This window comes from Gopherus evgoodei, chromosome 2 (genome assembly GCF_007399415.2).
Source record: "Gopherus evgoodei ecotype Sinaloan lineage chromosome 2, rGopEvg1_v1.p, whole genome shotgun sequence".
Taxonomy (NCBI): domain Eukaryota; kingdom Metazoa; phylum Chordata; order Testudines; family Testudinidae; genus Gopherus; species Gopherus evgoodei.
The window spans coordinates 146,536,570-146,673,170 of record NC_044323.1 but is presented as its reverse complement, the minus strand read 5'-3'; the positions used below and the strand labels follow the sequence as shown (position 1 = coordinate 146,673,170).

At 54.0% G+C, this 136,601-nt stretch overlaps 2 protein-coding genes across 4 annotated transcripts; both read left to right on the top strand.

Annotated features, from left to right (window-relative positions):
* Positions 1-30,135: 30,135 nt before the first annotated feature.
* On the top strand, positions 30,136-78,096 carry ZMIZ2 (zinc finger MIZ-type containing 2). Of its 3 annotated transcripts, none has more exons than XM_030551752.1 (19): positions 30,136-30,417; positions 56,556-56,680; positions 57,821-57,938; positions 58,455-58,657; positions 59,021-59,213; positions 62,391-62,654; positions 63,206-63,385; positions 63,887-63,952; positions 64,684-64,855; positions 65,448-65,589; positions 66,285-66,495; positions 69,318-69,423; positions 70,265-70,422; positions 70,737-70,804; positions 71,238-71,306; positions 72,420-72,667; positions 73,128-73,300; positions 73,954-74,208; positions 76,421-78,096. In XM_030551752.1, exons 2-19 carry the CDS (start codon positions 56,631-56,633, stop codon positions 76,526-76,528), a joined length of 2,784 nt encoding a protein of 927 aa, XP_030407612.1. In that variant the 5' UTR covers positions 30,136-30,417; positions 56,556-56,630; the 3' UTR covers positions 76,529-78,096. The 3 variants fall into 3 exon arrangements, with proteins under 3 accessions (XP_030407612.1, XP_030407613.1, XP_030407615.1); XM_030551753.1 differs by having other exon boundaries at positions 56,520-56,680; XM_030551755.1 differs by lacking the exon at positions 63,887-63,952.
* A 46,676-nt stretch (positions 78,097-124,772) lies between these two features.
* On the top strand, positions 124,773-128,799 carry PPIA (peptidylprolyl isomerase A). Its single transcript, XM_030551751.1, has 5 exons — positions 124,773-124,930; positions 127,205-127,235; positions 127,381-127,469; positions 127,783-127,955; positions 128,472-128,799. Exons 1-5 carry the CDS (start codon positions 124,859-124,861, stop codon positions 128,605-128,607), a joined length of 501 nt encoding a protein of 166 aa, XP_030407611.1. The 5' UTR covers positions 124,773-124,858; the 3' UTR covers positions 128,608-128,799.
* The last annotated feature ends 7,802 nt before the right edge of the window (positions 128,800-136,601 follow it).

The following is a 136,601-nucleotide window of genomic DNA, read 5'->3' as shown; positions in this document are numbered from 1 at the left end:
TATTCAGGACATTTGTAGGGCCGACACGTGGTCTTAGGTTCACACCGTTTACCTCGCACTATGCGATAGTCTCCCAAACCAGGGATGAAGCTGGGTTCAGCAGGGCGCGGTACTCCATCCTGAGGAAGTGTGAACTCCTACCCACCTCCAGCAGATACAGCTTGGAATCATCTACTGTGGAATACACGTGAGCAATCTCTCGAAGAAGAAAAGGCAGTTACCTTTCCCGTAACTGGTGTTCTTCGCGATGTATTGCTCATGTCTATTCCACATCCTGCCCTCCTTCCCCACAGCTAGAGCTGTCTGGCAAGAAGGAACTGAGGGTGGAGGGGACACGAAGCTCCCCTTATACTGTGCCAGACAGGAGCCACTCCAGGGTTCGCGGGGGGCGCTCCCCCCACCACAGGTACCGCTAGGGGAAAAACTTCCAGCACCGGTGCACGTGGCGAGCATGCACACCTGCTGTGGAATAGACATGAGCCACACATCTCGAAAAACACCAGTTACGGAAAAGGTAACTGCCTTTATTTTCTGTTTGCTTACTTTGGGAAAGGGAAATAGAAACAGAAAGGCATGAAAAGGACATGGAGAGAGGGTGATGCAGTTGGAAGTTAGGTGCTGTAGAAACTGCAAGCAGCAGAAAAGGAGAAAGAGCACCAATGAATCTCGGAGCTCAAAGAGGCAGAAAAGGCCAAGGAGGAAGCTGCACATGAAAGGGCCATGGAACTGAAAGAACTAGAAATAAGAGCCCAAAAACAAGCCAAGGTGTTAGCACGTTGGAGGGCCTTGGAACTGAAGCAGGTAGAGGGAGTAGCACATCAATAGTTCCTAGATCTGCAAGCCAAAGAAGCTGAGGAGAAGGAAGGGGAGCAGAGACACCAGTTGGACTTGCTAGAAAAGTAGAACCAGGACCCTCCCACCTCACTGATTCCCATCGCTCCAAAATTCCCCAAATGGGACCAGTTGAGTCCTGCATACAAAGAGACAGGTGATATCATGGAATATTTGGAGAGGCTGAGTGCAGCTCATGAAATTTCTGATAACAAGAAGATCCCCACTTTGGTTGCAAAGTTAACTGGTAAAGCTCTGAATATATTCAATGAAATGCCAGTTCAAGATGCTTTTGGCTAGTGTAAATTCAAAGAAATTGTCTTGAAAAAATTTTCGATTACCCCTGAAACATATAGGGTGAAATAGAGAAATCTTAATAGAAACGCTGGTCTGAGTAATGGAGAATAGGTAAACAGGATGAAAGATCTAAAGGGAAAGTGAGTGAGAGGAAAAGGTGCTGAAAGTTTTGAACAAATATTTGACCATGTTGCTCAGGAGCATTTCCTAAGTATATGTAAAGCTAATGTGAAACAGTGTCTGTGGAGTGAAAACTGTGGATGAGCTGGTGTCTCTAGTCAATGCCTTTGACTAGAGACGCCAGGCATCTATTGAAAGTAAACTACAAGACAGAAGGGTTTAAACCTAGTGGGAAGGGAGGATCCTATTTTCCCCTTGGGAAAAAGGAGGATGGATGGGAGACTGGGCACTCACCTCCCCAAAACCATTCTTCTAATCCCCATCCCAACCCCTCTGTAAAAACAGAAGAGCCCAGAAGGTGCTATCAGTGTAATTCCACTGATCACCTGAGGAATATATGCCCTGTGCTGGCAGGAAGCAGACAGCCCGTAGCCCGTGTTAATACTGCTGTCCTTAGCACAGAAGCCTCCGAGACATCTGACACGGATCATACTGGTTGTGTGGGACTGGAGCACATAAAGGTTGTCAAAATGAATGGCAGGGAATACTTAGGATGGGAAGATACAGGTGCGGAGTTTTCTGTGGTTAAGCAGAGTGTAATTCGAGAAGGTGACACATTGCCAGGGCAGATGGCAGAGCTTTTATTAGTAAGAGGTGTCAGGATTCTTGTGCCTCTGGCCAAAATGCACATAGAAACTGAGGGTTTAGAAAGTGTATTACAGATGGGAATGGTGGACGATATCCCCATTGATAGGCTTATGGGAAATGATTTTTTCCGTGTAGCTCATGCTGGGAAGCAGTAAGAAGAATCATCTTGCTGGGATCCCTGAGGAAAAGGGTAAAGCGCCAGAACAGCTGAAGGAAAGAGAGAAAGTCTCTTTGATTCCTTGCAGCAGAAGGAAGCAGCATGCTTTCAGGTGTGTGTGTTGGGGTCGGGGGGATCTGAGACCCACTCCTTCACTGCCGCTGAAGGCAGCTCTTCTCAGGGAGGAAGGGGGGTGGAGTGCCTATCACTGAGAGAACTGTTCCAGCGGTGAGCCTTTGCAACTGAACCAGGGACAGAGCCCACTCTACACAGCACAGAGACATGTGTCCTGGAGGGATCCCACAGACGGAAAATGGGGTAAGAATAGAGGGAGAACATGAATGTCTCCTCACTGGTGCTCACTTGGGAGAGAATTGCCCAGGACAGAGGGACTGATTCAGCATCTGTGCACCCAGGCTGGCAACCTGCGACTCAGGTTTTGGGAGGAAACTGTGCAGCTGACCTTCCGGAGGGGAGCAGTCACACAGCGGACCTCTTGGGAACAGAGAAAGACGTGATGGAGGGTACCGCATTCCAGGTCCATTTTCCAGGCCACTGGTTCCTGATATGCTTGTGGAAAGTAACTGTGTCTCTTTAGTCCAAAATGCAGCTCCCACACCTGTAACAGCCAAGAAGTGGAGTCCAGAAAGTTGCCAAGCAGAGGTTGTCTGTGAACATGCAAAGGACCCAGCTGACAGAAGGGAGGGGGTAAGACACAGGCTGGTAAGACACAGAAAGCAGCTGAGTAAGCTGCTGGGAAAAGGTGCATCTGACCAAAGAGCAGATACTCTTAGCCCAGAGAGCACAGATCACAACCCTCTAGGAAAAGGGGGCAGGGAAGGTCCCAGTGCTGAGATTGGGGCTCACAGGGTAACCCCAAGAGAGAAGATGGATTTTTTGCATATATCCAGTCCTGGGGTTGGGACACAGCTCCACAAGAGGCTAGCCATTATGCAGAATCCCCTTAAATCTTCACCTAACCAGGCCTTGGAGGACCAAAGCCCCAAAGAAATGGTTGGACAGAGAACCCGTACTGAAGGGAACTGATTACAGGCAAAGGTTCAGGAAGGAGTTAAAAGACACAATGGGTATTGAACAAACCAGACTTTTCTAAACAGGGGGTGTGGTATGGCAAAGACACTTGTGAACGCCCAAATATGATAAAGGGTTTGGTTCTACTGTCAAACCTCAGGATCAAACATTTGATGCTAATGTTAAACCTGATAAGAGAAAATTTGTTACTGATGCTACCTAGGGAAAAGGTGCAATCTGCATGATTTCTGGGTAAAGACCTTAGCCATGCTGAGGGTGGTAAATAAGAACACACCCTGTGTTATGAAGCCCTGTGGTAATGCTGCCTCTCAGTTAATACCTGTAAACAGACTTGAAGCTTACCACAGCAGAGAAACCATAATAAACCTGGTCTGCTGAATGGAAGGGGAAACTGAGGCATACTTCAATGCTTTGATGGCTAAATGCCAAGATACCTACACTCTGGAAAACATTAATATCTGCACTGAATTAACGCCAGCTAGAAAAGCAGAAGGGTTAACAATGCTGCCCTGATACAAAGAGATGCTATCCAGCAACCCAAAGAACCCACGGGCTAACTTTTGAGGTCATCAGACTGGTCCACAAAGTGTGAGAAGGTACCCAGAGCTTTGCAAGAGCATATGTGAGTAACACAACAATGTTCAACAACACTTGGGAGTTTTATGGTCAAAACCTAAAGAGGACCTTTGGCACACTGCCTCCGCATTAGTCGGTGACCAACACTTCTGCAGTAAACTAAGGAGGTGGATGGGGGAGTGGCACTATGTATGTCAAAATACCACCCTGCAACTCCCACATTCACCACTGTGATGTGATGGTGACATGTTTTGTACAGTGAAGGCCTTATGAGGTCACATTTAAAAAGCCTTGCTCTGTTGAACGTTAATATCCTGTTGAATTGTGTGTACTCTCATTGTATGGGAAGTTATGAAGTACTGCTATATGTGTAAGCCCCTTTGTTTTCAATTGAAACCAATTTTTACCAAAATATTCCCGGGTTTTACAAAAAATATTATTCTTTTTTTTTGGATTTTCACCCTACTTTTGTTTCATTCAAATATATAAAACATAACTTGTTTTATTAGGAAAATGCAATACATTGCTTGAGATCTATGTATGATGATAATCCATTAGTCTGTGTGTAGATGCAAAGCTACCTGTTGAAGTAAGGCTATGTATTAATCTGGAAGATATACCCAATAAACAAACAACTCTGAAGTGCGTGCACATCTGAACGTACTGATAAATCTCACGCCCACCACATATACATTTCAAGCTGCTAGCAAATAACAGTTTAAAGATTTGACACGCTAACACTGGAAGAAAACAAAAATCTGTATCAGAATATGTTTCAGAACACGAAAGTAATCAAACGTTTTAAAAAAAACAAAACCAGGAGAAAAGGGTGAAGTTGAGTGTATGCGCTGCAAATGATGTGGCCCAATTATTAAATGTAAATATTTATAGGCTAATGGTTCTAAGTCTACAACAGTCAACTGTTTATTCAAATGAAAAGTTTTATTTGGGGATTAGAGATATATTGTTTTCTTAAACTGAGAGGTGGTGGCACTTTGTTTTGAGTTCTGTTTTTATTCTGCAGCAAACCACACTGATGAACGGAATTCAAAGCATACTGAATACGGTTTTTCCTGACTTTCCGTCCACCAAAATAATGTAAACCCTGATATTTACCCAGAAAAATTATTAATAGCTTTTTGCACTGATTTTCACCTGTTTTGTTGTTGTGGTAATAAACACTGACAAATTCCCAGGAAAAATTAGAATAAAATAAAAAGAAGGGTCCCATATCTGTGTTACTGAAATATGGTAGGAGGTTGGGAGACGCCCACAGCTGGCCTTTCAGTGACAAAAAGGAGCAGCCATCAGTAGCCAGATAGGTGTTGATAGCCCTTCACTAAGAATCCCCTCTCCAGAGGCTCCTTGGAGAGGGCAGGTACACAGTAGGGGCCGCCTGACCCCAGTCACAGCCAGGATATTTCTAGCAGCTGAAAGAAAATATGAAAGAGGGGCAGTGACATCACCACTTCTCCCCTTCCCCATCGCAATGCCTGGACTATCATCTAGAGAACAAAGACTTTGAACCAGGGAGATTGGTCCCAGACTGAAAGGGAATCCAGCCTGTGTATTGAGAACTATGAGCTGCCTGTAACATGTACTAGGGTGCAAGACTGTTTGATTCAAATCCAGCTTAATTTGTAGAATTTAGACTGCAAATTTATTTTTATTTTTTAGGTAAACAACTCTGATCTCTCTGCCTGCTACTTATAATCATTTACAATTGATCTGTCTGTAGTTAATAAGCTTCTTTTATATTTTACCTAAAACAGTATGGTTTGGTTGAAGTGCTTGGGGAATCTCAGCTGAGGCTAACGGGCTGGTGCATGTCCACCCTTTGATTAAGCGGTAAACGAATTAATGAACTTGCACTGTCCAAGGGAGTCTTGAGCAGTGCAAGACGGTATAGTTCTGGAGTGCAAGGCTGGGGCCTGGGTGACTGGCTGGTGCCTCTCTCTGTATGATTCATGAGTGGCTTGGAGAACCTTCATGCATTTCGCTGGGCTCCACCTGCTGCTGGCTGAGAGATCACAACACCTGGAGGGGTTCATGGCTTGTCACTGGCATAGCTTTGTGAAAGATATCCCAGGCTGGAGAATTAAGTTGTCACAGCAGTCCCACGGCTCCAGGTTGTACCCCAGGGATCCCATCACACCCACTTAGTACATGGAGATCGCTTGCATGCACTGGATCATTGTGCCATCCCCATCCACCATGTGCCCTGCCACCTCATACAGCTCACACAGGCATGTGCCCCAACCCCCGTATTATGGGAAGGCGCCCTCTTGCTGTGCCCAGTGCATTCACAAACTGGCACGCACACACACTGACCACCTGGGAAATGCTCACAGAGCATGGAGGGGGCAGGTATTTGGCCGATTCCCCACTCCAATGGAGCAAGTTGCAACAAAGATTCCCATAAGAATTGAGCGCAATGATGATTCATGCACGGCAGCCAGCTGGAGGGAGGTGATTGTAACAGAGATGCCCATCTCCCTGTGTTGGGGTCAGGAAGGGCCAGAGCAGTTCCAGTCCCTGGCACCCCATTGGGCGTAGCCACTACCTGATGTGCCGCACAACAAACCTCTCCTGGGGAACAAGCACTCTGCAGGCAACGACAGGGCAGCTCACTGCCTGGCATTGGTGGCAGGGGCGCCCATGCATGTAAGCAGAGCACATGTCTGCAATTCCCCCTCCACCTCCTGGTGCCCCTCTGTGGTGCCCAGAGGACATGGAGTGACACAGCTGTGCTGGACCTGTCTGATCTATAACCCCCTGCCCCTGGAGCACTGAGGCCACAGACAGCATGTGGCCATGGCTTCATCCTATTAATGTGGCCCTGTCTCCTCTTTCTTTGTGTCACCTTGGCACCTAAGCTTGCCCCTGCCCAGCCTGGCCAGCCCACAGAGCTAAGCTCCCTGGCCCAGTGCCTACAGGATTGGGGCCAGCCAGTCGGCAGCGGAGCGGTGCTGTGCCCTTAAGCCATTGCACACTTTGGACTCAGCTCTTCAGGGTGTGCTGAGCCCTTGGCTGGGTGGCTGGGTGCCTGCACAGCAGAGACTCCTGCAGGCTGCACTGTGCAAGGAGAGGTGTTGGTGCCTAGGTACCCTGCTCCCCTCAGTGCCCTGATCTGTTAGACCCCCTGGGATGAAGCCAATAAAAGCCCCCCTGCCCCAACCCAGAGTGTTTCCCCTTTTCACTCTGCACAGATTGGGACTGTGCCGCCTAGCAAACACCTCCTCCAAGGAGTGGACGAAATGCCCATTCTTCACTGTCAGGCCGAGGGCTGGCAGGGAAAGGAGGGAGGGACTTAAGGTGACAATGAGAGAAAAAATTAATCTGGGATTGCAGCCGCATGCAGCAAATAACCCCAGTGGCTGGCAGAGGCCAGGATGCCAGGACCCTGGAGCCTTCTACACTGCCATAGCCAGCTGTGTCGGAGCTGAGTGCATGATGGGCAGGTGCCCTTCAGCCATGGCTGCTGCTCTGGGCAGGCCCTGTGTACAGCTGAGTTGCTCTGCTTAGGGGAACAGGCCCTAGATTTATTAGCCTGACCCTACTCTGCTGGCCCAGGAAGCCTCCCAGCCCAATGAGTAGTACTGGAGCTCCCAGGTCTGCCTCTATCCCCTCCCCATACATCCCTAGGCACCCCCGCAATGGAGCCATCTGGGGAGGTGTTAAGAGTCATGGCACGAGTACATGGCGTTCATGAACCCACAGCTGGCCCGATAATAACTATTGTCCTGTGCAAATGGTGTCTTCCTTGCAGCTCCGCACAGACTTCGTAGCCTTATCTAGCTCCATATGCACCCCTCCGTGGGCCCGTAGACCTCTCTGTCCCTCCATCCCTAGGCACACTCAACTGCTAAGTAGCCAGCCCCATACACCTCTTCTATCTAATCTACACCCTTCTCACTCTCTAATCTATCTCCCTGCACACACACCCTATCTAATCTAGTCCTCTACCTCTGTCCACACCCTCCTCGCTATTCACATACACACCTGGCTATCCAATCCCTCCATCGCCTCACATGACCTTTGTGTATCTGTCTATCTCTGCACACATCTATCTGTCCATCAGTTCGCTACTGCAGTCCCAGCATTACGAGGAGCAGCAGACAAATGTCCCTTTTCCAGACCATCTTATGCAGCCCTTCCTCACTGATTGCCTGAGCCAGAGCAGCAGGATGGGCACATGGACCCGCAGCTGTCTGTGGGGTCTGGGGCCCCACTGGACCTAGGGTGACCAGACAGCAAATGTGAAAAATCAGGCTAGGGGGTGGGGGGTAATACGAGCCTATATAAGAAAAAGACCCAAAAATCGGGACTGTCCCTATAAAATCAGGACATCTGGTCACCCTACCAGGACCTGGGCTGTCCATGTGGCTTGCCATCTTCTTCTGGCACCTGAGCCACTCAGGGCCCCTGGTTTGGTCTGCACAGCAAGGTTTCAGGCTTTTCTGCATGGCCCCCTCCTTGCTATGAATCTGAAACATTTTGGGGCTGCAGCGGCCCTCACCTCAAAGGGAATCTAAAGGAAATCCTTTACAGCTAGAGCTTGGGGGCCTCTCTAACTCCCAGCCAGTCCTGCTCACTGTCACTGCATGGGACCTCCCACAGGCCTGGCCTGAGCAGTCACAAAAGGGATCTCTGACTGCAGCACAGGAGTCACTGAGTGTCGGCAAAGCCAATCCTCACACGGGCTTGGCAGGGAGTGGCAGAGTTTGTCAACTGGTTACATTTCTGTCTCAGTACTTCTACGCCAGCATCACCCTGGTGTCCGAGCATCTCGCAGCCCCAAGGGACCCTAATCCTTTTTGTTGTACAGATGGGAAACTGAGGCACGGAAAGACCAAGTGACTGCTTTCTAGGTGTGCAAGAATTGAACCCATGGCTCTGCAAGCCCATGCCAGTGGCCTGGCCCCAGGCCCAGCTTCCTCGCCCCTAGCCCTGCAAATCTTGGTCTGACACATCAAGCTGCTTGTGAGTTTCAGCCCATTACTGCATGGGCCGTTCCTTTTCTCCTGGCCACAGAAACGTGACACCACCCCCGTGTGACTTGCAGAGTCTCCCCTTTCCTACTGCAAAGGAGGGGGAAACCGCTCAGCCACAGTGTGAGATATTTACAGCACAGGGAAGCTGGAGGGGGCGAGGGCCGGGAGTCAGACTGTCTGGATTCTAGTCCCACCTCTGAGAGAAATGTGGTCTAGTGGCTAGAGCTGGGGAGACTGGGAGTTGGGACTTCTGGCATTCTTCCAGTGACCCCTGTGTGACCTTACACAAGTCCTGCCCCCTCCCCCGCCCCTCTTTGCGTCTGTGAAATGGAGACCCTGATTCTCACCCACTTGCTAGGGGCATTCATGAATGCTTGTTAAATGCTTTGAGATCCTCAAGTGTTTGTCCAGACTCGGCCACACCAGGGGTATCACCCTGTCCAGCTCCAGGTCTTCAATTCGCATCCCAGATGCTCCAGCAGAGGTTGCCTGCTGGCCCGGAACAGTTAGGGGTTGGACCACGTTGCCTGTACATGTGTGCGTGTGTGTCAGGGCATAGGGATCCTGCACATGAACACTGCGGGTAGCACTGAACAGGCTCATGGAAAACATTGCCCGTTATCTTCTCAGGATCAGGAAAAGGAAGAGGAACTTCTGGCTGCCCCGGGAGCTGCCGATGTAAGGGATACTTCCTGCCTGCTGGAGCTGGGAGGAGCGGGCCTTGGTGTGACCTCCTGCAGTGCTAGAGGGGCTGGCGATGTTTGCAGCAAACTCTTCTGGGATTGCCACATTTGTGGGAGGCTGCAATTGGGAAAACTAGCATCTCTCTAGGCAGCACTGTCCAGTGGATAGAGCACAGGACTCGCTCCTGGTGGCTAGCATTCAGGACACCTGCATTGTCTTCCCGGTTCTGTGGCTGGCCTGCTGGGTAACCATCCCCTCTCTGTGCCTCTGTTTCTCCATCTATAAAATGGGGATAATGACACTGCTCTCCTTTGTAGAGCATTTTGAGAATTAGGTGTTTACTTGTTATTGTCTGGCTACCCCTTTTCTCACCTCCAGGCCTCCTGTCTTTTTTCAGCCAGTCAGTTGTTTTGAGGGATCCATGCCCTCTGCGGGCTCCAAGACAGAGTGAGGTTTATAGGGATCCAACCCTGACCTCCACAGCTGGAGGTGCTGGGTGGGGCTCTGGGGAAGTCCCTGCTCTGGGATCAGAAAGATTTGATGGATGGCATCTGACTGCTGGCTGAGCCAGGTTCTCAGCTGATCATCTTGACCAGCCTGCACCTTAGGCTGTGATTCTGATGGGTGTTGCAGGACAGGTGAGCTGGGCCCGAGAGACCTCCAGGGAAAACAGAGTGCTGCCAGGGGTGCAGGTGGCATTTTCCTCTCAGAGTCGTTGTTGAGCCCAATGCCTCAGAGGTTGGGGGGGGGCACTGTACTGTAGGGAGCAGAATGTGGGGCTTAGTGGGGGGGGCTCCCCTTCAAAGGTGGTGCTGACCCCAATGCCCCAGCCCATTGCTAGGGGGTGCTATGCCTTTGGAGGTGTGATCTTTCAGAATAAAAGCTGGTTTGAGGCCCTCAATGTGAGGTCACCAAAGACCCCGTGGGAAGCAGCCCTTGCACCTGTAATGAAAAGTGAGGTCGACCCAGTGACATTGCTCAGGGGCGTGAAAAATACACACCCCCCCCCGCCCCAAGTGCTGTACTCAAGCTGACCTAAGCCCTGGTGAAGATAACGCTAGGTTGAGGGAAGAATTCTTCCATTGATTTAGCTACCGCCTACAGCGTGGGAGAACCCCTCCCCCCTTGGTGTACCTGCTGTCTACACTGAAGCACCACACCTATGCCGCTAAAGCATTTCAAGTGTTGCCAAGCCCTTCATGGGCTCTCCGGGGGCAAGCAGGCAGGGGGAAGCCCCAGCTCTTCATTAGCTGTATCAGCCCTCAGCTTGGTCTGCGTTCACCCAGCATCTGTAAACAGTCTACTCTACTCACACTGGGAACACTCAGTTGTTTAACCCAGATGTGAGCAAAGTCTTGCTCATACTAGTAACTACACACCCAGACTGGACACAATATCTGCTAGATAAGGGGCTTTGTGTAGTGTTCCACACAGCACACAATTAACCTGTGGAATTCCTTGCCAGGGGATGTTGTGAAGGCCAAAGAAGAGCTAGGTAAGTTCACAGATGACAGATCCATCAATGGCTATTAGCCAACATGGTCAGGGATGCAACCCCATGCTCTGGGTGTCACTAAATCTATGACTCCCAAAAGCTGGGAGGAGAAGACAGGGGTGGCTCTCTCCACTTTCCCTGTTTCGGACAGTCCCTCTGGGGCATCTGGCATTGGCCACTGTCGGAGACAGGATACTGGGCTAGGTGGACCATTGGTCTGACCCAGTCTGGCAGTTCTTGTCTTTCAGTTTATCCCAGCAACAAAAGGATTAATTCTTCCTATGTGAGAGGCTGGAGTCACCTGAGTGGCTTATGTGCTTGGCTAGAAGTGAACGATAGTGCGTTGTTGCCACTCACGGTCTAATCTGGCATAGATTGGCCACGCTCTGGTGCGTACAGAGCCATGGGAAGGTGCCTTGCAGAGCTGTCTGGATCCAGCTCAGGGGGCCATTTGGGTGTCTCCCTGACTCCCCCATCATTCTTGGGAGACCTTCTTTTCAGGAGGGGCTGCAGGACACAACAGGGTTCTCTGGCACTCCCACACCTGACCAGCTGCTGAGCTCAAGTGCCCCAGGATGGGAGAGGCTCTGAGTCCTGCCCAGGAGACAGATGCCAGCTCTACAGAGGTAGATTTTAAGTGATTACAAGTCAGAGCAGAACAAGTCAGATTTGGTCAAATGAAATAAAAGCAAAACACATTCTAAGCTGATCTTAACATTTTCAGTGTCCTCACAAACGTAGCTGCTTCTCACCACAGGCTGGCTGGTTACCCTTCAGCCAGGCTCTCCCCTTTGATCAGCGCTTCAGTCGCTTAGTGTGGTGTCTGTAGATGTAGGTGGAAGGGGAAGAGGGTGACTCACTGGAGAGTCCAACAGATCCTTTTGTTGCTGCCTAAGCCAGTGTCCTTTGTTCCTGCCAGGCTGGGCTGGGTTTGTCCCATACATGCCCTGATGAGGTGTGAACTGCCTCTCTGCTCTTGGAGAGTTTTTGCCTCTGCTTATTGTAAGCTATGAAGACACATTTTCAGCCTCATAACTATATACATGAAATTATAACCTATAACATTACTATAACATTGCTGTAACAACAATTACTATAATATCACTATAACAATACTGTTCAATGCATCTTGAACTTTCCAAAGACACCCGGCATAACAAACTTTGCATTGATACCACACAATCATTTTATAAAGATGAACATGGGGGTGTAGGGTGTTCCCCTGGGGCACAGAGCATCACAGAGAGCCATGGTATGCTGCAAGGAAGAATTTTACAGGAAAGAATGTGAGTAGAGTGCGGGGAGGGGAGGAGCCAGGAGTCCTGGGTTCTGTCCTGGGCTATGGGAGAGGAGTGGGATCTAGTCTAGTGGTTATAGCAGGGACTGGGAGTCAGGACTTCTGGGTTCCATTCTTAGCTCTGACACTCACTATCTCTGTATGGCCTTGGGCAAGCCCCTTGCCCGCTGTATGCCTCAGTTTCCCCCATGCACCAGGGGACCAATTACCCTCACCCGCTGCCTGCGGTGATTGTTAAGTCAGGGCTGATACGCCTATTGAGATCCTTGTGTGCTACACACAGTACAGAACCCCCAGGGAGCCGAGGGAAGGGAAGGCACACACCAGGAATTCCTCCCTGCGTGAGGTGCAGATGGGTGCTGCCAGGGAGGGACACCCAGCAAGGCTGCCTGTGTGCTTGGACTGAAGCCGCACCACGCAGTGCTGCAGGGTAATGTTCTCTGTCTGATGAACACCGGGAAAGGTCGATCCAGGTGAGCACCAACCTGCCTGGCTCCAAGGGACCTGCCAGATGTGCTCAGCTGCTGGGTGAAGCTGCATCCAAGCCACTCTGGATTCAAGGAAGGCATCTCTAGGCGAGTATTGATATAATCTGGGACCATATACAACATGGTTGCAACCAAAGTCCTGTAGTGGCACCAAATCTTTAAAGGGGGTCATATAAGGTGTCTAAGACCAGGTTATAGGTTTTTGGTTATGATTGTGCTGAATGTATCATTTTTTAGTTGAAGTTAAGAATATTGGCTTTAACTGTCTGTACTTCAAACTTATGCTGTGCTTCTGGGTGACATCCCAGACAAGTTGGTGTTAGCTCTGCCTAGCCTGCTTGATGGCCCATTAAGGACCATCAGCTATACAATTGACCCATTGAGAGAAGGCAGATAACTCCTTGTAACTCAGTAAAGTATGCAGGGACTGGCCATGTGACTCCAAACTCCATTTTGCTGTAATTTTCCACAGTAAGAACAAAGAAGTGTTCTTACACCTGGAAAAGTCTATAAAAGGCTGATGCCTCATCTCCATCTTGTCTTCAATCCTGCTTCTTACCTCTGGAGGGACTTTGCTACAAACGGAAGCTCTGAACAAAGGACTAAATGACCCATCCCAGCGGGGGATGTACTCCAGAGACTTGATTTGAACCTGCAGTTTATTCCATCACTGCTACAAGCCTGAACCAAGAACTTGGCCATTACTGTATGTCATTGATTCCATTTAACCAATTCTAACTCTCATCTCTATCTTTTTCCATTTATGAATAAACCTTTAGTTTTTAGATTCTAAAGGATTGGCAACAGCCTGCTTTGTGGGTAAGTTCTGATTTGTATATTGACCTGGGTCTGGGGCTTGATTCTTTGGGATCGAAAGAACCGTTTTCTTTTATTGGGGTGTTGGTTTTCATAACCATTTGTCCCCATAACAAGTGGCACTGGTGGTGATACTGGGAAACTGGAGTGTTTAAGGGAATTGCTTGCGTGACTTGTGGTTAGCCGGTGGGGTGAAACCAAAGTCATCTTAGTCTGTCTGGTTTGGTTTGCCTTAGAGGTGGAAAAACCCCAGCCTTGGGCTGTAACTGCCCTGTTTAAGCAATTTGTCCTGAATTGGCACTCTCAGTTGGGTCTCACCAGAACTGTCATCACAGCGGGCAAGGGGCATGGGCCAGAGGGCGCCCTAGCAGCAAGCCAGGAGCCTGCCTGTGGCAGAGGCAGGGCACTGGGGCTGGCTTATTCCCCATCTGGGGTCTGGGACACTGGGTTTAGTGAAGCGATGGGAAGGAGTCAGAGCAGCTGGAGCACAGTGAGGCCAGTGCTGAATTCCCCTCTGCTCTGCTGCTTCCCGGGGTCTTTGGAGCAGGGCCCCAGGGCTCAGCCCCTGCTGGGGCCAGCAGTCACTTCCAGGTGACCCCCTCTTCCTTGCCCCAGTCTGTGCTTGGCTAATCAGGGGGTGCACAGAAGAGGCAGACGGGACATGCACTGACAATGCCATTGGGTCAGAGCCCCAGGATGATGCCATAGCAAAGGCGAAAGGGCTATGGGGGGCGAGAGTAGTGTAGGCGGCCAGAGCAAAGCGCCCCTGGGATGTCCTTGGCCAAGTGTTAACGCTGTCTGTCTGGCACGCAGCTGCCCCACATCACCACAGAGCCTGAGCCCCTCCCCATCTGTCATGTCTTGATCCCCTGGGGGAGGGACGGCAGTACATGGTACAGGTGGGAAATTGAGGCATGGAGTGACTCAATGATTCGCCCAAGGGTGGCTTAGGTAGAGCAGGGAACTGAACCCAGGTGTCCTGAGTCCCCTGCCTCTCTTACACACAGCCTGGTAGCCCCAGGGAGCTGAGACAATGAACCAGGGGCCTTGTTCGGGGTTCCCTTCAAACAGACCCAGGTTTAATCAGACTCAGTTAGGTAGCTCTGGGGCTGTTGCATGGGCGGAGCCAAGCCACAGCCTCTCAACAAGGACATTAGCTGCATTGTAAGATCCTGCATCTCAGTTCCTGTGCCGAGCAGGGCACAGGGCGGGGGTGCAGGTGACTTTAAGGTCCTTGGGCTGCTCCCCAGCGGTGGTGAATAGCCAGAGCGCAGTGGGCCCCAGCCACACTTCCTGCCCCAGCTGTGCCCTTGGGCCCTGGCACAACACTGGGGCCAGAGCAGGGCCCGGGGCCCGAGAAGGTGGCAAGTGTAAATGGCAGCAGGATGTAAGTTGCGACGCTTCCCCCGGGCATAGGTGCTGATTTCCAGATTTCTGGGGGGTGCTCGACCCCCTGCTCTGTCTCAGGCCCTGCCCCCACTCCACCACTTCCCCCAATGTCCGACCCCCACCCCACATCTTCCCTTCCCTGCTCCATCCCCTCCCCCAAGGATGCCCCCTATTCAACTCGTGCCTCCCCATAGTGGGCGGGGGGCACAAGCAAAAGGGCAGGTCACGTGTGTGTCCCCACACTCAGCCCCAGGGCCACCACACTCTCCCCGCCCTGTGTTACCTGCGGGGGGAGGGCACTTTGTCCTCCAGCTGCGTCTGCCCTCCTGGCACATTCTGCTGCTCTCCCTGCCCTCCAGGAACCCAGACAGGGAGCAGGAGGGAGCCACTTTTAACACCACCCCCTCGCAGTCGCTGCTCTGCAGCCCTGCCCTGCAGCCAAATTTGAAAGTAAGATGGTACGCCCAGGTACGGCATCCTGGCAAGAGCCGGTGCACTGTACCGGGCAGTTTGGCTTCCCCTGGCAGCGCTTTAAAGGGCCCGGGGCTTCCCACAGCAGCTGGAGCTCCGGGCCCTTTAAATTCCCACCCGAACCCGGCTGCCGGAGAACCAGTGGTGATTTAAATGGCCCAGGGCTCTCTGCAACAGCTGGAGCTCTGGGCCCTTTAAATTGCCGCCAGAGCCCTGCAGCTGGAGCCCTGGGGTAGTGGCAGCGGGGGCTCGGGCGGTGATTTAAAAGGCTCAGGGCACCTGCCGCAGCTACCACCCTAGGCCCTTTAAATCATCCACGGAGTCCTGGGGTAGCGGTGGCGGGGCTCTGGCAACTATTTAAAGGGTGCAGGGCTGCAGCAGCCACTACCGCCCTGGCCCTTAAAATAGCTGCTGGAGCTCTGCCGCCGCCTCCCCAGGGCTCCGGCAGCACAGCTACCATCCCGGGCCCTTCAAATCATCCCCGGAGCCTGATGGAGCCCTGGGGTAGCTCCGACGGCAATTTAAAGGGCCAGGGGCTCAGCCGCCACTATTGCTCTCACTCCAGGTCCTTTAACTTGCCACCGGAGCCCTGCTGTCACTACCCCAGGGCTCCATCAGCAGGGCTCCAGGGACAATTTAAAGGGTCCGGGGCGGTAGCAGGAGCCCGAGTCATGGGCCCTTTAAATCCTGATTTAAAGATCCCAGGGATTTAAAGGCCCCGCCTCTTCCAGTAGAGGCCCTGCCCCCTCCTAAGGATCCAGAGTACCACTAAGACCTTTAAGTTACTTTCACTACACGTGCAGCTGCCTGAGAGAGCCTGTCCCCGCACCCAGGGCCAGTTCCAGGCACCAGCGTGTTCAAGCAGGTGCCTGAGGCGGCCAATGAAGGGGGGGGCAGCACATCTGGCCGTTCAGTGGCATTTTGGCGGCGGGGCCGTCACTCCCTCTGGCAGCAAAGGACTTGCTGCCGAATTGCCACCCTAGAATGAAGTGACGGTAGAGCTGCCACCGATCACGGGTTTATTTCTTTATTTCTTTATTGGTGCTTGGGGTGGCAAAAACGCTAGAGCCGGCCTTGCCAGCATCAGAGCCTGCACAGGCAGCGGGAGTCACCTCCCTCGCTCTGCTCTCTCAGGCAACCACTGCACAGGGCTGCAGAGCAGCGTCTCAGTGGCTGGAAGGGGCTGGTCACACCCCTTCAGCTCCCTGCATCTGGGCCATGTGTTGCCCAGGCCCACCCCCTGTTCCTCTCCCAGCACGCTGCCAAACAGCTGATGGCGGCTGGTGGGAGGCACGGGGGGGGGAAAGGGACGAGCTTATCGGCGAGGCCCATTGCTGGGAGGGGGAAGGAGGGACCTGTCGTTGGGTGCTCAGCACCTAATTTTTTTTTCCGTGGGTGCTCCCGCCCCGGAACACCCACAGAATCGGTGCCTGTGCCCTTGGGGGCACCCACGGTTCATTAAGGCCTGGCTGTGCCTGCCAGGGTCTCGTCCTAACAAGAATATCCCAGCCAGGCCTCGGACATTGACTGATCATTTGGGCCACAGGGACAGCGATCTCTATGTTCTTGGTGGGCTTAGGGCACCCAGGATTCTCCTACTCATAACTGGGTGGGCAGGGCAGGAAGGGGCAACTGGCAGATATGGGGCAGCCCCCCACAGAAGGTCTGGGCCAGAGTGGAACAGGAGTGATTGGGAGGTACCTGGCTGGCACAGTCTGACTGGCCTGGCAGAGGGGGTTCCCCCTGGCTGAGTCATGGATACTAAGGCTTCTGGGAGAGAGAGAAGGAGCTGGAGGCATCTTGAAGCATGGGGGAACCTGTCTGTCCCCTGGAGACCGGCAGGAGACCAGCTGGCTGAGGGCTTCCTGCTCTGTATGGGGTGCACACACTGGTGCAGCAGCTATCAGAGGGGTAGCCATTTTAGTCTGCAACCACAAAAACAACGAGGAGTCCGATGGCACCTTAAAGACTAACAGATTTATTTGGGCATCAGCTTTCGTAGGTAAAAAACTCACTTCTTCAGATGCATGGAGTGAAAATTACAGAAACAGGCATAAATATATTGGCACATGGAGAGAAGGGAGTTACCTTACAAGTGGAGAGCCAGGGTTGACAAGGCCAACCACAATGCACTGGTGATCTTCCTGAAAACACCATCCTGGCCACCATGGATGTAGAAGCTCTTTACACCAATATTCCACATGAGGATGGATTACAAGCTGTCAGGAACAGTATCCCTGATGAGGCCATGGAGGTTGGACTAGATACCTCCTAAGATCCCTTCCAACTCTGATATTCTATGATTCACTGATTTTATGAGGAGGCTAGTTCCACGCAGGCTAGTGAACAGGAGCGGCTAACAGGGGAGTTTTGTGAGGGAGTTTAAAGGGGAAGTATGAGCAGGGCTAGAACTCAACATTCTTTAAACTTAAAAAACAAAAACACCCCCCCTTGATATAAACAAAACAACAACAAAGGAACCAGCTGCAGGAGTAAAAAGAGAATGGAGGCAGAAGCCCAGCAACAGAGTGGGGGCTACTCAGTTTATTGCAGCATGTATGATTACCTGCCCTATGGATGGGTGGCGTATGTGTGCATTTGGTGCAAGGAGCACCTGGCCCTCAGAGACTGCGTACGGACTTTGGAGACCAGAGTGGCTGAACTGGAGGAGCTAAGGGAGACAGAGATACACATAGAGGAGACTTTCCTTGATTCAGTAGAACAGTCCCACCCCCAGTCTGATAGCCTCTGTGCTGTTGAGGAGGATAAAAGTCCCAGGGAAGGAGAGCATCTAACTGGAACAGAGGGAAACGATCCCATAGCTGGGAACCTCCTTCCAGATGATGTTGTGGTGTCCTCTCGCACTGAGGTTACCTCTCTGGGGGAGGGAACGCCAGCTATTAGGAAGAGACAGTGTAGTGAGTTGGTTACCCGCTCCTGCCCTGAGGGGTTTAAAAGCAGCCCTACAGAGGGCTGAAGCTCTGAAAGCTGGGCTAATTGGGGAAGCAGCTGCAGCTGGGCCAAGCCCCAATCAGGCCACAGCTGGCCTGTATAAAGAGGCTGGGAGCCAGGAGCTCAAACAGTCTCCCTCTGCTTGTAGAGGGAGAAGGGTCTGGCTGCAGGGAGCTAGACACAGGGTACCTAAGTGGAGCAGGCCTGGGGAAAGGCAGAGGAGCTGGGGAGCTCTGGCCCGGAAAGCCCCAGGCTGTGGCCTAGCACAAGGCCAACAGGTACTGGAGGTTTTAGGGGGCAGCCCAGGGGTAAGCCAAGGCAGCAGGTCAAAATCCCTTTGCCTATGATGAGTGGCTGATACTGCAGTCTGACCCAGTGAACGGGGGCTAGATGGAGACTGGGCAGTAGCCAAAACTGAGGCAAAGTGGGGATAGTGGGTTGGGGGTTCCCCTGGGAGGGGAGACCCAGATTGGTGGGGTACTGTCAGGGGGCAGCACCCCAGTTAAAAGGGCACTGGGGTCCAGGGAGGGACATGGGGGCCAAGAGGACAGGCAGATCACTGGCCTGCAGAGGGTGCTCCGGAGCTGGAATGAGCTAATTCCCGGAAGTCACCAGCAGGAGGCGCCACAGACAGACAGGTATTAGTAATAGGTGATTTGATCATTAGAAACATAGATAGCTGGGTTTGCTATGATTAGGAGAATCACATGATGACTTGCCTGTCTGGTGCGAAGGCTGCAGATCTCTCAAGACATCTAGATCGTCTTATGTGTAGTGCTGGGGAGGAGCCAGTGGTTGTGCTCCATATAGGTACCAATCAGGGCCAATGAGAAGGGGGGGAACCCGATACAAATTACTGGGGCCCGGCGGTCCGGAAGGGGGCCCAGGGCCAGGCTTCCCCCCCCACCTCATCAGCCCTATTTAGCTGGTCCGGGGCCCGGTGGTCTGGAAGGGGGCCCAAGGCCTGGCTTCCCCCCCCACCTCATCAGCCCTGTTTAGCCGGTCCACGGCCTGGTGGTCTGGAAGGGGGCCCAGAGCCTGGCTTTCCCCCCAACCTCGTTGGCCCTGTTTAGCTGGTCCGGGGCCTGGCAGTCTGGAGGGGGGCCCGAAAAGTTCTTTTAACCAGGACCCAAACCCACTCTCGGTGGCCTTAGTACCAATGACAGAGGGAAGGATAGGAGAGAGGTCCTGGAGGCCAAATTTAGGCTGCTAGGTAAGAGATTGAAGTCCAGGACCTCTATGGTAGCATTCTCTGAGATGCTCCCAGTTCCACGCACAGAGCCAGTTAGACAGGCAGAACTGCATAGTCTCAATGCATGGATGAGACGATGGGGTAGGGAGGAATGGAACCAGATTGCTGGCACTTAACATTAAACAAGTTGTAGAACACTTTAAACTAAGGGCTGGGGGAAAGCTGACAGGTGCAGAGGAGCACGTAGTTCGGACATCCTTTGGGGAGGATCTATTAATAGAGATTCTCTGTGCTCTAGTGAGTATGAGAAGATGGAAAATGATAAAACACAGGCAGGGTCTGATCAGAAACAGTCAAATAAAGAGTCCCATTCAATTACATTGTGTAATGGCAGACAGCTAAAAGGAGTCAAGTTTTTAAAGTGCTCATATACCAATGCTAGAAGTCTAAATAATAAAATGGGTGAACTAGACCCTAGTATTAAATGAGGATATTGAGATAATAAGTGTGACATTGCACCCCATAATGCTTCATAGAAATATGCTTATGAATGTAAATATGACATAACTGGACTATGTTTTATGCTAGATATGCCATGTAACATATCTGTGCAAAGGTTATGTTCATTGCATGTATTGATCCTATCTGTATGAATGTATCATTCTTGTATGTGAAACTAGAAATATGAAATATAACTCTGAGGCCTTATTGTAATTATGCAAAGTGTGGACCTTTAATGGTGGTTTGGAATCTTGATGGCTCCCATTAATCAGGACAATTGACTGTAGATGGGTGGTTTTTACCTGTAAGTCTTCCCACTTGCCAGCACACACTATACGTGTGTGCTGGCAAGTGGGTAATGAAGTCTTACAGTGACATGTGATCATGTCACCTGAACTGGAATCCATCTTTAACCTGCTGCTTTTCCATTTAGAAGGAGGGGTGGGAACCCAGAGAGGGACAAAGGGTTCCGACTTTGTGCAAAAGATATATAAGGGGGTGGAACAGAACAAAAGGGGCTGCAATCATGAGAAATCCCCTAGCTACCACCTGAGCTGGAACAAGGACTGTACCAGGGGAAAGGCTTGGACCCAGACTAGGAAGGAGGCTAGTCTGTCAAAGAAGCTTATTGGAACATCTCTGAGGGTGAGATTTACCTGCATTTAGTTTCCTACTGTATTAGGCTCAGACTTGCATGTTTTATTTTGTTTGGCCATTTACTTTGTTCTGTCTGTTACTTGAAACCACTTAAATCCTACTTTTTGTATTTAATAAAATCACTTTTTACTTATTAATTAACCCAGAGTATGTGTTAATACCTGTGGGGGCGAACAGCTGTGCATATCTCTCTGTCAGTGTTATAGAGGGTGAACAATTTATGAGTTTACCCTGTATAAGCTTTATACAGGATAAAATGGATTTATTTGGGGTTTGGACCCCATTGGGAGCTGGGTATCTGGGTGCTGGAGACAGGAGCACTTCTTAAGCTGTTTTCAGTTAAGCCTGCAGCTTGTGGGGGACGTGATTCAGACTTGGATCTGTGTTTGCAGCAGGCAAGCGTGTCTAGCTCAAACAAGGCAGGTTACTGAAGTCCCAAGCTGTCAGGGAAAACAGGCTCCCAGCACATCAGGTGGCAGTCCCAAAGGGGTTTCTGTGACCCAACCTGTCACAATATGCACCACAGAAACTTGGTGGAATGAGGATAATCAATGGGACACAGTAATACCAAGGTACAAAATATATTGGAAGGACAGAACAGGTCCTGCTGGTGGGAGAGTGGCATTATATGTGAAAGAAAGCGTAGAATCAAATGAAGTAAAAATCGTAAATGAATCAAACCGTACCATATAATTTCTATGGATAGAAATTCCATGCTCTAATAATAATAATAATAAGGGATATATTACCGACCACCTGACCAGGATGGTGATAGTTACTGTGAAATGCTCAGGAAGATTAGAGAGGCTATTAAAATAAAAAATGCAGTAATAATAATGGAGGATTTCAATTATCCCCATATTGACTGGGTACATGTCACCTCAGGATGGGATGCAGAGATAAAGTTTCTTGACACCTTAAATGACTGCTTCTTGGAGCAGCTGGTCCTGGAACCCAGCAGAGGAGAAGCAATTCTTGATTTAGTCTAAGTAGAGCACAGGATCTGGTCCAAGAGGTGAATATAGCTGGACCACTGGGTAATAGTGACCATAATATAATTAAATTTAATATCCCTGTGGCAGGAAAAACACCACAGTGGCCCAGCAATGTAGCATTTAATTTCAGAAAGGGGAACTACACAAAAATTAGGAAGTTAGTTAAACAGAAAGTAAAAGGTACAGTGCAAAATGCGAAATCTGTGCAAGCTGCATGGAAACTTTTGAAAGACACCATAATAGAGGCTTAACTTAAATGTATACCCCAAATTAAAAAATATAGTAAGAGAACCAAAAAAGAGCCACTGTGGCTAAACAACAAAGTAAAAGAAGCAGTGAGAGGCAAAAAGGCACCCTTTAAAAAGTGGAAGTTAAATCCTAGTGAGGAAAATTAAAAAGGAGCATAAACACTGGCAAATGAAGTATAAAAATATAATTAGGAAGGATAAAAAACTTGAGGAACAGTTAGCCAAAGACTCAAAGTAACAGCAAACTTTTTTTAAGTACCTCAGAACAGGAAGCCCTCTAAACAACCAGTCGGGCCACTGGACGATCGAGGTGCTAAAGGAGCACTCAAGGACAATAAGGCCATTGCGGAGAAACTAAATTTAATTCTTTGCATCCTTCTTCACGGCTGAGGATGTGAGGGAGATTCCCATACCTGAGCCATTCTATTTCGGTGACAGATCTGAGGAACTGTCCCAGATTGAGGTATCATTAGAGGAGGTTTTGGAACAAACTGATAAATTAAACAGCAATAAGTCAGCAGGACCAGATGGTATTCACTCAAGAGTTCTGAAGGAACTCTTATGTGAAATTGCAGAACTACTAACTGTAGTCTGTAACCTATCATTTAAATCAGCTTCTGTACCAGATGACTTGAGGACAGCTAATGTGATGCTAATTTTTTTAAAAAAGGGCTCCAGAGGTGATCCTGTCAATTACAGGCCTGTAAGCCTAACTTCAGTACCGGGCAAAGTGGTTGAAACTATAATGAACAATATTGTCAGGCATATAGATGAACATAATTTGTTGAGGAAGAGTCAACTTGGCTTGAGTAAAGGGAAATCATGCTTCACCAATCTACTAGAATTCTTTGAGGGGGTCAACAAGCATGTGGACAAGGGGGATCCAGTGGATATAGTGTACTTAGATTTTCAGAAAGCCTTTGACAAGGTCCCTCACCAAAGGCTCTTAAGCAAAGTAAGCTGCCACGGGGTAAGAGGGAAGGTGCTCTCATGGATTGGTAACTGATTAAAAGTTAGGAAACAAAGAGTAGGTATAAACTGTCAGTTTTCAGAATGGAGAGAGGTAAATTGTGGTGTCCCCCAGGGGTCTGTTCTGGAACCAGTCCTATTCAACATATTCATAAATGATCTGGAAAAAGGGGTAAACAGAGTAGGTGGCCAAATGTGCAGATGATACAAAATTACTAAAGATAGTTAAGACCCAGGCAGACTGTGAAAAGCTACAAAAGGATCTCTCAAAACTGGGTGACTAGGCAACAAAATGGCAGATGAAATTTTATTTTGATAAATGCAAAGTAAAGCATATTGGAAAGCATAATCCCAATTATACATATAAAATGATGGGGTCTAAATTAGCTGTTACCACTCAAGAAAGAGATCTTGGAGTCATTGTGGAGAGTTCTCTGAAAACATCCACTCAATATGCAGCGGCAGTCAAAAAAGTTAATAGAATGCTGGGAAGAATTAAGAAATGGATAGATGATAGGACAGAAAATATCATCTTGCCACTATATAAATCCATGGTACGCCCACATCTTGAATACTGTGTACAGATGTGGTTGCCCATCTCAAAAAAGATATACTGGAATTGGAAAAGGTTCAGAAAAGGGCAACAAAAATGATTAGGGGTAAGGAACTGCTTCCACATGAGGAGGGATTAATAAGACTGGGACTTTTCAGCTTGGAAAAGAGACGGCTAAGGGGAGATATGATTGAGGTTTATAAAATCATGACTTGTGTAGAGAAAGTAGATAAGGAAGTGTTGTTTACTACTTCTCAAAACACAAGAACTAGGGGGTCACCAAATGAAATTAATAGGCAGCAAGTTTAAAACAAATAAAAGGAAGCATTTCTTCACCCAATGCACAGTCAACCTGTGGAACTCCTTGCCAGAGGATGTTGTGAAGCCCAAGACCATAACTGGGTTCAAAAAAGAACTAGAGAAGTTTGTGGATGACAGGTCCATCAATGGCTATTAGGCAGGATGGGCAGGGATGGTGTCCCTGGCCTCTGTTTGCCAGAAGCTGGGAATAGGTGACAGGGGATGGATCACTTGATAATTACCTTTTCTATTCATTCCCTCTGGGGCACCTGGCACTGGCTACTGTCAGAAGACAGGATACTGGGCTAGATGGACCCTTGGTCTGACCCAGTAGGGCCATTCTTATTTTCTTATGACCAGACCCTGGTGTCCTGCACCTGGTTAGAGGGGGTTGGGGGTGCTTTCCCTTAGCCCAGCTTGAGCGTGTGAGGGGAGCAGAGTGCCCCTGGCTTGTGTGGATTGGGGTGTGCATGCCCTACACCCAGCTTCAGTGGTGGTGGGGAGGCTGGGTGCCTCTAGCCTGGGGGCAGGGATTGGGGATGCTTGCCCTGTGCCCGTCTCTGGGTATATTTGGGAGGCAGGGAGGCAGTGTCATCCCCTTGTGCACAGTTTGGGTGCTGCAGTCAGAGGGGCATCCGTGGCCCAGATTCTCCCTAGCTCTCACATCCCTTGGCGGGGGCAGGGTAGCCACCTAGAGGCTTGTGATGTTCCCATCAGTCCTTCTGGTCGATGTCCTCCTCAGGCCTTCCTGGGGGTGGGGAGTGCTGGGGGCACTGCAGCTGGGTAACCATCGAAGAGGAGGGAAGCAAACGCCTGGCTGCTGGGAGGCGGAACAGTGTGTTCCTCAGCTCAGTGGCTGTCTATAGGTCCAGCAGGTGTCCAAGGCTTCCTGCCTGACATCCTATTGATCTGCCAGTGAGGCTGCTGTAAAGGAGCCACAGGGCAGGGGTGAGGGCCCCTCTGTGCCCCTATCTCGGGAACCCCCTGTGTTCAGCTGACTGCAGAAGTCCTGGGCATGGGATGGGCCAGAGAAGGAAGGGGGTGTGGCTGTGGTGGACCTGTCCCCAGAGATTCTTGCACCCCTGCAAAGAATAGGGTCCAGAGAAATAGGGTCACAACTTAGCGTAGCCCTCAGGCCAAAGCAGCTGCCAGATGAGGGAGGCAAAAACCAGTGCAGAGGTGATGGGCTCAGAGTGCAGGGCCTGGCTTAGGAAAACCAGCAAGCCCAGGCTGTTCCAGAAGCACTGGCTCTCAGCTGTGAACATGTCTCCTCTCACCACGGAGAAGGCAGGCGCTGCAAGAATGTGAGGGGTCCCAGACAAGAGCTCTTCTCCCTCTGCAGCAGCTGTCCTGACTCTGATCTGCCCCTTGCCCCTCTCTCTGTGCCCCCGCCACCCATCCCTAGGAGCTCCTTCTCTGCCTTGCACTGGCCTGCCTGCTCAGCGCTACCCTTGGCCTGGAGGGATGGTGATGGTGCACTGTGCTCTCTAGGTTGCCCCGGGGCTCCCATTGGTCATTGTAAGAGCTAGCTGGACTCTAGCATCATGTCTGAGCTCCAGGCCGACCAGCCCAGTAGCTGGGGGAGACAGGCTGGCTGGATGTGGGCTGAAACATTGGCCTACACATTCAAACAGAAGGTTCCACTTCAGCAAAAAGCACAGATGCTACGAAGTCTGGGGATGAACCTCAGGGACTCTTGCCCCTTGCGCTCGAGCGGTGAGTGGAGATCCAGGGCCTCACTGGCTTGTTTCCATGAGGAGGGGAAATTGACGATATGAGGTAGATATTTCTCTGGTGCCATCCTGTTCACTTACAGGGAATGGACACCATGTCCTCTTTCCCTGCACACTGTAGAAACAAAAAGCAGCAAGAAGTTACTTTGCTCAGAAATCCCTCAGTCCACCTCTTCAGAGGGCTCTCCGCTTCCTCTCAGGGCCAGGCTCATAACTGCTTCTCTCGATGTCGGCTTTTTCTGCTCCGGCACACAAACTGCTTGCCAAATAATCCCTTGGCACCCACATTTGCAACCAATTCCAAGGAAACCCCTCAGACCATACAGCCTAGTGCTTTGGGTGGTGACTTCTATTGCATCCAGCTATTGCTACCTAAAGGGCAATTTAATTACTCCTTCCACTTAGCCTGAAAGAAAGGTGCTTAGCACACTATGTGTGTGATTGTCCATATATCAAAGACCCACTTCTTAGCAATCATTAACCCTTTGCAGCATGATGCGACAATTCTAAAGAGATGAACCAATTCATCACATCAGTAACTGGGAAATCAGCTAACTAGACCATATCTTTGACCTGTTAACAGGCTCTGTGCTTTCTCAGAGAAGCACAGCATTCTCCAAGTGCCTCCCTCTAAGGTAGGTGACACATAGAAGTTAACAAAGATTTTTTTCCTGGTCATTTTCCCCATGTACAATTGGCTTTATTCTCTGTTTGAAAATTGCTGCGCTGGCCCAGTTGTGCCTTGGCTTCATGCTCCAGGCAGGGATTGAGAGAGTCAAATAATGTAACATTTGCTGACAGATTTGGAAACATTGTTTCTCTGAGGGATTTCCAGGGAGGTAACAGCAACAGCAAACCCCAGGTCTGCTCAACAGTCTCCTGGAGGGAGAGTGAGCTTGGAGGGGGATGTTCCAGAAAGGTGACCTGCGAAGGAAATAACAAGTCTGCAACTTCTTGGCTGCTGTCTGATAGCGAACAAAGGCCTGAGATGAACTTGCAGGAGGTCTCCTTAGAGCTCTCTCAGCCTTTCTCTGGAGGGAGCAGAGAGCTTTTTCCCCAAGGGTTGGGCAGGCATTTGAGAGAATGGCGAGTGGTCTGAAGCAGTCAGAGCTTAGTTGGCATTGTAACCCTGCCAGATCTCCAGACATCTACAGGGCCTTCTGGGACTAGACCTGAATTTACAGTGTGAGAAACAACTGGGGCCCTCTCCAACATGCATTATCCAACATTTGGAAATGCCCCTCCTTCCCCCGTTGTTGTTGACTCAGGAGTGAGGTCCAAGGATCTGAGCTACCCTGGGCGAGTCTGCACTGCATACATGTTCCCTGGAAGTCCTGCCGCAGCATGCAGCGGCTTCAGTGGTTGCTCTGGAGTCCGGTGTCATTTGTTCCAGGGCAGATCAGGGAGGGAACATCCTCACATCACTAGGTCTTGGCTTCATACCACAGCAGTGCCACATCAGGGGTTGGGCAGTGAGCACAGCCTTGACATGGTGCCTCTTGTCTCAGCTTTTAACAGTGGGTAAAAATTAACGTGTTCTCCTGTATCCAGGGCCAGTAGGAATAACTGCCTCAGAGCCCCTGCCCTCCTCTGAATGAAGGTCTCCTGTGGAGGGGCAGGAGTGAAGTATCCAGTACATCCTGCCAGATTTCAGCTTTCATTCAAGCAAAGCCCTTTTTAGTGGGAAGGAGAAAAGCGTCTGTGTGAGACCAGGCTGCATTCCTGAGTCTGCAGCCAGCCCATGTGAAGCAGTGTGCTGCATCCATTTAATAGGGCTGTTGATTCTGGAACCTAATGGTGGCAGTGCAAATGGCTACAAGGTGTCATTACTGCTCTGCTACTAGAGTTTTATCCCACTTAGTAAAATCTATACGAAAGGTCTACCTTTTAAAGGTGAAATTGAGTGAACATTTTATCAAATACTTGGTTTTATTTCTCAGTGTAGGAATCTTGGAGAGAGCAGAAGATATGGACTTGTGGGAGAAAGGGAGTTAAGAATAATACTGTAGTGTGGTCAGATGTCCTTCCATGACTAGGGACTCTGGGCCAGAACTTGGATAGACCTTCAGTCTGTTGGAAATTTGGATAGGGTTCAGCTTGTCAAAAAAAGCTCAAAAGGTGATGTGATTGCAGTGTGAGTATTATTATTATTCAATCTTTGTATTCTCATAGCACCTCAGAGCCCTTGTCCTGGATGTTTTGTGCCCAGTGCTGTACAAACACACAACACCCTTCCCAGGGAGAAAACACCAGGTGCTAATAGAGAGAAAGGCAGAGCAAGAACCTATGGCTGGAGGCTGACACCAAACAAATTAAAATGAGAAATAAGGCACAAATTTGTACTAGTGCTAGTGAATAACCACCGCAACAAACTCCTCAGGGAAGTGGTGGCTTCTACCTCTGTTGATGTCTTCAGATCAAGACTGGCTGCCTTTCTGGAGGATGGTTTAGCCAAACACAAGGTATTGGGCTGCATGAAGAGGTGACTGATAAAATTCTCTGGCCCATGTTACACTCCCAAACCAACGGGCAGCAGCACCCTCCGCTGGGAATAGGCATGGCTGCTGTCTCCAGAGGTGCTAATACCAAGGAGTCAAGGAAGTGAAAAAGAGGGGAGGAAAAGGCAGGTGGAGGGTGACCAAACAGCAAGTGTGAAAAATTGGGTTGGGGGTGAGGGATAATAGGAGCCTATATAAGAAAAAGACCCAAAAATCAGGACTGTCCCTATAAAATCGGGACATCTGGTCACCCTAGGTGGAGGAAGTATAAAGGTGGGACTGGAGAGGCCTATAACATCATCATCCCACCAAGCCCTATGCCTGCATTTATTCTGCAACATCCATGGGCGACTAACTCAATCCATGGTGCTGAAACAGAGTGGTGTCCCTTGATTGTTCATTCTGAACCCTAATGAGAAATCACACAGAAGTGCTGTGCACTATTCCACTGCGGATCAGCCAGGGCCTACTCTGAGAGCCCCGGTGGCTTGTGGCTGGCACTCTGGCACCCTCGCACCCATTTGTTTCATGTTACAGCTTACAACAGAGACACCTCTGTACGGGGAAAGGCTCGTGCATCTGCACATGGAGAGCACCAAAATCCTACACCAAACTGTATTCCAAGCCAGTGCACCATATCTCTGTGTGTGTGTGGGCACATTCCCTGACTCTTTGTCTGCACTGCTGGAAAATAAAATAGTGATGAAATATGCCGTTGAAACAAACTCAAGCAAACAACAAATCCGATCCCAGGAGACACCCAGATCGTGTTCTGGGGAAAACCAGATTAATTAAGTGACAGGAAGGAACAGGAACCGTTTGAAAAAAAGAGGTAAAATGTTCCACTTTCGCCTGTCAGAGTGGGTGACAGCTGTTCCTCTGAGGCTCTGCAATAGGATCCCCTGCGCATGAGCTCTGAGGCACCCCAGCAGGGGGGAACTGAAGCTGCTGTGTAGGCCCAAAGAGGAATGTGGCCAGGTTTCATAAAAACAGGCCAGAGTTTCCAGGCTCCTTGGAAAGCTCCTGTCCCTAATGGCCTCTAGGGAGCAGTGATGCCCAGGAGAGGGGGATGGGTTCTTCCCTGCGGTGCTGCCTCCCCTGTTCAGGGGCTGATTTGGGCCCTGTGCATCTTCCACCATCATAGCACCAGGGGTGCTGCAGCGGCAGGAAAACATCAGGTCAAAGGACTGCCCTGGTCAAACCTCCTCTTGCCCCCATCATCTGACATGCCCCTGCCCCAGGCTATTACTCAGAGGGGGCTTTATGCCTGTGAGTATTCTATGTCATTGCTGGTCCATGGGGCTACCAGGGGCTAAGGGCTTTGGGGGAGTTTACATTCAGAGCTGATTCCACAGTATACTGCACCTGAATCTCTACTGTACAGAACATGGCAGCTCAGCTTGGCTCAGGCAATGCGGGGTGTATCATGGGTGTGGGGGAGGAATGGGGGTGTTGTGTTCATAACAATAATATATAGCTGTGCTTTTCATCTGGGAATTGTGTGGGGGCGACAGCACATGGTGGGCATGGGAGACTGTTAGGGTGAAGTGCCTGGATGCGGGGCCTCTAGGGTGTTTTGCCTGAATTGCGTAAGGTGCTGTGTTGGGGAGCGGAGTCAGGTGCACACACATCAGGGGTGGGTGGCAGCATTGTCTTGGCTGCCATGAGGAACAAAGTTCAGGCCCTCCAGAGATGAAAGCATCAGCAAAAGGGCCAAGGCCTGGATCCCCAAGGCTATTTAGGCTCCAAACTCCCATGGGGAACTGTAGCCGAGGCCTCCTAACTGGGACACATCGCCCCGCTCTCCGGCCGGTCACAATGCCAGGGGTGGGTGGCTGGGAGGTAGGCACGCAACCAGGTCGCATGGGATGATCCCAAGCTCATGGTGAGGCCGGTGGAGCCCCCAGAACACCGTCCTCAAAAAAGGGGGCCACCTGCACAGGTGGCAACCTCTGTGGGGGGGCGCAGTCGCCCTTTCCCTGCGCGGGCTGAAATCCCAGTGCCCCTGTGCACCAACCCGGCCTCCAGCAGAGAGCAAAGCCCTTTGTTTGTCTTTCCCACCCCGAGTGGGGGTGGGGGGCTGCAGCCAACTCCCTCTTCCCCCCCCCATCCCCTGCCTGCAGATAGGAGCTCCATTGCTTTCGCCTGGGTGGGGGAGGGAGGGCTCAGCCTCCCAGCAGGCTATGAATATTGATGAGGCTGCCGGGCTGCTATTGTGCAATTGGAGCTGGGAGGGAGGCAGGATGGAGGTGGGGAGCTGCGCGCAGCGGCTCACTCACCCCGCGGTGGCTCAGGCAGCGGCAGGAGCGGAGGCTGGGCACGGAGGGGCCGCAGAGCCGGGGCTTTGTTAGTTGCACCCGCCGAGCTCCCCCCTTCCCCCACCGCCCCCCAGCCATGGAGCCGGGCCAGCAGCAGGATCAGTGAGCCCCCCCCCCCCCCCGCAACGCCGCGCAGGGAGGAAGAGGGCGAGGAAGGCAAAGGGCCATTTTTGTCTCCTTGGAAGGTAAGTGGCTGGGCCGGAGAGGGGGCTGGGCACGGCCCGGGGGCGAGGCGAGGCGGGGGGGGGCGGCGCCCCTGTGCTGGGGTAAGGGGATGCCTGCCGGGGGCTGGGGAAGGCGCCCCCCGAGGCCGGGGCGGCGGGAAGGGGAGGATATTTTGCGCCGTCTCCTTTGTTGCATGGAAGGAAAACCCTTTGGAAGCGGCCCGGTGCCCGCGGGGAAGGAGGCATCGGGGGGCTGGCTAAGCCGGGGGCGCTGGAGCTGGCTGCTCCAGGGCGGGGAGAGGGTTCCCCCCGGCTTCCTCCTCCCCCACCTGGGAAGCTGCCATTTTTGTTGGTCTTTTTTTTGTTTGATTTTTTTTTTTAAATGCTTCTGGTTGCGGTTGAATTCGGGTTCGGGCTGATGGATGCCCAGGAAAAGTGGGTTTCCATAGCAACAGAGCTGATGCCATGGGCGAGGTGGGTCGGATGCCAGCTGGGGGGTGGGAGCGGGGTCCCCATCCGGGGCCCCCGCTGGCCGCCCAGCTGCTGCTGCCTGCGCAGTGAGGGGCAGGTTCTAAGGAGTGCTGGGGGGGGCAAGGGGGACGCTGCTCCGGGCATGGCTGGGCAAGGCGAGGTGGGCACTGGGCAGGAGCCCTTCGGGGGATGCCGGAGGGAGCCGGAAGAACGGGCCCGCAGTGGGTCGGGGGCTGTGGGCCAGCCCTGGGGCCTGGCTGCCAGCAGAGTGAGGGCAGATCTGCAGCTGATCCAGGCGCTGGCCGAGGCCGGGATCTTTGGAAGGGGGGCCACCGGGGGGGCGAGAGCTGCCAGAGAGCCCAGAGTTGCTGGGAATTCACACGCGAGGCTTCCTGGTCTGCGTGGGAGTGGGCTTGGGGGTTTCCAGTCAGTGCCTGCGGTCTGGGGGCTTCCCCCCTCTTGGCTCCAGCCAAGGACTCCGGCCCAGCTGAGTGCAGATGGATGGGAAGGGAGAGGCCTTGGGCCGGCGGAGGGCGGAATCCTTGAGCTTGTCCTAGATTGACACTCGGGCTGTTCCAGCCGGTTTTCAGGCCCTGGACAGAGTCTCTGTGGCTGTTGGTTTAGGTGAATGAGCTGCAGGCTGCTTCTGGTTTCTGCCCAGCAGTGCCCAAGCAATGGCTTATCAGTGCCACCAGAGGTTTTCTGCCTTCTTGTTGTTGTCTGGTACGCCTTTGGCAATGGGGGAATCTCTCCTCCTGCAGACTGGCCATCACAGGTCCAGCTGGCTTCTCCCGACTGGGCCTGACCCACCCACCGCATTTCCTGGGTTTGAGGATGCTGGGTTGGGAGCACAGAGAGTCTCTCCAGGTGGTGTGGGTGGGGGCTGCCTGCCCCTGCAGGGTGCATCTGGCATTGTAGTGTTTGTTGCCTTTTCCTCCTCTGGTGTGACACAGGCCCCTGGGTTGTGGGGTACGCGTGGCTGTGACCCTCCAAAGAGGCTGTTTGCTTTGCTGGGGCCTTGGGGACAAGCAGCTGATCCAGCAGCAGCAGCAGTCCTTGGCTTCTGGGGATGTTTTACTTTGAGCAGAGGATCTGTGGGTACTGATTGGTCACCGTGGGGGCCCAGCCCTGCTATCTGATGGGCGATCCACATACCCAGAGTTTTTTTCCTACCAGGGATTTCATGATCCAATATAATATCAGCCATGATTCAGAAGTGGTGCAGGTAGAACCCCCAGTTTGTCACAGCTAGGTGGACTGAGAGGCTGCAAACAGGGGACGGGGCAACTGCTGCAGGAGTCTCTTGTGGTTTGGTCTCTAAGCTGGTCCGTTTTATCCCAGCGTTTGGACGGCTTTGTATCAGTGCATTGGGTTTTTTTGGCAGAGATCCAGGCCAGGTGGGGACATGTGTCAGGAGGTTGGAGGGGGAGCTCGTTGTGGAGGTGTGTGGCTAGGGATATTTACTGTGATGAGCATTTGTGGGGCTGAAATATGGTATCTGGCCCCACCCCGAGAAGCCTGTTTGCACTCTGTGGCCACCTGATGGCTGGGTAATGCTTGGCTGAGCAGGGTCACGCTCTTCCCACCATTGGGACACCAAGGACTGCAACTTAATCAGGCAATCTGGCTGGTCCGGCACTTTGGCTGCCAGCAGTGCTGCAGGTCCATTGGCCCAGCTTGTTGGGACCAGCCCCAGCCTTAACCATCAGCATAACACAGTGCACACTTGGAATATCTCCTGACCTCTGGACTCCTAAATCCCACCTTCCTCCAGCCTCCTGGAGGCCTGGCCTCTGCTTAAGTGTCTTCTCTAGAATCCGCTAGCTTCAGCCCTGGCCTGGCATGCCCATCTATTGTCCCTTTGACGCCACCCCTTGGGCACTGTAGCATGACCTCCTGGAAAGGGTTGGTTGGTTGGTTTGCATTGTGGGATGCACTGGGATGGGGAGGCTGGGTGGAGCCTGCTGCTGTGGTGTGACTTTGTTCCCTGGTTTCCTAAGAGCTGGCAGCACTGATCCCACAGATGAGATGGTCCAGAGCCATGGTGCAAGGCAAGTTCATATCCCACTGCTATGAAAGGACTCACGTTCCGGTGACTTTGCATAGGTATTGTCGCAGTGGACTAGCTCTCTAGGATAATCGCAGTGTGTTGGCTCTTCACTATCCCGTCCACACACGGGAAGGGTCAAAAATCAGGCGCTGGAATCCATGGCGAAGCTAGAGGTGGCGTGGATGATTGTTATGGCCAAGACTCTCAGAGAACATCTCCCCCCCCCCCCCCTTGAGAGACTCCTGTGGTTTCCCTCCTGTCCTGTGCAGGGGATTTCCATGAGCAGGAGGGATCTGGGGAAGAGAGGGAGACTTCTTGACAAGTGACGTCTCCACCTAGACTTTCTGCCCCACGCCTGTGGATTGTGAACTCCATCCTGAGCATGGCAGTGCAGGCCGCTCTGGTGTCTGCTTCAGCCCTGCCAGAAACGCCCTGGCTCCTTCACGACTGCCCCCTTCGCAGTGTGACTTCTGCTGGAGCCCCAAGCTCAGGCTGGGCTCCAGCCCAGCAGGAGGCTAGACATGCTGGTCCTAGCATGTGGGGCTGCAGGGGGGCAGAGCTGTGGAAGGAGGGCTGGAAGTCTGGGTTGGCTGTGGGGAGAAGGTCTTCTAACTCTAGGCCCCCAAGCCTGGCCCACTAGCGGCCATCCAAGGGGATGGAGCCCTCAGACAGTCAGACCCTAGCAGGGCCTTGTGCTTTCATTGGAAGGCCCTTTTTCCCAAGCCCAGAAATGGGGCAGATGCTGCTTCCTGGCCTCTGCTGCAAACCTTCCTTGCTGTAATCAGATGAAACTCTCCCAGGTCCCCTGCTCTGCCCCTCGCTGTTGCTAGAACAGTGGCTGACTCTGTATCTGGGTGCAGTGTCTGCTGTCCTGGCAGGTTCACAGCTTGCATGTTGGCTCGGGTGTGCGTTGAAAATAGTTCACTAGGTAACTAGGTTAAGCAGAGGCTCATCCACCCACCCGCTTATATAATGTTGGGCGGGCCCCGGGTGAGTGTCTTGGAAGGTCAGGGTGTGCTGCATCCCTGGCTGCCTGGTTGGCAGGAGGTGGGGGGACAGCAGAGGCTGGGTTGAGCCTGAAGGGCGGAGAGGGGAGTAAGGGAATGTGAAGTGATGCACTCAGGCCAGCCATAGGTAAGTGGGCAGTGGAGACCATCTGTCATTAGTCTTGCTCCCTAGTGAATTAGTCCTGCTGTGTCAAGCAATGGAACTGGCTGCCAATAGATCGGAGAAAACAAGCAGTCAGCAACCATGTGACAGCCCCTCACCTGCGATCAGTGAGCATGCTGCAGCACCTGGCCCCTCTTGGTGGCTGGGACTGTATGGACATGCCACTCGGGCTGAAATGCCGGCAGCCACATGATGAGTCTGATCTTGACCCATGAGGGCCCCGAGAAAGCAAGCACAGGACAGGGCATGCACAGACCAAAGGGCAATATGCTTTCTCTTGGGGGAGGATGGGAAACAGAGGGTCTCCAACCTTTGCTAAACCATATCTTGGACAAGTCTCATGCCACTGTGTCCCCTCTGAATGCTAGCCAGGCACAGAGCTGCTTAGTAGTTAAACTCCAAGGCAATCAAGCCGCTGCCTTCACGCTTCCAGTCACTGTTGCAGAGAATCCCATGATCTGTCACCCCCCGGGTGATGGTGTACCTGCTCTACCGTGGCTTGTTCTGTAGACCTTTGCCAGAGCATTCCTGTGCCATCAGGCGGTGCGCAAGTGGCTGGCTGCAAAGCCAAAGAGAGAGCGCTACAGAGCCAGGTTACTGAGCTGTGTTTGCCAAGGGGAAAGTGTCAAGCTCTTGGATCTTAAAAGAGAGGGAATGTGTGGGCCCTGGGGAACGTATCACTTCCATTAGCAAGGGGAGTGAAAAATATCTGTGAATGACCCACTCTTCCCCTCTGCCCCCCAAGTCATCACTGGATTTCCCTGGTTGGAGGACCCCCCACGCCCTCCTGCCCAAAAAAAAGCCAACAAGTGAGTTTGGACTGAAAAGTTACAAGCAACTGAGAAGGCAGGTTTGGAATGGAAACATCCCCGAATCCTCTGGTGTCTAGAACCTCTGTGAATGTGAGCATGGGAGCCCAGACACCTCTCTGTGCTTCAGCATCTGCATTGGTAACATGGGGTGCTTATACTTTATTGTTGGGAAAGGGCTTGGAGATCCTTGGCTGAAGGCCAGCTCATGGGGAAGGCTACTGGGTCCGTGTGTGTGTGTGTTGGGGTGGGGGGGTCAGGGCTGTAGCTCTGCTTTTTGCCCTCTTGGGCTTGGGGTGCTGTGGGTGCCCGGCATTAGGTACTATGGGCATGGGGAAGCCCTTGCGCCAATCTTCCTGTAATGGCTTAGCTAGTCCTTGCCTTTTGTGCCAGGTGCTGTACCCCCACAGTCAGCTGAACCCGAGCTCCCAGTGCATTGCTGTGGCCAAAAGGAGCTATTGTGATCCTGGGTTACAGAAGCAGCAGAATGTGGAGTTGGAGCAGAGTGGTTCTTTTTCCTCTGTAGCTGGCGCTGGTGCAACCACTGCTGGAATCCTGTGTCCGGGTCTGGTGCTCACAATTCAGGGAGGATGTTGATAAATTGGTGAGAGGGGTGGAGAAGAGCCAGGAGACTGACTCAGGGTTTAGAAAACCTGCCTTCTAGTGAGAGACTCCAGGAGTTCCATCTATTTAGCTTAATGCAGAGACTGGATCCCAGTCTATCAGCATCCTAAGTCAGTGTCCCAGCACAGTCCATTTTGCCTGTTGGTCCTCTGAGATCCAGACAGTGGATGTTTTCACTGACTGGGAGCTGCGAGGGCCCAGTGTCTCAGAAAATTTGCTCCCAGGAGCCTTGCATCAGGCTCCTGAAACCAGCAGCCTCTCTGGAACACGTAACCAACCTGCCGTTTCTACACACTCGCTCCAGGCCAGGAGGATAAGTGGGGATTTATACACTGCAGTGGCTCCGGATATATAGCTGCTTCCCCAGCCAATGTCAGAACGACTGGAGATCAGCTCCCGTGCAGCCCGTGCCCGGAGCTTGGTGCCAGGCCACCCAGTGCTTCGTGCCCTGGTGGGGAGAGATCCCTTAGGGGTGGGGTGGGTGGAGTCCCCCAGTCGGAGAGGCTGTGATTCCAGCCCAGTTTCCAGCATGGCCCAGCCAGCCTGCGGGGGGGAGGCCTTAACTTGCACCAGCAGAATCACAGGGCCTCGGGCAACCGGGGAGAGAAACTTCCCTGGGGCTGCTCAGCTGGAGCCTCTCATGGCCATGGCCCTTCCTGGACTAGGAGCAGTAGGAGTAGATCATGAGTTTGCGTGTGTCCTGGTGTGTGTGCCTGGGGAGGGTCTCACATGCATGTGCATGTGCCCTGGAGGAGGAGGAGTGTGTGCACGCCCCGTGTGTGTAACAAGACCCTGCCCCACTGGGGCACTGCCATGGGGTGGTGGAGGTGAAAGGTCCTGGGGCCAGCACACACACTCTTTTCCATGACAAAGGAGCCTCTGATGGCAGAGCCAGTCCCTTTGAGTGGGAGGTACCCCCTCCCTATGGGGGTGGGGTTGGGCTAACAGCTCCCATTGCATGAGGGGTCTGCCCGGCAGGCCCTGAGGGGATTGGGCCCATCTCTCCTTGCTGCTCCTAGGCGTGGGGTGGGGGAATCGGGGCCTACCCCTCCATAGTTTGTTCCTACCTGGGGGGAAGGGGGGGGTAGACCTGGGAATGGAATTGTGAGTAAAATTCCAAGCTGCATCCAGGTGACCCTGACTCCCATTCCTTGGGGTGGGGAGCATCCTGCCCCGGAGGGCAGGGTTGTGCCACCTAAGATAGCGCCTTAAATACCCAGTGGGGACCTCTGACCCTGAAGTCTGACCCCATCGCTTTCCAGGCCACCATCTGGGGTGGGATGGGGAGGGTCCCTCTGGCAGAGACCTTTGTGTCAAGGGGGCTGGGACAGCGAGGGCGCACATTTTTTTCCTCCCTACCCCTCCCAGCTCAAGGGGACCTGGCTGCGATGTGACTGCACCTCAGATCTTGCCTTGTCACTTAAGGACCCTGAAGGACAGGGGTGTGCTCTCACTGCTGGAGGGTGATTGGAAACAACAGGTGGGCTCTGCAGAGGAGGCGGCTCTGGCGGGGAGAGCCGATCGAGCGGCCAGGGGCCACACATGGAGCCGGCCCGTTGTTTTGTTCCCTGACTGCAGTGTCTCAGGCCCCTGGGAATCTGGGTCAGAGCAGATCAGATACCCTGCACTGGGGGAGGGACAGCCAAGTGCTGGCTCAGCTGCTCTGGATCTGAGCCACTGTGTGTCTGGCTGGGTGTCACAGTCGCGCTGGGGCTCAGCACCTCCCACCAGGAGCGGAGACCAGAGGGAACTGAAAGTGTCTGCATCTGGCCTACAGCAGAAACCCAGCCATCAGCCTGGAATTACCCCAGCCCCACTGGGGCAGGCCTGGGGGAGGGAGAGACTCTTCTTAGCTCCATGGGGCCCAGCATCACCAGTACTCGGTACCCTGCCCCTGTGTGTGAGGGTGACCAGGAACCCTGTAGCGAGTTAGGGTAGTAGGGTCCCCGGGCAGGAGGCTACATGCCCCTGCCAGCCAACCAGCTGCAGTGGGGTCATGGGCCCTGGAATGACTATACCTGTGGCTTCTGTTTCCTGCCCATCTGGGTGCAGCTCCGCTCGCTGCCCTGGTGCTATCAGCCCATATGCAGCCCGCTCCCTGCGGTGGAAGGCTGCCCCCTGGCCTTGCCCCCTGCCCTGCTGATTTCTCTGCCTGTTGCCCTTTCCCTGTCCCATCCCGCTGCTGCATCTGACTGTTCAATGTTAGCGGAGCCATAGAGAGCTGCTGGGTGCTGCCAGGGGGCCACAATGGGGGCCAGTGCCAGAGTAGCATGGAGCACAGAGAGAGCAGACGTTACCTTCCCCAACCTTGTTCTCAGCCCCTTGGCCAGCTGGCACCAGGGCCCCAACCCAGCCTGAGCCCCTAGGCTTGGGTTCTGTGCTTCCTGATCTCCTGCGGCCCTCGCAGGGACCCCAGCAGGGCATCCTGTCCTATGAGGATGGAGCCTGCCCAGCACTGGATGTACACGTGTGTGGGGGGAGGGGGCGGGGAGAGTCCCATGGTCCTGGAAAGTGAACGCTGCGCCGGTGGAGCCCCTAATACCAGCCACTGCCCCAGGCTGAGAGCAGAGCAAGTCACTGCAGAGCCCCCACCCTGGGGGGGAGGGGCAGTGTGGAAAGTCCCTGTGATTTCCCCTTCCCCTACCTAGGGGTGTGTGAGTGCCCCACAGGGGAGTGGGGTGGGGATCCAGCCAGGCAGGGAGTGTTAAGTGGGTGGCTGGTAGGCTCATTCCTGGCATTCTCTGTAATGATTAGCATGATCTCCCCCCCCCCCCCCGCCCCTCCATGGGGGCAACACAGGCTCCTGAAAAGCTGCTGTGGGTGTGAGTGACTCCATGTCCCAGCCACCCCACCCCATCCCCAGGGGCTCCCAGAGACTCTTGGGCTCCCCCGGTGCCCTCCCCCCAACTCTAATTCAAAGAGATCAGCTTTGTTATTTACAGGATAAGGGGGAGAGATACTGGAGTGTTTGTGTGTCACTGGGAGAGCATGAGACAGCATGTGTGTGTATCAGGGACAGTGTGTGCAAGCCATGTGTGATTGTTTCTAGGCTGTAAATGGCTGATTTTTTTTTTTTAAAGAGCGAAGGCCTGCCCCAGGAGTGGGACCTAGGCACCTAAGCAGCTGAGAGGCCGGAGGTTGGTGCCTCCCTCTGCTTGGGCTACCCAGCCAAGAATCATCTGTTGGGGTCAGGCACCTCAGCCAGGCCAGCTGCCCTGGCTGGGCTATGCCCTGGCAGCCCAGCCTCTCTCTGTCCCTCCTCCAGCTCAATGTCTCTCTTACGCCTCCCCCCACATTCGTTCCCTGTGCAGTGCTGGGATGCCCTGCCTCACCTGTGTCCGGCCCTCCTGCTGTGGGGACTGGCAGTTCTCTGGCCTGCTCAGAGTTCCCCTATGGGATTGGGCCCCACTAGGATGATAGGGCCCCCCATTTGTGAGAATACTGCTGCAGAGTGAACCCCGAGGGTGTGAAGGCTAAGACAGCCTGGCAGATGCCAACTGGATCAATATGTTGCAAGGCTCCGACGCGCTGGGCCAGAGAAGGACCTAGAGAGCTGGGGACAGCAGTGGAGTTCACTTAGCCCCTTGTGTTCTCAGCACACATGGTACTGCCCCATCAGCTTCCCTTTACTGGCAGCTTCTGCAGGATTCCAGGACCCTCTGGCCCCAGAGACTGGCTGGTTTTTCCAGGGGAGGGGGGGGTATGGTGGCGGAAGCAGACTACTCTGCCTGTATCTGCCTAGCGTCCAGGGCTCTCCAGCCAGCTCCTGCGACCAGCACTAAATCCAGCCATGCAACTCTCTAGCCATCCCCATTTGGCCTGTGTATGCCCCCTCCTCCTGCAGAGTGTTGGAAGGGGAGGTGCTACCGCACCTACCCTGCACTCTGGGCCCATCCGGTTCCAACCCGGGTTCGGCCGAGTCCTTGGCCCTGGAGCGGCTTCCCCATAGCTCTGTGCCCCCGTGGCGTATCAGGGTTGGATCTGCTGCCTTTAATTGCCTCTGGCTCCTGTGAGCACTTGCACAACCTCTGGGAGAGCCAGCTGGACACCTGCCTTGTCACTAGAAGTGGATAATGAGGTCCAGGATCAGGGCTGGCATTGCAATGTGTGTGTGGTGGGGGCTGCAGGGTTTTTGGTGGAGGATGCAGGAGGGGGTGTTCTAGCCAGGCCCAACATTTGGCCCAGGAGTGGGATTAATGCCCGGCCCTCTGCAGGGAGACGGACAATAGCCATAGCGCAGTGTGTTGCACCCACTCTTTCCCTCATGAAGTGCCCTGTGCATGGTACCCTGGCCAAGGGGCTTTGATGCCAGGCCCTGGAGGAGTTTGCAGGTGGTAAGGGGATGGCATGGCTGGGCACACAGCACTCGTGGGGTTGCCATGGTCAGCAGAGCCACACTCTCTACCTGTGATTAAACCCAGGGAGCCCAGGCACCGCTGCCATGTCTCAATGCTGGACCTATGCCCATGTCCTCGCTTCCCTGCCTGAGGAGGTCCCACTGCTGTGATGGGGCAGGAACCCAGCCCCCCAGAGTCCCCTGCTTTGCTGTTGGTGTTATCCCCCCGCACAGTGTGGGTCCTGCTTCTGCTGGAGCTGCCGCTGGGCAGCACAAGTGTCTGCCCCTTGGGCCAGCATGCTGCCCCTCTTTCACCAAGTGGTGGGGCTCAGGGAGGGCAGTGCCATTGGACGCTGTTGTTGCCAGGGCCTGCACCTCCATGTTAAACACAAGGGCAGCTGCCATCTGCACTTCATGCCAAAGAGCTGCAGCTCTTGGGTTCCTGGCAGGCTGCCAGCTGGGCTCTGCTGGGCAGGGCTGGGGTGCGTCTCCCCTTTCCAGGATCAGGTTACCTTCCCTGCCTGGCTGCACACAAAGGCCTCACGGCTGCTTCTTGGCTGAGAGCACAGTGCACAGAGTGACTTGCATGGCTCCGTCCCTTGGCACCAGGCTGCCCAGCAGAAAGAGTGGCTGGAGAGGGACACGGGTAGGGAGCAGAGAGATGGCAAGTCCTAGGCACTGGGTAGGGATGCTGCATCCTTTTCATGGGGAGCTCCCCAATGCGCAAGGCTCAGATGCTGCCTCAGTGCTCCCAGTTCAAAATCCCCTTGCTCCAGCATCTCCGGAGACAGCCCTGCAGCTTTCAGGATGGGGGCAGGAGCGCTGCTGTGGGGAGAGCTTCAAGTTACCCCAGCCCTGGCCTCTCCCAGCAGGGGGTGCTGTAGGGAGCAGGGCCGGAGCACTAGTGCGGGGAGCTCATGACTACTCCAGCCCTGGCCTCTCCCAGCAGGGAGCGCTGTGGAAAGCGAGGCAGGAGCTCCAAAGTACTCACCTCTCCCAGGAGCCAGCGGTTCTGCTATTCAGCCTTAATGTCACCCCATTCCTGCTGCTCCCACCCTTGTGCCCTCCTCTTACCATTTCCCCCCGCCCCCCTTTTGTAGATCAGCCATTGACTAGGTGTGCGGGTGGTCTGACTCTCCTGTGGGCTGCAGGCACCTCTCCGTTGCCACTGTGATGCCACACTCCAGAGGGGACTCTCTCCTAGTGGGGCGAGGGGGGATTCCCTAGCAGAAGGGGCCATGGGACTGTGCCTGGCACAGTTTGCTCGGTGACACTCCCACCCCTCCCCCTAAGCTGAGCAGCTGTATGTGGAGACTACAGTGCTCTGCCCTGCTGCGGGAGCATAGAGACCACCGGGGCCTGCACAGGAACTGCAGACACCGAGGCACATCCGGGAGTGCCCCCCTTCTCCTCCCCCACTGCCCCAGGAAGTGGCAGTTGCATTTCCAGGTGCCTGGGCCCCTGGTGCTGATAATCTCTCCCACCTGGGACAGCCTGGCCCTGGGGGACAGGGAGGGCTGTGCCCATTGGGCCCCTGCTCCTTACCTTGTGCTCTGAGTCCTAGAATCTGTGCCTGGTGGGGGAGGGGGAGGCACCTTCTCCTCACCACCCACCCACCCTGCAGGCCTCGGAGCATGCAGCATCCCAGGCCCTGGAACCTCCCCGGAACAGTACCCCTGCCCCAAAACCAGCTACAGAGGGGGCCTGCTGGAAAGAGTGTGGGAGTGCAGGGAGCTCCTGGCTACTCCAGCTGTGGCCTCCCCCAGCAGGGGGCGCTGTGGGGAGCAGGGCAGTTGGCTGTGGGGGGAAGCTCCCAGTCCCGGCTGCTCCCAGCAGGAGGAATAAGTTAGTAGTCCCAGTTAGAAATCACTAAACCCTGTGAGCTTGGCCATGACCCCACATGCACGGAGGCCTGTGCGTGCAGATCCCGGGGATCCCCACTTCAGCAGGGTGGGGAGGGAAGCTTCAGGATTAAAGCCCACACTGGGGCGACACGCCAGAGCGGGTTTCATCAGCAACTGCCAACATGGAGTCTATGAGTCTATGGAGCGGCTGAGCCGGATGCCTGCAGCGTGAGGCCCCTAGCTCCAGGCCGGCACTGCTTCCCTTGAGCCTAGTGGCTCAGTGCACCTCAGGATCTGCAGTCTCTGTCCTGCTCTTCAGTGGCCTCCTCTGCGGGCAAGGTGCCAGTGGCTCTGGGGGTGCCAGGGCACCTACCCCACTTCTCCCCATGCACCCTACCACTGGGTGGGTTTGCTGACAGCTCCACAGAGGACTGCAGTGGGGTGGTTCCGTGTGCTTTGGCCTCCAGCAGCTTTGCTGTTTCCCAGGACTGGCCTCCTACAGGAGCAGAGAGGGCCTCAGGCCTGCTGCAGAGGGAAGGGTTTAAGGCTGCAAAGCTCGCCTCTGCCCCAGGTGCAGGGAGGAGGCCCCATGCCCTACTGCTGATTCACAGGTCGGCCCCCCCTGCCGTCTCCTGCGGTGCCTCCTGGGCTATAATCTCTGGGAAGGAACAGGCTGTTTCCTTGTTCCAGGAACATATTCTGTAAGAAGCACAGAGGGCACAGATGTGCGCTGCAGGGTAGCTATGCGCAGGCAGATGGTCAGCGCCAGGCAGCACAGGGCAGGTCCACCTGGAGGGGCCTGCAGCACATCTTGCGCTCCGGCCCCTCGCCTACCCCCCAGCCAGCTACCGGGGCCCAGCACTTACCCACCCCCTAATCCTGTACTGCACCTGCAGGGGCCCTGGCAGGCTCAGGACCCCTGCCACCCTGCTTCAAGACCATGGATTAGCTCTTCATCCCTGGGATGGGGAGGGGATGGGATTGGATTCTTTCTGCTATTTGCCACAAGCCTGTGCATTAGCCTTTTGTAAAACTGGCATCCCTGCCTGGTGGCTAATAGGGGGCTTGGGTGCAAGGATCTTGCGCCATGCCTCAGTTTTCCTGGTGAGCATGTACATACAGAGCTGTCCTCCTCCCCAGATGTTGCTGGGCAGGGGGGCATTTTCCCCTTGTCTCTCTGCTCTCCAGAATCCTCCCTGGGCCGGTGCTGATGACGTCCCTTTCTTGCCAAGCATTGGCCTGGAGTTGGAGTTTGAGAGACCACCAGCTGCTACCCATGCTGGAGAGAAGCTGGTTTAAACTTGTCCACAGCAGGACATTGGTTTCAACTGGGAGCAGCTCCTGAAGGACAGCGCATTTCCCCACCCACACACCCCACCATGGGAATGCGGTGCCCGTGCCACGGTCAAAGCTGCAGGATGTGCCATGGCCCTGTTCCAGGTGCTGGCAGCCAAGCGGGAGTAGGGCCAAGGCAATCGTGGCTGTCCCTGCAGAGCTCTGCCCTGCCATAGCACAGGCCAGCTGTGGGAGTAATGAGAGGGAGAGACACTGGGCCATGCTCCAGAGTGCAGGAGGGGCCAGCTGCTGATGGATGGCACCCAGGTCTGAAACGGCACTGGTGCCCCATGGGAAGGGGTAAGACTCATCAGCACCCGAATGAGGCTCAGCATGCCCAGTGCATGGGCTCCCTCCTGGCTCCTGCTCCCATCAGGGCAACCAGAGTCTGATAGCTACAATGTCCCAGGATCTACCAGCAGGCTCTGGTGCCCCTGTGTGCCAGGGAGCTGGGGCAGGGCTCGGCACAGGTGCAGGTTAGATGGGGCAGGCACAGCAATAGAAAAGTGATGGGGGCAGAGTCAGGACCGGCTCTGGGTTTTTTTGCCGCCCCAAGCAACAAAAAAAATTCAGCTACTCCCCACCCCAGCCCTGGGCTCTCACCCCTACACACATCAGTGCCCTCCCACACTGCACCCCCTCCCGCTCCAGCCCTGGACTCTCTCTTGCCCCGCAGCCCCTGCCACCCCAGCACTGGGCTCTCCCTCCTAACCTACCCCACCCGCACCCCATGCCGCCCCAACCATCGGTTCTTCCCCCCTCCCCCAACGTGCACCCCCTGCCACCCCAGCCCTGGGCTCACTGCCACCAGTGCTAACTCTGCCTGCTTCCCCCCTTGCCTCCAGCCAGTCCGGCGCTGGCAGTGTCAGGATAAGCAGCGGGGCTCCCAGGCTGTGCCTGAGCCCAGGGTCCCTCCAGCCAGGCCTCCTGCCTCCAGGACTGGCTGGGACCCGGGAGGGCAGAGCTGGGGGACTGCCCTGGCAGGGAGCTGAGGAGCTGGGGCAGGGCAGCCCTAGAAGGAGCGGAGCGCCAGAGGGTGGGACGAGGGCCCCACATGGCAGTGCCCCGCTCTCTAAGGCCCCACTGCTGTTGCTGCTTCTGGCCGCCCTGCTGCAGTCCCTGGGCAGCTTGGGCCACTTTGCGCAGCCCCGGCTATGGTGCTGGGGAGTGGACACCCTGCGGCACCTACAGCAGCTCCCCCCAGCCCGAGTGTCCCCCACTCAGAGCCTGCCTGGCCCAGCCACAAGGTGCGGGCGCTGCTCTCCCGTGGCGTGAACTGCGCCCCCACGCATGATGCGCTGCTGCCAGGGCCGGCTCTAGTCTTTTGCCGCCCAAAGCGCCACAAAAAAAAGAAAAAAAAAAAGGTGTCTGGAATGCTGCCCCTGAAAATGTGTCGTCTCAAGCACATGCTTGGTTTGCTGGTGCCTAGAGCCAGTCCTGGGCAGAGTGCCACCTTGGCATGTAGGCAGGGAGGCAGAGAGCCCCCCCAGGGCTCCATGCCAAGGCCCCAGGCTTTGGGCATCATGATGTGGCCTACCCCCACAGAGCCGGTCGCAGGCCATGGGGCCTTGCCAATGACTCGGCCCCATGGAAGGGTTAGTCACTGCCCCTGCTAGAGCTGCCAGCTGCCCCTTCCCACCTTTCCCCAGGCTGAGCAGGGAGGCAAGGGCCTGGCTGCAAGCGGGGTGGGAACCCCAGGACCTGGAGACAGATGCCCCCAGTGCCCCTTCTGCATTGTAGCCTGATATGCCCCGCTGTGGCTTGGTGTGAGGCTGGGGCTGGGGCTGGGCCTGGGCCTGGGCCTGCCATGTCCCTGCAGTACCAGGAGAGCGGCCTGATCCCCTGCCCTCCCTCTGCTTCACTCAACCCTCCACTGTCCCAGGCCAAAGCCCTGTCTGAGCAGGGGAGCCCCTGCACAAACACTCTCTGAGGCCCAGGCAAAGGAGAAGAGCTGGGGGAGCCAAGCAGACTACACCCCTGCCACAAAGCACACCCTGCACCTTCCCTCATCCCCTCTACTGTGTCCAAGCCCCTCCCAGGCTTAGCTGTGGTACCGGAGTGGCTCTGATCACCCCTGCAGTGCTCAAGTCACCTTGCAGGGCTCTCTATGCAAGCTTAGTGCTGATCCCCATCACCTGATCTACTCCCCAGCAAATGGACCTCCTGGGGGTAAGATCCCCCAGCTCTCTGCAGCTGGCACTCTGACACATTGGGGCCACCTCTGGGATGGTGCCATGCACAGCAACATGATGCCAGGCAGGAACCTCTTCCTCCCCTCAGCGAGGAGGTTTGGGCCAGACAGCAGGTTTAGTGCCCACCCTCTTGCAAAAAGCGCTGGTGAGTCCGCCTCCTCCGCACAGTGGGTAGGACCCTCAGTGTCACCACTCCTCCTGGCTGCAGAGCCATCCCTGACTCGCAGAGGAGAGTGCCGCACACGGAGGCACCTGTGCTACCGCCTGGGTGACACTTTAAGTGTTTGCCAGCTCTAATGCTGTTTAACTTGTTTGACCTGCTCCAGAAACCTTTGCTTGTCCTTAGATCAACCCAGGACATGATTAGCCTGTGGAACTCACGGCTGTTGGATAGCACTGAGGGCAAGAGTAATGACTGACAGAAGAGACTTGACCTTGTATCTGGATAATGTGGCCGGGCAGAGGATGGTGCTGCTGTGTGAAACTGGGGTATTGCCACTTACTAGCCCTCCCAGCCCCCGTCTTCCTGCTGGCTGTATAAAGCAGCTGGGCCCAGTCACCTGGTATCTCCAGCTGCCTTGACTTCCCAGCCCCATAACCCTTTCTTATCTGCTTCTTGTGACCCAGAGGGGCACCATGCACTCCTCTGGCACTGATACACACCTGCCTGCTAGGGGGCATGAGGCAGCTGCTGATCAGGGTCAGGAAGGGATGTTCCCCATGGACAGCTTATTCCAGAAGGACCCATCAGGGGATTTCTTGCCTCCACAATCCCAGCCAGGGATGAAGCAGCTCCAGGCTGAGTGCTTATTTGTGTCATGTTGCCCCTTGTACCTCAGTCCTTTGTTCTGTCCTACTCCCTCCTGCCCCGTGTCTGGCATGCCCAATTCTGCTATGGGCACCGGCTGAGGAGTGCGATTCCAGTGTTTATATCACATAGACTGGTTCTGTTTGGAGTTTCTGTGGAAGGCCCGCAACTGGGCTAGCAGGGGCTGCAGGCCGGGATTGAGGGGCCCTGGCAGAGCTGTGGCCAGGAAAACCCAGGGCTGGGGTTGCATGTGGCTGTGGGTCGGGATTGAGTGGCATCAGCAGCTCTGAGGCAGCAGGCAGAGAAATCATTTGTCAACTCCAAGAGCAACCCCCCTCCCCATTTTACCTCCCACGGAACGAACACGTGGCTGGAGACTCCTTCCCAGAGCATTGACAGTGGCACAGGCTAGATCAACAGGGTGGCTACTTGGGGCAGAAACTCGTGGCCTTGCCCTGCAGCCTGGCAGCTGGATGGGTGCTGGAGTGGCAGGGCGACCTGGGGAGCTGGTAGGTGGAGCAGAGTGTGGCCATTCCTGGCATGTTCCTTGATGCTGTGTATTGCTTCTCTTCCCTCTCCCCTTTAAATGCAGCCTCCTCCACTAGCCCTTGACAGGGTCCCCTCCCGGGGGCTGTTGCTGCTGTCCACAGCAGGTGGGCCTAGCAGCCCCTCTCTCCCCATTTGTGGCAGGATCCATCTCATGCCTGCCCTCCTAGGTCTCCATACCTGGTCAGCTTGTTGGGGACTCCAGGGTAGACCTTCCATTGCATTACAAGGTTATTTACAAGTGGGAATGGAGTCCTTGCCTACCTGTCATGACTCCATAAGAGGCAGGATCAGGCCCTAAGTCATTTGCTTTTCCACTCGGCTCCTGCCTTGTCTCTGGCACTGGCACTGTGAGAGCTTTCTCCTCTGCAACACTGGTGCTCGGAGCAGCCCCCCTTCGCCCCCACCCCCGGGCACAGGGCTGGAACACTCAGCTGGCTGGCTGGTCCCTGACGGGCAAGTAGGACAGAGAGAAGGGATTGTGTGTTGGGGGTTCAGAAGGGGGCATTGGAGGGGGCTGTTGTATCTGAGCCATCACAGAGGCACTGGTGATCTCACACACACACACACACTCTCTCTCTGTGCAATATGGCAGAATGCCCCTCCCCACTCCACATGGGGCAACTTGGGCTGGCATCTGCTCTGCTGGTGTGCAACCTGCTCACTCAGCCAGGCTACAGGAGATGCGGGGGATCCCTCTGGACGCACGGCCTTCCCCCAACCAGCTATTTTCATGTGTGTGATAATTTTATAGTGCTATGGGGGAGGCAATGGGAGAAGGGTGGGGGTGGCAAGCTGGCCTTCATCCTGAGGGATAGGACGGTCTTTGTGCGGCATGCAGTGAGGTGCCCTGCATTGTCTTTGCACTCCTGGGAGGTCATCAAGTGCCTCTCCGACACTTAGAGAGAGGATCGCCCTGCAGTGGCTCCCCATGGTCTCTAACACACAGTCGCGTGGTCCTTATCTCTGCCCTGCTGCAGAGGCCGTGCCAGTGCTCTATGAGGTAGCGAATATCTGGTGTTCCTAGGAAGACTGGGAAGTCTGTGTCCGGTTTGGAGAGGGGCTGCGGGATCCGTGCTAACACTGCAACCCTTATTCATCCATTAACAAGGCTAATCATGCAGCTTACACATTCCACAACAAATCGATCAAGAGTCAGGACATGCCCAAATCAGAGTGAACAGTTTAACCAAGTGCCTGTGTCTGTGTTCTCCATCAACTGTGCCCCTGTAGGTGCTTGCATTTTGGCACAACTTTCAACTGTAGAGTCTCATAACCCAGGATAACATTGTGTCTTTCATTTCTGCAGCTACACTTGTATCCAAGAGAATGTGGGCATGACGGTATAATGCAAATGACCCAAGGAGGCAGAGTAAAGGAGATATGTGGTTGGCCTGAACTTTTGCTGTTCTTGACTTGAATGCATATAACAGTGGAATGTAGTTTTGCATTTAATTTCCTAGTTGTTTAAAGATAAATAAGTGGGGAAAAAGAAAATCTCATGTCAGTAGTGATCTCTGAACATTCTTAACATTTAAAACCACACCTCTGTTTTTTTTTTCAAACTTGGCTTCATTTTTAGATCTTGCTGAGATCTGCCAAACAAGCCAAGTCTGAAGGAAACCATTGGAATTAGTTCTTTTGTTTGTCTTCTAAACTTTTTATTAAGGCAAAGTTACAATAAAACATTGCCATACTATATCATACATTACTTTTTACTTATTCAGGATCAGATTAATAGTCAAAGAACCTGGCTAAAGAACCTGGCTTGCTGGCTGGGGAGCCCTCCTCCTTTGAGTACACTAAAAAAAGATGACCAAGTTCTAAATAACTATCTTCTTTTCAATGTCTCTTGCATGTGAAAGCTTTTCCGTGACAAGGCCAGTTCATATTTTACTATACCACAATTCCATAGGAAGAGAAATCACATTTTTCCAATACAAAGTCTTGCTGATAACAATAAAAAAGAAATAAATTTGTCATTCTGTTTAAAAGGTAGATGCTTTGTGGGAACATTAAGTAAGCAAGTCGAGGAGTCTCTGGGAAGCCGGCATTTTGTTATAGGATGAATCTCTGTAATAATTTCCTGCCAAAAACCATTTAATTCCTGTGCAAGTATGTTCCTTTTTCCCTTCAGCCTGTCCAACAGAGCACTTCTCTTGTGGCAAAAATACGCCAGATCTTAACTGGATTAAAATGCCATCTGCACAGTCATTTCTAAAAATGTTCTTTGTGAGCTATGCAAATTGAAGGTGTGTAGCCCCTTTCCCATGCTCATCTTGAATTAGTTTGAAAGGCTAGAAGTCAGCAAAGTGGGTGCCAACACAGCAAGCATACTTACAACCTGCGTGAAAAGCATCTATATTCACCGAGTCTCCAAGGCCCAGATCCTCAAAGACAGGCACCTAAATATGGGTATCTTAGGGAATCTTTACTCAGACTTTTTGCCAAGGGACTGGTCTCATGCAGATAAAGGGGGGAAGAGAGCAGAGTTTGGGGGTCTGCAGACTCCCCCCTCAATAGCAGTCTGGATAGAACATGCCCTTGTGCAAGGAAGTGGATTTGTTTTGGTTTTTCAGTTTTACTGAAAAACTGTTTTACTGAAAAACAGTTTTACTGAAAAACTGTTGACAATTTTGATCTCTTAAAAAAAAATCCAACTTCAGGTGATCTTGTGTGAGGAGCCAATGAAAATGGAGGGGGAGAGAGGGGAATCTGAAAACTGATTCTCAGCCTGAGTAATCAGATGAGACTGGATACCAGCTGCAGTGCTGCCTAACTCTTCTCCTTCCCTTTGGCGCGGGCAAAATCCTGTTGTGCGGTGTTAGTGTGTTAACATGGGACAGGCGGAAGGGAGGGAGAGCTAGTGGTTAGAGCATGGGGGCTGGGAGCCAGGGCTCCTGGATTCTGTCCCCAGCTCTGGGAGGGGAAAGGGGTCTAGTGGTTAAAGCGGGGGAGCCTGGACTCCTGGGTTCTGTGTCAGTCACCTCAGTCAAATCCCATCGCCTCTCTGTGCCTCAGTTTCCCTCACCTCCTAATTGGGATAATGAGCCTGGGGCTGTATTGGTTAATGTTTGCTTGGAGCTTCTTAGGGAGCACTAGAGTTGGGTAGAGATGTTGTGAGGTTTGCCCCACCCAGGTGGCTGCCGGGGGCTACAGCTCCCAGCCCTCCCCAAGGGTGCCATGGGGTGGAGGTGGCAGGAGTTTTCCTGCAGTGAAATCCCTTGTTTGTGAGCAACCCTCTGCAGCCTCTCTTGGTGCTGGCTCCTGCAGGGAGGAGGCTATGCTGTTCCAGAGGGACTGTGGCTGGGAGGGGGTGGGCAGGTGTCCCAGCTGCTCCAGCTTGTCTCCATCACAGGACAGACCCCAGAGAGGAGCTTGCAGGGAGAGCCCCCTGGCTGAGGCCAGCCCACTGTAGCCAGAGCTAGAACTGGGTCTTGCTGTGCCCTCATGCTAGATTACCAGCCCTGGCCTGCCTGCCAGCCTTGGGGAAGAGAGTGCAGAGCCCAGCTGTAGAGGGTCACTCAGGAGGGAGGGGTCTGGCCTGGTGGGGCTTGCCATTGTGCAGAGATCCCTTAATCTGGTCTCTGCCTGGTCTGACCCTGACCCCCCTTCCCCCATTGGCTGGTTGGCTCTGGGAAGCAGGGAGCTGGTTAAAGCCCCACCCCCATTAGCTCAGCCGGCATCACCAGTTGGGGGGGGGGGGAAGAATGCTGGAGGGGGGGTGGTTGGGATGGGGGAGACTTGACTAATGGATGTCTCTTGTTTGGGGGAAGGGCAGTGCAGAGCTGGGGTGGGGAGTAGCAGGATGTCCTGGGGGCTGGGGTAAGGATTTATTTTACATCTGGCTGTGTGCCCCACTGGCTGGATTCCCCAGGCTGAAACTGAAAGCAGAATTTCAGAAGCTGATCCCTGTCCCATGGAACAGGGGCTGGGTGCAGTCCCTGGGAGGAGAACCCAACCTGGCTCTGCGCCCCTGGAGTGGGCTCTGGGTGTCTGGTGCTGGGACAGAACCCGACTTGGATCTGTGCCCCTGGAGTGGGCTCTGGGTGCCCAGTTCTGGGAAGGGAACGCGACCTGCATCTGTGCCCCTGGCCTGGTGCTAGGAACGCAGTGTTGAAGTGGCTGTTGTGTTGTGGGCAGTCAGAGAGCTGAATTGAATTCCGTTTTCTTGGGGGACGTTGGGGGGGTGCAGGTTGGGGGCATCCCCCTTGCACCCAGGGCTTTGGAGGAGAGTCCTGGCACTTCTTTCCCCCTCCCCCCCACCAGTGCATGGGTCCAATCAGGATCTGCTGTTTGCTGGTCAAACCCCAGCCCGGCCCCTTGCTGAGCACTAGGGAAGAGGGTGCTGTGTTTGAGCAGTGCCAGGAACCACACTGCCCCAGCAGTGCTAGCTGGGATGGCAGTACTGGGCCTATGGGATGCTGAGTGTGTATGGGTGAGGGGGCCACAAACAGACCTGTGTGCAGGACCGTCCAGAGGATTCAGGGTGCCTGGGGTCTTCGGCGGTGGGAATCCTTCTGTTCCGGGTCTCCGGGGCACTTCGGCGGCAGGTCCCGGAGCAAGTGAAGGACCCACTGCTGAATTGCTGCCGAAGACCCGGAGAGGAAGAAGCCCTTGCCGCCGAAGACCTGGAGCGGAAGAAGCTCCGGATCTTGGCAGAGGGTCCTTCACTCGCTTCGGGTGTGTTCGGCGGCACTGAAGGACCACCACTGAAGACCTGCCGAAAACTCTCGTGGGGACCCCTGAAAACTCTCTTGGGGGCCTGGGGCAAATTACCCCACTTGCCCGCCCCCTTCTGGGTGGCCCTGCCTGTGTGTGGGCCAAAACACCTCTCTCCTTCCCCCAGTGAGCAGGCTGGGCCTTGCAGTGAAGGAAAGAGCCTGATTATCTGAATGTACAGGAGACAGCTGAGTTAGGTGGGCTCATAATGCTGATATTAGGAAGGTTAGACATATGCTTTGCACGTCACTGGACTTTAGTCCAGTAACTACAGGGTTAATTTATAATGGCAGTGTGTGCATGTGACCTACTGTGTTTCTCTCTTTGGGTGATAAAAGGAGACACATTGTTGCAACTGATGTTCTAGCCTGCAGCTGTGCTTAGTCTGGAAGAAAAGCTAGGGGGAAGGGGAAATGGGGTCTGACACTGGACCAGAACGTGCTGTTTGCTCTTTGAAAAGGCTTTGAGAGATTTTGTTTCTATGTTTTAATCCAAACGAGCCCTTGGATGTTGACAGTTTTCCAAAACATGCACTGTCTGGGGCAGAAATTTTCCAGGCTTGGGGGGTTTGACTGAAGGAAATTGTTGTTTTTTTTAAGTTATTTTATTTTGGAAAATTTGAGCAAAAGACCTTTGAGTCACTGGAGGTGGGGAAAATATCCAGCCGTATTCAGGGCAAAGTCGACTGAGTTTGACTCCAGGGCCTTCCTGGAGACTGTGGCCTTGGCTTGGGTTGGAGACCAAATATTTTTGGTTTAGTGACTGAGGTACGAATGGTTGAAAATCACATGCTGAGCTTGAGCAGTAGATATTAAATCTCAAGGGCTGGGATCCTGCAAGCGGATCTGTGTGGACGAAGCCCTGGTGAGGCTCTGACCCTGCTCGTCTGGGTCTGTTTACAGGATCTGTGCATAGCTAGCGAAGATTGCCCTGGAGAGGCTGTGTGGCCTAGTGGATATAGCACTGGATAAGGACTCAAGAGGCTAGGTTCTATGGCCAGTTCTCCCACTAGCTTGCGAGATGCTTGGTGAAGCCACTTCCCTAAGTTTGGATTCCTCTCCCGGGGCTGCACCCAGGGAGGGAAGTGACTGTGTGAGGGGAAAGTGTGCCTCAGTTTCTCCCATTCTTTGCAAAGCAATGAAGAGTGCAGGTTAGGAGTGTTAACATTATTGTTGGTTGAAGGGACATCTGAAAGCAATGGATTTTTTTTTCCTCTTAAAAAACCTAGGAAATTCAACCCAAAGAACTTTGTTAGTGCAGCACTATATTCATAGAGATCAGAGCAAAAAAACTGATGATTCCCTGTTCTATTCATTCCCTCTGAAGCACCTGGCATTGGCCGCTGTCAGAAGACAGGATACTGGGCTAGATGGACCTTTGTTCTGACTCAGTATGGCTGTTCTTATGTTCAGAACTTAAGACTCCCATGGCACTGCCACCTCTGCCCTGGGGCTCACACCTGAATTCTCTGTTCCTCTCTTTGGGATCAAATGTGCAGCATAACATAGTTGCTGAGCTGATGCTACTAGTGGGACCTTAAACTTGAGTACTTTCTATCTTACTCTATTAATTGCACTGCAGTGGTGCCTAGGAGTGCCAGTCAAAGACCAGGACCCCAGAGTGCCAGGTGTTGGACAAACCTAGAACAACAAGTCCCTGACCCAAAGAGCTGGGATTTTAGCTGGGCAGCCAGCACGTTGCAGCGGGGGGACGGCAGGTTGAACTTAATAAAAGTGAGGTCTTTGTTAAGGTGCCCGGTGGGTGTAGGCAGAGCTCAGAGGGGTGACTCGAAGCCTGGTGGGTGCTTGGAGTTGGAGATTGGGGACATCCTGTCAGGGACAGGGTTCAGCACTGTTCACTGGGGCTGGGTCATTAGTTAAGGACCAGCTGGTCAGGGGAAGGGAGCGGGGGGCTCAGTGCTGGAGATGTAACAATCCTTGCTGTAGTTTTCCTGTCACAAGCAGAGCACCTGTGAACACCCCTCCTCCAGCTCCTTCTCAGGCCTCCCCCCAGCCCTGCAGCTCATGGTGGGGGATGTGCAGCTGCCGCCCCCGCAGCCCCATTGCATCCTGCCCCTGTTCCTGCAGCTGAGCTCATGCGCTCCCCTCCCCCATTGGGAGCATCAGCCAAGCAGCCCCCTCCCCCCTCCCTCCAGATAGGCCTCCTCTGTCTGCTCAGCCAGGCACCGCCCATATGGGGAGAGGGTGCCCCTGCCCCTAGCGAGTGGAGGGGCAGCAGGCAGACAGGTCTCTGCTGAGGCAGGATCCCAGGCTCCCCATGGGGATTGGGAGCCCCTAACTGGAGTGTGGGGTGCTCTGGCCACAGGCCTGTCTCCGACACACAAGGGAAGCGGGCGGTGGCTGGGAGCCAGGGTTTACTGTTTCCCCTGCTCTGGTGCTCCATGGCTGAGAGGTGGAGGCTGCCGGGCGGAGTGGGGGCTTCAGTTATTGTCCCAGCCTCAGGCCTGCTTCCCTTCCCCCACCAGCACCAGGCACAAAGGGGGAGGGCAGCCTTTGCCCCGCCTTCCCACCTCCCTGCTCCAGAGTGCCGAGCCGGATTCCCGCGCTACTGGCGCCCTGCCAAGAGGCCTTGGCTCCACTGTGTGTTTGCAAACAGGATCCAGGAGCTGGTCGGGGCTGTTCCAGCCAGAGACGCTTTCCTTCCTCACTGTGCGTGGGATGGCATGCTGCTGCATGTGGGGACGTTGGGCACAGGACATTTAAGGGCGCCCCACAGCCAGTGCTCCTGCCCTGCTCCCCGCAGTGACCCCTGCTGGGGGAGACCAGCGATGGAGTAGCCAGGAGCTCAACCCACAGCCAGCACTGCTGCCCTGCCCCCAACAAAGCCCCCTGCTGGGAGAGGGCATTTCCTAAAGAGACCTTCTCCCCCTGCCTGCTGTGCCCGGGGTGTAGTGGCCCGAGCCAGGCGGTGGGTGCTGTGGGTTTGCTCTGGTTGAGTCATGCCACCGGCTGTGAGCTGTGGGCCAGGGAGAGTTAACCCAGCAGAACTAGGCCAGCCCTCCAGCCCGCACATGCCAGGACCTTGTTTTGCCAGATCTGGGCAGGACGCCAAGTTCCTGCTGGCTGTGCTGTGAAGCTAACGTAGTTGGTGCTGCCGAGCCAATGTGACCACTTCCCCTCAGGAGAGCCCCCACTCGTCATTGGGGGGGCAAGAGAGGAGTTCTGGGGGCCCAGTACAAGGGGATGGGTGAGACCAGGAGGCCAGCCTAAGGCGGTTGAACTGAGTTGAAGAGTTCACCTTATCTGACCCGACCAAAGGTCTGGGACGCAAACACTGTGCAAGACGCCAGGGTCCGCCCCTGCCCGGCCTTGGGAAGTGAGGGGGAGGCTGTGGGGTGTCAGGGATGGACTGGGAGGAGGGCGGGTGCGGCCTGGGACTCAGGACTCCAGGGTGCTATTCCCGGCTGAGCTCCAGCCTCCCTGGGTGACAGCTCCCTCCCCACGGCCCTGTGCCACCTAGTGATAAAGATACCGTCCTTGCCTGATCATGCTCATGAGATGCCATGGGGCTGCGTGGGAGCCTCCATTGATATAGAGAGGGGGTGCAGTGGGGTGGAGAAACATGGCCAGTGGGAGGGTGCTTCAGCAGGCAGAGCAGATGTGAGAGACAGAGCAGGTGGGCGAGCGCATCGGCTCTGTGCCTAGCCTTGCCCTGCTCTCTCCCCAGCACTGGCTGAGTCACAGCCCCTGCCATCATGGCCCAGTGTCCAGTACTGCCCTGTGGGTCTCCTAGGGGCAGCATGGGGCCACCCCATGGACCCCCAAGGAGGTGGCACAGCATTAGCACCTTGGGGAAAGGGTTACACAGGCCAAGACGGGCAAAGCCCTGGCACCTCAGCCACTGGCAGAGGGGCATCACTGTGTGTCAGGGAATGTGGGGGTGCAGAGGGGTTGGGGGCTGTGTGAGCAATCGTGAGGGGACAGGTTGTGGCAGTGGGCAGATTGTGCAGCGGTGGATGTATTTGCGGTGTCCATGGGGGTTGTGTGTCTGCAGGTGTCTGTAGGATTGCATCTGCGTGGGCTGCATGCACAGAGGACATTTATTTGTGGGCAGGGCTCATGTGTGCAAGGCCTAGTGTGTGTGCTTGCAGGGGGTTGGGGGTGTGGGATGGGGGGTGCTTTTATGTGGTGGGTTGTCTGCAGGGGGCTGGTGAGAGAGATAGGGGGATTGATGAATTAAAAGCATGCATGTCACTGAATTGGAAATGACCCCTTGACCCCTGCACTTGCCTCCATGCCCACCCCGAGCCCTGGGATGAGTGACCTCCCGGAGCCAGGTCTGGGTGCTCTGGCAGGGCCTGATTCCCTCTGGGAGCGGTGGGGGTCTGCTAAGTTTTGCCCTTGGATCCGAGCAGCTGCTGCTTTCTGAACCCATCACCTGCTCTAGGCACCCATTGGCCCTTGGCCTGTGCAGGGATACCGGCTGTGCGGCCGTTTTTCCATTAAACGTTTTTGTGTTGGTGAAAATGGATCAGTGTCACCGACTCTTGCTCCAAGGGGCAGGGGGCTGGCAGGGGAGGATCCTCAGGTTTAGGGTGGCCTTTCTTGGGGCATGGGGAGAGGAAGGAGACAGAGAGAGCCCCAGGAGAGCAAAGTGCCCCCGTGGTTAGGGTACTCGGTGGAGAAGGGGGAGGCTGAGGATGACATATTGCCAGGTGGTTCAGGCATTCATGTTCCCTCCCTTCCCCTGCTGAGTTTGGAGGAGGGATTTGAATGTGAGTCTTCCCCACCACCACCACCACCACCACCACCACCAGTGCTCTAATCCTGGCCTGCTGGGGAAGCAGAGGGCATGGTCTCTCTCTCTCCTCTCTGTTTTCTCATTACAATGTTGAAAAGTCTCCATTGTGTTCTGACATGGAACAGGAATAATTTTCACAGGGAAAACCATCCCCAGTGCAGGTCTAGCGGGGAGCTCCCTGCCGCAGCCAGAGCTGCTGCCCCATTCCCTGCAGTGCCCCCTGCTGGAAGAGGTCTCCCCACACAGCGCTCCTGCCACTCTCCCCACAGCTGGCGCTGCTGGGAGAGGCCGGGGCTGCAGTAGCTGGGCACTCCCCCCACAGCTGGTGCTGCTGCCCTGCTCCCCGTAGTGCCCCCCACTGGGGCTGGTGTAGCTGGAGCTCCCCCTGCAGTGCCCCATGCCAGAAGAGCCTGCCTAGAGAGCCAACACTCCATGTGGCTGCTGCTTCCTTGTAGTGTTAATGCCTTGGCGCTCTGTCCATCCCTCCCCAGTCCGGCTGGAACCACTCAGCAGCCGTCGCTGTTCCCGAAGACCCAACACGCAGCCTGCTCGCCTGCCTGCAGCCAATGAACTCCATGAACCCAATGAAACCATCCCTCCCGCCCACGCCGCATGGGTGAGTGTTTCTGTTCGTCAGTTCCGTATGTCCGTCCCTGGCACACCTTGGAATTTGGGGGTGGGCTTTCCAGGGAGATGTATGGGGAACTGGGGTCCTCCCTCACCCCTTCTGCCGGCTGGGATGGGGGGAGCAACAGAGTTCTCCATGCACAGCTCCAGCATTACCCACCACGTGGCACCAGAGGACGGGGTGATGTGTCTTGTATCAGCTCTACACAAACATCGCTGATAACCACCTTGTGTTGCCTCCTGCCCTGTCCCTGCTCCCCTACATAGACTCAGCGCCTCCTCCCCCGTCATGGATCCCCCCAACTTAGCACCTCCTGCTTGGCAACAGATACTGCGCCAGCTCTTCCCAACACTCATAGATAAACTTATAGACCATCATGATCATCTAGTCTGCCACAGAACCTCATCCACCCACTCCTGTAACAGGCCCCTCACCTCTGGCTGAGTGACTGAAGTCTCCAAATCTTGATTTAAAGGCCCCAAGTTACAGAGACTTCACCATTTCCACTAGTTTAAACCTGCAAGTGACCCAGGCCCCACGCTGCAGAGGGAGGCGAAACCCCCCCAGGGTCTCTGCCAATCTAACCTTGGGGAAAATTCCTTCCTGATCCCAAATCTGGCGATCAGTTCGACCCTGAGCATGTGGGCAGGACCCACCAGCCAGACACCTGGGAAAGAATTATCTGTAGTAACTCAGAGCCCTCCCCTATCTCTGGCCGTTGGGGGTATTTGCTGCTAGCAGTTGCAGATCGGCTCCATGCCTTTGTAGGCAGCCCCGTCACACCATCCCCTCCTTAAACTTATCAAGCTCAGTCTTGAAGTCAGTTCGGTTTTTTGCCCCCACTCCTCCCCTTGGAAGACTGTTCCAGAACTTCACTCCTCTGATGCTTAGAAACCTTCACCTAATTTCAAGCCTTAACTTGTTTCTGGCCAGTTTATATCCATTGGTTCTTGTGTCCACATTGGTGTTTACCTTAAATAACGTCCCTTTCCCCCGCTCCTCCCCATCCACCGGAGCCCCCTCCTTGCCATGGATGCCTCCAGCCCTGGCCACGTGTGTCTGTCCAGTTGCACCACCACCCCCACCAACCTCCCAAAGGGACTTTTAATAGCCTTGTTTTCTTTCTAGTGATGGTTCATTTGCATACGAGTCAGTTCCTTGGCAACAGAGCACCAATCAGCCTGCAGGATCTCTCTCCGTGGTAACCACTGTGTGGGGCGTCAGCAACAACACGTCCCAGAGCCAGGTACCCGCGGCCACCTCCCCAAGTCACGGGGACACAGTTGGGGGTCCCCTGGGCGTGGCAAGGGCAAGGTCTAGAGAGCTGCCCAGAGCTGCGGTGTTTTGGGGAGCACCTAAAACATTGCCAAGGGGAAAGCGTCCCTGAGACCTGTCCTGGGACCTGTACCCACCTCCTGCCCCTCTGCCAATCCCTTCTCCCCACCCCTTGTCCCTGCCACACCAGCCCTCCACATATGTTCCATCCCAGCTCCCTTCCTCCCTCCAACCCCAGCCCCACACACCATCCCCACTCTATCAACTCCCCACAAACACTGCCCCTTGCCAACTCTGTGCCCACACGTGTTCCTCCACCAGCCCCCCTCACCCCTCCACCCCCCTCTTTCCTTCCCCCACTCCAGGCACGCTGCTGGGGCTTGGGCTGCAGCCCCTTGGCTAAGGGGCTGTGGTGGGGGGCTCCCGGGGCTGGATGCTGCCTCTCTCACCCCCTCACACCACTTCCCTTGGGATCTGTCCTGTGCAGGTTTTTGGAAACCCCATGGGCCCTGGGGGAAACGCCTCTGGAAACCCCATGATGCCTGGCATGGCTGGCAGTGGCTCTGGAGTGAACTCGCCTCAGTTTATGGGACAGCAGCCTTTCCCGGAGGGGGCCACTGGCAAGGGCTACGTGCAGCAGGGGATGTACGGCCGTAGCACGTACCCCGGGGGACCGGGCTTCACCACTAGGTAAGTGGGGGGACTTAGCATGGCTCGGATGGTGCAGTGCTCTCCTAAGCACGATGGCTTCTCAGGGTCATGGGCAGTCCTGGTGTGATGGGAGAATGGAGCTATTCTCTCTAATAAGCCCTCAAACACCCCATGCCCACACAAACTGCGGTGCTGTGCTCCCCCTCCTGGCCAGATAAGGAACCATCCTCATCCTCCCACCATCATTGATGTCACTGGGGAGCCCAGTCTTGGGATGGGATGGAGGCTCCTTCAGGGAGATGGAGTGGGGTGGGGGGGAAATGCCATTATAGGCCTTCAATGGGGGGGGAGTCCCACGGCCCTTTGCAGGAACGGCCCTGTGACTTCCCCCCCTTTTTCTAGTTACGCAGGCAGCCCCAATGGCCCCGGCAGCATGGGCCTCCCTTCGCACACGGGCCGGCCCCCAGCTGACTTCACCCAGGCAGCTGCTGCAGCCGCTGTGGCCGCAGCAGCTGCCACAGCCACGGCCACGGCCACGGCCACGGTGGCCGCCCTGCAGGAGAAACAGAGTCAGGAGCTGAGCCAGTACGGAGCGGTAAGAGATGTGCTCCCTCGGCCGGCCAGCTGCTAGCAGGCTGGGGGCACTAGGCTGTAGTATTAAATGGGGGTGTCGGCGTAACTCTGGGGCCCAGCAGCCCCGGTGGTGGGTACGGGCTGGGGATGGTGCACAGGTGCCTCAGTCTCGACAGGAGCAGTGTTGGTGTTCTGGGGGCCTGCTGGTGCTAGGCTGTGCTAGGTGCCCCAGCGGAGAAGCAGGGTGTTGGGGTTGGTGGGAACCCCAGCACTAATAGATGTGTAGGAGGGGAGATGGGTGCTCTGGCAGTGATAGGTATGTGTGGGGTGGGGTAGGTGATGTCCATAGGGTGGAGTGTCAGTGATGGGAGTTGGGTGCTGGGTGCATGTGTGGGAGGGACAGTGATGAGTGCTGAGTCTATGTAGGGGTTCAGTGATGGGGTTGGATGTTGTGGGGTCAGTAATGGGTACATCGGGGATCAGTGATGGGGTTGGATGTTGTGGGGTCAGTGATGGGTGCATGGGGGGTCAGTGACGGGTTTCGGTTGGGGGGGTTCAGTGATGTGGTTATATATGGATGGGGTCAGTGATGGATGTAATGGGGGGGTCAGTGATGGGTGCGTGGGGGGGTCAGTGATGTGGTTGGGTGTGGTAGGTGCTGGGTGTATGTGGGAGGTCAGTGACGGGGTTGGAGGTACATGGGGGATCAGTGATGGATGCAAGGGGGTGTCGGTAATGGAGTCGGTGGGGAGGGATCAGAGAAGCGTGCGTGGGGGGTCAGTGATGGCATTGGCAGTGTGTATGGGTGTCAGTGATGGGGTTGGTTGTGGGGTTGTTCAGTGATAGGGGTGTGGGGGTGTCAGTGATGGGGTTGGTTGTGGGGGGGTTCAGTGATAGGTGCTGAGTGTATGTGGGGATTCCGTGATGGGGTTGGATGTGGTTGGGTCAGTGATGTGTGCGTGGTGGGGTCAGTGATGGCACTGGTGGTGTGTGGGGGGTCAGTGATGGATTGGGTGTGTGGAGGTTCAATGATGGGTGCTGAGTGTAGAGAGAGTCAGTGATGGGGTTGGTTGTGGGGGGGTCAGTGATGTGGTTTGTTGTGGGGGTTCAGTGATGGGTGCATGCAAGGGTCAGTGATGGGTGCGTGGGGAGTCAGCGATGGGATTATATGTGGGTAGGGTCAGTGATGGGTGTAGGGGGTCAGTGATGAGGTTGGGGTTGTTTGGGGGGTTCCATAATGGGATGCATGGCAGGGGTCAGTGATGGGGTTGGGTTTGGTGGGGTTCAGTAATGGGATTAGATGGGGGGTTCAGTGATGAGTGCATGGCGGGGATCAGTGATGGGTTCTGGATATGGAGGGGGTCAGCGTTGGGTGTGTGGTGTTACCCGAGGTTCTTTCAACCCAAAGCTCTTGGTAACTTTTACTCTGTATGAGGTGGTGTCAGGAAATAAATCAGTGACCGATGGCTGGCACAAACAGGACAACACAAGGGTGCTTTCACTTAAAGCTAAACTTTACTTAGTCTCAAGCACTTACACATGTCCACAACAGGTTAGTAAAACACCCCCAACGCTTGATAATTACCAGAGCTGAGTGTGGCTCTCGAATGGCATAGCAGCAGCCTTCTGTCGCCCAAATCTTCCGCCTGCCGGTGGGGACCACAAGATGTGTCCAGAGGGAGAGTCCCTCCTGAGGAGTCCAATTACCTCAAACTTTTTCCCCTTATTTATACAGTACTCATATAATGACACATCACTTAAAGAAAACTTATTAAGCAAGCAGTTTCAAAGGTCAGGCAAAAGGTTTCCTTCTGATCATCCATTGAACAGTTGTGGTTTTTTCCAGAGTTTGCACGCCTTGAGGCCCTGAAAGACACATTCCTGAGGGCACATATAGACAAGCTTCCTGTTTTTCTAAAATGCATATATGAGCAATTTCAACACAATTCTTATCAGAAAGGATGTGGGGTCAAGCTGCCCTTTCTGTGGCACCCAAAACCCCTTCCCCTCCTGCCTTGGTTGTGTTATGGCTGCTGCATGGCCATTTTACAGCCTGCTGACTTGGCGGCTTTTAACAGTAAGCAATAGTGATCGGGCACTTTACTGAGTTTGCCAAAATCTCCCCTACAGTGGGGGGTCAGTGATGGGGTTATATGTGGGTGGTGTCAGTGATGGGTGCTGGGAGTGTAATGGGGGTTCTGTGATGGGATGCGTGTGTGGGGGCGGGGTTCAATGATGGGTGCTGAGTGTATGTGGGGATCAGTGATGGGGTTGGTGGTGTGTGTGTGGGGTTTAATATAGAGATATGCCTATCTCATAGAACTGGAAGGGACCTTGAAAGGTCATCAAGTCCAGCCCCCTGCCTTCACTAGCAGGACCAAGTACTGATTTTGCCCCAGATCCCTAAGTGATGGGTGTGTGTGTGTGGGGTCAGTGATGGGGTTGGATGTGGGGGTGTTCAGTGATGGGGGTATGGGGGGGGTTCAGTGCTGGGTGTATGTGGGGGGTCAGTGATGGGGTTGGGGTATGGGGGGGTTCAGTGCTGGGTGTATGTGGGGGGTCAGTGATGGGGTTGGGGTATGGGGGGGTTCAGTGCTGGGTGTATGTGGGGGGTCAGTGATGGGGTTGGATGTGGAGGGGTTCAGTGATGGGTGCATGTGGGGGGTCAGTGATGGGGTTGGGGTATGGGGGGGTTCAGTGCTGGGTGTATGTGGGGGGTCAGTGATGGGGTTGGGGTATGGGGGGTGTTCAGTGATGGGTGCATGTGGGGGGTCAGTGATGGGGTTGGGGTATGGGGGGGTTCAGTGCTGGGTGTATGTGGGGGGTCAGTGATGGGGTTGGATGTGGAGGGGTTCAGTGCTGGGTGTATGTGAGAAGTCAGTGATGGGGTTGGAGGTGGGGGAGGTTCAGTGATGGGTGCTAGGTGTGGAGGGGGTCAGTGATGGATGTATGTGTGGGGTGTCCATGATGGGGTTGGGTGTGGTGGGGTTAGTGATGTGGCTGGATTGGGGGGGCCAGTGATAGGGTGCGGGGAGGTGTTTCAGAGATGGGTGCTGGATGTGCGGGGGTCAGTGATGGGGTTTGGTGCTGAACACCTCAGCAGTGCTGAGTGCTAGGGTGTGAACCAGGAATTGTTGCAGTGCCCCGTGTGCTTTGTTTCCTTTCCAAGTGGTTCTAATCTCTCTATTTATTTCTCCAGATGGGGGCCGGGCAGCCATTTAACAGCCAGTTCCTGCCTCACTCGGGCCCCCGTGGACCTGCTGTGCCAGCTGGGATGAACCCTGCCAGCATGGGGGGCGTGATGGGCCCTTCAGCAATGTCTCCCATGAGCATGAACCCCGCCAGGGCGCCTGGCATGACCCCCTTGTATGGAGGACAGAGGCTGCCCCAGCATGGGTACCCCGGGCCCCCACAGAGCCAGCAGATCCCCCGGCAGGGGGTCAAGAGGGCGTATTCCAGTGACGTGAGTACAAAGCAGGGATGAGGCTGACATGACCAGGGGCAGGGGATTTGTGTCCCATTGCAATTAAACAGCCCAGAGTGACCCCTCATGCTGGGACCCAGCTTGCCACTGCCCAAGGAGGAGGTCCTGGGCCTGGGGAGGCTGGGAGCCCTGCAGCTCTGGAACCTCTTCTATCCCCTCAGAAGAAACCTGATGCCCAGCTTTAACCCTGAGCTTGCCAAAAGTGATAAGCCGAGAGTTCACCGGGGCTAGAGGAAGGTAGCTACTGCAGGCCCCACAAACTCCAGCCCCCAGGGTAGAGGCACACAATGATGCTGCAGGAGGCAGCATTTTCAGCGAGGCTCCTAGCTCTCAGCTTCAAGCCTGACTGGGGCGACTCAGCCGGGTGAGGAGATTACTGGGTGTGGCTCTTCTGGAGTCTTGCTCAGCACTGCTGGGCAGTGAGCGATGCATCACCTCTGTGCTGGCCTCCACCCCAGAGGTGGCTGCATGGGGGGGTTCCACTCTTTCTGGTTTCAGGGCTGTGATGCCATCTTCTCTCTCCCTCTCAGGGTTACCCTGGGCAGCAGTACATTCAAGGGGCCCAGTACCCCACCCAAGCCGCCCAGTATGCCCCCAGCGCACCCCAGCCATCTGCCCCGTCCCCCTCATACCCTGGCCACAGGATGCCCATGCAGCAAGGAATGGGCCAGTACCTCTCTGCCTCTGGCTCCGCTGGGCCATACTACAAGGTATGTAACGGTCAGGGTAACGCTGCAGAGACTATATGGGGGGAGGGTGTTGGGGGGCATTGTACGGGGTAGGATAAGGCAGCCTCCACTGGGGAGAGCACATTGTCTTAAAGTTGCCCCTCACGCTCAATTGCTCCAGTGCCCCCTGCTCCAGGAGCTTCTGTGGAGTTAACCCTCTGTCTCCCGCAGCTGAACCCCATTGTAGAGAGGGCCCAGTGGGGTTTTCTGGGGTCAGCCAGCAAGGCAGAATTGGGAAAAGAACCCAGGAGTCCTGGTTCCCAGGCTCAAGCTTTAGCCCCAAGACCATCCTCTCCTGCACCCCATGACTCCTGCCTGTACCCCTGACCCATCTTGCTGCCTACACCCTGAGATGAGGCCCCCCCCCAGGATGGGGTGAGGAGGCCAGTCCATGATGGACAGTCTAGCGGGTCTGGGGTGGGCTGAAATCTGAGGACTGGGATGCTCCTCTAAAGTTGTGCCTTGGGGTCATCTTCTTCCCAGCCAACTGACCAGTTCAATGGGCAGAATGCCAGCTTCACCAGCTACAGCCAGGCCTCCATGAATGGGGTGAGTCACCACACCGAGGGCCAGCCCTGGCACCTCCCTGCTCTGGGACCTAAGGGGCAGCCAGGCCTGCTCTGTGCCCAGTATTGCCCCTTGTTCCTGTGTCCACTCTGCCTCCCCTGGTACTGCCTCATTACTGCACCTACTCTGCACCCCAACCCCAGTACTGCTTCCCAGTACTATGCCCGCTGTGCCCCCCGGGTCCTACCACCCTTGTATGGTGTCCTCTCTGCCCCTATGGTGCTACCTGCCAGTCCTGCATCCCCTTTGTCCCCCAGCATTGCCTTCCCAGTACTGTGTCCACTCTGCTTTTCCCGGTGCTATACCTGCTCTGCCCGCCAGTACTGCACCTGCTTCCTGCCAGTCCTGTCCCCTGGCTCTATGCCCACTCTGCCCCCCAGGTGCTACCACCCAATGCTGCCCCAGGGGCGTGCTTGTTGCAACCCCGAGTCCCCTGGCTCATCTGGCAGGTTGCTCATGGGCATGCCAAGTAAATTCTAGAGGCACCAGTAGCTCTCCCTGCGCTCCTGGGGTCTCCCAACCTCCCTCTTTCCTTGGCATCTCTGCCCAGAGGAGCAGGCCCCCTACTTCTACCTCCCTCCTGCTTCCCCCATATCTCCTGTTCCCCTCCTAGTCCCTAAGGGGACGCACCCCCTGTGCTAAAGGTTGGGTTCCCCCAAAGGCGGCCGGGTGGGGCTTGCTCTGACGGCCACGCTGTGTTTGTCTTCCTGCAGCCTGGCCGGTCTATGCCTGGCTACCCCAGCTCCCCGCTGCCCGGGAACCCCACACCCCCCATGACGCCCGGAAGCACCATCCCGCCATACATGTCCCCAGGGCAGGACGTCAAGTCTCCCTTCCTGACAGACATCAAGCCCAGCATCAGCTCTCTGCACCCGTCGCCTTCGGGTGAGTCCCATCTGCAGGTCTTTGGGATCCAGCCTGGGCGCCGGAAGCAGAGGAGCGCCTTCACCACCAGCTGGGCCACCTGGGCCCATGGGTGCTGCAGAGAGCGTGGGGATGGGGGGGTGAATCCAGAGCAGGGGGAAATGCAGCAGCTCCTGGGCTGAGACCCTGGCTGCTCCGCGGCCTCGCTAGACGTGGGCATGGCGGCTCCTGGCCCACAGGGCAAGGCGGAACAGCGCAGGGGTCTGTCCCTCTGAGCCGGGATGGAATTTAGGGGGCACGGCCCCTAAAGGGGGCAGATGGAACGTTGAGGGACTGGGGGTTCCATGGCAGTTGGGGAAGTGGAATCAGGTCAGGGGAGGAGCTAGCAGAGGGGGAGGGGTATCCGGGGCTCCACCCAAAGAGGGGAGGACAGGACGCTGCCCCCCAATCATGTTTGGGAGGGGAGGAAGGGGCAGGGGGCTCCAGGCCGGCCCCATGGCCTGGCGCCCCCTGCAGCTGGTGCCCGTGGTGCTGCGGGTGCGGTGCCTGCCGGTGCCCATGGCCCTGCACCGCTGGCCCACCCCCAGCCTGAGCCCCCCTCCCCCCACCGCAGGCAACCCGTGCGAGGAGCTGCGCCTGACCTTCCCTGTGCGGGACGGGGTGGTCCTGGAGCCCTTCCGCCTCCAGCACAACCTGGCCGTCAGCAACCACGTCTTCCAGCTCCGTGACTCTGTCTACAAGACGCTGATGCTGAGGTGAGGCCTCCCCCGGGCTCCGCTCGCAGCCTCCCTCACCCCTGGCGCCGGCAGGGGCCCCCCATCCCACTGGGGTCATGGCGGTGCCGTAACAAGGGCAAGGCGAGGGAGGCACTTGCCTCACGCATGCAAAGCAGAGGGGCACAGCTCTACCCCCCAAGTGGGGCGGAGAAAACAAACACACGATCGGTGGCGCTTCAGCAGCAGCTCTGCCGCCGCTGCCGAACGGCTGCCGAAGAGCCTGGAGCCGGCCCTTGCCTCGGGTGCAAAAATTCCTTGTTACGGGTCTGGGTCATCGTCACACTGGCCTGGCCACTCTCATGCCTGCTGGTGGAGATGCAGCCTGGCCCTCCTGGCTTTGCAGCAGCTTTGGCATCTCCCTAGGGGCAGGCCTCCCCACAGCTGCATCTGCTCCTTTTCCCACCCCCTAGTCCAACCATCACCCTCTGGTCCCTCCACCTCAAGGCACTGCCCTCTGGCCCCTTCGTAGCTAGGATCCTCACCGCTGAGTCACAGCCCCATCCCGTCTGCCTTCTCTGTAGCAATGGAGAGAACCTGGCCAATGCTCCCCCCTTGGCCCTGGAGCTACCCTGAGCCCCTGTTCCACAGGCTCCTAGCCTATCTCTCTCTACACCCCCCTCGGCCTGTCCAAAGAACTCGCTGGGGTCACTTAGCTAGCTTTCCTCCTGCCCAAGGCCTGACCTGGAGCTCCAGTTCAAATGCTACCACCACGAGGACCGACAGATGAACACTAACTGGCCGGCCTCAGTCCAGGTCAGCGTCAATGCTACGCCCCTGACTATCGAGCGGGGAGACAACAAGACTTCTCACAAGCCCCTCTACCTGAAGCAGGTGTGCCAGCCTGGGAGGAACACCATCCAGATAACGGTCACTGCCTGCTGCTGTGTAAGTGACCCGCACTCCCCTATCTGCCCAGATCTGAGTACATGCACAAACTAACAAGCTTGCAGACCCTGCCAGACGCATACAAGCGTATGTGTGTGTATCTGTGTGCACACATGCTTGTTGTAAAGTTACATCACATCGTGGGTCCAGTCCTGCTCATTTGGCACTGGTGCGATCGCTGCTAGAATCCTTTGTCCAGTTCTGGTGCCCACAATTCAGGAGGGGTGTTGATAAATTAGAGAGGGGGCAGAGAAGAGCCACAAATATGATTAAAGGATTAGAAAAGCTGCCTCTCGTGAGAGACGCAAGGAGCTCAGTCTGTTTAGCTCAACAACAAAAAGGCTAACAGGTGACTTCATCACAGACTTTCAGTACCTACGTGAGGAACAAATATTTAATAATGGGCTCCTCAGTCTAGCAGTGAAAGGTCTAACATGATCCACTGGCTAGAAGTTGAAGCTAGACAAATTCAGACTGGAAATAAGGTGTAAATTTTTACCAGTGAGAGTAATTAACTAATGGAACAATTTCCCAAGGCTCGTGGTGGATTCTCCATCACTGACATTTTTTAAATTAAGGTTGGATGTTTTGCTAATACATCTGCTCTGGTCTACCACCTGGTTCCATTTTTGATTTTTCATCAAAGAAACAAATGCTGAATGTTTTCATTCGACAGTGCTGCTGCCACACCTCATGGGAGTTGTAGTTCATTTTCCTCTTATCCACATTCTACTCTAAGGGCCAGATTCCCGAGTCAGACTCGCTTTCCCATGATGCACCACAGCCAGGAACTCCCATGATACCATCACCTGCTTTCATCAGGAGGAGAAACTGAAGTCCAGCCCATAAAGAATGAGAGCATGAGGCACCTGAACTACAACTCCTATGAGGCATCCCAGCAATATTGCCAAATTGAAATATTTTAGTTTTCATTTTTTTGATGAAAACCCAAGATTTTTCATGGGAATAAAAACCCATTTCCTGGCTACAGCCAGTCAGAGGTCAGACATCACACACCATCTCTGCCAGGCCAGGAGATGTGGGCATTGTCTCCCAAGGGCACCTGTATCTCACAGCATCCACATGCTCCAACCATCAGCATCCCAGAGGGGCACCCATACCTTTGCCTATTGGAGACAGTGTGGTCTGCTGGTTAGAGCAGAGCAGTGAGATCCAGGAGTCCTGAGCTGGAGCCCTGGCGTTAGTAAGGAGGGTGGAGTAATGGTTAGAAATGGGGATGGGAGCTCACTCCTTAGTTTTGTTCCTAGCTCTGGGAAGGAGTGTGGCCTAAGCCATGTGCACACTAAACTTACCTTCCAGACTTGCTTAGTTAACTCATGTTGAGCTCCACCATTTAAAGGCACCAGAGAAGGGCAAAAGATTATTAATGGTTGGGATGGTTCCCAATTGGTTCCTTACTCCCAGCATGCATCACCCTCCAACAGAAAATCTAGCCCTGACTAACCAAGTTCAGCTAGACCAGCAGCAGGGCAGCCCCATCGGGAGGAGATACAGCATATCCTGGGGTAGGTGGATTGACCTCTGGGGCAGGTATTCCAGAAGTCACAGCCTGGACTCTGGGAGGGAGAGGATTTCTGTTTTCCCTGGAGCAGACTATGAGAGAGAACCTATATTCACAAAAAGCAGCAAAGAGTCCTGTGGCACCTTATAGACTAACAAACGTTTTGGAGCATGAGCTCGTGCTCCAAAATGTCTGTTAGTCTATAAGGCGCCACAGGACTCTTTGCTGCATTTACAGTTCCAGACTAACACGGCTACCCCACTGATACTTGACACCTATATTCACAGCTTATTGAACCAGAAGGGACCACTCGGATTATTTAGGCTGACTTCTGGCATAACACAGGCCATAGGACTGCCCTGAATTAATTCCTGTTTGAACTAGAGCAGATCTTTTAGCAGAACAGCCAATCGTAATTGAAACCTTGCCGGTGACAGAGAATGCATCCCAGCCCTTGGTCGGATGTTCCAATGGCATATTACAGTAAAAAACACAAAACCAAAAAAAACCCCCACACCGCGTGTGAAAAGAACATTAAGGTTGCAAAGTCAAGTACTCAAAATTGAGGAAATTCCTCAATGTAGGTTGTCCGTGCACTTTGCTTATACCAGAGGGCAACCCCTTGTCACATTTTAACATCTGGCCCAAAGCGTGGGGGTGCTAGAGCTTCTCAGCGAAATGCTCGCAAGAGTTTTTTGACCATGGGCAAAACGAGATGTTTTCCCTAGTCTTGGTCTCGGAAACAGCTGAGCCCTTTTCTCTGAAACTTGCCCAGAAAATGCAGCCTGAAGCAGACTCTCGGTGTGGAAAAGTTCAGCCTGAGCAGTTAACATTTGGAAAAGTTATAAATAGCTAAAAAAGGTGTCTTAGAATGGGAAGTGTCGAGCAACCTTAATCCTAGGTGGCACTACTGCTGCCACCCATAATGTCCCCCTGGAAGGGGCTTTGGGTTCAGCCTCTGGGTAGCTGGGAAAGCTCTGCTCAGCCTGTGGGAATCAGATGCAGGGTGACCCTGACCACGTATACTGGACACAGTCTATAGCCATGTCATTAGGAGTGTGGGTGGCCATTTAAAAGGGCCAGGGACTCCAGACACACTAGAAGGCTCAACGAGACAGTTCAGTGGAGCCTGTTGGCTGGGATTCTTGTGCAGAGCCCTGGGGATCAACCGGTGCAATCGATAGATGTGGGGCCTGGGGGCACCAGAGGAGAGGCATGGCAATGCTGGTCTGATTCGTGTACACACACAAATGCTCACCCTCTCTCGGCCCAGCTAACCTCTCTCTCCTCCTCTTTGCAGTCTCACCTCTTTGTCCTGCAGCTGGTGCACCGTCCGTCCGTTCGGTCAGTGCTGCAAGGGTTAATAAAGAAGCGCCTGCTACCAGCTGAGCACTGCATCACCAAAAGTGAGTGCCCCCGTTGGGCCGCAAGATGGCTCCTTTGACGTGTCATGAGCTTGGAGGCCTTTACCCTGTGGGCAGTGCTCTTGGTGGAGCTGCTGTAGATGGGAGCTGGAAGGAGGAACTCCAAGCAGCACTGGGTTCTGTCTTTGTGGGCTTATAGTTAGAGAAAGGGACTGGGAGTCAGGACTCCTGGGTTCTCACCTTGGGCATGCCCCTGCCCTCCTCTGTGCCTCAGTTTCCCCAGCTGTTAAATGGAGATAATGATACTGAGCTGGCACACAGTCAGTTAGTGACTAAGGAGCTTGGAGAGCCTCGGGGGGAAAGGCAGCGAGGAGGGCAAGGCATTAGTAATTAGGGCACCAGTCAGTGCTCCCCCATCCAAGCCCAGCTGGTGTGTTCCTAAGGGCTCTCCCCTCCTGCTGGCTCAGGTGCCTATCGCAGTGGGCTAGTGCAGTTCATACACATGTGGGCATCTGACTCTTGACATTCCAATTCCTTGTGCCAGGGGTGATGTGCATGCCTTTGAGCCGGGGGCACCCTAGTGGTGACCAGCACTTACACCCCCCCAGCCTGAGTTGCCACCAGCTGACCCATAAGTGTGGCAAGGCCTGGTCCCAGCACTGCCTGTCAACTCTGCACAAGCCCCCTCACTCTAACTAGCCCCCTGCTGGTCTCCCCTCCCAGCCCTGCCATTTGAAGCAAGCCTCCCTAAGGGGTTGGAGTGGGGGGCTGTGCAGCTTCCTGGCAGGCTGGCTCCCCAGGCCTGGAACCTCTCTCCGTCTGAACCCAGCTCCCCAGGAAGTGACGGTGCTGTTCTCAGTGGCCTTTCCCTTTCAATACCTAGTAAAGCGAAACTTCAGCAGCGGGACGATCCCAGGGACTCCGGGTCCCAATGGGGAGGATGGCGTGGAGCAGACAGCTATCAAGGTGTCGTTGAAGTGTCCCATCACCTTCCGGAGAATCCAGCTCCCTGCCCGAGGGCATGACTGCAGGCACATACAGGTGAGACCCCCCCCCAACCCCCACACTGGCTGTGCTCCCCGCCAGGCGTCTGGGCTCAGGCACATGCTGAGAGGTCCAGAAATAAAGAGCTGTGACTAGTGGAAAAGGGACAGAATGGCAGTGAGATCTCTCAGGCAGTAGAAGAGTCTTTCCAGGGAAGGGGTGGGAGACCCCTCACTGAGGACATTGTAAGGCTAGGCTGCTAGCCCCGTGCCTGGGCTGTATCTCTCCCTGCCACCTGGAGGTAGCACTTTGCTGCCTTCTTCCCCCCACCCCCAAGATGACTGCTTGTCTCACTTTCTCTCCCTGCTCAGTGCTTCGACTTGGAGTCCTACCTGCAGCTGAACTGCGAGAGGGGAACGTGGCGGTGTCCTGTTTGCAAGTGAGTGGTCGTGCTCTGTGAAGTGGGCAGCCCAGACTGAGCCCCCCTCTCCCCACCCCCTCACACTGGCTGAACTGCTGTCACGGGGCAGGGGAGAGCGGCACCAGTGTAGCAGAGTCTAGTGCTCAGAGCAGGGGGCCGAGAAGCTGGAGAACTGGATCCTACCCACAACTCTGTGACTGGGTGACCTGGGACTTGCCCTCACTGTGCTTCAGTTTCCATCTATGTATAACAGGGATAAAGATACCAACCCACCTTTGCACAGTGCTTTATGACCCACTCTCAGGGCCCACGGGGTTTGTGGGGGGAGGGGAGCAGCACTAGGTTCCTCTGGCTGTGGATGCTGTTTTGGATTTGAGTCCCCAGCTCCTAGAAGGAGCTGAATGGTGTGACTGGGCTCCGTTCTCAGACTCCTCCCTTGTCTTGTCCTCAGTAAAACAGCCCTGCTGGAAGGACTAGAGGTGGATCAGTACATGCTGGGGATCCTGATCTACATTCAGAAGTAAGTGCCCTGCTTGAGTTCCCGCACTGTGCTGCACTGTTGTGTTTCCCTCTTGCCACCAGAGGGCAGATATGTGCCAGAGAGAGAGAGAGCTGGTGGAATTAGTGTCTGTCTGGGGGCACAACCTGCCCCCCAAAAGCCAGGCTGATTATGGGATTTGCTCTGGAAAGCCCTGACCTGCCCCCTGCCCTCCCCCCTCCCTCCCGGAGAGGGCAGATGGTGGAGGGGCTGAAGGGGGAATCCCCGTGTGCGGTGAGGGGACGTCGGGGCAACACATGACTTGGGTGGGGTCCGTAGGGGATCCTGGGGAATGGACAGCTTAGGGTGGGAGCACAAGGGATGGGAGAGCTGTGCTTTGGGGGACAGAGCACCTTGCAGTGCTCTCTAGAGCGCCCTGCTTAGTGGGAGGGGGGAAAAATACGTTTTCCTGGGGGACCCCAGAACAAGACTGAGCTGAGTGCTGGGCTGTGCCCGTCCTCAGGGCCCAGTGCAGGGTTCAGGCAGTGGCTGGGTATGTCCAGCTAAAAGTCCCATCTTAGCAGCCTCAGCAGAGAGTGCTGGACACCCCTCTCCTTCCACTGCCAGAGGGGTCCCTCCAGCACAGCCTGGGGCAGACTGGGCGCAAGGCTGCACCTTGAGAGAAGGCTCCAGTCTCTGCAGCTCTTGAGCTGGCCCCTTTCCATGACTAACAGGACAGACCAGCACTAGAGGCCCTGCCTGCAGCCGCCCCTTGTACAGAGCCCCCTGCCGGCCCTGCTCCCACACCCCATCTTTCCACAGCCCTTGTCATGCCAGCCCTGCTCTGCTGACTCCTCTGCCCAGCTAAACCCAGGGACTTCAGGGAACAGGTCTGGCCCGCCCCCAGGAAGGGAGAGGCTGGCTCCAGAGCAGGGGCTAACGCAGCTCCCAGCACAGACGACAGGGGTCTCTGGAGGGCTTTGCCAGGATGCAGCCCCCCATGCTCCTTCCTCACCCCTCTTGGAAAGCTGCCACGCCCAGGGCTGCTGCAGCAATAGCCCAGTTGCCCCAGGCTGGCTGATGTCAGAGGCCCTGGCAGTCCCTGCAGGTGTGTGAGCTCTGCCCACCCTGACCTGCCCCTCTGTGCCCACCCAGCTCCGACTACGAGGAGATCACCATCGATCCCACATGCAGCTGGAAGCCAGTACCCATCAAGCCCGACATCCACATCAAGGAGGAGCAGGATGGCCCTGTGCTGAAGCGCTGCCGTACCATGAGCCCCACGCACATGGTGATGCCCAATGTCATGGAGATGATTGCTGCCCTGGGCCCCGGCTCCTCACCATTCACGCCCCTGCAGCCCCCGCCCACCAGCGGCAGTGCCAGTGACTACAGTAGCCAGAGTGAGTGACTGGGGTTGGGGGGCTGGGGGAGGACTGGGCCTCTGGGCTGGGAGGAAGGGGAGAGGGTCTCAGGTTAGGGAGGGGCAAGGAATGGGGCCTTCAGGTGGGAGAGCGGGCAAGGGGGCAAAGAATGGGGCCTTCAGGTGGGGGAGCAGGGAAAGGAGCAGGGAATGGGGTCTTGGGGTGCAGGGATGGGCTGGGCATCAGGAACGGGGGCCTCTGACCAGAGGGAAGGGACAAAGAAGGGGTCTCCACTGGCTTCCTTTTGGGGGAGCAGGCAGGGCAAGATGGCAAGGAGGACCCTGCTGCTGGATGAAGTACAGGGAGGTGCCTTGGAGCTGAGTGTGCCCAGCAGCTCATGATGGGATTCCCAGGGAGCTGCCCATGGGTGTCCTTCCTCAGCGCGCCTCGCCCCACCCTGGCACACCTGGTTCTGCTCTGACAGGGTTTCCTTTTGCAGGTTCCAGCTTCTCCGGCCCCGGCAGTTTCCCGGACTCGTTCCCTCCCACAAACCCCGGCACCCCAACATTAAACGAATTCACTCCAGGGCCTCCCCCCATCTCCTACCAATCGGACATTCCCAGCAGCCTCCTGACCCCCGAAAAGCCACCGGCTCCCTCCATCACCGGACAGGTCAGCTGGGCTTCCCTGGAGGGGGCAGGGGCTGTGGGTGTGGGAGAGGGGTGCTCTCCCTGTGGCTGGGATGACCCCACCCTGTCTGTGGGAACTGTTCCTCCCAGGCCCTTGAGCAGTGGAGCTGGCAGGACGCTGCACTTCCTCACTAGTGTTTGTGCCAGCTCACAGCTGGTTCACTGGATGTGCCTGGGCTGCTTGGCAGCATGTTGCCTTGCCCAATAGCATCCTGTCCTTTGATCGGTTGGTTTCTGAAGCGGGCATGGTTAATTGCCATCTGGTGTAGGAGAGCCAGAACCAGGGCCCAATCTCCAGAAGTTGGTGAGTGAGAGAGCACGTCGCTTCGCCACAGCCCATACCCCACAGGGGGCAGTGTGGCAGGCTCTTCGGGAAGGTGGGAATGCAGAGGCACTATTCTGTCTGTTCACATCAGCTGTAAAATACCAGGCTCCATGAGGGCCATGGATGGTTGTGAGGGGAGGGTGGGACAGGGTGCATGGCAGTGGCATGTTTGTGGGGCTGTTAAAGGGGCAGGCGTGTATGCTGGGTGTCCGTATGGCCCCGGGAGTAATGCTGGGGCCATGCTTCAGGCCTGGCCACTCCACAGCTCAGAGAATGGTTTCTCATCGCCAGATTTTCTTCCTCTCTCTCAGATGCCTCCATCTGGCAGGATGGATCCATCCCACAACCCTGTGCAGCAGGGGCTTCATAACCCCAGCCTCAGCGGCCAGTCGGGACAGCAGCTCCATCATCGGAACCCTCCCCCTCCACAGTCCCGGCAGCCTATTGGGCAGGCAGGATCTGGGGGTCCAACGCATGCAGGGGATCTTGCCTTTAACCCTGGGCCTGGGATGGTGGGGCAGCCGGGCATGCCGGGAGCTGGGGAAGGGCCAGAGCCTTCCCTTGATGTAAGTAACCTGAGTCCTCCTGAGTGTGCCCTGCCCAGCTCTGGGACTAGTGTGTGGGGCTGCACTGCCCCCCGCACTGAGTCTTCTGTCTCTAAGCAGGGCAAAGGAAGCCCTGAGGCACTGATCTGCACTAGTTGCAGGGACCTTCCGGACTGAGGCCCAGTTCTGTGATTAGCCAACAGTGCCTGGGCCCATTGCTGGCTGAGCCCACTGGCCCCCGGCTCCCATGCTCACTGGGGATGGGGTCTGAGAAACTTGTATGCCAAAGAGCCCAGCTCAGTGCCCCCTGCTATCGGAGTGAAAATCCCCACATGCTCAGGGCCTTTGCCCCAGGGCAGGAGGGCTGCAGGGACGTGTGCTCTTCAAAGTTCCCCCACGCCACTTAAGGCAAGTCAATTTCAGAGCCATCAGTAGGTGAGGCGACGATGCGGCCGACCCCCTTGGACTGCCCTAGCTCGATGGATCTGCCCCCACCTTGCAACAGGGCAGCTGGAGGTGTGAGACTCTGAACCACGCCCTCTGGGAGTGTAGTCGAGTGCCTTCGCCACACAGCCCCAGTGGAGGGTATGGTTTGTTCCCCACATGGTCTGGCTCCCACTGGCTTCCCCGAAGGATTCCTGGCTACAGGACTTACGGCCTCAGGCTGGGTAGGAGTAATCCCCACCGCCCTCTTGCCTGGGGCACAGATGGTCTTGGTGGGGAATGGGGCTTGATCCCCATCCCATCCCCCCATCAGACTCTTCAGGGCAGTAGGTCAGGGGTTTGAGCTCCACTCTGCTGGTGCCCTGCGTTAGAGGGGCGGGGACAGAGGAGGCATGCCCTTAGCCAGTGCTTCCTCATGCTGTTCCCTTTGTGCATCTCCTTCCTATGTCTTCTCAGAGACCCCCCAGGCATTGGCAAGGCTGCCACCCCGGGGGCACAGCACTGTCTCAGGCCTCCAGCCAGGGCTAATCCCACTCTGCCCAGCCAGCTGAACTCAGAACCATCTGCAGCAGCTGGAATTTCCTTTCGCCTTCCCCCGCCGCACAGGTGTCTCATTAGTGCACTCTCCGCAGCACTGTGGGGCTCGGCTCTTGGCTTCTGTCTGTCCCAGACGTGTCATTGTTCCAGAGATCTGTGCCCCAGCGGGGACCTGGTTCTCCCCAGCCCTGCAGCACCACATGCCACTGTTCACACACGCTCTGAGCTCACTATGAACCAGGAGCCCCCGGGGCTTGGGAGCCTCCCTTGCCCCTGGCCGGGGAGGGACTGCCAAAAACATCAGCTGCTGGATCTAGCTGTGGATCAAGTTGCCCTCTCTCTGCTGGGAGCTGGCATTGTTTTCCCAGGGAGCTGTGACTGGACATGGGGATTGTGGTGTTAGTGGGGAAGGTCCCAGCACTGGGGGAATATGCTGCCCCCACCCTCTGGCTCCTGATCTCCCTGCAGGAGAGTTTGCACCTGCTGGCTATTTTGGGGGCTGACATAAAAACGTAACCTTTCCACTTGGCTTCTGTGGGGCAGGGACTTGGAGGCTACAGCCCCCCTTTCCCATCCCATCCCACTCTGCTCCATGGGTGCTCAACTAGCAGTTACTCCTGCTGGGTTTTCCAAACCAGGCCGAAGAAATCAATTGAACTGCCATGCCCAGAGCAAACTGGGCAACACTGGCTCACCACAGCTCTCTGGGCAGCCTTGGGCCCTCGCACCAGCTGTTGCCTGACATGCCAGGCTGAGTGAGATGGGGCCAAACGTCCCGTCCTGGGTAGTGTTTTATAGCCTGGGGAGCAGGTCATGGTGTGACCCCAACAGAGGGCTCAGGGGGCAGCTCCCAAATTCTGGAGCCTAGTGGTGTGCCTGATCAGAAGCTGATCTCTCCATGTGGGAATGCAAGGGTGGAGAGGGGATAGCCTGGAGCTTGGCTTTATGGAGAGGAAAGGTCACCTGCAATAAGGGGTCTGTTCTAGAGCCGGGACTGGAGTCAGGGCTCCTGGGTGCTGCTTGCAGCAGGGAGAAGGCCGTGCACTGAGGGTTTGGTTCTGGGGGCTCAAGTCAGGGCTCCTGGGTTCTTTTGTAGCTGTGCCATTTACTTTCTCCCCTTGTCCAGAGCATCGCCTTCGACTCTGGCTTTTCCCCAGGGGGCTGGGCGGGTTGTTACTGGCTACGTGCCACCTGTGTGACATTCTCTGGGTCCCAGCTGTCCTAGTAATTTCATTCTGTTTCTTGCCCTTAGCTTCTTCCCGAACTGACAAACCCCGATGAGCTGCTCTCCTATCTGGGCCCACCAGATCTCCCCAACAACAGCAATGACGACCTGCTCTCCCTGTTTGAGAACAACTGAAGCCGTCCCTGGTAGAATGCAGCCACCAGGCCCAAAGGCCCTCCATGCCCTCGTCCTTGCCTCCGCCCTGAGGCACCTCCACACTCATCCATCCCACAGCTTCCCAGACACGCGCCTCTCCTCTGCACTGGGCAAGGACCAGGGCTGAGGCAGCCCAGGACTTTGGCCTGGACAATAACCCTCTTGTCTGAACTCTCAGAACCTGCCCCACAAAAGGGACCCTGGAGCAGCTGGCTCTGGGAGTCCTTCCCGCGCAACGGAGATGGCCCTCTCAGACCGTTCCTGGAGCCTCCGTGAAACAGATGCACTCAGGCTATGCTAACGTGCCAGGTCACCAATATGCTGGGTGTGCTGGCCCCCTTGATTGACCCTGGAGGTGTCCTACAAACCACAGCTGGAGAAGAACAAAGCAGAGCAACTTCTTGGAATGGGGCTGGTGGCACCCAGCCTCCCCCTGGCTTCCTCAGATGGCTCTAGGATGGTCAGCTCTGCCTGGGTGCATGGAGGTTCAGGATGGAGACTGGCACCTGTGTGTACATTGCTGCACAGCCTAAGGTCATTGGGGACACGTGCTGAAGGAAAGCAGAGAGCCATGGAGCCCAGTATGAGATTCACTCCCAGGGCCTGGCGAAGCAGAAACAGCATTGCCCTTGAAGGGCTCTAGAAGCCATCTCCACCCATCCCAGCTCCTAGATGGGCACAGCACCGAGTTGGCTTCAGTCCCCCACACCACCCCGCCCCAGTGCTCATGTGCTCTGGCTCCCTGCCATCTCTAGGAGTGTCTGAACATCACAGGAACATGCTTGGAGATCCACCTCCGCTCCCTGCTCAGCGAGGTTGGGCCAATGATGAATTGCAGTGGAAGGGGGGTGGGGGGGTCTGGAAAGCATCTTCCATTCCTTTTCCCCGGGACTGCAGCAGCAGCAGCAAAAGAACCTCGTTCCGTCAGAAAGACCAGGCAGTTCCCTAAACATGCCCTGACAGATTGACTTCATCTGGTGATGGGTCATCTACAAGCACAACGATGTACATAGTTTAGAAACACTAAAGGAAACAAACCCAATATATTTAAAGGCAAGTGGGTCGCTCTGGTGTCTAGTTCTGGGGTCCCCCAGCCCCTGGGCAAGAGTCCTCTGTATAAATGTGCATATGCTCCCTAGTTTGTAATACAGACCATTCCATGTGGGACCACCCGCGCCACCAGAGACTGCTGCTTTAGCCAGAGCGGGACCCCTTCCCTCACATTCAAAATGTCTGTCCCACCCAAGCCAGGTCTGGCTGACGAGGATGGGAACACACCCAGCCGGCCCTGGAAATCAAAGCGAAGAGTCAGTCCCAAATGCTGTGGTTTTGGAACCTGCCGCCCCACCTCCACCCCCAGTCAGCGCCCCTCTCCAACCAAGGCTGAATTCAGTGTGGTGGAGAAGGGGTCCCAGAGGTGGCCTGACGGGAAAACCAAACCATTGTCCCTGGCTGGATTTCTTAGGCCGGAGTCCTGTGTCTGAGTGCTGATGACTGTTTAGTTTTGTGTATCCTGTTTCATTATCGCTATAAAAGGATTTCTTTTTGGTGGGGCTCACTGAATCACCTATGTGCTGTTGGTCTGAAGTGGTGAACATGTATTACAAGATCAGGATGGGAGCAGGTCGAAGGATGAGAAGGCTGCAGACATCTCTGATCGGGAAGTGGCTTTAACATGGAACACCAGAGAGAGAGAAAGAAAGAAGTGTAGAGGAGGGCAGGTTCCAAATCTCTCCCCTCACCCTGGCCCTCTGCTAAGAACATGCAGAGTCCAGTTTACACATAGCCCTGCTAGCAGATGCGAGAAATGTGGGCTAATTTAGTGCTGAAGCAGCCATGGGAGATGCTGAGTGGAACGGCATCCCAAGTTGTAGTGATCCTGATTGATTTGGGTCAAACCGAAATCTGGTGGGATGAGAAGTCAGTGCAGTGGGGCCAGTTCTGACTGGAGAACTGGATGGGGAGGAGATGGTTGCTGGGGTGTTACAGAGCAGTGATTTCTGCAGTGCTAATGAAGGACAACCTGACTGAAGGCTTTACCAGGGAAATTCCTTGAATATTTTTTGTCAATAACCAAATTTCTTGGTCCAGGTATTGCCAAGGTCCAGACTCCAGAGAAAATAATACAAAAATAATAAGTAAATAAGATTTTGGGGTCCATTCAGAAGCATCTGGCGGTCCAGCTTTGGCCCTGTGGGCTGCCTAATGACTCCCCCTGGGCTAGAAGAAATGAAAGGCAGCAAAGCAACAGGTCAACTCCCCACCTGGGAGGGGAGTGGGAATGGAAAATCAGGGGAGTAGCTGTAAGGGAAGGTGACTTGGTATTGATAGGCTGGGACCTACCTGAGGAGATTTTGGAGCGCAGAGAGCTCTCCAAGGCAGAAAGAAAGCCAGGGGCTGGAAGCTGAAGCTTTTAGACTGGGATTAAAAGGTGCCCGTTTTTAACAGTGGAGGGAAATTAACCACTGGACCAGTTTCCTAGGGATGTGGTGGATTCCCCATCACTTGGAGTCTTAAGGTGTGTCTTTCTAAAAGATACACTCAAGCTCAGAGTCATGGACTGGATGCAGGAATCCCTGGGGGAAGTTCTCGGGCCTATATTTTGCAGGAACTAGTTTAGATTATCATAATGGTCCTTTCTGCTCATAAGACCCCTGAATCTTCCACCCTCAAACCAACCCAAAACTGTTTGTGGGGGTTTTACCTGCCCTGGTATTTGCTGAATACCAAATAAGTCTCATCTAAGCTACACCAAAGGTGACTTGCTATCCAAAGAGCAAAGAGATTGGTTGATGGGGGAGCCATCCCAGTCTGTATCTTCCCAGGAAAGGATCTGACAGAAGGAAAAGAAAGTACGAAGCCCCTGATTTCAGCAGAGCGAGGGATGTGGTCTTTGCCAGCAGCCGTACCAGGACAGTAAGACAGCAGGTTGGAATGAAGGAACCCAGTAAGTGCAGGAGGGCATATGAAAATCCAACAATGGGAAGGTGGCTGGGGAAAGCTGAAAGGCAGCAGTTTGGGAGCAACACATCCAGCCTCATCCAAGAAAGCAGGACGTGTGGAGCAAGAGGCAGCCAATGCAGCTGCCCCAGGAGCTGCTCAGAAATCTGAGGTGGGCAAAAAGAAATAAAGGAGAGGTCACCAGAACAAAGCCCACAGGGGAGCGGTGATGGCACCAATGGGGGCACAGGAGTTAATGCTGCCAAGGGATTTACCGGGAATGAGCTCAGAATCCTAAATCTACCAGCAAGAAAGAATCATAGAATATCAGGGTTGGAAGGGAACTCAGGAGGTATCTAGTCCAACCCCCTGCTCAAAGCAGGACCAATCCCCAACTAAATCATCCCAGCCAGGGCTTTGTCAAGCCTGACCTTAAAAACCTCTCAAGAAGCGGATTCCCCCACCTCCCTAGGTAACCCATTCCAGTGCTTCACCACCTTCCTAGTGAAAAAGTTTTTCCTAATACCCAACCTAAACCTCCCCCACTGCAACTTGAGACCATTACTCCTTGTTTTTTCTCTTACTTAATTGGCCTCTCAGAACTGGTAATTACGACAACTCCCACCTTTTCATGCTCTCTGTATGTGTGTATATATATATCTCCTCAATATATGTTCCATTCTATGCATCTGAAGAAGTGGGCTGTAGCCCACGAAAGCTTATGCTCAAATAAATTTGTTAGTCTCTAAGGTGCCAAAAGTACTCCTGTTCTTTTTGCGGATACAGACTAACACGGCTGCTACTCTGAAACTCCTTGTTCTGTCATCTGCTACCACTGAGAACAGTCTAGATCCATCCTCTTTCGAACCCCCTTTCAGGTAGTTGAAAGCATCTATCAACCCCCCTCCCCCGCCCGTTCTTCTCTTCTGCGGACTAAACAATCCCAGTTCCCTCAGCCTCTCCTCATAAGTCATGTGCTCCAGCCCCCCAATCATTTTTGTTGTCCTCCTCTGGACTCTCCAATTTTTCCATTCCTTGTAGTGTGGGGCCCAAAACTGGACACAGTACTCCAGATGAGGCCTCAACAATGTTGACCAGAGGGGAATGATCACATCCCTCCATCTGCTGACAGTGCCCCTACTTATACAGCCCAAAATGCCATTAGCCTTCTTAGCAACAAGGGCACAACTGCTGACTCATATCCAGCTTCTCATCCACTGTAACCCTAGGTCCTTTTCGGCAGAACTGCTGCCTAGCCACTCGGTCCCTAGTCTGTAGCAGTGCATGGGATTCCTCCATCCTAAGTGCAGGACTCTGTACTTGTCCTTGTTGAACCTCATCAGATTTCTTTTGGCTCAATCCTCTAATTTGTCTAATTTGGCCCTCTGTATCCTATTCCTACCCTCCAACGTATCTACCACTCCTCCCAGTTTAGTGTCATCTGCGTACTTGCTGAGGGTGCAGTCCATGCCATCCTCCAGATCATTAATGAAGATATTGAACAAAACTGGCCCCAGGACCGACCTTTGGGGCACTCCGCTTTATACCAGCTGCCAACTAGACATGGAGCTACTGATCACCATCTGTTGAGCCTGATGATCTAGCTAGCTTTCTATCCACCTGATAGTCCATTTATCCAGCCCATACTTCTTTAACTTGCTGGCAAGAATACAGTGGGAGACCGTATCAAAAGCGTTGCTGAAGTCCAGGAATACTACATCCACTGCTTTCCCCTCATCCCTAGAGCCAGTTATCTTATCATAGAAGACAGGTTAGTTAGATGTGGGGTGGGGCGGTCTGTATGAATAAGGGGATGAACCAGGACTGAAATGGCTGGAAATAGAGCTCTTGAGAGAAGCCATCCTCAGCGAGAAGCAATCCCTTTGAGCTCAGGCATTATGGAGGAGCCTCTGCTCCAGCACGGTAGATGTACCCACAGCCTACCCTGGGCCAGTGCCAGACAATGCTGTGGGGAATTAAAGGTGTTAGCAAACTGTTTTACTGACAGACAGTGCTGGAAGGGGTCCAAAAGCTGAAGCAAAGCAAACATGATTCCAGCCTTTACAAAGAGAAGAGGGAACAGGGAAGTAGCATGCTCCCAGTCCGATATGCTGGGGTGGCTGAGGAGACGTACAAGCAGAGGGATTGCCAGGCTGAGCCGGCTAACTCAGTATCCCAGCTCCTGCTCCCAGCAGCTGCTTGAGAGGAAGGTGGGAGAACCTATGTACTAGCAGATGATGGATAATACACCCCACACTGGAGTGTTCTCTTAAACCCAGCTAGAGACTGGTTTAAACCCTCAAGCAGAAGGGTAAGGATTTACTGTTGTAACTGGAGATTCTTCTTCATATAAACCTCCATATAAACATGCTCTGCAGCTTGCTAAAATCATTGAAAAGGCTTAGCGGTCACTGAGATGAGGACTGGTAGAGCAAGTGGCTACAGGTCAGGAATTAGGGCCACAGAGCTGGTGTGGGGCACGACTGGTATAGCAAGGGGCTGTGGTTCAGTGGTGCTGTCACATAGGCCACAGTGCACCAGATCCTAACAATGCTGCCAGCTAGTAGAAGCAGCAAGTGTTCCCCGCCTCTCCTGGGTGAGCCCTCCAGCCAGTCGCTCACCCTGGAGGATTGCAGGGTCAGGGCCCCCTGCAGGCAGGGCTGCTGCCACCCAGCACAAAATACACGTGCAGATCCAGCCACGGCCAGGGACCAGCTGGGAAGACACCTGGGATGTGTCCTGCAAAGAGCAGCTAAGTTGCTACCATAGTGATCTTTGCAGGTATAACCTCTCCCCCCCCCATGTGGCACTGCCCCCTTCTGGGGGTGGGGGGGCTACAGAGTTAGGTGGGGTCACTCAGCTCAGGCGGGGTGGTGAAGGGCCATTCATGCTGGTACAACTAGCTGACCTCATGTCGAAGTGGCCCAGGGTGACCCTTTTACATTTCAGCTGCCCCCAGCCCGGCCTTCTGCCCCATAAGCCTCCGGCTCCTGCACTGCTCCATGTGGGTGGGCACAAACCCCACTGGCAGGGAGCCTCAAGCGGTTCCCCCCACTTCCTCTGCGGGCTCTCCCCCGCCTCATGCTTCCCCCGTGTCCCTCTAATCAGCCCCGCCCCGCGGGCTTTCCCTGCCCCTCTTCTATCCAGTGACCCAGCCCCACCCACTTCCTCCGGCGGGCTCTCCCCACGCTAACCGCCCCGGCCCAGGCCCCCGGGCTTCCCTCTGCCCCCTCTACCCAGCCCAGCTCCCCCACGCGGGTTTCCCCCGGCGGGGGGGCGCCTCCTCCGGCCACAGGCTGCGGTGACGATTGGCCGCCGCTGGGGCTTTATCCGGCAGCTGCGGGCGCGTTAGCGAGGCCGGGCCCAGCCCCGCCCCCAGGCCGGCGAGAGGCTGCCGCAAGGGGGGAGGCCCCAGCACCAAGGTCCTTCCTGCCGGGCACCTCCCTGCTCCCCAGGGCAGCCTCAGTCTCCCCCACAACTAGACACCCACAGGGGATCCCCATCTCCCAGGGCTCCCCCTCCCTGCTGGACCCCCCCGGGGACCCCTCCCTCCCAGGGCACACCCAGTCCCCCCCCAAACACCCACAGGGCCCCCCCATGGCTCCATGACCCTTCCCTGTTGGGGACCCACTCCCAAAGCTCCCCTTTTCTACTGGGTACTCCCCGGGGGACCTCCTCTGTGCCAGGTATCCCCTACCCCCTTCTCTGTCAGCTGCCCATCCCCGGGCTCCCTCTCCCAGCCCCCCCCCACTCACCCCGAGGTGCCCTGTACCATTTATTTACACACACAGCCGGTTCTCCGGGGCATTCCTCTCCGCCCATGCACAGCAGGTGCCTGGGAGCCCACCCCGCCCAGCGCTGTGCTATTCCCCTGTGCTGGAGCGGGATTGCGTCCCCCTGCCCTGGCTGCCAGCATGCCAATCGCTCCCCCTCCCGACAGCCATGTGCCCTTTGCTGTTCCCCTGTGATCCCCTGCTCCCCCTCCACTCTGGCCCCACAGCCAGGGCAGCACAGAAGGGAGAGAGGAGATCTGGGTCACTCCCTCCTCTTTTTGCTTCAGGACGTGAGCAGATCGCCTCGATAAGGAGGGCAGGTCCGTAGGAGACATTTTCCCTCCTAGAGAACAATGGAGAAAGTCCTGGCCCCACTGAAAATGAAGACCCCCCCAGAGAACAATGGAGAATTCTCCCTTCCCCCCAATCAGGGTTCTTTCCCCACTCTGAACTTTGGGGTACAGATGTGGGGGCCCACATGAAAGACCCTCTAAGCTTATTTTTACCAGCTTAGGTTAAAACTTTCCTAAAGCACAAATTCCTTTTTTGCCTTAGTATCGCTGCAATCACTAAGTGATTTAACCAAACATTCAGGGAGGGCTACTTGGAGCCTTACCTTCCCCAAATATCCCTCCAAGCCCCTACTCCCTTTTCCGGGGGAAGCTTGAGAATAATATCCTCACCAATTGGATATTGGTGAACCCAGGTGAACCCAGTCCCAAACCCTGGGATCTTAAGAACAATGAAAAATTAATCAGGTTTTTAAAAGAAGAATTTTTAATTAAAGAAAAGGCAAAAGAATCACCTCTGTAAAAATCAGGATGGTAAGTACTTTACAGAATAACAAAAGACTCAAGAACACAGAGGATTTTCCCTCTACGCAAAACCTTAAAGTTACAAAACCAGGGATAAACCTTCCTCTTAGCACTGGGAAAATTCACAAGCTGAAACAAAAGGTAATTTAATGCATTTCTTTTTTGCTATTACTTACTATTTCTGCCAAACTCGATGCTTAGTTTAGATATACTTAAGGAGATAAATTTCCCTGTCCTGGTTTCTTGGCTGGCTTGGAAAGACACAGACCAAAACCTTCCCCCACAGATCTGAAAGTATCTTCTCCCCTTATTGGTCCTTTTGGTCAGCTGCCACTGGGATTATCTGAGCTCCTTAACCCTTTACAGGTAAAAGAGGAATTAACCCTTTACAGGGTAAAGAGGGGTTTTATGCTACCCTTAGCTGTATGTTTAGGACACCCCCAGACAGGATAATTGAGTATTCCCGCTCCCCATAGACAACAGTTCCACCCCCTTGTTCTTCTGGGGTTTGCTGGCCTTGCTCTTCTGCACCAGCTGTTCCTGGCCCCTTCCCAGAGAGAATATGGGGATGGAGGGGCACTTGGGCTAAGAGCCTGTCTGGCAGCTCCTACTGACCCCAATTCACCCCTTTGCCTGCTCTCACCTTCCTGGTTCTTCCCCCTTTGGCCCTTTCACCCCCTTTCCATGCCCCCTCCCCTGCCCCCCTCTTCCCACTCTTCTAGGGCTTGCCCATCTAGATCCCTAAATCGCTAACTATCTGCACCACCCTTACCCAACCTAGACTTGAAATCACTCAACCAGGCCAGGCTCTGCCAGCTGCACATGTGGCTGCCTAGCTGCCCTGGGCCCCCTCCCCTAGGTCCTTGCATTTGTCACTGTGCCAGGGCATGTTGGGTTTAGCTAGGCATGTCTCAGCCAAGGTGGAGGAAGGTCAGATTGGGAAGATGCCCACACCCCGGGACACCCTGCCGCTTCCCCCAGGGAGAGTTGCAGCCGCTCATCCAGGCAGGGTTCAGTCAGTAGTGTGAGACTATCTCTGCACAGGGAAAGGTGCTGAATAATCCAGCAGAGAGGCAGTGCCCCCATTCAAACTTCACTACGCTCTGAGCCAGCAGCACTGACAGCCTTAGAGACCATGGCTGCTCCCTGAAGGTGTTTCCAGCTCCCTCTAATAAGCCCTGGCCTTGGCTTGGTAGAAAGGACTCAGCAGTGCAAGGGCCACATTGCTGCATGGCTGGAGCTTTCCTGGCACTGGGATGTTGGCCCTTGTGCTGGGTCTCTCCTAGCAGCTCAGCTCTGCTCTGCTGGCCCCTGCCATCCTCGGGATCCAGGCTCCTGGAGGCTGGAGCCAAGGTTGGCAGGCAGGGCTGGACTCCAAACGGACAAATCTTTGGTGCACCTTGGTGCCGCATGTTCTCTATCTGTGGCATCCAGTCTAGTCTCCAGTGGGCCATAGGACTGTGGTGGCTGGGTTTGGTGGACAGGCGCTGAACAGTGTGGGTGGTCTGTGCTAGACTGAAGATCAGTCTAGAGGATCTGGGGGTCCCTTTTGACGCAAAACTCTGACTGCCAGGGATGGGTGCTTCCTTCCAGGCTGTTGCACTCCAGAGCAGGCTATGCTTTAAGCCCGATGCCTCCACTTCCTGGCAAGCCCTGAAACCTGGCAGGGTTCAGAGATGTGGGGGAGGGGTCTTCTCCCCTCCCCACCTGCCAGGGGCTGGCTGCTCAGGCGACCTAGCACCTGGGCAGGTTTCTGGCTTGGGATCACCCAGCTAGTTTCCCAGTAGGCCTAGCATAGATCAGGTTGTCCTGTCTCTGGCCCCTACAAGGCCAAAATCCTGAGTCCAGATTACTTTGTCCTATAGAAAAGGCCACTCTGCAGCCTCCTCTCCCCCTCCCCCAGACAACCAAGCCCAACCCACAGCCACCTGGCTATAGACAAAGCAAGGTGGCAAGGCCCAGAAATCCCTGCCCAGACAAATCCAGCTCGGGGAGTTGATGCTCCTGCCGTACAATATCCCAAATCAGAACAGACAGAGCCAGTGAAACGCAGCAGATGCCAGGGACCTGCTGCTCTGTGCCAGAGCTATTGTGCAATGAGCCCCAGGTGCAGGGGCATCTCAGTGGGTTGTATCCCTGGCCCCCAGCAAACCCTGACAATTCAGTGCTAATGATCCCACTAGCTTTTTGCATAGGAAGCAATCTAGTGACCTAGGCCGTGTGCTTCTGTTCAGGTTCTCCACCCTCCCCTCCCTGGGCTGTCTGAGCACCTTGGAGATCCTCTCTATTCAAGAGATCCCAGCTCGGTCTGCTGACCGGGCCTGCAGCAGGGCAGAGCTCTTTCCTGGCAGTTGGTATCATAATCATATCTTGGCAGCTTCAATGAGAAATTCAGACATCACATACTGCGGCTGTCTCCTGCCAACAGGGAGAGGAACAGATGGCCACCACGACAAATAATGATATGGGAGAGCTGCTGCTGGGGATGGGGGAAGCTCAATACACGGGGAGGAGGGGGAGTCAAGGGCTAATCCCAGGGGATCAGAAATGCCCTAGTGGCTGCATAAACCCTCTAGGGAGAGGAATCATACACTGGGGCAGGAATGTGCCCTTTGGAAGTCTCCATAGCACCCTGCATGTCCCCGGGGCCATATAAATAATGATTGTAAGGGACAAAATATCTGGCAGTAGGGTGTAGTGGTCCAAGCACAGGCCTGGCATCCAGCACTCCCACCTCTGGCCCTGGCCAGGCCTCTCTGTCTACGCAGAGGGGGCACATGAAGCTTCGCTGAGGTGCAATGCTTTGCGCACCCTGACAGCTTCACAGTTGGCATCCGAGTCTCCCTGCATCTTCCCTGCCATGCTGCAGAGTCCTCCTACCCACTAGCCATCACAGATCCTCTGCTCTTTCTCCTGCAGGAGCTGGGGAACCAGCCCATCCCTTCACAAACTCTAGGCAGATGCCTTTTGCAGGGAGCTCTGCCATCTCCCCCAAAGAAGCATCTTCAAGCCTCACCCTATTTCTCCCTTTCTGCTCAAGCTTGCAGAGATCTGCACGCTTTGCAGAGCCCTTTCTCCCCAGGGCAGGGTGATGAGCCACTTTCCCAACCTGCTGGGGAGAGGAAGCCTGGCTCCAGACATACTGTCTCAACTTGTTTTTCAAGTTACCGCTGGTGCTTTGGCACAACAAATCCAAGCATGCTCTCCTGCTTTGATTACTATCTTTGTGGGAAACTGAGGCAAAACCCTGCATTCTGCACCACACTTGGTACAGGTAGCCAAGGCAAAATCCTCACTGCCAGTGCCTAGGGGTGTCTATTGGGTGGCCAGTGCTGCAATAGCTGGGCCTCTCGCTCTTGAATGTATTTATCCTCACACACCCCTCCACAGCAGGGCAGGGCATGTCCCACCATTGTATTGGTGGGGAAACTGAGGCACAGTGCTGCTAAGTGACTTGCCCACCATCACACAGGACTCTGGGATTTAACCCATTCTAGTCTCCCTCTGTGCCCTGCCCAGTGATTGCCAGGGCGTGGCTCACTGCTGGCACTCATTCCCCCTCTGCACTGATCCTTACAGTTACTGGGCTGCAGCCCTTGAAATGGGTCCAGGCAGTTTGGAAAATCCCACTCTGCTTCCCCGCTGCAGGGAGAATATAACAGTCCACCCCACCCATGTGGCTGTTCCCACACAAACCTGCAAGGGGGGGGGAGCAGATGGAGCAGAGATTTTCTCAACCCCTTCCTGGTCCGGTCTAGGCTGTGGAATGGGAGAAGAAATGCACCAGCTGCACTGAGCAAACCAGCAGCATAAGTCACAGGGTCAGCTGCATGCTTTCCCCCTGGGCCAATGCCAGACTTTGGCCAGCTCTCTGTGTTACATTGATGTCAAGTGTTTCATGGGAAAATTTGCAGGTAACAGTCAACTATGGATTTAGCACTGGTGCAGCCCTAGTGTGCGAAGCCTTCAGCATATGTACAGGGCTGTAGCCTGATTTGGAGTATGTTAGTATTGTTGATTTTATTCACTTCATTTAATCTTATTTAATTCATTTTTAATTAATAATATTCTCATTTTCTATAGCATAAGAGTCTAATTTCCAGTGAGCTTTCAACTTTTTTACTTTAATTGGCCACCCTGGAACAGTAATTATTACTGCTAACCAATGGATATATTTCATCAGTGATGCACACCTAATAGGTGTGCCATCAGAAGATATAAATCCATTTGATTCCCAACATGGTAGAAACTCTGTGAGAGAATTGCATATCCATGCAGAGTCTGAAAACAGATATTTTGGTATGTGGTGGTGATAGAGAACTGCACACAGTACTCCAACACACAAGCCACTGCAGCTAATTCAGCATATTGAGCCGAATGTGGAGTGCATGAATATGCCTTCTCCCAAGGCTCTCCTTTCCCCTCAGGAGGAGCTGCATAGATTCTGAACCCGGTATAGGGTTTGCCTTAATGGTAATAACTAGAACCATCAACAAAGAAATGATACCTATTAATGGAATCTGTCTCCTGGATCAAAGGTTGGAAGAGCTTTTGTTTTTCCTCCCCCCTTTGATCCAATTGATCAAAATTGGGACACCTGTGTGGCTCTCCTTGATACAATAGAGCAGTTGTTAACAAGGATGGTGTCCTAATAGGTTTGACTGCAATATCTTTCCCTTGCAGCAGTAATGCCCAGTGGGCTAGGTGAGCATTTAAGACTTGCCCGTCTTTTACCCTATTGGACAGTAAAAACTGAAGGGGAGTGTGCAATGAGTGTAATATGATCGGGCTGAGGCCAATTAGAAAAGAAAAGTGTTGTATGGCCCAACTGGTTGCCAATAGATACTTTACACAATTGTCATATTTAAGGTCAATTGATGACATTAAACATGAGGCATAGGCCACAAGTCAGATTTTCCTATGCCTTTCTTGTGAGGCCACAGCCACTAACTCATTAACATTCACTGCTACCTCCAGATGATAGGGTATGTCAGGACTTGGAGCGATCAACACTGGAGCCTTGACACTGGCCTGTTTTAGCTGGGATACTGTTTCTGTGTGTTGCTCAGACCATTTCCATTGAACATCTTTCTTTAGTAGTTGGTACAAGGGACCTGCAATAGAAGCAAAATTGGGGATGAAATCCCTGTGGTACCCCCATTAAACCTAAAAAGGATCTTAAAGCCATTGGGTCCCATGATAAAGGCAATGTTTGGATTGCATCTACTTTCTGTTGCACCAGAGTTCTACCCCACTTTGTCAGGGCAAGGCCCAAGAAAGAGACACAATTGGCCATTAGCTTGGCCTTGGCTGGATTGCACTTTAACCCTGCTTCCTTTAGAATTTGCAGGAGCTAGTCAAGTTTTTCTAAATGCTCCTTTTTCATCTGAGTTGCTAAACATGGGTCATCTACATATTGAATTAGACCATTTGGTTTAGAAAATTGTGACAGTACCCACCTCATTTGTGCATGGAATAAAGCTGGAGAGTTTTTATATCCCTGGGTAAACATGGCCAAGAATATTGCACTCCCTGAAAACTAAATGCAAAATGGTACTGTGAAATGTGGGCCAATGGCAATGTCCAAGAGCTGTTACTGATGTCTAATACCTGTGACAAAGTTCCTCCTCTACCTTGGTGGGTCCTGCGCTTATTGGCAGATTTGCTCACCACAGTGATCTTCCCCACAGTGTGGATCAACTCTTCCTGTGTCTGATCAGGAGTTGGGAGGTTTGGGGGGAACCCAGGCCTGCCCTCTACTCCAGGTTCCAGCCAAGGGCCCTGTGGATTGCAACTGTCTATAGTGCCTCTTGTAACAGCTGCATGACAGCTACAACTCCCTAGGCTACTTCCCCATGGCCTCCTCCAAACACCTTCTTTGTCCTCGCCACAGGACCTTCCTCCTGGTGCCTGATAACACTTGTGCTCCTTAGTCCTCTAGCTTAAGCTCTGCACTCCTCTCACATGCACTTCCTCTCCTCAGCTCTGACTCCCCCCCCCCATTGGGGTGCACTCCTTTTTAAACCCAGGTGCCCTGATTAGCCTGCCTCGATTGGCTGCAGGTGTTCTAATCAGCCTGTCTGCCTTAATTGGTTCTAGCAGGTTCCTGATTACTCTAGTGCAGACCTTGCTCTGGTCACTCAGAGAACAGAAACCTGTTTCTCCTATAGCCAGTAGATCTCCCTTCTATTCCTCTGCTGTAGAGGGGAGAAGGGAGAGGGCTGCTGCTGTTCCTGCTGAGCACTGGGCTCTTGCTGCTGCTGCTCTTCCTGATGCTCCCTTGGCTGGGCCAGACACCACCACTTCCATCCCTGCCTCCCCTCTTCTCTGCTACTCTCTAGTTGGCTGGCTGCTGATCCCCTCACACCCCCCCCCCCACCCTCAACTGCTGCTGTTGCTCCACCTACAGCCCCGGGGGGTGGGGGCGGAAGGCCGCTGGCCTGCTTCCCAGAGAAGAAGGGGAGTGAGGGGCCCTAGCTCTTGTTGCTGAGGACACCACCTCTGAGCGGGGTCCCTCCTGCCTAGATACCAGACCAACACCACCTGGAGCTGCTAGGGCTACTGTGGCTGTTGCTAGGGAGCTGCTGGTGCCCGAAGGAGAAGAGGACCACCCGCTGCTGGAAACCACGTGAAGACCACTGTGGAGGGGGCATTCCTGGACTGAGTCTTTTTCAAGCTGTGCTCTTGTGGTAGGGGTTTGGACTGTGTTTGCTGGGGCACCAGGGGTGTGGCGTGGAACCTGCCCCCGGTCCATCTGTGTCCCCCTTCACCCCCACCACCATTATTGCCACCTCCACCATCCCCGCTGGCTGTTATCCTTCTGCTTTGGCCTCCTGCCTTTGGGACTGAGCTGCTTGCCTGGCTCACCACACCCGCATCCATCATTTGGGTCTGCAGCAGCAGCAGCCAACCATTGACTTTTTGGCACGAGTGCCTGTGAGCGCACCACCTCCCCCGCACCCTGGCCTGACCCCTTTCCTTTGACACATTTGTCCGTCCCGCCTATTTCCCTGTGCGGCCCTGATAGTTCTGCCCCAGCCTTGCAGCTGTCCTCGTGGTCCCTTTACCCCATTCCCAGCTTGCCCTTTTTCCCTGCCACCCTGTGTTCCCCCAGCCCTGATAAGTTCCTCCCCTCATGCGCCCATGCCCCCTCCCATGTGCTTGTGCCCTTCCCCCATTTGGTTTCCCCTTGTTCACTGCACCCTCCCCTCTGCCGTTGTCCCTCCAGATCCCCTAGTGCAACTAGAGGAGCCGGAACTCCCATCTGCGTCGGTGCCCTGAAACCCTCCCACTCCTAGGTCCTTGGTTGCTCCTCACGCCCCTTTAGCCTTCCCCTTCTGGCGCCCTCCTCCCCTGCCTGCAGCCTAGCGGGGAGGGGTGGTTGCCTCCTCTCCTTCCCTCACTGTTTGTTCCCCTTCCTACTCTCGTTATGGTGGGGGAGACCCCTCATGATGCTCCCACTGCCCCTCTCCACCTGCCCCCGTGTCCACTGCCCAAGCCTCTACCTCGGCCGCCACTGCCGATCCTCCTACCTGCTGGGGCACTGGCAGCGGCGAGTACTGGGGAGCCCTCTGCTGCTGCCACATCCCTCGCCCCTTCTGATTTGGGGGGAGCCCCCCCAGCCGGTGGGAAGGATCGGGGTGGGAAGAAGGGTAAGGGCCCCACTTGAAAGGCCATGCCCTCCATGGCGGAGACTGCGCCCTCTGCTGTGGCCCCACTACCGGCTGCGGCATCCCTCCCCGCTTTTCCCTCCACCAGCTCTGCAGGTGTCCCTCCCCCAGCCCCCAGGGTGTACGCCCAGGTGGTGGCGGCCCCCTCGCCTGCCGCCGCTCCTCCGACCGCCGCTTCTGTTACCATCTACAGCGGCCAGGGCCCCTTTCCCACTTTGACCAGGAAGCATGGCGTCCGTTGCCTCCTGGTGCCCGCCTCGCCCCACGTGGAGAACCTACGTGCGGGCATTGGCGAGGGTGGTGGGGCCCACAGCCATTGTGGCGGCCTCCAAAATGTACGGGAAGGTGGTCTTCTTCCTGGCATCGGAGGCCGCCGCCCAGGAGGCGGTAGAGACTGGCCTGGCGGTGGGGGGCGTGTTCGTCACCCTGGAGCCGTTGGAAGACCTGGGGGTCTGCTTAATCCTGACCTCTGTCCCTCCCTTCCTGCCCAATGCTGCCCTGCTTCTCGCCCTTTCTGCCCTGGGGTGCCCCATCTCCATCATCAGCCGTCTCCCCTTGGGCTGCAAGGACCCTGCCCTCCATCATGTTCTCTCGTTCTGCCAGCAAGTGCAGCTTCAACTGCCGCCGGCGGCATGTGGCGGAGAGGTGCTCGAGGAGTCCTTTCTGGTCCCCTACCAGGGAGCCCACTACCGGGTGCATTACTCAACGGGGGAGGCCCAGTGCTACCTTTGCCGGGCGATGGGGCATGTCCGGAGGGACTGCCCCTTGGCCCAGCACGGAGGAGCGTCCGGGACCCCCGAGCCCCGGCAAGGCGCCAGCCCTGTCATCGCCGGCCCCCCTGGCTGCCCGGCACCCGAAGCTGCCCCTCCTCCTCCTTCTCGGTCCACCTCTGTGGAGGAGGGTGTGGCGGAGCTACTGCCAGACGTGGGAGAGGGCTCGTCCCAGGGGGAATCCTCCCTTGCTTCTGCTGTCCCACCACCGCCTCCCCGAGTCCCTGAGCCATTGCCCTTGCCCCCCAACCCAACCCCTGTTAGCCAGCCCCCGGATGATGCCATGGAGGGCTGGTCCTTAGTGCAGGGGAAGCAGGGCAAGCAGAAGGCTCGAGTTTTCTTACCTCCTTCGGATTCGGAGGCCCCCTGGAAGAGCAGGAAGGGGGGCACCAATGACAAGTCTTCCGTGTTGCCGCCTGATGACTCCTGTTTTGTGGTGCCGGCTGGGGATGCCGTGGCAGCACCGGAAGGTAATGTCGCCCCTCCTCCGGGGTCCCTTCCCGAGGGGGCCTCTCTCGCCCCCTTCCCCCTCGAAGCCTCGGTGAGCGCTGAGATGGGTGTCGCCTCGGGTGCTGGCGCGGGGGGTCCTGGGGTGGTGGATGGTGATCTCCCTTCCATCTACGAGGAGATCGAGGCCCTGGGTCTGACCCCGGTCACGCAGGGGGAGGACGACCCTCTGCCGGTGGGCCTTGATCTGGGGGACCTCGCCATGGCCCTCCTGTCCCTGAGTTCCCTTCCCCTAACCACTGCTTCTGCTCCCATCTCTGAGGGTCCCCTGGAATCTTCCATCAACCAGGCTGCGGGTGGCACTCTGTTGAAGGCCGCCGAGCCCCTTGGGGTGATGGCCAGTGCCCCGCTGCCGGGACCTGGTTCCCAGGGGGTGTCCCTCTTGGGTGTGGAGGACCCGCCCTCCTTCCTCAGCGGGGACCCCATTGACCAACATCTATCTCTGGATGCCGAGGCTGCCGCACGTGCCACAGTGGCTGAGCCCGGCATCATTAGGGGTCCCCTTCCCACTTTCCAGATCCCTGAGCCTGGCCAGGAGGAGCCACCGTCCAGTGGCTCAAATATAGAGGCTCTGGATCCTGCCTCTACCTCCTTCCCGACTTCTCTCCCTGATCCCCACCCTACTCCCGTTAGCCCTGTCCTTGTTCCACCCACCTCCTGTGATGCCAGTGCCGCCCCTGCGACTACCCCCCTGGGAGCGGCTTCACTAGTTTTTTCCTGTCCTGACCCCCCAGGGGCTGCTGTTCTCCTTCCACCGCCCCTTCTTGAATCTGGGAGCGGGGCGGGTCCCGGGGCGTCGGCTCATCTGCTGCCATGTCGGGGGTCTGCCCCCTGCCTGCCCGCCTCGGTGGGCCAAGGGGCTGGTACAGGGTCCCCACTGGGGGACAGTCATCGATCAGTGACCTGCCCCCCCCATGCGCTGAGGGAGGAGCTGCGGGAGTTCCTTGAGGACGTCCGTGGCTCCCGGAACAAAGTCCATCTTGCGCTCCAGCTGTGGGGGGGATTTCCATCAGGTCCTCTGGGCCACGAGGGCCCTCATTGGGGAGAGTAAGAGGACCAGGAAGCAGGCCGCTGTGGCCTACCAGCAGGTCCGTGTCTTCCGTGACTCTTTACTCACCTTCGGGGTAGGTCACGGATTGCTGTGCGGCCTGCCGGAGGCCGTGGGCGTGTCTCCCAGCGAGGATCCCCCCCAGCCCTCCTCATGGCGCCGATCATCCTTGCCACCTTAAACACCCGGGGCTGTAGGATGGGTCTCCGCAGGAGCCAGGTGCTCTCCTTCCTCCGGGAGGTGGGGTACTCTGTGGTTTTCCTGCAGGAGACCCATATGGATCCAGCCGCTGAAGCTAGCTGGCAGCTGGAGTGGGGGATGGGGCCTACTTTAGCCACTTCTCGGTCTGTGTGGCTAGAGTGGCGACCCTGTTCTCCCCCGACCTAAGGCCCGAGGTGCTGGGGGTCGCCGAGGCTGTGCCAGGTTGCCTGCTGCACCTCCAGGTCTGCGTGGATGGGCTTGTGGTTAATCTCGTCAATGTTTACGCCCCGACATCGGGCCCAGAAAGACTGTGTTTTTATCAGCAGGCGTCCCGCCTTCCTCGGCTCCCTGGATCCTCGTGAGTGCCTGGTCCTGGGAGGGGACTTTAACACCACCCTCGAGGAACGGGACCGTTCGGGGACCGAGCAGCGCCCGGCCGCCGTGGCCGTCCTCCGGGAGATCGTCGAACGCCACTCCCTGGTGGACGTCTGGCGCGACCACCACCCAGACGACGTCTCAACATTCACCTTCGTCCAGGTGGAGGCCCATCGGTCGCGCCACTCCCGGCTGGACTGTATTTACCTGTCACGTTTCCACCTTTCACGGGCCCACTCCTCCAGCGTTCGGCCGGCCCATTTTTTGGATCACCACCTTGCCACCGTGATGGCCTCTCTCTGCGCGGAGAGGCCGGGTCCGGCCTATTGGCACTTTAATAATAGTTTGCGGGAGGATGCGGGCTTTGTGGCGTCCTTCCGGGAGTTCTGGCCGGCCTGGTGAGGGCAGAGGCACGCCTTTTCCTCGGCACGGCGGTGGTGGGATCTGGGGAAGGTGTGCGCCCGGCTCTTCTGCTGTGACTACACCCGGGGTGCCAGCCGACGGAGGGATGCGGCGATAGGGCAGTTGGAGTGGGAGGTCTTGGAGCTGGAGAGGCATCTGGCCACCAGCCCCGAGGATCCATCCCTCTGTGGAGCGTGCCGGGAGAAGCTGGAGGAGCTCCAGGTCCTCGAAGACCATTGGGCCCGGCGTGCCTTTGTTCGATCCCGCATCTGCCTCCTTCGGGAGATGGATCGCGGCTCCCGCTTCTTCTACACCCTGGAGAAAAGGAGGGGGGCCAAGAAGCACATCACCTGCCTCCTGGCGGAGGACGGCACTCCCCTCACGGATCCAGCGGAGATGCGCGAGAGGGCCAGGGCCTTCTACGTGACTCTTTTCTCCCCAGATCTGACCGATCCTAATGCTTGTAGAGTGCTCTGGGACGGTCTCCCGATGATCAGCACGGGCAACCAGGACCGGCTAGAGCTGCCTCTCACTCTGGCTGAGTTCTCGGAAGCCCTACATCGCATGCCCACCAATAAATCTCCGGGCATGGATGGGCTGACCCTGGAGTTCTACCGCGTGTTCTGGGACGTCCTTGGCCCAGACCTGGTCACCGTCTGGGCCGAGTCTTTGCAGGGCGAGGTCCTCCCTCTCTAGTGCAGGTGAGCCGTGCTCGCCTTATTGCTGAAGAGGGGGGACCTCCGTGACTTAGAGAATTGGCGTCCCATCTCGCCCCTCAGGACTACAAAATTGTTGCGAAGGCCATCTCGATGCGGCTAGGGTCCGTGCTGGCGGACGTGGACCCTCCAGACCAGACCTACACCTCCCAGGCCACACCATCTTTGATAACTTATATCTGGTCCAGGACCTTCTGGAATTAGGGTGTAGGGATGGTCTGTCATTCGGCCTCTTGTCCCTGGATCAGGAAAAGGCGTTCGACAGGGTGGATCATGGGTATCTCCTGAGTACTCTGCGAGTGTTCGGCTTCGGACCCCAGTTTGTGGGTTTTCTCCGGGTGCTGTACGCTTCTGCGGAGTGTCTGGTCAGGCTCAACTGGACACTGACTGAGCCGGTCAGCTTCAGGCGGGGAGTGCGGCAGGGGTGTCCCCTCTTGGGCCAGCTGTACGCTCTGGTGATCCAGCCCTTCCTCTGTCTCCTCCACAAGAGGTTGACTGGGTTGGTGCTTCGGGAGCTGGAGCTGCGGCTGGTCCTGTCGGCGTACGCTGACGATGTGCTCCTCGTGGTCCAGGACCCGGGCGACTTGGCGCGGGTGGAGGCTTGCCAGGCTGTGTACTCGGCGGTCTCCTCTGCCTGGGTCAACTGGGTCAAGAGCTCTGGCCTGGTGGTCGGGGACGGGTGGCAGGCAAGCTCCCTCCCACCCACGCTTCAGGCCATCCAGTGGAGCGTGGGTCTGCTGCTCTATCTTAGCGTTTACCTTTCTGCCACGCATCCGTCTCTGCCAGAGGATTGGCACGGTTTGGAGGGCAGGGTGACGGAACGGCTCTGGAAATGGACAGGACTACTCCGATGCCTCTCCCTTTGGAGGCGGGCACTGGTGCTTAATCAACTGGTCCTGTCCATGCTCTGGTACCGGCTCAACACCCTGGTCCCAGCCCCAGATTTCCTGGCCAACCTCCGGACGGCGATTCTGGAGTTCTTTTGGCCAGGGACGCACTGGGTCTCTGCAGGGGTCCTCCACCTGCCCCTGGAGGAGGGGGGGCAGGGCCTGAAGTGCTTACGCGCTCAGGTCCATGTCTTCCGCCTCCAGGCCCTGCAGAGGCTCCTGTTTGGTGCGGGTAGTCCGGCGTGGAGCGTATTGGCGCACACCTTCCTCCACCGCTTTCGAGGGCTCCGATACGACCGGCAGCTCTTTTACCTCCATCCGAGAGGTCTTCCGCGAGACCTCTCCGGGCTGCCGGTCTTCTACCAAGACCTCCTCCGGACCTGGAAGCTCTTTTCAACGACCAGGTCCGTGGCGGCCACCGTGGGGGTTGACCTCCTCGCGGAGCCCCTGCTACACAATCCCCAGCTTCGTGTGCAGGTGGCGGAGTCCCCCACGGTGTGCCAGAGGTTGGTCTCGGCGGGAGTCACCAGGGTCGGAGACCTCCTGGACTACGACCGGGGAGACTGGCTGGATCCCCTGACGCTCGCTCAGCGCATGGGGCTCTTCAGACCTCGTACTCCCCAGCGCGTACTTCAGGAGGTGAAGGCCGCTTTACTGCCCGCTGCTCGGGCTTACCTCGACCGGGTCCTGCGAGAGGGCACGCCCCGCCCACCCTCCACCCCAGACCCCGTGGACATTTTTATCGGGCCCCTGCCCCGTGGACCCAATCGGCCCCCTCACCCTTTCACTGCCAGCCGGCTGCATGATCTGCAGCCGGTTTTGTTCCAGACCGTGCCACGGAAACATCTGTACTCGCTCGTGCTCCATACCCTTCACTACCTCACCCTCGCATCCCGCCCCGATACCAAATGATGGGACCTCCTGCCGCCTCTCGAGGGTGAGGAGCCCCGGTGGGCCAGCTTGTACTCTGCCCCGGTCCCGAGGCCCGCCGGGGATATCAATTGGAGGCTCCTTCACGGAGCCGTGAGCACGGGCGTGTACTTGGCGCGGTTCACATCTGTCCCTAGCACCTGCCCTTTCTGTGGTGAGAAGGAGACCTTGGCGCACGTTTATTTGGAGTGTGCCAGGTTGCAGCCCCTATTCCGGCTCCTCCTGAATATTTTCCTGCGTTTTTGGTTGCACTTTTCCCCTCACCTTTTTATCTACACGCTCCCCATCTGTGGCCCCACGAAGTTGCGGGATCTCCTTCTCAACCTCCTCTTGGCCCTGGCCAAACTGACCATCTACAACACCAGGGAGAGGAGGTTGGCCGACGGGATTTCCTGCGACTGTAGGGCCTATTTCCGTTCCTCCGTCTGCTCATGCATCCGGGCAGAGTTCCTCTGGGCGGCGTCCACTGGCTCCCTTGACATCTTCGAGGAGCAGTGGGCGTTGTCCGGGGTTCTCTGCTCGGTGTCCCCATCGGGTTCCCTTCGTTTAGCCCTATGACCTCACTCCCGATCCTGTTTTTTTTTCATTAGTTGTCCCCCGTAATAATTTGGTGTCCCAGACCTGTGGGTCCTCCCCTTAGGCTGAGGGGAGGCCCTTTAGAAGTGGGCGGGCTTTGCCCGCCCACCCCCGCTGGATGCCAATAGGACCACCACTTCCATCCCCGCCTCCCCTCTTCTCTGCTACTCTCTAGTTGGCTGGCTGCTGATCCCCTCACGCCCCCCCCCACCCTCAACTGCTGCTGTTGCTCCACCTACAGCCCTGGGGGGTGGGGGCGGAAGGCTGCTGGTCTGCTTCCCAGAGAGGAAGGGGAGTGAGGGGCCCTAGCTCTTGTTGCTGAGGACACCACCATCTGAGCGGGGTCCCTCCTGCCTAGATACCAGACCAACACCACCTGGAGCTGCTGGGGCTACTGTGGCTGTTGCTGGGGAGCTGTTGGAGCCCCGAGGAGGAGGAGAAGAGGACCACCTGCTGCTGGAAGACCATGTGAGAACCGCTGTGGAGGGGGCTTTACTGGACCGAGTCTTTTTCAAACTGTGCTCTTGTGGTGGGGGTTTGGACTGTGTCTGTTGGGACACCGGGGGTGTGGCATGGAGCCTGCCCTTGGTTCATCCGTGTTCCCCTTCGCGCCCACCACCATTGTTGCCCCTTCCACCACTCCCTCTGGCTGTTTTCCTTCTGCTTCGGACTCCTGCCTCTGGGACTGAGCTGCTCGCCTGGCTCACTATGCCCGCTTCCATCATTTGGGCCTGCAGCAGCAGCAGCCAAGCATTGACTTTTGAACAAGTGTCCGTGGGCGCACCACCTCCCCGCATCCCCTGGGCTGACCCTCTTTCCTTTGCCACATTTATCCGACGCACTTGTTTCCCTCTGCGGCCCTGATAGTCCTACCCCAGCCCTGCAGCTAGCCCCGTGGTCCCTCCATCCCATTCCCAGCTCACCTTTCCCCCACCCCGTGATCCCCCAGCCCTGATTGGTCCCTTCCCTTGTGCGCTCATGCCCTCTCCCATGCGCTTGTGCCCTTCCCCCATTTGAGTTTGCCCTTGTTCACTGCACTCCCCTATGCCGTTGAACCTCCATATCCCCTAGTGCAACTGGAGGAGCCAGAGTCCACTCTGAATCGGTGACCTGACATCCTCCCGCCCCTAGGTCCTTGGTTGCACCCCACACCCCTTTAGCCTTCCCTTTCTGGTGCCCTCCTCCCCTGCCTGCAGCCTAGCAGGGAGGGGTGGTCGCCTCCTCTCCTTCCCCTCCCCTCGCTGTTTGTCCCCCTCCCTGCTCTCGTTATGGCGGGGGATGCAGCGGGGGAGACCCCTCACGATACTCCCAGCGCCCCTCCTCCACCTACTCCCATGTCCATTCCCCAGGCCTCTATCTTGACCGCCGCTGCCGGTCCACCTGCCACCGCCCCCGCTGAGGCACCGTTGGCGGTGAGTACTGGGGAGACCTCCGCTGCTGCCACGTCCTTCACCCCTTCCGATTCGGGGGGAGCCCCCCAACCTGTGGGAAAGGTTGGGGTGGGAAAAAGGGTAAGAGCCCCGCTAAAAAGGCCAGGCCTTCCATGGCAGAGGCTGCCCCCGTTGCCACAGCCCCGCTACCGGCCATGGCATCCCTCCCCGCTGCTCCCTCCACCAGCTCTGCAGGTGTCCCTCCCCTGGCCCCCAAGGCGTATGCCCAGGTGGCGGCAGCCCCCCTGCTTGCTGCTGCTCCTCCGACTGCTGCTTCCGCTACCATCTATAGCAGCCGGGGCCCCTTCCCCATCTTGACCAGGAAGCACGGCGTTCGTTGCCTCCTGGTGCCCACCTCGGCCCATGTGGAGACCTACGTGCGGGCGTTGGCGAGGATGGTGGGGCCCACGGCCATCGTGGTGGCCTCCAAAATGTACGGGAGGGTGGTCTTCTTCCTGGCATCGAAGGCCACCGCCCAGGAGGCGGTAGAGACGGGCCTGGCGGTGGGGGGCGTGGTTGTCCCCCTGGAGCCATTGGAAGACCTGGGGGTCCTCTTGGTCCTGACTCCGTCCCTCCATTCCTGCCCAATGCTGCCCACTCTTTCTGCCCTGGGGCACCCTATCTCTGTCATCGGCCCTCTCCCATTGGGATGCAAGGACCCCTCCCTCCGTCATGTTCTCTCGTTCTGCCAGCAAGTGCAGCTTCAACTGCCGCCGGTGGCGTGTGGCGGAGAGGCACTTGAGGGGTCTTTTCTGGTCCCCTACCAGGGAGCCCACTACCGGGTGCATTACTCGATGAGGGAGGCCCGGTGCTACCTCTGCCGAGCGATGGGGCACGTCGGAGGGACTGCCACTTGGCCCGGCACAAAGGAACATCCAGGACCCCCAAGCCGCGGCAAGGTGCCGGCCCTGTCACCGCCGATGACCCTTGCCGCCTGTCACCTGAAGCTGCCCCTCCTCCTTCTCAGTCTACCACTGTGGAGGAGGGTGCGGCGGAGATACTGCCGGGTGTGGGAGAGGGCTCGCCCCAGGGAGACTCCTCCCTCGTTCCTGCTACCCCACCATTGCCTCCCTGAGTTCCTGTGCCATCGCTCTTGCCCCGTGAGCCGACCCCTGTTAGCCAGCCCCCAGATGATGCCATGGAGGGCTAGTCTTTTGTGCAGGGGAAGCTGGGCAAATGGAAGGCTCGAGCCCTGTTACATCCTTCGGATTCGGAGACCCCCCGGAAGAGCAGGAAGGGAGGCACCGATGACGAGCCTTCCGCCTTGCCCCCTGACGACTCCCGTTGTGTGGTGCCAGCTGGGGATGCCATGGCAGCACTGGAAGGTGACACCACCTCTCCTCCGGGGTCCCTTCCTGTGGTAGTCCCCGAGGGAGCCCCTCTCGCCCCCTTTCCATCTGAGGCCCCTGCGAGCACCGAGGTGGGCATCGCCTCGGGTGCTGGCGGGGAGGGTCTCGGGGTGGTGAACGGTGATCTCCCTTCCATCTACGAGGAGATTGAGGCCCTGGGTCTGACCCCGGTCACGCAGGGGGAGGACGACCCTCTGCCAGCGGTCCTCAATCTGGGTGACCTCACCCCAATCTCCTTGTCCCTGTGTTCCCTTCCCCTGACTGCTGCTTCTGTTCCCACCTCTGAGGGTCCCCTGGAATCTTCCATCAGCCTGGCTGCAGGTGGCACCCTGCTGACGACCGTTGAGCCCATTGAGGCGATGGCTGGTGCCCCACTGCCGGCACCCAGTTCCCAGGGGGTGTCCCTCTTGGGTGTGGAGCACCCAACCTCCATCCCGGGCAGGGACCCCATTGACAACCATCCATCTCCTGATGCCGGGGCTACCGCCCAAACCATAGTGGCTGAGCCCGGCATGGTTTGGGGTCTCCTTCCCACTCCCTAGATTTCTGAGCCTAACCAGGACGGGCCACCTTCCAGCGGCCCAATTGTTGGGGTCAGGATCCTACTTCTGCCCCCCTCCCCGGTTCCCTTCCTGATCCCCGCCCGACTCCTGTCCCCTGCCCTATTCCTGATGCCAGCCCTGTCCTAGTCCCCTCCACCTCCCGTGATGCCAGTTCCACCCCTGGGGATACCCCCCCAGGGAGCGGCTTTAGTTGTTTTTCCCCATCCCAATCCATTGGGGGTTGCTGTTTTCCTTACGTCGCCCCCTGTTGAACTGGGGAATGGGGCAGGTCGTGTGGTGTCAGCCCATCGGACGCCACATTGGGGGTCTGCCCCCTGCCTGCCCGCCTCGGTGGGCCACGGGGCTGTGACGGGGGCCCCACTGGGGGACAGTCGTAGATCAGTGACCCCGCCCCCCCATGCGCTGAAGGAGGAGGTGCGGGAGTTCCTTGAGGACGTCCGTGGCTCCCGTAACAAAGTCCAGCTTGCGCTCCAGCAGTGGGGGGATTTCATCAAGTCATCCGGGCCGCATGGGCCCTCATGGGGGAGGGCAAGAGGACCGGGAAGCGTGCCGACACAGCCTACCAGCGGGTCCGCCTCTTCCGCGACTCTTTACTCACTTTCGGGGTAGGTCACGGATTGCTGCGCGGCCTGCTGGAGGCCGTGGGCGTGTCTGCCGGCGAGGATCACCCCCAGCCCTCCTCATGGCACCAATCGTCTTTGCCACATTAAACATCTGGGGCTGTAGGATGGGCCTCCGGAGGAGCCAGGTGCTCTCCTTCCTTCGGGACGGGGGGGTACTCTGTGGTTTTCCTGCAGGAGACCCATACGGATCCGGCCGCTGAAGCTAGCTGGCGGCTGGAGTGGGGGGATGGGGTCTACTTTAGCCACCTCTCAGTCCACACGGCTGGAGTGGCGACCTTGTTCTCCACCGACCTATTGCCTGAGGTGCTGGGGGTCGCCGAGGCTGTACCAGGCTGCCTGCTGCACCTCCGGGTCCGTATGGAGGGGCTTGTGGTTAGTCTTGTCAACGTTTACACCCAGACATCGGGCCCAGAGAAGTTGCGTTTTTATCAGCAGGCATCCGCTTTCCTTGGATCCCTGGATCCTCGTGAGTGCCTGGTCCTGGGCGGGGACTTTAACACCACCCTCAAGGAACGAGACCGCTCGGGGACTGAGCAGTGCCCAGCCGCCGCGGACGTCCTCCGGGAAATGGTCGATTGCCACTCCCTGGGGGAAGTCTGGCGCGACCACCACCCGGACAACGTCTTGACATTCACCTTCGTCCGAGTGGAGGCCCATCAGTCGAGCCACTCCTGGCTGGACCATATTTACCTGTCACGTTTCCACCTTTCACGGGCCCACTCCTCCAGCGTTCAGCCGGCCCCCTTTTCAGATCACCACCTTGCCACCGTGATGGCCTCTCTCCATGCAGAGAGGCCGAGGCCAGCCTATTGGCACTTTAATAATAGTTTGCTGGAGGATGCGGGCTTTGTGGTGTCCTTCTGGGAGTTCTGGCTGGCCTGGTGAGGGCAGAGGCACGCCTTTTCCTCGGCGCGGCGGAGGTGGGACCTGGGGAAGGTGCGCGCCCAGCTCTTCTGCTGTGACTACACCCGGGGCGCCAGCCGACGGAGTGATACGGCGATAGGGCAGTTGGAACGGGAGGTCTTGGAGCTGGAGAGGCGTCTGGCCGCCAGCCCCGAGGATCCATCCCTCTGCGGAGCGTGCCAGGAGAAGCTGGAGGAGCTCCAGGTCCTCGAAGACCATCGGGCCCGGCGTGCCTTTGTTCGATCCCGCATCTGCCTCCTTCGGGAGATGGATCGCGGCTCCCGCTTCTTCTACACCCTGGAGAAAAGGAGGGGGGCCAAGAAGCACGTCACCTGCCTCCTGGCGGAGGACGGCACCCCCCTCACGGATCCGGCGGAGATGTGCGAGAGGGCCAGGGCCTTTTACGCGACTCTTTTCTCCCCGGATCCGACCGATCCTAACGCTTGCAGAGTGTTCTGGGACGGACTCCTGACGGTCAACACGGGCAACCGGGACCGGCTAGAGCTGCCTCTCACTCTGGCCGAGTTCTCAGAAGCCCTCCGTTGCATGCCTACCAATAAATCTCCAGGCATGGACGGACTGACCGTGGAGTTCTACCGCATGTTCTGGGATGTCCTCGGCCCAGACCTGGTTACCGTCTGGGCCGAGTCTTTGCAGGGCGGGGTCCTCCCTTTCTCGTGCAGGCGAGCCATGCTCGCCTTATTGCCGAAGAGGGGGGACCTTCGCGACTTATGGAATTGGCGTCCTTTCTCGCTCCTCAGCACAGACTACAAAATTGTTGTGAAGGCCATCTCGATGCGGCTAGGGTCTGTGCTGGCGGACGTGATCCACCCAGACCAGACCTGCACCGTCCCAGGCCGCACGATCTTTGATAACCTGTATCTGGTCCGGGACCTTCTGGAATTAGAATGTAGGGATGGTCTGTCGTTTGCCCTCTTGTCCCTGGATCAGGAGAAGGTGTTGGACAGGGTGGACCACGGGTATCTCCTGAGCACTCTGCGAGCATTCGGCTTTGGACCCTGGTTTGTGGGTTTTCTCCAGGTGCTGTATGCTTCTGCGGAGTGTCTGGTCAGGCTCAACTGGACCCTGACTGAGCCGGTCAGCTTCGGGCGAGGAGTGCGTCAGGAGTGTCCCCTCTCAGGTCAGCTGTTTGCTCTGGCGATCGAGCCCTTCCTCTGTCTCCTCCGTCGGAGGCTGACGGGGTTGGTCCTTCGGAAGCCAGAGCTGCGGCTAGTCCTGTCGGCATATGCCAACGATGTGGTCCTCGTGGTCCAGGACCTGGGTGACTTGGTGCGGGTGGAGGCTTGCCAGGCCATCTACTCGGCAGCCTCCTCCGCCCAGGTCAGCTGGGTCAAGAGCTCTGGCCTAGTGGTCGGGGACGGGTGGCAGGCGAGCTCCCTCCCACCCACGCTTCAGGTCATCTGGTGGAGCGTGGGTCCGCTGCTCTATCTTAGCATTTACCTTTCTGCCACGCATTCGTCTCTGCTGGAGAACTGGCATGGTTTAGAGGGCAGGGTGACGGAGCGGCTTCGGAAATGGACGGGACTACTCCGGTGCCTTCCCCTTCGAGGGAGGACACTGGTGCTCAATCAGCTAGTCCTGTCCATGCTCTGGTACCGGCTCAACACTCTGGTCCCAGCCTCGGGTTTCCTGGCCAACCTCTGGACGACGATTCTGGAGTTCTTTTGGCCAGGAATACACTGGATCTCTGCAGGGGTTCTCCACCTGCCCCTGGAGGAGGGAGAGCAGGGCCTGAAGTGTCTACACACTCAGGTCCATGTCTTCTGCCTCCAGGCCCTGCAGAGGCTCATGTATGGCGCAGGTAGTCCAGCATGGAGTGTATTGGCGCACGCCTTCCTCCGCCACTTCCGAGGGCTCCGATACGACTGTCAGCTCTTTTACCTCCATCCGAGAGGTCTTCCGCGAGACCTCTCTGGGCTGCTGGGCTTCTACCAAGACCTTCTCCAGACCTGGAAGCTCCTTTCAATGACCAGGTCTGTGGCGGCCACCGTGGGGCCGATCTCCTCGCGGAGCCCCAGCTACACAACCCCTAGCTTCGGGTGCAGGTGGCAGAGTCCCCCGTGGTGTGCCAGGGGCTGGTCTTGGCGAGAGTCAGCAGGGTCGGAGACCTCCTGGACTACGACCGGGGAGACTGGCTGGATCCCCTGACGCTCGCTTAGCGCATGGGGCTCTCCAGACCTCGTACTCCCCGGCGCGTACTTCAGGAGGTGTACCTCGGGCCTACCTCGACCAGGTCCTGTGAGAGGGCACGCCCCGCCCCCACTCCACCCCCGGCCCCGTGGACTTTTTTATCGGGCCCCCGCCCTGTGGACCCAATCGGCCCTTTCACTGCGAGCCAGCTGCACGATCTGCAGCTGGTTCTGTTCCAGGCCACGCCAAGGAAACATCTGTATATGCTCATGCTCCACACTCTCCACTACCTCACCCTTGCGTCCCGCCCCGATACCAAATGGCGGGACCTCCTGCCACCTCTCGAGGGTGGGAGGCCCCGGTGGGCCAGCTTATACTCTGCCCTGGTCCCGAGGCCTGCCAGGGATGTCAGTTGGTGGCTCCTTCACAGGGCCATGAGCATGGGCGTGTACTTGGGGTGGTTTATCCCTGTCCCCAACACCTGCCCTTTTTGTGGCATGAAAGAGACCCTGGCGCACATTTATTTAGAGTGCGCCAGATTGCAGCCCCTGTTTCGGTTCCTCTTGAATCTTATGTTGCGTTTTTGGTTGCACTTTTCCTCTCACCTGTTTATCTATGCACTCCCCGTCCGTGGTCCCAACAAGTCGCGAGATCTCCTTGTCAATCTCCTCTTGGCCCTGGCCAAACTAGCCATCTACAAAACCAGGGAGAGGAGGTTGGCCGATGGGATTTCCTGCGACTGTGGAGCCTATTTCTGCTTCTCCATCCGTTCACGCATCCGGGCAGAATTCCTCTGGGCGGCGTCCGCTGGCTACCTTGATGCCTTCGAGGAGCAGTGGGCATTGTGCGGGGTTCTCTTTTCGGTGTCTCCATCGGGTTCCCTTCGTTTAGCCCTGTGACCTCACTCCCGATCCTGTTTTTTTTTTTCATTAGTTGTCCTACGGAATTAGTTGGTGTCACAGACCTGTAGATCCTCTCCTTAGGCTAGGGAGAGGTCCTTTAGAAGTGGGTGGGCTTCGCTCACCCACTCCTGGATACCAATAGGACCAGACTCCTGTACCCCCCACTGTCTGGGTCTGTCACATACTGTAAACCACACAGCCTCTGGATCAAAGGCTTTGATTAGATCTGGCATTTTGGCCACTGTGGGAGCAAACGTGTGTGTGACCTGATTTAGGCATCTGTAATCTATTCTGAGACACCACGAACCATCTGGTTTCTTGACAGGCCAAAGAGGGGAATTAGCAGTGGAAGTACATCTATGTAGTAGTCCCTGTGTGAGCAAAGACTTGTTAGTCTTTTCTATATACAGATTTGCTAGTTCTGGGTAAGGATACTGTCTTTGGGCTGAAATTTGTCCTCCTTCCACAATAATAGTGACTGCCATGCATCCACAATCATGTGTGTGTTTAACAAAGGCATCTGCATGCTTGCGAAGTAATGCCTGTAACTCAGGTTGATCTGCATGCTTAGCCACTATTTTGTTCAAATCACACCTCAGGTTCAGAGTCCTCCACTGGAGATACCATGCCACACTCAGGTATGACTATTGGAGAGGAATCCTTTGCCTGTTCTACTGAAAGACACAATAATTGGTTACACAAATCTGCTAATTTCATCACTGCAAAGGTATGATCCTTTCTTAGGTGACCTATTTGTACTTCAAGGGGTATAGAAAGTGTGGTAACAACCTGATTACTTGCAAAAGTTGCAAGTGTCTTTGTACATCCTGATGACAGAGGAGAGGATCTAGGATGCTTGACATGGATAATACTAATTGCTGCCCCTGTATCTATAATAAACTCCAACCCTCTGCCCTCCAGCACCCCTAACACCTCATCCCCAGTCCCACCAGAACCCTCATCCTCCTACACCCTGACCCTCTGCCTGAGCCATGAGCCCCTCCAGTACCCCAAACACTTTATCCCCAGTCCCAGCCAGAGCCCTCATCCCCACACTCCTACTCTTGCCCTGAGTTCCTCCCACACTCCAAACCCCTCATCTGCAGCCACAACCCACAGCCCTCACCCCTGCACCCCATCCCTCTACACCCCTCCCATCCCCAAACTCCCTCCCAGAGCCTACCCCCCAATTCCCTGCCCTAGCCTAGGGCCTGCACCCCAGACCTCCTCCCTCACCCAAACTCCCTCCCAGAGCTTTGGGCAGGTGGGGGGCGGAGTTTGGGTGGGGGCAGGTTCTGGGCACCACCAACATGTCTACAAACCTGCCACCCCTGATCCTGCCCTGCAGACTTGAACTCCCAGCATTCTCAGCACACATGCTGATCCCTAGTGGCCACTGCTGATATCCAGCACCTCCCTCCTCTCTTAACCTGTGAGTTCCTCTCTGGATTGGAACTGGACTGGAACCAAAGACCATCATGGAAGCAACATTACCAGCCCAAGCATTCAAAAATCATGAGTTGACCCCCCAAAATCAGGCTCTACCACTGCCCCTTCATTCATTCTTCAGCAGCAATTTGGCAGCAGGTCCTTCCCTCCAAGAGGGACTGAGGGACCCGCCGCCGAAGAGCAGGCCCTGGGGGAGGGTGCAATTTTATATTCATGCCTCGGGCACAAAAATACCTAGTTATGGCTCACTTCTAAGTCAAAACCACAGTACAAAACTGGAAATACTGGGACTGCTGCCAAGCTGCAGTCACAGTAAGTTAAGCTTACTGCTTTTCTTAAGAGAGACAGGGTTTGCAAATCTCTGTCATTTTAACCATTTACTTATGCCTTAGGTAAGATTTCTTAACGGTCTAAGGATGCCTGGAATCCCTAAAATTCCTGTCACACACTTCTCAAAACTCCTGGCTGGCTCACCAGCCTGTAGCCTGATTTGGAGTATGTTAGTAGTGTTCACTTAATTTAATCTTTTAATTAATAATAAAAATAATGTTAATAATTATTGGATATTAATTAATGTGGGTTTTGGCTCACTAATATATTTGATCAGAAAATAAAGTTCGTCCTGAATCAGGCTTCACAGAGTTTATAAAAGGAACTTCAGGGGTATGACAGGAAGCTTCCACAGAGACAGATATAGTCATGAAGACCTTTTATTAAAATTAATGAAATAGTAAGCAAATGGTAAAACAGTTAGAATTACAGAGTTACAACTGTCTTACTGTTATTCGAGAGATACAGATGATAATACAATATTGTAAGCTGCAAACGTGGTTAATTCTCACACTCTGTTTTATAACCTGGTGTTGGAAGAGACGGGGCCACGCCCATGGCAGGTCCGTTTTCACACCTCTTAGCAGAGGAAGCTAAATGCAGTGCTGTTAAAGCTGTTTATTCTTTAACTTAACCCAATAAATCATAAACTAAATAAAATATAGACTTAGGGAAACCAAGCTTAGCCTAGTCCCTTAAACTTACAGTTTGAAAAGAAATAAAGTACGGACTATTAATAGTTAATAACCGTCGTAGATGGGTAGCATCGATACGTTGTTGAAGGTGGAGGCAATGAAGAGTTGACGGGAGTAGATAGGTGGGTAGATTCCCTGCCTAATGGTGAGCTGCCTTGCCTTTTTATAGGGCATTAGTCGGAAATCCTTCCTCTTATGCCCAAGTTTCATCCTCCCCCCACCCCAGAAATGTTAGGGTAAACTTACCCCATAGGATAGTATGTATGTGTGTATGGATGACAGGTAAGTACGCATTTATGGTGTACTTGTTACATTTGTCATACCACTTTGAAAAATCCCCTTTGTCATCTTCCATTATTCATTGGTTTAGGCAAAAGGTCTCTAGACATCTGTGTGGGTGTTTTGTCTATTATTACTTTTCTGGGTAAGGCTCTTAAATGTGCTAACTTTGCCTTAGCTTCACATACAGGGTTTTGGCCTTGCATTACACCCAAACTTATTTTAATACAAATCTATAAGCCTATTACATCAAATACTCAAATTTATAGGAAAGATATATTTATACAGGCCAGCAGATTAATCCTTAGGGCTACAGGGCCACAGGGCCATTTCAACACATGTTCCTTGTGGTTCTCAGCCTTTCTGCTGAGCCTGTCCCACTAGTGCAAAATGTGGAGGTGAGTTTGTGATGCGGGAGCTGGAGCTGAGACCCACCACACTCATCTCACATAGTCCCCCCTCCAGAAAACTGCTAGGAGAGGGGAACGGAGCGGTGCTGGAGTTGGACTGGTTAGAAGCTTTGGAGCTGAGTGCACATTCCCTAGGGTTTCCAGGTGCTGGGGAAGGGACAGGGGCAGCTCTATGTTTTTTGCCACCCCAAGCACAGCTGTCAGACGGCTTTTGGTGGTGTGCCTGCGGGCAGTCCGCTGGTCACGCAGATTCGGCGGCATGCCTGCGGGAGGTCCACCAGTGCCGCACCTTCAGTGTCCCCGCTGCTGAATTGCTGCTGAAGCCGCGGGACTGGCAGACCGCCCACAGGCATGCCACCGAACACAGCCTGACTTCCGCCCTCACAGCGACTGGCAGCCTCTCCCTGCGGCTTGCCTCCTCAGGCACACGCTTGCTGTGCTGGTGCCTGGAGCCGCCCCGGAAAGGAAGATGCTCTGTTATGTAGCCCCAGGGCCGGTGCTACTGTTAAGGTGAACTAGGTGGTTGCCTAGGGCGCCAAGATTTGGGGGCACCAAAAAGCAGTGCCCCCAATTTTTTTTTTACAGCGTTCCTCCCCTAGCGTCCGGTCACTGCTCCACTTCTCCCGCCTCCCAGGCTTGCAGCGCCAAGCAGCTGTTTGGTGCCACAAGCCTGGGAGGAGAATTAGAGCGGGGATGGTGTGCTCGGGGAGGAGGCAGAGCAGAGGTGAGCTGGGGTGGGGAGGTGCCACACGGCTCCCCAGGCCGGGGGGGGGGGGGCGGGGAGCTGCTGTGGGGGGGGCACCTCAGGGCAGAGTGGGGGAGCTGCTGTGGAGGGAGGTGCCTCAGGGCGGAGGCGGGGGCAGGGAGCTGCTGCAGGGCTGGAGGGGAGGGGAGGGGAGGGTGCAAGGTGGAAGTTTCGCCTAGGGTGCAAAACTTCCTTGCACCGGCCCTGTGTAGCCCTGTGTGATACACAGGGCCGGTGCAACCATTAGGCAAACTAGGCGGCCGCGTAGGATGCCAAGATTTGAGGGCACCAAAAAGTGGTGCCCAAAATGTCTGGGATGCTCACCCGGCGCTGGCTAAACATGTAACCCTTTTCCCACCACTGTGTGAGGGGGCGCTGCAGCTTTGATCAGCTCTGTCCAGCCAGGAAGTGATGTCATTCCTCCTTTGGCGGCCAGGGCGCTGCGCTGCTCCCTGATGCTCTGGCTCTTTTCCAGGGCCTCCGCCCCTCCTCATCCCCGCCCCCACTCCCCTGAGCTCTGCAGCAGGGCCGGGCCTGCACTCGCCAGTGGGGGGGGAAGTGCAGAGACCTGGCCCCAGCCATGCCCCAGGGGGAGTGCTGGGGGGTGTGCCCCCGTCCCCCAAGCCAGCTCCGCCCCCCAGAGGCCTGTCTCCCCTCTCTCCCCCTCCCAGAGGTTCCCCCCCCCATGGAAGCCTGGGGTGCCCCTGCCCCCCTGAGGACCCTCCCCCCATGGAGGCCGGGGGCACCACTGCCCCCCCACGGGAGGAAGCATAGGGCCCCAGAATATCTAGGGACGGCTCCAGTACCGGCCACTCTGCCCGCAGCCAGCCCCTGCTGCATCCGCTGCCTGCAGCCAGCCAGCCCCTGCCACACCCCCTGCCCTGCCCCTAGCCAGCCCCACACCCTCTGTCTCCAGCCAACCCCTGCCCTGTCCACAGCCAGCCCTGCACCCCGTCTCCAGCCAACCCCTGCCTCCAGCCAACCCCACACCCCGTCTCCAGCCAACCCCTGCCACAAACCCCTGCTCACAGCCAGCCTGCCAGCCCCACACTGTGTCAATTTATTCATTCATTTTCATTAAATATGTAGACTAACTAATGAAATTAATAAATTTTCAAGCCAAACGTGTTAATTCTAATGAACAATGCCATATTATGCAGTATTCATTTTTGAAAGTTTATAATTGATGCTCTGGGGGAGTGGTGGGGGTAGGGGGGCGCAAGGTGGAAGTTTCGCCTAGGGTGCAAAGTATACTTGCACCAGCCCTGGTGACACACCTACCAAATGTGTGAGTGTCACATGAAGGTCATGACACTGGACAGGGCTGCCCTGAAATCTGATTCACTCTCCAGCCTGGGTTATCTCACTCTAGGATGACCAGATAGTAACTGTGAAAAAATGGGTTGGGGGTGGAGGGTAAGAGGTGCCTATATAAGAAAAAGTCCCAAACACGGGACATCTGATCACCCTATCTCACTCAGATCTAAGTTTCCACCCCATTTACACAGCATTTACCCAGGGAGGAGGGGAAAGTTCTCCACAAGAGTCACTATCTTTTGTGCTTAGCTTTACGAGTGATGTCAGGTGGCTCAGGCTGGATCCACTCACAAACCTGCACCAGTTTAATGAAAGGGGTGATTTGAAGTCAGTTTAGTTCAACTGGCACAGCTTTGGGTGGAGGCTCTTATATCTGTTTAAACCTTGCATGGATCAGCAAATCTCTTACGGGGCAAATGAAGCTAATATAAACCAAGTTAAAGCAAAGAAAGAGTGCTCACACAGGGGTTTGCACGGATTTAATTGCATTGTTTTTTAAACGGATTTTAAATTAAACTGTTGTAAATCCTCAGTGTGGATTGGAGCAACCTGTGTGGAACCTAGAGTGAAGGAGGGAAGAGTTTGGGGGAGGTACCACCAGGGACTCAGTCTGCATGAACATGTCTGGAAAGTTGGCTGCAGTTGCTGCACTTCTTTAAATCATTCTCTGAGCAAAGACCTGGTTTAGTTTTACTAGCGTGGAGACCTTTCATGGTACAGGAGACAGGGTGGCAGTGGACAGTCTGATGTAGTGTAGACTGTAGTCACGCTGAGAGCTAGAAAGCCAGAGGAACCCCAGCATCCAGCAGCCTCATTAGTAAATCCCCTTTGGATTCATTACATCAGAATCCTCTTGGCTGAATGCCCCACCAATATCTCAGTGCCCCCTGCCATCCACGCTCCCTCCTGAACCCCAAGACTAGTGCTCCTGTCCCATGTCACTCACTAACAGCCTTTCCCAGCCCTGCTTAGCTTGTAGCTCCTGGTAGGGTGGAAAGCTGAGCCCTTCCCACAGGTTAATGAATAATCAGGCTATTTGCTTTCAGGGCCTTGCTGTGATCCTGTGTCTACGGCAGAGGCAGGAATAGCTCTCCAAATGACACCCAGCCTGAGGTAACTCACTTCCACCAGTGACCAGTCCCAGCCCACCACCAGTCTGAGGAGGGGCCATGCCAGGTGTATCCCCAAAACAGCCACAGACCCTCCACACACCTGTTACACTCCACCTACCATGTACAGTGGGCCTCCAGTTCATGTGCCATGGGGAGGCTTGGGGGTGTTGGCAGAGCCATGGATTCAGGGGGTGTCCAACTGTGGAACAGTCTGGTGGTTGTCAGGAGGGAAGTAGAACACAGAACAGAAATACCCAGGAGAGGGTCTGTGGGTCAGGAACAGGGAACATCTGTGAACCGGGGAGGAGGAAGCCTGTGCTTGTAATAGCAGGAGTAGCTGTGGGTCAGGATTGAGGGGCACTGGCAGAGCTCAGTGTGAATGACAACTAACACTTAAAACAATACTTTTGAAAATCTGCTTCTCCCTCCCTTCCCATGGCTTCTTTGTGCCACCAGAGTGGGAGGAAATGCTCTTTCTGGGGCACATATTGCTGCAGCAGTGCTCGGAGAGCTGGACCCCCTTCATTAGAAAGAGAAGGGGTGTGCGCTGGGAGCCTGGAACTTGCTTCCCCTCACATACTCCAAAATAGCTTGAATTTGGCAACTTTCACTCTAAACAATGCCTGCTGTCGAGGATCTTTTGGGAGGTTGGAGGCACTCTGCTGAGGTGGTGAAGGGGGTCGGGGGCCAGCTGTGCTCCTGTGACATCAATGATTTGAAAGCTGCTGAGATTGGAGTTAGATGAACTATACTGATTGTATAACTACCTCTGTCAGGGTGCCCAGAGCCTGTAGTATTTTAAATCTAAATAAACAGAAGGGGAATAACTCAGCTCCTGGCCAGTATGTCAGAGCAGGGCTAGTTCTCCATTAACTCTGTCCCATGGCACCGAGCCTGCCAGAGACCCACAGTGATGGGAATTCACTGGTGATTCCCCTGCTCACTGTGGACTGTACCGTTTCCCAAAGCTCCACCCCACTCACACCTACTGCGCAGGCCCCTTGGCCTGGCACTTTGGCTTTGATACAAGGGTATCTGCTTTGTTCTCCAAGGTGGCTTTTTGCCTTCCCAGTGGTCATGTGCCCTGAGGCTAAGGGACTATCCCTCCAGGGCACTGGAATGGGCTCAGCAAAGATACCACAGTGTAGTGGGTTCTCATCCCAGCTCACTTACAGGCTTCCTGAAAAGCCCCTCCTCATGACTCAGCTTCACAGCCTGTAAAATGAGGCTACACTGCTTCCTTATGTCCCAGAGGTGTTGCCAGGCTGCTTAAAATGTGAGCTCTTTGAGGCAGGGACTGCCTTCAAATAACAAATGCAGTGGTGTTTGTAAAGAGCTTTGAGATCCTGATGTGGAAGAGACCAGAGGAGGGCAAAGGGTTAATATTATAAGATGGTGACAAACCCAGTATGACCACCTAGGCTTGGGTGTTTCTCACTGAACCATGCACCAGCCACTGAGAAGATTGTGGCAGCAGCAGAATCCAGCCTGCTTCCTTCTGCTCCAAAAGCACAAGGAGAATCTCCATTAGGTGTTAGCAGTACAGGACCTCTGACACACAGTTGAGCAGCTCAGATCCAGCTTTCCCTCACACACTAATGCTGTTTGTAGCCCTCCCCTTTTCAGGTGAGGTTGGGTGGTGCTAATGTCCCCGGGTTGTCCCTGGTTATCCCAGGGCTGAACTGGCACAGATTTTCCAAAGAGCTATGGAAGAGAAGCCAGGAGCCCAGCTTCCAGACATAGGCTCTGTCCAGGCTGCCCCCATGATGTGATTGCAGTGAGGCATGGATGGTCTCCCCAGTCCCTGGGATCAGATGCAGCCGGCTTCTCACTGTGGCGACCACCTGAGGGGAACTGGGCTTATTTAGTCTGAAGCAGGGCCGTAGCAATAAAGAACGTGGCCCCCTCCAAACATATGTCCGGGGCCCCTTACAATGCAGAAACTGGAATGCGGTATTTATTTTATACAATATACAGGGTTCATATTATGTATACATAGGCCTACAGTGTACATGTATTCCGTATTTTCACAAAGCGCTTCTTTCTGTTCTCCGCAAATTGGTTAATCAATGCGTCATATCCAGAGATCTGGCAATCTTGTTTCCGACTGAGATAACAGCAAGCGCAGAAAGCCTGTCATCTGTCATGGTTGAGCGCAGGATATTCTTGATCAGTTTCATTCTGCTGAAGCTCCTTTCAGCACCAGCAACAGTAACTGGTGTGGTCAGAAGAATTCTGATGCAAATGCAAAGATTCGGATATATCTCCTGAAGGCTGTTCTTGTATATGTACGTTAAAAAATTGTTTGCCGTGACAAGTCCTCTCTCTTTCTCGATGACATAAATAAAATGATTCAATTCCATTATGAGTTCGTTGGCATCAATGTCTCCCATTTTTCTTTCAAAATTTTTGCTGTGATTCTCCAGTTCATTTTCTCTGTGACACTGCTTCAGGCTGTTAGCGTTGTACAGAAATCCAAACAACTTATACCACTCCACGAGTTGGTCAAATCGCGACGAAACAGAAGATATGGCCTGATCAGTGAGAACAAGACAGAACTGTGATTTGAATTTTTCTTCGGCAGAAAGATGACTCGAATCATCAGCACATTCGTAATCAAACATTCTCTTCTTACGTCGCACCCTGGTTTCTGGAAACACCTGCTCAATACCCATATGCTCTGCTATTTCACGTGCATTTGTGACCACAGAGTTATATCCTGTATTTCGATAGTCTTCCAAAAACTTCATTGTAGCACCGACTTCTGCCTGCAGTATGTCAATTGACACATCTGGTGACTGAATTAATTTGCTGGTTTTATTGACGTGAAATAGTATATCATACCACGTGTACATAGTCAGAACAAAAGGCCACGTAGTAACATGGTCTAAAAGCGCACCGGCTTTGGTTGCTGTATTGCCATCTTTCTTTTCGAGTGCATATTCTCGCAAAGATGACAAAGCATTGCACAATTCTTCAAGGTGATGACGCAATGGCTTCACAGCATCAATTGTCGACTCCCAACGAGTGTTCGATAACCCTTTAACAGATATTGGCATACGTTCTTGAAGTATATCCCAACGTGAAGGTGAAGAAGAAAAGATAACGTATATTCTGTTAATCAGACCGAAAAAGTCAACGGCATATTTCGATGACTTTGCCGCGTCTGAGATCACAAGATTCCAAGTGTGAGCTCCACCTGGTACATACAAGGCACGGTCATTTATTTCTAGCATGCGGGCTTGAACTCCTTTATTCTTTCCTCTCATATTTGTGCTGTTATCATAAGCTTGGCCTCTCATGTCAGCAATGTCTATTCCTAAGTTGTTTGCCTTTTCAAGAAACGCTTCCAATAAGCCCTCGCCAGTTGTATCATGAACATTAAGAAAACTAACAAACGCTTCACGAATATTGACACCATCTTCATCGTTGCATTCAACAAAGCGTAACACCACAGACATCTGTTCTTCATGTGACACGTCAGGAGCACAGTCCAAAATAACTGAATAATATTTTGCTTTTTTAAGCTGCGCTATGTTGGCCTCTTGAATGTTACTGGCAACAAGTTGAATCAGCTCGTTTTGGATCTGTGGACTGAGGTACTGAACATGTGTCTCTGCCTTCTTAATCCTCTGTAAAAGTTCACTGAGGACAGTATCATACTTTGCAAGCAATTCAAACAGTCCCAAAAAGTTGCCATTCGAAGAATCGCCGAGCTTTTCATTACTTCCTCGAAATGCCACGTTTCTTTCGGACAAGAAAATAACGACATCAACCATGCGTTTGACAACATTTCTCCAGAAATCTCTTTCTTTCAGAAAAGCCTGCAATTCGAGTTGGTCAATAGATGTACGGTTTACTATGCCTGACCGAAGGTCAAACCATTTCACCATACAGTCTTGATGACCTTTGCCTGTTTCATGCTGCTGAAGTCTTTTTGACAGTGCTTTCCAAGCAGATGTTCCACGACGTAGCGGTATGTCACCAGTGCCAAATAATTTACAACAAAAAAAAAAATGGCATCTTTCTGAACTGAGTACATTAACCATGAACGTCTTATTTTCTCGCCATTTGCCATGGTTCGATAGAAATGAGTACTTGTGAACCTCCATCTTTCCTCGTTAAATGGAAATTCGTAACTTTCATTCTGCTGCGATGGGCCACGTGCAACAATGTCACACACTTGCCTGTCCGATATTATAGACGGCCAATCTCCTGGATCATCAGTCAGTGGTTCAGATTCAGATACTTCTTTCCCAGCAGCAGCTGGAATATCTGTCACAGTTTGTTTGGTAGAACAACTGGCTTCACCTTCGACCTCACTTGAAGCACTTCTGGATACTTCTGGATACGATTCGTTGCTGCTAGCGCTGTCCGTTTCATGTGCCTGTACCTGTACGTTGGATTGCAGCGCAAAATACGTTGACAACTTTGCAATTTTCTCAAGTTCCTTCTCGGCATCTTTTGCTGCCTTTCGTTTACTAGCTCCGCTCTTATACATTCTCAGACATCACAAAGCATGCTTCTGCGTTGGAAATGATAAAAAACTAAACAACTAAATTAATAACATTTATCCACCGACCGCCATTATGAACGCAAATGCACATTCTTTGAATGGGTCCAACTAAAATTCGAAACTGACCGACAGACAACTGATGTAGCCAATACATTATGATGTATCATAATGACTTCACGGTTTTGTCAGTAAAACCGACATAGATTGTGCAATAGCGTCAATAAATGTCACTTACCTAGTTATACCTTACATTTTTTTTGCCACTTTTAGGGGCCCCCTTCCTTGCGGGGCCCCCTCCGGTCGGAGGGTACGGAGGGCGCTCGCTATGCCTCTGGTCTGAAGAAGAGACGAGTGAGAGGGATGTGATAGCAGCCTTCAACTACCTGAAAGGGGTCTCCATAGAGGATGGAGCTCAGCTCTGCTCAGTGGTACCTGATGACAGAACATGGAGCAATGGTCTCAAGTTGCAGTGTGGGAGGTGTAGGTTGGATATTAGGAAACACTATTTCACTAGGAGGGTGGTGAAGCATTGGAATGGGTTACCTAGGGAGGTGGTGGAATCTCCTTCCTTAGAGGTTTTTAAGGTCAGGCTTGACAAAGCCCTGGCTGGGATGATTTCGTTGGGGTTGGCCCTACTTTGAGCAGGGGGTTGGACTAGATACCTCCTGAGGCCCCTTCCAAACCTGATATTCTATGATTCATGCAGCAGCCTCATGCAGTGGCGTAAAGGGCAGCTTGGGCCAAAGCCTGGTTTCTAGATCAGATTAAATGCAAACCCCAGACACGCACTCACCTGGAAACACACAGCCCAGCTCCTTCCTTAATTCTCCCCACTCCCATAACCCACCTTCCCCACCACTGTGTATGACCCATCTAGAGATGGGGCTGGTCTCTGCTCCTAGTGCCCCCTATGCAAACTGCTGGAGTCTAGGGGCTCTCCCTAGGCTCTCCCTCTGCTATTGAGGCCATGTGTTGTGAGCTGCCTGTCTCTTGGGACAGGATGGACCCCATGAGCCACGAGGAGGTGGTTCCCACTGTGCTCCTGCCTCCAGCTTTCCTGTGTTGCCAGGGCTGGCTCCAGGCACAATCGCAGCAAGCTGTGGGGGGTGGTGCACCGGTCGCCATGGGGGTGGCAGTCAGGCTGCCTTTGGCGGCATGCCCACAGGAGGTCTGTTGGTCCCGCAGCTTCGGCAGCAGGTACGCCAAAGGCGCAGAACTGGCAGATCACCCGCAGAAATGCTGCCGAATCCACGTAACCAGCGGACAGCCCACAGGCGTGCCGTCGAAGGCCGCCTCACTGCCGTGCTTGGGGCGGCAAAAACCACAGATCTGCCCCTGCGTGTTGCTGCATCCAGGATGCTGCTGTCCAGAAGCCTCAGCCCCAGGGAGGATGGAAAAGGCCTTTAACGTGTCCCACACCGACTGCTTCTGCTCTTTACCTACAGGGATCCCCAGATGCTCCCTGCCCATGTGCAGCTCTCTGAGTGCTCAATCCCAAGATCCTCCCAATGAGTCAATGCTATTGCATCCAATCCGAATGCTGGTAATGCAGTCCTAGGCCCCAGCGCGGCACCTGCTCCCAGCCATGTTTGTTCTGTCTTCACATCGCTCCAGTTTCAGTAGGAGGGAAGCAGCAGCAGGATCGTAGGGCAGCAGCCAAAGTACATGCACAGAGCCCTGCCACACAGGTCATGGCCAGCGCAGCCACCACACACCCCAAGTTATGCAGACATACCGCTTGGCCCAGTGATGGCACATTGCAGGCTGGGTATTGTAGCCACCGAGGATGCCAATTAGGTGGCTGTTTGCATGTAATTAATATGTACAAAGGAGACAGCGGCCACAGGCTCTTGTGTGGGCAAAGCTTTGAGAAGGTATTAAATGATTTAGGTCAGTTAATACCAGGGGAGTGGGGAGGATCTTTGGAGGTTGTTTTATTGAGTGCGTGACTTCCACTGCTTCCCCCTCCCATCTCCAGGCCTTGGCAAGCCTTTGGAACGAAAAACATTCCTGTCCTTTCACAGCTTGCTAATGGGCATGCTTGGAGGAGCTCAGTTTCCCTCGCCCTTTGCCAAACAAAATGCACTGCTCTCTGCCAGATCTAGTCCAGCTCTTGCAATAGGTTTGCCCTGTGCTGTCAGCTCGCCTGCAAATGAACTGCCTTCTGAGCCCACCAGCCGTGATGCCGCAGACCTGAGCAAGACAGCTAAACTGTGTGAATCTGAGCTGTAATCGGGTGGATCTAGACACCAAATTGTCTCCAAATTCATCTCCTAACAGCTCTGAATCATATGCCATAGCTTTATATCCTGCAGGTCTGTAACCCGTGGTCAGGTCTAGCACAAAACAGTCCATTTCTTGGAAAGAAGATGTGTTTTTCCCAGAAGACACCCTGGTATGATTCCTCCTGAGTGATGCTGCCTAGCAGTTTGCATCATCTTTCCACTCCAGTGGGGCGTACTGTAGCTGTCCAATGCCCTGGGGGTACAAGCGAGCCTCTCAGCCGGGGTCGACAGACTTGGGCTAGTGGGGCTCAGAGCAGTGCTCTAAAAATAGCAGCGTAGAAAATGCTTGGACGTTGCAGCTCTGACTGGAGGTCTTGCTATGAATCCCACCCCCTGCCTAGGCTTCAGAGCCCAGAGCTCTAGCTCTTAGCACACATTTATTGCAGCCAGTGGGAGCGGAGGGGGCTGGCAGCTCCAAAAATCAGGCCATTACTGAGTCACTCTGTGATGCTGCTCGGAGGAGTAAAGCATTCTGGGAGGGAATGTGACATCTCAGCGTTCATTTTTCATCAAGATGCAGAAATCCTTAGGGGAGCATCCAGAAACCTCTGGGCATCACTGTGTTGTATTGGGGCGGGAGGGTTCCCTTTCCATAGCATGTCTGCTGAGTGCCCACTCCCTGTGTCCTTATTAATACAGGTGTTTGCAGGGAAATCGTCCCTGCACTGCTCTCCGGATGGGGATGATTAATTATTGCTAATAATACACTGTGATTAAACTGTCAAGCATGAAGCTTTAAAGACAAATCAGCAACTGCCGGTCCCTTTCCCCAACCAGCTTGCTGCTTAAATTAAACATAACAGTGTGTGGGCAGGTTTCTCTTCCCCCTGTTCCTTCCCTAAATGTAAGGTCTGACTCAGATTCCAGAGGTGAAAAAAAAACTCCAAACCTTGAGCTTAAGCAAAAATCCCAGGTTTTTTTTGGAAGATACAACTGTGCCTATTGAGCTGGAGAGACGCAGATTTCAGTGCATCTAAACATACCAGTGGTGTCCTAACAACCTGGGTCACGGGGACGTATTCAAGAGGGGAGCCTTTGATACTTCAAGATGGGTTCACTTCCAGCCTCAGTGTGTTAGTTATATCCTCTTAAGAGTGCCTTAGACACAAAGGGTCTGATTCCAACCTTACATGGATTTTACCCGACTTCACTGGAGTTACTGCTGAATTCTACAGGTACGAGACCAGAATGAGGCCCCCAGGGGACCAAATTCAGACGACCTGGGTAAGGGGAAAAGAGTGTAAAACTAAGGGAGCATGACTCTAGCACCTTGAGGGAAGAAGGTGTAGATTATTGAGCTTGTCACCTCTGTATTTGGCCCAGCCAGTCCAAGCTGCTTCCGTGTATCAGAAGGGTCTGTTCATCAATGACTTTGACCGCCAGACTCCCAATTGCCCTCAGTTATAGTCATGCAATTTAAGTGGGGTTGCCACGGGCTCATGTGGGCAGAATCTGGCCATCTGCATTTAAGGAGCTGCTGATTTCTTCTCTGGGCTAACTTGGCGGCAGAAACATGAGGAGGTCTGGTTGCTACCGTCTCCTTCCTTTGCAAACCCAGTCATACTGCTGTTGGACTGGCTGGTGGCCTCAGACCAGGCCTATGCTTTACGCACCTCCAGCTATATAGCACACTAGCCTGGGGCTTGGCAGACAGGATTCAATTCCAGGTGTAGACTTTTCAGGTAAGTCATGTAGTGCCTTGTGCCTCAGTTTCCCCTCTGTGCAATGGAGGCTTTCAGATGCTCTGGAAATGGACGCCATAGAAATGCTGTACATAGAGTTAGAGTGGTGCTGGGGGGCCTAGGATGGCTGTCATTAGGCACCCATGTTTGAAATCTTTTTCTTGGTTTTCACCTGCTGTTGTTATTCATGGGTTGTTCCTTGCAAGTTGAAATCAGTCTTCAGCCCAGATCATTCTTCGCCCCTGTGTGGAGACAGACTGGACCTACGTCTGCCTTCAGTCACGTCTACACCAACACCGATTTCCTTCCCTGGGTTGTGTTTGTGGGGCACTCACAGGGGCTGGGCACATTCCAGGCCAGAACTCCCAAGAGGCGCAGCACCCAGCTGGTCTCTAAGTGGGGATAGGATTCTTCATGGTTCTTGGTGGGCACTGGACCCTTTGGGCAAGCTGGCCGCCAGTGGTATATTGCTGCAGGGTTGCTCGGTATGGCTAAACTTCTGGCCATGCACATTTATTATTGGGGCCACCCCAAGGCTGAGGGACTTGAGCTAGAACCCTAGGAGAAAGGTTCTAGTTGCAGGTCCCTTCTGATCTCTGTGGGCCCAGTAGCGAGCCAGCACTAACTCCTAGCAGACAAAGATGTACCTGAGGAGCCCAGGTTCATGGAGAGCCAACCCAACAGCCAGCCACCAAACTGCAACAAATGAACATGCTGCAGCCAGCGACCCCAGGAAGCAGGGCACCACCCTATGGGCACAGGCCCCAATACCGGAACTTGCAATGCCCCTATGGAATTGGGAGGGACTGGAGACAGAAAGCGCCACCTTTGGCATTCAGCCAATGGTTCCCTGTGCTCCAGTCCATGGTGGCCTACAGACAGCTGCCAGGTGAGTGCTTTACTAGAGGCAACGGGGACCCAGCATATCTCAGGGTGGCTGCCTTGGGACCTCAGCCTGCAGTGCTCTGGGAGGGCAGCTTATGACGCAGGCAGGACTGGGCGAGCAGGTTCTACATGTTTCTTGTTCACCAGATTTGGGGGAGGCAAAGGGGTCACAGCCGAACAGCAGCACCCACAGTCTCTTGACTTGGCTCCTATGGCCTTTGCTTCACACTCTCTCTCCTCTTTAGATTTTCTTTTCCCCGGTTAATTCCTATTTCACTCTCACTGGGATTCTTTCCCTTGATCATTGCTCACTGCCCGCCAGTAGCACCAGTGCCAGGAGACATTTCCATGCAAGGCCTCCACGAAGAGCTGCCTGCTTGGTGGGGGACACATAGAGCCACTTGTCCTGGATGTCTCTGTAGGTTAAAAATGATCCGGGGGGGTGAAGTACCTGAATGTGATGAAGGAAGGAAGGGCAGTCACATGGACACTTGCATGGTTCATAGGAATCCTGTACTACTGAGTGACCCTTGGCATGGACCGTGGACTGGATTCGCAGAGGTGCTCAATGTCCACAAAACTAGCTGAGGAGTGCCCTGAAAATCAGATACTGTCTCTTAATTGTTCTATGGTTGGCATCACCATCCTCACAGGAAAAAACAAACAAACTCTTTTCACTTCCTTAGGCTCTATAAACTTAAGAACATAAGAACGGTCTTACTAGGTCAGACCAAACATCCATCCAGCCCAGTATCCTGTCTACTAACGATGACCAATGCCAGGTATCCCAGAGGGAGTGAACCTAACAGGTAATGATCAAGTGATCTCTCCCCTGCCATTCATCTCCACCCTCTGACAAACAGTGGCTAGGGACACTATTCCTTACCCATCCTGGCTAATAGCCATTAATGGACTTAACCTCCATGAATTTATCTAGTTCTCTTTTAAACCCTGTTATAGTCCTAGCCTTCACAACCTCCTCAGGTGAGCAGTTCCACAAAAGGCCTGAAAGGCTTTATTAATTATTATTTTATTGCTTATTTTTTTGCCTTAGATATTCCTTCAGGCATGTCATGCAGTGAAGGAACAGACCCCTGGCTCTATAGATGGTGGGAATGCCCTGAGATAACAGTATTTTGGAGGAAAACAACAAACAGAATTTTCCAGATTGCTAAAGGCAGCCCACCCTTAGTAGGTCCATTAGGTCACTGTCCAAAGAAAGTTATTGACTTATGCTAGGCAGTATAGCTCAGTGGACTCTGGACTGGGACTTGATCTGAGTCCAATTCCCAATTCTGTCACTGGACTGCTCAGTGACCTTGGGAAAGTCCCTTTCTGCCCTGTGCCTCTGTTTCCCCATCTGTAAAATGGGGGTAATATTCTGTTTTAGCAAAGAGCCTTTCTCCAAATTGTTGCTCAGATGTTGGAGTTGAGTAATAAAAAACAAACATTTTTGGGGAGGGATAGCTCAGTGGTTTGAGCATTGGCCTGCTAAACCCAGAGTTGAGTTCAATCCTTGAGGGGGGCCATTTAGGGATCTGGGGCAAAAATCTGGGGATTGGTCCTGCTTTGAGCAGTGGGTTGGACTAGATGACCTTCTGAGGTCCCTTCAAACCCAGATATTCTATGATTTCAAATAAAAATCTCATCCCCTCTCAGCTGGTCAGGTCACATTTGCATGATGGGTCTGGTGTCACAATCCTACCAGGTACTTGTAAAGATAATTAAAGGCCCAGCCACTGAATTAGGGGAACAGCTCAGGATTTGTTCACACAACTAACTATTTTGCATGAACACTTGCATGTGTGGGCTATGTACATGTCAAACAGCTGCTCCAGCACCATTTGCACATGCAACTAAGGAGGCCAGAATGCCTCATAGAAACACAGCAAAATCTGTCATCACACCCATAATATGAAGAAATAAATCAACAGGGCTATTTCCCAGGTCTTCTTCCCACCTCTGTGCCCCTTCCTTCCATACATCTGTCTATTCCCATCGCTCATTCCACAGTCCTAGTGTGCCATGGCCTGCTCCATTCAGGAATCTTCTTTTTATACCTCCAAGCCCCTGTCCCCATGCTGCATACCCCCTTATCCCATGGGGGCTCATCCTTCAGGGTCATGAAGAGGTCCCAGGGGAGTTAGCATTTCGGTATGGCTAGATGGACAGGACAGTCCCAATGCTTTTTTTTCTAGAGGGTGGTATCTGTACAAGGCCCAATCTGTGCAAGGGTGGCAATGACCTTGGGGGTGGGGGCAGTTTACAGTTCCTGGGCAGGGAGGTGCTATGTGAATGTCAGGAAGTCTCATGAATACCTTATTAGATGCACAGGCACTGCCTTGGCTCTCTCTCTCACACACACACACCCCACACCACTCAGGAGGTTACACACAATTTTTAGCTGCACAGTCCCAGCTTCTCCCCCACCCCCATTCCTGCCCCCAATCCCAGCCTTACTTCCCCATTCCCAGCCCACCCTTCTCCCTCCCAGCCCCAGTCCAATCCCTCATTTCCAACCCCACAGCCTAACACCTAGTCCCATACCCCTAATCTCAGCCCCAAATCCCAGCCCCCCCAATCCCACTTCAGCCCCTTCCCCCAAATCCCAGCCTCCCACCCAGCCCCTTCCTCAAACCCACCCATTTTCACCCCAGCCTCTTCTCCCAAATCCCAGCCCCCCACTGCATCCTACCCCCCAAAAAAATCCCATTCCACCCCAAATTCCACCTCCTCGCCCATCCCATCCCATCCCCCCAACCCCCATCTCCGCCCAGCCCCGCCCTGTGCAGAGCCCCAGTGCGCATGCCCCCCATCTCCCTCCCGCTTCTCAGCGGGCACCGCCTTACCCGAGCGCGAAGGCTGTCGCTGCCCCGACCCATGGCAGTGATTGGCTGCGAGAGCCCTCACTCGCCGGCGCCGCGGGCGGCGATTGGCAGCGGCCTGTAGGTGGGCGGGCGGAGCGGCGAGTATATAAACTCGGGGGGGCGAGCGTTCTCTTTCCGCTGCGCCGCACCCGCTGTTCAGGAGGAGCTGGTGCTGCTCAAGCCCTTCCCCTTGCACGCGACGCGCCATGGCCGCCAACCCCATCGTGTTCTTCGATATCGCCGCCGATGGTGAGCCCTTGGGGCGCATCACCTTCGAGGTACTTGGCAGCAGGGAGGTTCCCGCGCGGAGTCCGGCGGCGCCATTTCCTGGCAAGGGCACGAGCACGAAGCCATTTTGGGCGGGAGGGGCGCGCGCGGCGAAGGGGGCCGGCTGGGAGCGCGCGCGCGCGGTGGTGGTCTCGCGGGAGCGGGAGGGAGCGCGCGCCTGGTGGCCGCTGTGGGCTCCACGTGGCTGAGGCAGCCCGGTGCGCGAGGAGCTGTCCCCGGGGGCGGGGGGACCGGGAGCGCGCCCCGAAGGCGGCATGCGGTGCCGGCCCCACCCCACCCCGCGCCGCATGGGCAGGGAGCGTAGCGGCGGCCCCGCCACTCCCCTGCAGCGAGACCGCTGCGTTGGCGGCGGTGCTCGTCTCTCTCCGGAATCCGCGTCGCCGCGCTGGGCAGCTGCCCCGTGTCTCGCTCGCTCGCTAACCCCGTAAAGGCCTCAGCCTTCAGGCCCATCCTGTGCCTGCGGCTTTCCAGGCGGTTCCGGAATATGCCCTAGCTGCGGGGACGCGAAGCGGCTCTCACGCTCGCAGCCCTTGCCCTGCATAAAGAGCTCCTGGTCGCTCATTAGCCCCCCGCTGTAATTGAAGCCCCGTCACGCTGCTGTTGCTCCCCAGACAAAGTCCCTCGCCAGACCCTGCGTATCCGAGCTCTAAAGCCCTGTTAGCGGCGAACGGGATGTGCTTCGTGCTGGAGTGAGATTCTGCGAGCCCTCATCCTGCCTCGGGGACTTCTTTTGGAGGCGAAGATATGCTCTAGCCCCCGAGCTCGTAATCCTGTAGCCATTCACTTATTCTTAATAATTAAATCAGCAATCATGGAATGGCGGTTATAGTACTTTGAACCCAAGGACTGCCTGCCTGCTTGTGTAACTGCCCCTCATTTTGGGTCAGAAACCTCACATTGTGAGCTTTCTCAAGGGGGTGTGAAAAGGATAGCAAGGTTTATTGATGCAGACATTCCTTCAGAAGTGATGTGCCAATTCTTCATTCACTCAAATTTAAGGTTTCATGTGCCAATAATACATTCTAACAGTTTTAGAAGGTCTTTCTATAAGTCTATATCATATAACTAAACTATTGTTGTATGTAAAGTAAATAACATTTTAAAAATGTTTAAGAATCTTCATTTTAAAATTAAAATAAAATGCAGAGTACCCCGGGCTGGTGGTCAGGACCCAGGCAGTGTGAGTGCCACTGAAAATCAGCTCGTGTGCACATGCCATGTGTTGCCTACTCCTGTTGTAACATGTAAGGCCTTACAGGGCATGGAGCAGAGAAATGCCGAACAGTTCTGGGAGGGGATGTTAATGTATTTTTGTAGACTGTTGTGAAGACCACTAATTCTCTGTAGCCTATCTTTCATCAGGGCAACAAAGCACTCTGTAGATTTTAAGCAAACCACTGACTGACAGTCTGAACTCTGCTCTGATAATTGTACTCCATTAATCATTGGTTGATTGCCAAACTTGAGGTTAATAGTAGGCTCATCACCAAAAGAGATGGTTACATAAATCAGATTCTTGACTCCTTGGTATGCTTGTCATATAGCAAAACTTGTGTCCTAGTGGTTGAGAATAAGCTTTGAGCAAGGCTTTCTAACTGGTCTCATTAACCACTCAAATAACTTTCCTTTTGGAAGATAAAAGCTTCTCTTAGGAACAGGTGTGTAAGTGCATAGACTGTAGTCAACGGACACAGTGCATCCTTTGTCCAGGGGCTCCATTTTGTCTGAGTCTCTGACACAGTCCAGTTCCACAGAAAGAATAGTAGAAACACACTGCTGCTTCCTGCACACCACTGTACCAGGAAATGAGCCTGGCTTAATAACCTTTCTAACAAGGTTACAGTTGGTCCAAGTGTATGCTTTTGTCTGATACAAACCTATCAGCTTCATAAAAGATTATACAGGATCTTGTGAATGAATTTAATAATGGAGTCTAATCCTTGTTCCAGCTGCCAGGTTCTGCTCATATGAGGAGGAGCTGGTGGCAAAAGCCATGGAATGTGATCTCTGAGGGAAGTAAAGCATGGCTTGCAGAATCCTGGATTGCATTTAAGAAACCATTTCAGTGCCATGTAGGCTTCTGTCATGGGTTTTGAGTAATGGAATGCAGCCATAACACAACTTGTATTCAACCAACTACAGCCACTGCAAGATTCTCCTATAAATCGTTAGTTGTGGTATACTGATTTTTTCTCCTGTTTTTAGTAGTTGGTAAGCATGCTTTAAGCAAAATGACTTAACTGACTTTTTTTTTCCTTCTACAGCTGTTTGCCGACAAGGTTCCAAAGACAGCAGGTTTGTAAAAACTACTCAAGTTCATGGAGGCTGCATTGCAGTTTTCAGTTTACTTTTATTAACAATAAGTTTGAAATTTTCACCCATTGGCTTGCCAATGGGTGTTCCTATAAATTCCAACTGGTAATGACTCTTAAATTGACAGAAAACTTCCGTGCCCTGACCACTGGGGAGAAAGGATTTGGTTACAAGGGGTCCTGCTTTCACAGGATCATTCCTGGATTCATGTGCCAGGTATGCATCACTGACTTTCTTACTACTTAGTTGTGGCCTCTTTCAGTAATTTTGTTGCAGCTCCTATACTTTGAAACAGTCAAAGAAGTGATTCTCCAGTTTTATAGGACAGTCTTGCTTAGGGGTTCAAGACTGACAGTAAACATACCAGAAGGCTGTCACTAGCCTACGGGTTTTGTGCCTGATTGAGTAAAGGGGTGGCTTTGACTGTACCTGGTAGCTTGAGCAGCAATCTTGTATAGATTAGAAGTCTGCCTGACTGATTAGAAGAGTAGGTATCACTGTTTCACTTGCAGTGCTTGCTTTTTTGCAGGGTGGTGACTTTACATGTCATAATGGAACTGGTGGCAAATCCATTTATGGTGAGAAGTTTCGTGATGAGAACTTCATCCTGAAGCACACAGGTCCTGGCATTTTGTCTATGGCAAATGCTGGCCCCAACACAAATGGATCCCAGTTCTTCATCTGCACGGCTAAGACTGAGTGGTAAGTACTGTTGGAATCTGTACTCTTCATTCATCTCTGAATTTACTCAACACCTTTTTAGGGTTTTATTAACTTTGCCATAGCCCTCTAATGCATTGTCTAATAATTCTAGTGTAGTGTGGCCTGTTCTTAGAACATACTGTCCCCAAATGTTCCTGTCATCCTGATCAGCGTACATAGTGAAACCTCAAGCAATTCTGATCAAGGTTTCCATGTAGTGAGGCTGCATTGAGCCCTAAACTACAGTTGCTGTAACAGTGCCCAGAAGCAAGTATGTAATCTCCCAGATCCTCTCGTATCTGACAAATTTTGAGGGTGGTACTAGTCTGGTGGCTCATCTCTTTTCCATTGAGCATGATGGGAAGCTGGTAATTTCTGTAGCAAAAACTGAGTACTAACAAGATTGCTTATTATACAAGCTTCTTGAAATCACTGGTTTAATACAGTAGGTGAAAAACAAGTCACACTGGTGCTTCTCAGCAACATGATCCCATAAAACTTGTTTTTTTATCTTAGGTTGGATGGGAAGCATGTTGTCTTTGGCTGTGTCAAAGATGGGATGAATGTGGTGGAGGCAATGTCTAGCCATGGAACAAGAGACGGCAAAACAAAGAAGAAGATCACCATTACTAATTGTGGGCAGCTGTCATAAAATTCCTTTCTGTCTTAACCAACCATTCCTTCTGTAGCTGGGGCTAACATACTATGGTGTTTAGCCCCTTGTAATCCTTGTGTTCCTGACTTACTGCTGCATTTCTATTGGGTTTCATTTCCCTTATCTTCAAGTGTAGCTGCACTGCAGAGTTAAGTTTATGATTATGAAATTAAAACAAGCTAAACCACATGAGTTTTTTCTTTTTATAAGGAAATCTGCTTAGGGCATTTGTGTAGCAATCATGTATTTTCCTAAGAGTGGCAGGAAATTCCTTTCTCTGAAGAAGTGTGGATTGGCTACTACAACCATGATGTAGTATCAGTAGCTAGGTTTCTAAAACTGTCCTACAGGGATTCCTTTAGGGAAATCCCTAGATTAAAATTGTTTTGGAACCATCTGTAGTTTAATGTTGACCTGTCACAGCAGCATGGGAGTTCAGTTGGCTGGCATCCATTGTAATACTCTTAAGGCCACTACAGAATGACTGGCTAAGCAGGGTTTTAATGCTAAAATGTGACTAGAAACAACCACTGATACTAAAACTTCTGTATAGTTATCTGGTGCAGGGTAAGGTCCTAAGTGCTCAGATGCCTGTTAGCAGAAGCCCTGTTCTGTGGTTTGGAAACCCAGCACAATGAGACACTAGGGAGGTTGACAGACACTACAGCTGGGATCAAGGCTCTGAGATCAATCTTCCTGCTGTTGATTTAGCAGGTCTAGTAAAGACCCACCAATCAACTGTAGATTGATCTTCAGTTGATCCTTGTACTCAACCCTGAGGAGAAGGGTAAAGTAAGTTGACAGATTTTTCTCCTGTTGACCCCTGCAGTAACTCAACCTAAGGTACATTGACTCCAGCTATGTTGTTCATGTAGTGTAGGTTGACTTACCTTGCAGATGAACTGCTCAGTTGCTATGTCTACACTAGCAAGCACCATAACCTCTTGAATTTACCGCTACTGCTCCTTGCAGCATCGAGGCTGGCGGTGGCCAAACTTTTGAGCCATATATGGCAATCTTCAGAAGTTCAAGAGGTGGGGCATGCCTGCCAGTGTGGAGGGTGAGGGGGCATGCTGGATCTTTAAATTGTACTCGCCATTCTCACAGGAACCAATTGTCTCTGCCACAAACCTCTAGTCCCACCACTCTGCAGAAGCCCTAAGCTCCCCCCTGCAGTCTGGTAGGCAGAGAATATGCAAGGTGGGGCTCAGTGAGCTGCATTTTAACTGTGAAAGCTGCATGCAGTTAGCCATCTGTGGTTTGGCCATCCCTGATTGAGGCTCCCTGGAGGCATCCTGTTAGTACTAATGTACCAGAGCATTTACATTCAAAGCAGCATATAAAACACTAAATGAAACCCAATTGGAGAGGGCTTCCCTGGCATGACTAAAGAAATTTAATGAAAATGTGACTTATGCATTGTATAGTCTCCAGCATCAATGTGTTCAGTTGCCTTGTGATCATCACACTAATAATTCCAAGAGACAATGGCATTATGTCCCATAAAACAAATCTTACCCAAGTAAATGCTGAAATTTAATGTTAGCAGTGAAACTGCAATGTTACGTATCCAGTGATGTGATCCCTTGATATGTGGCATAGTGTTCTTAGTATGTTATCTCAGCCCAGTGCCATGTTAGTCATTTGTCAGTAGCTGTATGTATCAGTGGCAATTACACTAAAAGTAATCCTGCTTTCTAGAGGCACAGTATAGTGACTCTGCTTTGAAATGAATAGCTGTTGCTAACAATGGCAACTTCACAAAGATCTTGCCTTAATACCATTGCTGTTTTAGCTATTTAATAGTCTTCCAAACTGCTTGGTCTTTTTTAGGCCAATAAAGATCTTTATTGATCATAGATATACAGTAGAATCACCTTACTTTATAAAGCAACTGTCCTGTGGCACCTTATTGACTAACACTTGTTGGAGCGTAAGCTTTTGGGGGTGAATGCCCACTTGGTCAGATGCATACAGATCCAGATTAACACACTCCTCTGATACTTGACATTAAGTTAACAGATGATGCAGGCAGTAGGTGGGTCTACTTGCATCAGCCTTGTGGTATCTCCATATTATAAAATGGAAACTGAGGGTTGGGAGTCAAGTGGGGGTAAAGATTTTCTTGGTAAAAAATAGATGTAGAGACATAGCCCTGAGTAACAGTGGGGTGCTGAGGAAGTATGGCAGAAATGCTGGATGTATACTTGTGTATACTTTCCCTTTATGAAGGAAGGGGGAGGGAGGAACAGTAAATGTATGGTTCCCTTCGGACTTGCTTCTGAGAGGCTGCAGGGGTGATTGGAAACACCCTGCACTGGCTCATGTCCTTCAGAATGCCCCCTTCATTAGTCAACATCTAAACAGCTACTTGGAGAAGGGTACTAGCAGGAGCACCACTAGTCATCTGACACCTGCCACGCCACCTTAACACCAGATGCATCATCTCTAAATACCTAGTATAAATAACTGCTGAAGATCAGCTGCCTAAACTCAAACTTGGCTGGGAAGCAGTTTGAAGAACTTGCCTGCTTTATAATAGCACCTGCTACCAAAAGCATTTTCTCTGATTCTTTTATCAGTCTGTAGTTACTGGCTTCCTTTTGGATGCCCAAACAGCTAGATAGAAAACTCCTATTGCCATTTGATTGGCCTAAATGTTGCACCCCATTCTGTAGTTTGCCACTTTAGAAATCAACATTATAGAAAATCAATGTAGCACATTAACTCATGTCAAAATTGCAGTGGTGGTGTAGCAGTGTCGGTCCAAGAATACTGGAGACAAAGTGGGTGAGGCAATATTTTCTATTGGGCTGACTTCTGTTGCTGAGATGAGCTTTTTGAGCTGCACGGAACACTTATTTGGGACTCAATATAACTTTGGGGGCTTAATCTAATGGGGGTCCCATAGGATCTGTTCTTTGGCCCTATACTGTTCCATGTCTTTATCAGTGGTGGGGGGAAATCCTGGTAAAAACTGATGACAAAAAACTTGGAGTGCTAAATAATGACAGGTCAGCTCTAGAGATTGCCTGAGTAAGCTAGGCACACTTGAACACCACATTTTAATACAGGTAAAGCTGTATATCTAAATATCAAGGTTTTAGGTCATACTTACAGGACAGGAACTGTGTGTTGGAAAGCTGAGGTTCAGAAAAGATGTAGGTTGTGGTGGATAATCACCTGAATGTAAGCTCACAGCGCCATGCAGTGGTTAAGAAGAAATGTCATCCTTGGGTGCATAACCAAGATGATATTGAATTAAGACAATGCAGTGTCCATGAGACCTTTAGTGGGATACTGTGTCCAGTTCTGGTCAGCTTTAAAAAGATTGTTGACAGATTGAATCGTTCTTTGAGCTCTTTCCAAACTCTAGAAAACCTGCCAGTGAGAGACTAGAGAAGCTCAAACTATTTGGTCCAAGAAAAGGTTGAGGCAACTTGATCAGTCTATAGGTACCTAGGTGAGGAAGAGATTGCTGCTAGCAGAGTGCTCTTTAATTAGTAGACGAAGGCAGAACGAGTTTCAGTGGCTGAAGACTGAAGGTAAAATCATTTCAAACTAGAAATGAAGTGCAGATTTTTAATAGGGTAGCTAACCTAGGGGTGTGAATTCTCCATCACTTAATGTCTTCCTAAAATATATGCTCTAGAGAGCAACTAGGAACTGTACCTGATGCAAGAATTGTGGTGAAAATCTCTGGCCTGTTATGAAGGAGGCCCTGCACCAGGGGTTCTCAAACTAGGGGTTGGAGTTGGGAGGTTATTACATAGGGGGCTGTGAGCTGTCAACATCCACCTCAAATCCTGCTTTGCTTCCAGCATTTATAATGGTGTTAAATACATTAAAAAGTGTTTTTAATTTATAAGGGGGGTTGCACTCACAGGCTTGCTATGTGAAAGGGGTCACCAGTACAAAAGTTTGAGAGCCCCTGCCCTACTCATTATGCTCTCTTAACATATGTGACTATCAATCTGGAGCTCCACTCTGACTCCCTTTGAATTTAGAGTCTGTTTAAGGTTTGTTGGGACCCGCAGAGCCTTCTGTGGGACTGGGCATGCTAACCTAAGGAATGCCTTTCTCTGTTGCCGTTACCTCCCGTAATGGGTACATTCCAGTGGAATGATCAGACAGTTGAGGCCCATGAGTGTAGGAGACAGATCTTACCCTCAGTCCAGATCTTGAGAATGGAACTCACCTTGCCAGAGGGGGGAAAAATCTCTCCCTAGATAATTTCTTTAGCACATAGACACACATCACACAAGCAGACACATACCCTAAAGCCTAATTCGACTGTTTCTTTTGCGGGCTGGAAAAAAGTTTCTATTTTAAAATTCTTGTGAGGAATTGAGATATTTGGATGATAGGAGCTATGTGTAGTCACTTAGTTCAATACAGCAGTGCTTCCTTCAGCTTCCCTTGATCTTTGTACTCTTAAGTTCATTCATTTTTGCCAGGTAACTTACTCTCTAGGTTTGTTTTCTACCCTTACTCTGCCCAAGTTTTCAATTTAGCCAGTTCCCTCCTCTCTGTGCCAGTGTTTGGACATCAAAGGCATGAACCATTTCTTGACTTCACTGATCCCTCCTCCCCCACCCCATGTGATGATTCCTCACGAGTGAGATCACATTTTGCTAAACACTCACCCATCTACACTCCTTTTGCAGAGCTTCTGTGCCCCTGGTTCCCTGTTCGTTAGGATTTTCCCGTGGGTGGCCAGTCATGCCATGCTGTGGTGCAATATCTTGCACGGCTGCTTTTCCTGCACAGGGAAATGTTCTGTTTTGGGGTTTTTTTTTAATGGCCTTTTTTTAATGTTGAGTGAGCAGAGCAAAGGATTTTGGGTAATTGTGCTTTTTTGTACCAGCTACAGCACTTTTTTAGGATTTGTAAGGGTGGCATCCTAGGCACTGCTTTATTTCCTAATAAAGCATCAGTGACCAAATTTGCATTCCCTTTCTCATGCATCACTTCTGTCTTGGAGCACCAGGTTCCATCTTAGCAATTTAGCATTAGTCCTTTACATTTGATGCAACCACATAAGGGGTCAGTGTAACAGATATTGCAACCCTGTGCAGTATTTTTGGGGGACCATTGTATTACATTTATGAATGGCATACTTATGATTCTGTTCTACTGGATGGTTAAAGAACTACTTACATGAATGAAAACAGTAGGGGGTGGTTGTTCCTGAGATTGCAAACAAATCCAGAGATGTTCCACCTCCTGGGTAGTTTGCATATGCAGATTCAGACTGGGTTTTCCTAGAAACAAAGAACAGGCTTTTGTTATAAAAGGCTGAGTTGAAACTGAGGTTGGGGTTTTCCTGTTGAGTCAACAAACTGACAGGTCTTCAGGTTCTACGGGGACCCCAAGCCTTGCTGCAGAGTGTTGAAAAGACTGACAATTATCACTGCCCTGTATTGGAGTTGCTGTGGCCTCAGGTAAGCTTTTAGTAAGGTCGGGAAAGTATTTTTTTTTTTAACTATGTTCTCCTTTGAGTCATTGTGCATATATACATTCCACTGCAGGCATATGTATGCCCACTGCACTTAAATCGAAGTGTTTTGTCAGTAGTATCAGTAGGCAGTGTTCGTGCCCCTTCTCTCTTTGTGCTCTCAGATGAGAGCATGAAATGCGCGTGGTTGCTGCCTCCCTCTCAAATCCTCCTCAGCTGCCCAGGGTGACAGTTGGAATTCCCTCTAGTTATTGCTGCTGGTAGTCAGCCTTCCATACTTTTAGTATGTGTAGTTTAGTAGTTTCCCTGGGAGACTAGTATGAATAAATTCCCTATCACAGGTAGGTACAACAGTTGTTTGAGCAGTATAGGTGAGGGACAAATGCCCCCATTGCACCTCTTTTCCACACCAAGACTAAAACTGAGAGAAACACGATGGTGAACTCTCTCAAACACGTTTTCTTGGGTCAACATGAGTGGTCAATCGGGGAGAACATTCTCCTCCCGATTTTCCAGCACTGGGGATATCCAATAATAGATTTGTCTGTGATCAATCTGAACAACTGCAGGCCAGGCTACAGGCTGGGTTCCATCCCAGATGTTTTTCTTTCATGGTCCAGTCATTTATATGCATTTCCTCCAGTTCCTCTCATTCCAAGGGTAGTCAGGAAGCTGAAACAAGACACAGCATCGTTAGTCCTTATTGCACCAGTCTCACCAGGACAGTATTTGTTTATGGACCTGCATCAGCACTCTGTCCGGTCGTCAGTAACTTTACCACTAGTCAAGGATCATCTGTCTCAGAGCCAGAGCAAGTCTCTGAATCAGAACCTCAGATCTCTTCACCCAGAAATCATCCATGCCTTAAAGTGAATACTTGTACTCCTGAGAGATTCAGAACATATTGATCAGCAGCAGAACTGTGTCCACTAGAGCCATGTACACCATAAAGTGGAAAAGGTTTTCATTTGGGTGCACTCTCAGCATTTTATCACATGGCGATTACACATGCCCTGAACTATATTTTACACCTGTAATAGTCAGGCCTTTTGTTCGCAAGTGTGAGTTCATCGGGCTTCTATTTCTGCCCTACATCCCTCCAGTGGATGGATTTTCCATGTTTTCTCTTTTTCTCATTTTTTGAAAGGCACAGTGAATGTTTACCCTCCTGTGTCTCTAGAAGGAAAGCTTCAGACTCTCCTAGCTGACCCTGCTTTCACAGGCATCCCCAAAGACAAGGTTTCCCTTAGGGCTCACCCTGCATTTATGCCTAGGAAGTGTCAGTGTTCCATCAAAGCCAACTATTAATTTTAAGTTTTTTCTAAAAACTGCGTTCATTTAAAAGTGAGGAAATACTTCACATTTTGGATATTCATAGATCCCTCGTCCTTCAGGACTCCCCACCCCCCCGGCCTTTTGTAGCCCATGCTGAGAGAATTAAGGGTCAAACAATGTCATCTCAGCAAATCACACATTGAATTTCTGATTGCATTAAGCTTAGCTACAACCTTGCAAAAGTCTCTCCGCTGTGAATAATGGCTCAGTCCGCAGCATCAGCTTTTCTCAGCAATGTTCCAATAGCAGATATCTGCAAGGCAGTGACGTCCATGTGTACCTTTTCTACTCATGCTGTCACTCAAATCTGTTTGCCAGAAGCTGGGAATGGGCGACGGGGGATGATTACCTATTCTGTTCATTCCTTCTGCAGCACCTGGCATTGGACACTGTCAGAAGACAGGATACGGGGCTAGATGGACCTTTGGTCTGACCCTGTATGGCTCTTCTTATGCCAATACCAACTTTGGCAAATGAGTGTTAGAGTATTTATCTCCACCTGTACGGGATGGGGATATTGCAGTGAATGGCAGGGGGCTGTGAAGCCTTAACCCCCTGAACAGAAGGGGTTTGGGACAAGAGCCTCTGCCCAGAGACAGGTGACTGCTGCAGACCTCAGACCTTACCGGGCACTCCTTTAGTGGCCCATGAAGGAGGAATATAGGTGAAGTTACCCTGAAACTGTTATAGGAGGTGATCAGTATATACAGCATAATGTCCAAAATCACAGGGCTGTAGATTTCTGAAGGCCCAAACCATTGCTAGACATTCAATTGTCTCATGGTTTTTCTGTTGAGACCAGTAGTGACATCCCTTAGCATTCTTTCTGCCATCTCCTGGGGGCACTGGGTGCAGTTGGTTCCACACCTCATCCATTCCCCTGGGTATATGGGGAGTCTCCAAGACCTTTGGGTAATGAAACTTTAATAGTTCTGGGTCCCATCAGCAGGGATATTGTCCACCGGTATCCCCCTGCCCTTGTCCATCGTAACGGGGGATTGTAAAAGTTCAGTGAATTTATCAGGCCTTAGTTTATATAATAAGCTGCTAAAATGAGGCCCTGACCAGGTAGAGGGGGCTCTGAATGCCCAGGTGTTTCTGAGAACTCTGGAGCTTGTTAGTCAAATGACTCTGATTTCATTCACATGCTCCTGCTTATGGGTTTGAAGTAACTTGCCCTCATTCCTCTCTGCATCCT

Excerpts from the sequence above, each read along its gene's own strand:
- ZMIZ2 (XM_030551752.1), top strand. The coding sequence starts at position 56,631 with ATGAACTCCATGAACCCAATGAAACCATCCCTCCCGCCCACGCCGCAT. Across the intron at positions 59,214-62,390 it reads AGCTGAGCCAGTACGGAGCG|ATGGGGGCCGGGCAGCCATT; the intron begins GTAAGAGATGTG and ends TTATTTCTCCAG. Across the intron at positions 70,805-71,237 it reads TGGCGGTGTCCTGTTTGCAA|TAAAACAGCCCTGCTGGAAG; the intron begins GTGAGTGGTCGT and ends TCTTGTCCTCAG.
- PPIA (XM_030551751.1), top strand. The coding sequence starts at position 124,859 with ATGGCCGCCAACCCCATCGTGTTCTTCGATATCGCCGCCGATGGTGAG. Across the intron at positions 124,931-127,204 it reads TGGGGCGCATCACCTTCGAG|CTGTTTGCCGACAAGGTTCC; the intron begins GTACTTGGCAGC and ends TTCCTTCTACAG. Across the intron at positions 127,470-127,782 it reads TTCCTGGATTCATGTGCCAG|GGTGGTGACTTTACATGTCA; the intron begins GTATGCATCACT and ends GCTTTTTTGCAG.